General features: G+C 40.1%; 5 protein-coding genes and 3 long non-coding RNA genes across 11 annotated transcripts; 4 read left to right on the top strand and 4 right to left on the bottom strand.

Annotated features, from left to right (window-relative positions):
- Window positions 1-4864: 4864 nt before the first annotated feature.
- LOC120733325 (serine protease FAM111A-like) lies at window positions 4865-11911 on the bottom strand. The gene is made up of 5 exons (XM_040031423.1): window positions 11845-11911; window positions 11258-11315; window positions 9507-9555; window positions 8654-8710; window positions 4865-7725 (listed from the first exon to the last, which is right to left on the bottom strand). The coding sequence occupies exon 5, from the start codon at window positions 7383-7385 to the stop codon at window positions 5940-5942; it is 1446 nt and encodes a 481-aa protein (XP_039887357.1). The 5' UTR covers window positions 7386-7725; window positions 8654-8710; window positions 9507-9555; window positions 11258-11315; window positions 11845-11911; the 3' UTR covers window positions 4865-5939.
- A 4120-nt stretch (window positions 11912-16031) lies between these two features.
- On the bottom strand, window positions 16032-17565 carry LOC120733338. The gene is made up of 2 exons (XR_005695791.1): window positions 17467-17565; window positions 16032-16139 (listed from the first exon to the last, which is right to left on the bottom strand). It is a non-coding gene; the product is annotated as an uncharacterized LOC120733338 (long non-coding RNA).
- A 7363-nt stretch (window positions 17566-24928) lies between these two features.
- Window positions 24929-60712, top strand: lratb.1 (lecithin retinol acyltransferase b, tandem duplicate 1). Its single transcript, XM_040031415.1, has 20 exons — window positions 24929-25289; window positions 25892-25992; window positions 27432-27501; window positions 27583-27713; window positions 27799-27887; window positions 27971-28070; window positions 28371-28414; window positions 29341-29418; window positions 31905-32101; window positions 36064-36128; window positions 36277-36383; window positions 36463-36565; window positions 37732-37831; window positions 41523-41562; window positions 41715-41766; window positions 42930-43041; window positions 47444-47527; window positions 48085-48202; window positions 54573-54663; window positions 56961-60712. Exons 1-20 carry the CDS (start codon window positions 25037-25039, stop codon window positions 57033-57035), a joined length of 2010 nt encoding a protein of 669 aa, XP_039887349.1. The 5' UTR covers window positions 24929-25036; the 3' UTR covers window positions 57036-60712.
- An 8441-nt stretch (window positions 60713-69153) lies between these two features.
- On the top strand, window positions 69154-75670 carry LOC120733330 (lecithin retinol acyltransferase-like). Its single transcript, XM_040031433.1, has 2 exons — window positions 69154-70741; window positions 74479-75670. The coding sequence occupies exons 1-2, from the start codon at window positions 70166-70168 to the stop codon at window positions 74629-74631; spliced, it is 729 nt and encodes a 242-aa protein (XP_039887367.1). The 5' UTR covers window positions 69154-70165; the 3' UTR covers window positions 74632-75670.
- A 600-nt stretch (window positions 75671-76270) lies between these two features.
- lratb.2 (lecithin retinol acyltransferase b, tandem duplicate 2) lies at window positions 76271-80894 on the top strand. The gene is made up of 5 exons (XM_040031434.1): window positions 76271-76537; window positions 76684-76789; window positions 76915-76989; window positions 77733-77885; window positions 80466-80894. The coding sequence occupies exons 1-5, from the start codon at window positions 76320-76322 to the stop codon at window positions 80619-80621; spliced, it is 708 nt and encodes a 235-aa protein (XP_039887368.1). The 5' UTR covers window positions 76271-76319; the 3' UTR covers window positions 80622-80894.
- On the bottom strand, window positions 76412-83741 carry LOC120733342. The gene is made up of 4 exons (XR_005695795.1): window positions 83630-83741; window positions 80550-80659; window positions 76633-76978; window positions 76412-76523 (listed from the first exon to the last, which is right to left on the bottom strand). It is a non-coding gene; the product is annotated as an uncharacterized LOC120733342 (long non-coding RNA).
- rbm46 (RNA binding motif protein 46) lies at window positions 81335-117214 on the top strand. 4 transcript variants are annotated; one of them, XM_040031421.1, is made up of 11 exons: window positions 81335-81456; window positions 83666-83845; window positions 84753-84933; window positions 85131-85287; window positions 86067-86196; window positions 87866-87963; window positions 91154-91547; window positions 103051-103250; window positions 105111-105213; window positions 114140-114404; window positions 114680-117213. In XM_040031421.1, exons 1-10 carry the CDS (start codon window positions 81438-81440, stop codon window positions 114400-114402), a joined length of 1725 nt encoding a protein of 574 aa, XP_039887355.1. In that variant the 5' UTR covers window positions 81335-81437; the 3' UTR covers window positions 114403-114404; window positions 114680-117213. The 4 variants fall into 4 exon arrangements, with proteins under 4 accessions (XP_039887355.1, XP_039887351.1, XP_039887353.1 ...); XM_040031417.1 differs by having other exon boundaries at window positions 81351-81456; window positions 83624-83845; window positions 114680-117214; XM_040031418.1 differs by having other exon boundaries at window positions 81367-81456; window positions 83642-83845; window positions 114680-117214.
- Window positions 111727-125104, bottom strand: LOC120733343. Its single transcript, XR_005695796.1, has 3 exons — window positions 124525-125104; window positions 114488-114490; window positions 111727-111737 (listed from the first exon to the last, which is right to left on the bottom strand). It is a non-coding gene; the product is annotated as an uncharacterized LOC120733343 (long non-coding RNA).
- Window positions 125105-144179: the final 19075 nt, after the last annotated feature.

The following is a 144179-nucleotide window of genomic DNA, read 5'->3' as shown; positions in this document are numbered from 1 at the left end:
TTTTATTTTTCTCCGATATCCGATCCAGTAATTTAGGTCAGTATCGGACCGATACCGATACGTAATATCGGATCGGTCCATCTCTAGTATGTACAGGCTGTAGTGAGTACAAGCTATGTACAGGCTATGAACAGGATATAAATATGAAAAACTATACAGAATATGAAATAAATAACTTTACAGAATCTGAGATATACAGCTATACAGAAATGGGAACTATGCAAGTTGTAAACAGTTGTAGGATTAAAAATTATCGAATGTACAGAATGATTATTTACACAGAGCTATACAGTAGTGCAGTTAAGATAAGTGAGGGTGTAGATAGTTTCTACAGAGGCTATATAAAGTGCTAGTGGTTGTGAATGGTGGTTCAGTCCATGTTATTATTGTGTGTTTGAGGGTACAGTTGTCCATTGTGGGTGTGTGTATGTTCAATCCATGTGTTAACGTGGGTCAGATGTCAGGAGGCAGAGTTCAGGAGTCTGACAGCTGTGGGGAAGAAGCTGTTCCGGTACCTGTGGACTCCCAGGAACTTGAAGCTGCTCACACGCTCCACAGCCGTCCCCTTAATGTGGATGGGTGGATGTGGGTCAGCATTCCTCCTGTAGTCCACGATGAGCTCCTTGGTCTTCTCGGTGTTAAGCAGCAGGTTGTTTCTGTCGCACCACTCAGCCAGACGATCCACCTCCTCCCTGTAGGCGGCCTCATCATTGTCACTGATGAGGCCAATCACCGTGGTGTCATCTGCAAACTTAATGATGGTGTTGGAACCATCAGCAGGTCTGCAGTCGTGGGTGAAGAGGGAGTAGAGGAAAGGGCTCATCACACAGCCTTGTGGTACACCGGTGTTCATTGTGATGGTAGATGAGCAGTGGTTATCCAGCCGGACATGTTGGGGGCGGTTGGTCAGGAAGTCCAGTAACCATTTGCAGATGAGGGAACTGATGCCCAGGTCTGTCAGTTTCCTGATGAGTTGTGAGGGGTGGACTGTATTGAATGCTGAACTGAAGTCTATAAACAGCATTCTGGCGTAGGTGTTGTTGTTGTCCAGGTGTGAGAGGACAGAGTGCAGTGCGATGGAGACTGCATCCTCTGTGCTCCTGTTCTGGCGGTATGCGAATTGGTGGGGGTCCAGGGTGGGGGGGAGACAGGATTTGAAGTGTGCTAGGACCAGTCGCTCTAAGCACTTAGTGATGATGGGGGTGAGTGCTACTGGGCGGTAATCATTGAGGCAAGATGGGTTGGAGTTTTTGGGTATCGGGACGATGGAGGTGGATTTGAAGCAGGCCGGTACCACAGCGTGGGCCAAGGACAGATTGAATATGTCTGTGAGCACTCCTGCAAGCTCCCCAGAACACGCTCTGAGAACACGCCCGGGGATGCCATCAGGACCTGCAGCCTTGTGGACATTGATCCTGCTCAGCACCGCTCCTACATCGGTGGGGGAGAGAGTCAGAGGTTGGTGGTCTGGCGTCATGTCTGCTTTGGTTGTGGTTGTGGGGTTCCCTCGCTCAAAACGAGCATAAAAGTTGTTGAGCTCGTTGAGGAAGGAGACATCAGAGGATGCGGGGTTGTTTATGGCATCATAAACAACAAAGCTAGTAAATGCAGAGTTTTTTTCTCTACAAGAATCAGTGACACAGAAAGTGACAATTAAAGGGTTAAGTCTGCAGGGCGAACAAGCTCATGTGGACCTAGAAAGTCTTCTCTGGTTTCTTTACATGGTAAATGGCCTGCATTTGTATAGTGCTTTACTTAGTCCCTAAGGACCCCAAAGCGCTTTACACTACACTCAGTCATCCACACATTCACACACTGGTGATGGCAAGCTACGTTGTAGCCACAGCCGCCCTGGGGCGCACTGACAGTGGCGAGGCTGCCGGACACTGGCGCCACCGGACCCTTTGACCACCACCAGTAGGCAACAGGTGAAGTGTCTTGCCCACAACGACCGAGACAGTCCGAGCCAGGGCTCGAACCCGCAACCTTCCGATTACAAGATGAACTGCCAACTCTTGAGCTTGATCACATGTCCCAGATAAGTGAATTTCTCCAAAGCCCATTGTAATCTGGAGAATCACACATTGCGATTGTTTCCAGTAAGAATATTTCATAGCGCTTTAGTATCAGTCTTGCAGACCTGCTAAAAAGAGAGCTCATTATGAAATCACAAAATATCATCCCCTTGAGGGGTGACACCTGACAGGTTTTATTTAAGTGCATGATATGAAAAAAAAAAACATTAGGCCTAGGTTAGAACATGTCCAAGCATAAGGATGGCATTCTCTTAGAAAGAGAAATCAAATCCAAACTAACTGAGTGGATCAGCCTAGCACTTCAAAAAAAAAAATCATCAGCCAGATAAATCACAGGAAAATTTTTCTGGTGGAACAATATGGTGTGAGGATTAGAACTTCAGGTGCCATGAGATGCAGTGTTGCAACATAAAAAAAAAAAGATGAATACCAGAGCGTTAGTGAGAAGAGTTTTTTTCTTAAAATGGAATACCAAGTTGGCTAAAATGGCTAGTGCCATCAAGGCAAAGACAAGTGCGCTCCCTGGGAAGCTTGCCTCAGGTATGCTTTTATCCACACCTGACTAGGTGTGGCCAATTAGCACCAGCTGAACACATTGAGATGATTAGGGGCTGCAGAGGGATGTAACAACTGTCAGATGCTTACTAAACACTTCATTGCAAATTTTCATCCCTGGAATGTGAGTTTCTTCCCCAGGTCTGTACTGGTGCACTAATCATAGACACAATCGTTTTATTTAGCATTCAAAATAAAACTGTGTGATATGCTGTCATGTATTTCACTTGACAAAGCAGAGTTTGTTCCCATATAATCAGGTGTGTGTGCATGTCTAGGTGCAAGCTTCATCCATACATCAGAAACAGGAAACTCAGTCTGTTAGTCTCCACTCATTTGCAACATTGTGCTTACTTGTGTTATAATCAAATGATCTTTCCCTGATCTAATAACAATCAACTAATTTACATATCAATTCTTAACCCACTAAGTTGACAGGACAAGATGATAACAGCTGGTTTGCAGTCTTTAATCAGTCCCACATCATATCCAGATGAGGCCCACAGGCCATCAACATAATGATCAACAGTGGGACCCACCAGTTCAACTGAGCAAGCACAGTAGACAGTATAACCATAAACAGCATAACTGTTTTATAAACATTCAATTTTTAGGGAGAACAACACTTTTGGGTCCTTCCTGACTTGTCAATCGCAAGCTCTGTTACAACTGTGTACAAATCTGCCCAGGTCTTCCCACCTGCAGTCAGCGGACCTAGCAAGGGAAATGTGTGGGGTGGATGCATCCAGTATAAATAACTTTTGTTCTTTAGTGAGTGAAATTGCAAGCACAGCTAATGTAAAGCTCCCAAATAAGCATATCACAGTTAGTTTATCATTTTCAACTCTGCACCACTCCTCATGTCTCTCATCAGGGCCCTGTGAAGCACAGTGAGAAGTGCAGTGCAGGCCCTGCCTCCAGCCAAAGCAGGCATCTGGAGCCGTGCAGTCACGTGCTGTTTGTAAAAAAAGAAAAAAAACTTTCAGTGAACGGCTCTGCCCCCAGCCACCATTCATACACAAAGGCAGGGGTCACAGGGCTGTATTTCACCATTGCATAATCACATTCTGACTATGTGATTGTAATGCCATCATGGCAGGAGATCAAATTTATGTTTAATTCACACATTAAGTAAATTTACCGGACATGAGTCTAACAATAGAAAACTATGTTTTAACTTTTGGCCCTGACCGTATATACAGGACAGGGGAACGGCGAAATTCTCCCTTTGAACATGTCCTGCTGCAGAGACAGAGTGGGTGTACCTTCTAATGTTGGCTGGAATTTCAGGGAGGGTGAGAGCGTAACACAGAGTGGCTCCGGAGTCTACAAGAAATTCCACATTCTCACCGCACACAGACATTGCATACATAGGCAGAGATTTAAATGTACATATTTTTGATGTGTTTAAAAAAAATGATGTGTTGCTTGCTGTGTTCTACGGAGAGGGGAGCCGACACGGGTCCTGTGTCAGCTTTCTCCCTCTCGACTCCTTTCTCACTTTTTTTTTCACTTTTTTTCCTTTCAAAGCTGCTTTCTCTTCTCTCCACCCACACTTTCAAACACCTTTCTTTTATCATTCATCCAATGCTCATCAACCGACTTAACCCCTTTCTTTGTCAACATTTCTTTTTCTTTCTCACAACTTCATGCCTTCTTTCCACATTTTTTAATCATTGAGTCAAAGATTGGGTTCTCTCCTTGGCCACCCGGTGGAGCGTGCGCCACAGTCCACACCCCAGCCCTTAACTCCGCCGTGCTGACTGTCTTGGGATCCCATGTTATTCGCCAAGCATCCTTAGCGAAGCCTTCCACGGACCAAAAGTGCTAAAACACCTCCACCCACCGCCTTCAGCGGCACTTAGGTGTCCTTCTGCACTTTAAGCAACTCAGCTGATGTCCCGTGAGCCACTGCACCAGGGGCCATTAAATCCTTTGTCTAGTTAAGACGTCAGGAAATTGCTGCGCTCTTTAAGCCCAGCCCTTCTCACAACTCACCTACCCCTTGGCCTAACAAAGAAATCTAGTGACCTATAGACATACACAAATACACACATAGGTTGGACACAGCTCACCGGTGCAGATCTCCCCTAGTTCTATAGGATGATCTTGGTGTGTCACTGCAGGACTTGCCCCACAACTCCCCCTTTTTGAAGTTTTGGTGAGACTGAGCATTGACTTTTTTCCTCTGGGTGATCAGCCGTCTTTGGGGTCGTTCCTCAGTGCCCACACTCGTGGAATTTTGTAAATGAAGTCTGCAACACGGAAAGAGCTGTGATCAAGCCATTTATTACTGCGCAGGAGAGCCTGCACACACATCAAACATCACAGTTCAAATTCATGCCAGCTCTGCCCTTGGGATGTCTCAGCTCCTATTTTATACCTCCTCCCCACACACAACTCTCTGTATCTTTTAGTTACAACAGGTTTCTTTCCCACAGGCTGTGGCAGAGAGCAACTCCCACTATCGTTTCCCAGGAAGCTCCTGGCACCGGTCATCTTAGGAATTTTGTCCTTCCACGCCCTAACAGTTAGCAGATAACATAGCAAAACATCATTAGGCCTATCTAAGCAGTTCTTTACGAAGTCATACTGACACAAACACTCCTAAACATCTCATTTAAGCAAACAAAGGTTATACCAAATCCTACAGTGAGATTCTAAATGCATAAATCTAAATTTAAGGATAATCTAGAATTTTCCCAACAATTGAAAACTTCAAATGTTTAAAAGGTAAAAATTAACTGACAAAATTATTGACAGGAAACATTTTAAGATAGAGAGTGGAACCGTTTTACACCCTGTGTTGCTTCACTTCTCATTTATTAACAACCAAAATCTTTACAAAAACATTCAATTTCAATTCAATTTCCAAATTAAAGCAAACGTAACAAATAATGAATATTGTCCAACATCAAAACAGAATATTAAAGTCTAACTTCACTTGAATACATACCAGTCAGGTTACAAGCATTAAGGATTACAGCATCTTAAACATCTACAGTAAGGCCAAAAAAGCAGAAAAACCGTTTTTCATTACAGTAGCTGAGCAATAAAAAAAATATATAAAAAAAACCAACATGCTCACAGCCACTCAAATAATCTTAAAGGGTCATAAAAGCAAAAAGTTTACCATTTAAATTTGTTATGATGACAAAGGTACATTTATTGATTCTGTCTTAAGATTATTATAAGAAAGTAAAATTAATTTAAAAAAAATAAAAATAGGCATGAAAACAAAAGGTTATCAAGACTTTAGATGTCTAACAGAGTACTCACCACCTATGTAATGGTAATAATAATAATAATAACTGATGCTAAAAGCTAAACAGAATTAAAAACAAGAGTTCAAATCAACTCCATTCCCTCCTCAGAATCTGCTGTTTTACCCTGAACACCCTGCAACAGCTCCTCAGGTTTGTCTTGCTTTGACCCCACAACAGACGCAATAATGTTTTCTAGGTGTGGATTTCCCTTTGCCTCCTCCTCAACTCTTTCCAACAGATTCTCATTCCCCTCTTTCTTCACATTATCCACAAAGTTTTCAAATATAGTGAGCAGAGGAAAGGAATACTCAATCACACTCTGTTCAGTCTTTGGAAATCCATAGAAAAATCCACCACTGTGCAAACCAAACACTTGTCCATATGCATCAAATACTGGGGAGCCAGAAGAGCCGTGATACATGAAAGAGTTGTAGGTCACATAGATATTTTCACAAGGGTGATTTTTGATCGCCTGATTGATCTCATAAAGAAGGATTAAATTGTCCTTGTAGTCCTCTAAAGTTTTGTTAACAGCCTCCTCTCGTCCCTCTTTCACAATGATACACGTAGGATCCATTTTTTTCACTCCTTCTCCTGGGTGTCCAACAACACAGGCTGCACCATCTAAAGGTACAGGTCCAAATCTCTTGAGGAGCCCTGGTGGAACCTCAAGTTTGTTTGGTTTGAGCTCAAGTATGGCATAATCTAACTTATCGTTGCCAACAAACACCTTGGCATTAATCTTGTTCTTGTCAGAGTCTTGTTTTTCAAAGTTAAAGACAGCAGTAATGTTTACATGTTTATGCCAATTAGGTAATTTTGAATCAACCCAGTATTTGAATAAGTGGGCATTTGTCAAGACAAAGTTGTCAAATAGCACAAAGCCTGTGCCCTGCTTTATGGAGGAATCATTTATGGGTACCTCTAAGAGACAAACTGACTCGCTCAGTTCAAGCAGCAACCTGACTTGGTGAATTTCACTAAAAGACTGTTGGATCTTTCCAAAGTTTTCCTTCCTCAGTTTCAGTGTTTTCTGGAAAGAATTTTCAGGGAATCTACTTTCCATCCATTGTTTCAGATGTGGAAACTGCTTACACAGTAGCTTATAAACCTCCTTAGAGTCAATGCTGCAGCCTGTTTCTTTCGCTGCTGTTGTTATACTGATTTCCTTCTGCTGTGCAAGAGTTAAGACTGATCTTGTTTGTCTTGTGCGCTCTGCATTATTTGATGCATGTGGAGGTTTCTGTTGGCCAGGGATGGCCACTTGTTTTACATCCTTTGTTTCCATATTTGCTCCTCGTGGAAGACATATCTTAAACTTCATTTTATCCAGATTATCAATTTCGTCTGTGCACTCAGTCTTACATTTGTCATTGATGTTGACCAGCTCAAAGTAGCCCAGGTCATCAGTGAAGCGGCCATCTCTTTTTAGAGCCTCCGCCACAGTTATCCCCTTCTCTCCGTAAACACAGAGATACTTGAAATGTTTTAAAGTGCCACTTTTAAAAAGTTTTTTTTTTTTTGGCATTTAGTCCTCCCTTTGTATCAATGTAAAAGACAGAATAGGCATCTCTTGGATATACTACGTTGGAATCCTGGACCTGAGCCACTTCCACCTTTTCTGATTTACATGAAATGGTCAGAACCTCATGATTCCCAACACAAGAACACGGGAAATGTGTTGGAACAATTGATTCGTCGTCTCCTGTACCCATCTGGATGATAACATTTACATCTGCACCCTTAACCATCTTCTTATACTTATTTGAAGATTTTATGGCCTCCAGCACTGTGCGGGGTACAACACAGCCAATGGTGTATGTGTCATTCGGACTGAATTTCACTCTGAACTGATGTTTATGTGGTTCCTGCAGGAAATCAGAGTGGAGAAATGGACGTTAGAGGCTGCTAATGTACCAAAAACAAAATGTAATGCATTTTGTTCATAAACAACATTTTAAAAGCCATTATTCTTCTTGTTTTTTTGTTTTGTTTTTTAACTGGACTGGATATAGGAGTCTATGAACAACAGAAAAACAGATGGAAAAAAATTATGCTTATTCAAAAAAATTTGAATATTAATGAAACTCAATTCACTGTTTATGGCATAATGTCATGTCTGTTGACAGAAGACATCAACAGATCCCATTTCTACACATTTAAGATAACAGGGAAGGTACCGTGTCTTCATACGCTGACTCGGCATTTGACCCATCCTAAATATTTATCAGTCACCTTAAAGAGTGACCTTAAAGGTGAGTGAATGCTGACCCCAGGCCAACTAGGCAGTCAGGCTGCAGTCTCCGTTTCTACCTGTTCATGTTTCCAAAGTACAATAATTATGGTGATCACTTTAAAGTCTCTGTGCTGTTGGCTTTGTGTTCAACCCTAGAGACTAAGAGAAAGATCATGTGATCCTCATTAGGATAGGGATTGTGTTCTTGTGTGGGTTGGTTAAATGGTAATTATGTGACAATGCATTTCTGGACATCTTACAGAGTAATGCAAACATTTGTAAAATGAATTAATTTTAATTTTGTTCTTATCCATTCTCATCCCGAGATATAACTGTGTTGGTGTTGGTATTATAATCAGTATTGCTCCAAGACCATCACTGCGGCTACGGTCCATCAAGTGTTTCATAGTATGAAAATAAAATTTTGCATGACTTCATTAAAGAAACTAAAAAACAAACAAACCAAGATGTAAAAAAAAAATAGTTCTGCACGTGGGCTCAGGCAGGAACCTTTGTGTCAGATGTGGTTGTTCTTCACATGAAACGGTCCAGAAGCTCACCTGACAGGCTGTAGCTTCCTCTGGCTCTGTTTTCACGCTTCTGCTCGCAGGGCTGGCCTGATGAAGAAAGATGCACAAAAAAATGAACTGGGTCAATGCAAATGACAAATATCAAGGTAATGAATGACAAAGCATTACAGGACTATTAGCCAGAGTATGTAATGTGTTTTCTCTTACAGAAGAGCGTAAGGTGTTTAAAGTTTTTCATTTGATAGAGAAACGTAATGGCTTCCAATATAGACTTAGTGTAGACTCTTTAATATTACTGGGTGGAGGGACACATTTTGTTCACCAGACATAAAAACAACTGTCTGTTTTAAAAACAGGAACATGTAAAAGGGACAAATTGAAGCAAGAAATGATGGATAAATCCCAGATTTTGTGTGTGAAACATTTTAATGCACAATTTAGGTACATTCACTCCTGTTCACTCTGCATGACCTGCATAATTAGATGCTCCGATACAAGTACTAACCAGGCTTGACCCTGCTTGGCGTCCGAGATCAAACATGATTGTGTGTGCTCAGGGTGATATGGCCATAAGCTGCATTATGACATGCTAAAAAACCCAGCTAGCTATGTAAATCCTTTTATTTTACATTGCTACATCATGAAGAGAGGGCACATAAGTGAGTTGCTGGCCTCACTGTTTGGAATCTTTGCCATCATTACTGCAATTTCTAATTTCACTTTTTCATTTTAGTATTTGCACTGGATTTTCAGAAAGTAAAGAGCTTAAGTGACTACAACTTGTCCCACTGGAAAATGTAACAAAAACAATTAGAAACTACTCTCAGATCAAAAAATTGTGATGCAATTTAGCCGCTGACAACAGAATACATAGGCTACTTACTTCATCTTTGATGTTTTTCTGAGCCATGTTCACAGATTTCAGATTTATTCTGAAAAGAAATCGTTGTGTTACAAGGATAGATATGGATAGCTTCAATATGATGCACAATGCAGAATACATGAATGAGAAGTTATGAGTCATGGTAGGAATTCCTCCTCTCTATACTCACACTCAATAAGCCCCTTCCTAACAAACCCTTTACCCCTTCTGGGAACGTATATGGATTTTGTTTTATAGATTGATGCCAAGTTATCATCTCCATGCTGTTTATAAGAGTGTGGCTTTATCCCACTTTTGTTGTTTGTAATCTCATCACTAAATCCAGCATCAGTGCATTTATATGCATAAGATGGAAAACAGTTCATTCTTATAAATGCAGGCCAAGAGTCATCTGCTGATAGTATAGGTAGTTTTATTAACTTCTTACTACCCACTGGGTCCCTGGTGACGTATCTAGCCAACTCAGGTGCCAGTCATTTTAAAAATCAAGGATGTAAATTCTGCTAGCTCATTTTGCCTTCCAGACACTATTTTTTAAAGACATGTGAATTCTTCAACTTTCTATTAATCATTAACAAAAAGAAAAAGAAAAAAAAATTACTGAAGTAACTTTTCTTTAAGTTTTCTTAAAGTAAAAAACATAACTTTAAGTTATTGTGGTGAATGGTTTTAACAGAGTTGTTACTCTCACATTTCCAAATCTCACTTCCCCAGCAGTGTAACAATGAGGGACATTTTGATATTAGAACCAACTTGTTATGCCGAATATTGTAGCGATCTGTAATGCTCAGCATGTTCAGCAAGTCATAACATACACTGAATAAATGCTAAAACTTGAATAATAAATGTGCATTAGTCACTCAAAGGAAGAACTGCGTATTCTGGCAATAAAGACAATAATAAAAACAATAATTATGGTGGGGGGTTTTTGGTCTCTGTGTGTGTATGTGTGTGATTTCTGGCTTTAATATTAGGTTGGTTTTTTTGTCTTTTCTCCTTTTTTTTTTAATATGCAGACTTTGTTTAACATATTTTCTAGAATAGGATCCCGTTTACTTGTGAAGTGTCAAAAAAACTACAGCAAAAACATAATAAATGAGATGAATATCAAACAAAACGGAAAAAAATCACACATATCCAAATATGCTTTAAGAAATTATAAAACTTTCAGTTTTTATGAGAGCAAGGAAAAAATCCCATTGTCTTTCCACTACAGTATGTATTAAAACATTGTTTAAGACACTGAGGCAGTGTGTATGAAAATCTGATCATTTTAAACTCAAAACTGCCAGAAGATTAAAATTCTACAAGCACCAGTAAAATTGTTATTTGTAAACAATTCTAAATAAAATTTAATTTTCAAACCCAAAGACAAGTTCAAAATTCATGTACGATCTTTCTCCCATATGTTGCTTGTTGTGTGATGAAATGGACACTCGGGGGAGCTGGTGGTGTATAATTTACTCAAACAGCCTGTGGAGGCGTTCCTTTCAGCAACAACTTGTGAAGAAAAGAACCAACTTCTCAAAGTATTTTTTATTTCATCTGCTTAATTGGAAAGCGGCTCCCTCAGTGTCGACTATATACATTTAATTTTTGTATGTGCTTATAATGACAAAACTAGAATAGATATTTGCTTAAAAGAGATTTGCTAAGCGCTAAGGTATTACTGAGGTCATAGTAGGTGGTGTTGTTATACCAGACCTCAGATATCAGAAACATTAAAAACCTAAAGATTCATAAGGGTTCACCTGAGAGTTAGTTATCTCCTCGTGGCTGCGTGCACACTCTGCTGCTTCCAGGAATGTACTATAAAAAGATACACATAAAAATGAACTCAACCAGAATGTTAAGATCATAAAATAAGAAGTATAAACCAGCAGAATTATTAACCAAAATGTTACATTTTTCTTTATGTATGTAATGCATGTGTTAAGTTGGAGTTTCATTTCACAGACATTTTATTGACTTCCTGGTTGACACTCCAAAGGCACACAGTGAGCAAACAGACTGCTATAGTCCCTCCTCTCAGACCTAAAGGACTGTTTGAAGAGCTCAGGTGTGTCTTACACATAAAAGCAACTCAGATCCAAGTTCACTTGGACTTCATCTGAAACTTGTAAACTTGACAGTTTTTTCTTAAAGGTAACAATTCTTAAAAAACAACAACACCAACAAAAAACTATAATAACTGGTTATATCAGATGTAGTTTTTCTGACTTCATAAGAGAGCAAATTAGATGACCAACATAGTAACACTAACTCTCTGAGTGAGTTTGTGTCTGGTAGAAAGGCACAACAGCAGCTACACATCTACAGACGATTGTTTTTTACTCACCAAACTACTGCTGCGCTGGAGAGATCCGCTGACTTCTGGAAGGAAGCGGAAAGCAACTGAATGATACTGAGCGGGAGGAACCTGTGACCAAGAGAGACTTGATCTCATGGTAACCTATTAACCAATCACCTGTGTAGAGGTCTTTTGGGGGCGTTTTTACTTTGTGTGTTAAAAGCTGGATGGGTGTGGGAATAAACCCACAGTTGAGTTAAATGAATCACAAAATTAATTTATACTTCTTACTATTGGCACATGTCTGTGGCTCTTACAACGACTGGTCTGTAGCTCTGTGTGCAGACAGGGGTGAAGAAAGAGAGGGAGATATTACATGATTTTATAATGTATAACCCTCTGTAAGAGGAATAAAGGAATCAGTATGGTGTTTTCCTTCATTTACATGCTGTTTGATTGTTTGATTGTGTTTGATTGTTTGATTGATTTATATACATTTGTGCTGAATAAAAGCAGAATCTGTGTCTTTATGCAAATATAAACCAATGGTAATATCTTTGTTTCTACGTTGTGATTACATGTGGAATCGACTGGTTATTCTTAAATAACTCAAATTTGTAACTGTGTTCCTGTTCAGTAAGCATTAATGTTCTGAATTAACCTCCAAACGAATGGAGTGACTGCAGTTATGTGTCAGACTGGAACTGGGCATTTAAATGACCCTGTTCTGCTCGTCCATGGAGGTTTTGCTTCATAAGTCCATTCATTCATAAACACACACGTGACACGTTGACACCTACTGCTACATTAAATTAACCATTTACCAACTTCAGCTTCATATAAATTACAACAACAGACACTCAAATTATTTTCAAAAACAAAAGAGTACATTAAATGTAAACAGTGTAATGTGTACACAACAACAATTTAGACTGGACTGGGTAACACTTTACAGTAAATAGTAGGGAAATTTACTTTAATGTTTATGATAATGTTTACTTATTAAAAACTGATTTGAAACCCAATCTGTGAACATTATCCAACTGAGGGCTGTCGAGGTGCCATGTGCTGAATCTAGTAATAGTTTTTATTCACATGTACTCCTAAACTCAGTTTACAGGCCAAACCAAAGACTATTAAATGCAAGTGAAACACTCAAACCTCCAAGCCCTACCACCAGCATTTACTTACTCCTTTCCATGACAACAGAAAAAAAAAAAAAAGGTTTTCTTTCAGTAACCACAATCTTTCTTTAATATGAAAATCCTGAATCCAAGAAAACAACTTTTAAGTTGGTTTTACAGGTGATTGATGGAAACAGTATCACCGCTCCAAGTAAACAAATATATAATATAAAGTAGTTTGTGTGTGGCAAAGTTTAACTAGAAAAAAAAAATTAGGATATTTTGAATGTGCCAGTGCAATGTGTGTTATATAGCTGGACCACATACTAATTTTTCATGATCCTGGAGATATTTATATGGACATGGCTGCAGGAAAGGGATCCTATTCTTCAGATTTTCAGCGGAAATTTGGAAACCGTTTATAATGGGCCTCACTAGAAGAGAACCTGGAGGACACAATAAGCTCTGAGGTGATTTTTATCACAACCTCTCACAACAAGAGTAACATTAGGTGAAAGCATGATAGAAATCCCAACATTTAAGTGTGCACTTTGTGACTATAGAGGCATGAAACAACCAGAAGACCATGTCATAAATCCAAGCTGAGAATTCAGAGTGATCCGACTGTGGCTGCACAGTCAAGGGAAAACTAGTTTTCATCAAACCTGAACTGTGACTTTGATAAACATGATTCACTTATTACAAGTCTAACACCTGATGAGACCTGTTTAAACTTGGAATGGCATTCACATGATCAAATATGCCAGAGAGCTAGTGCATAAGACCAAATTTATTCTCACTTTCATTAACATGGCAGGATAAATTACAACACCTTATGAATTCTATGAAAACTGTGCAACAAATTGCTGCCGAGAGTCACACCGGACCTTTGCGTTTTATCAATGCTGTAGGAGACGTATTCTTTCATTTCTACCACAGTTCAGCATAACAAACAGAATCAACATTGCACATAGTACACAGCGTACTTCAGTAATTTGCATTGGCACAGTCAAATACTGTCATGTTACAATTAATCAATGTGTCCAAATGTTACCCAGAGCTGTCCTTATTATAAGCAATGTGCAAAGAGCTGCAACAATCCAATACAGATAAAGTCTAATGAGAAAGAGAAATGTTTTATTAAAAAAAGAAGAAACAAAAAAAAGGGGAGTGTGCAAATTAAACACGAAAATCTGTAAGACAGAACAAAGTAAAGCATCTTTCAGGTAAACAGAAATGGCATGAATGACAGCAACACTTCCAGACCAAACTAGATTGATCTGTCAAAATACTGGCTCTGTGCTCCAATCACTCTGTTTGGGTTGGCAGCAGTTTTGGGGTCGTGTTGAGACTCTGACGCTTTCCGTTTACTCTGCAGTAAACCATGTGAGAGTTTAGTCCGAGAACACGAAGTGAAAAACTTTGAAAGCAGCTGCATTCGGTTCCTTGTAGCGCCTACTGTGACAGTTTGCTATCACACGTGTCCTGAGTGTAACTCGACTCCAGCCGTACTTACGGCGGTGTTCCTCTGGGCTTTACTCCAGGCCCAGGGAGAAATTAATGCCGTGAACGATACCAATGATGATGGGTTGCCAAGCAACCAAGTATCTGAGCCAGTCGAGAAGCTGCCCGTAAAGGACATGCGTCTTCTCCCAGCTGGAAATTGAGGAATTATGGACAAAAATCATGTTTTCTAGACAAATTTCAGGGGTGCACTGTACTGATAAAGAACAGTGAAATCAAATAAGTAAAAGCACATTATGTTGAATGTTACAAGGGCAATGTTAATACTTTATGCTTTTTCAGTTATTTGGAGATGACTTAGAAATCACTTATACTGCTGAATGTCACAGTTGCTCCAAAAAAGCCGTCAAAGGCAGATTCCAGTGTAAACGCTGTTCCCACATGGAAAACTGGACTGATGCACCTCCTGCTGTCAGACCTGCAGGGTTTAGGCCTGTGCTGTTCTCCTCTGTCTTATACTGAACACAAACTATTTTTTTGGACTGGCACAAATAATTTGCGTGCCTTCTTATTTGATGCAGAACACCTGATTGTTCTGTAAATAGATTTAAATGGTTATATAAAAAACGCCTGAGGCCTTGGCTGCTTTTTTAGGTAAATAGTACCATATAACTTTGTTGTTTGCAAAACTTGTGCATAATTTTTAGAAATGTACAATTTCTATTTGCATTTCAAGTTATGAAAATGATGTTTGTGGGTTTTACAGAAAAAAATAGAACTTTTTTCTACTCGGATTTTGAATTTTTTGTCTGAATTTAGATCAATTGTGCTAATACAGTATGTCAAAATGAAAAAATAATTCAAATTTCAGATATTTGAGGTTGTGCTGAAAATAATGATACCAAACAAGGCAAGATTAACAGTTTTTAAAGGTGAAATATAGAAGTAAAATCAAAAGTAGTCAAAAACGGCCAATTATACCCTGGACCCCAGAGGGTTAAACTCTTCCAGGCAGTTGAAATCTCAAATAAAACAGAACTCAGGGAAACTCAACCAGAAGTCAGCGCTTTAGCACCCTCTACAGTTCACTGCTACAGTTGAGTGGCACTGGGAGCTTTCTGCATGTTTAGTCCGTTCTGGAAATGAAACTTAATGAAGTGAAACTCAGTGGGAAACAGAAAGCTCAAAAATAAAATTTCATTACAAAGTACACAACTCCAATAACTTGGGTTTCTTTTTGTTTGAATACTTTCAGTGTTTAACAGCCACTATTGTATGAACAGTGGCTCCATTGTGTAACATGGTTTTGTCAGGAAAGGCTCTCAATTCTATTTTATTTATATAGCCCCAAATTACACACAACAGTTGCCTCAAGGCACTTAATATAGTAAAGTAAAGATCCTACAAGAATACAAAAACCGAGAAAGAAAGCACTGCAATTATATGGCCCCCTATTGGCAAGCGTTGGCGACAGTCGGAAGGAAAAACTCCCTCTGTATCTGGTGAAAAAAATCTGCCAATAGAAATATGCAGATCTACTTACTGTGGTAACTGCTTGTGAATAAGAGAACAGCCCAAATTAGCTTTGAATGAACTCTGTGTGATTAAACAAGCTCATTAAGAGCTGAGCTGTCAGCACTGACTCACCTGAAGAAGACGTTGAAGCCGAACATGGTGAACATGATGGCCATGTAGCCCAGAACCCCGACTGCATAACTCAGCTTGTAGATGAGCAGAAACCACTTGTAGACCATCCTGGAAATTCAAAGAGACAAAGACCACATCACTCCCATCCCTGCCCTGGAGTCCTGCTGAATATAAACGCAATCAGATTTTGTTAATTATTAATTACTTTTTAAGCTTTACATCGATCTCTTTGCTCCTACTTACATTTTGAAACTGCCTCCAACTGTTCATACATTGCGATTAGCTGTAAATGATCTTCTTTTCTTACTTTGTACACATTTAAAAGTTTAGTTAAATACATGTATAATGAAAAATTATTCAGGTAATTACACACTTATTTAAGTACCTTTTGTTTACTTCACACATAATTTTTTTACCTAATTTTAAGAGCTTCTTTATTTATTAATGTGCTCATTTAAATTAATAAATATTGACATACTTATTTAAGGCCCTGTGTGTTTATCAATGTTCAACTGTTTGGGAAGTTGTTTAAGCACTTATTTATTCACTTACCTGCTTTTTCCTCACTTTTTTTTTTCCATACCTATTTAATTACATACACACTTACTAGTACTGCTTTATTTGCTTCCTTATTTAAAGGCTCATTTATTAATTATTTATTTAAAGTGTTCATTTTTCCCTTCACTCATGTACTCATTTAATTACCAGTTTGCTTGTTATCACTATTTTATTGGGATATTTATTTCCATTAGATTGAATTGGTTGTCTCCATTAGCTGAATAACTGACTGTGGGTGTACTTATCTTGAGTGTACAGCATCAAAACACTTGCATGTCTTGCTCATCTTGGTGTTAGGAAAACCTCCCATATTAGTCCTGTCAGTTATCACTCAACATGATACAATGTCACTGGACACATCTGCTTTGAATGAAAGGGGTTTTGAAATTAGGAGCTAAAGTTCAGAAATAAATTGTATCTTGTGCACAAATCATTGAATATCATAAAAAATTGATTTAAAAGTATTTTGTGGGATTTGGTTTTGCTTTTTTTTTTATTCTCTTTTGTAGTTTTCTGTTGGTTTTATCACTTTCATCTCATTATAAACATACTAACAAGGCCAAAAAAGGCTCACAAGTATATCAACATACAGAAAATCCTTAATCCTAAAGCTTGATTTATACTATTTTTATGCCTGATCAATAAAGCATAATGACACAGATGTCAACAACTGTGATGGGTCGCTCTTTGTAAACTGTATAATGACTATCAAAAGGATAAAACAGGGTGTAATTGTATGTAGGTTGCCATAACTCAGATAATCTATTCTGAAATCTTCAGTCTTTTTATTATTTCAGTAAAAGAAAGTCAGTCTTTAGTTTGCCTTCATCTCCATCAACACAGTGGTTTTAAGAGCCAGCAGGATCGTTCCCCTTACCTCGGCGTCCTGCAGGACAGCGGCTTGCGGGTGGCTGTGAAGATGACGTAGCTAGTGATGACGGAGAACATCCCCCACATGGACAGAAACTGCCACCAGTACAGTGGCGGTTTATGTCCGATACCGATATCAGAAATTTGGATATCTGCCGATACTGATATGAACCCGATATAGTGTATTTTTTAATCAATAAAACTGTTTATTTAATATCTGTGATGTAAGGTGGCGCTGGAGTGACGGCAGCCTTTCCAAGTAGCTCTTCAACACCGCACCTTTTCTTAACTTTTAATTTTTTTTTAGACTAGGCTTTCAAACTTTATTTCACCTTCCACTAGTTACTCTACTTCTACCTCTTAGATATAGCGATACGAGATGGATAATGCACTTCTGGCATGCAACACAACATCCTGGCTGAGATAAAGAGGAGCTACAGAGTAGTGATGTGCGATACCACTGATTTCCTTTCCGATCCGATTCCAAGTAATATTCAGGGTGGTATCGACGATACTGATCCGATACTTTGTACAAAAACGTATTTTATTTATTGTATCTCAAATTATAGCATCATAATGATTACAGGACATCAGATTACTTGTTCTTATCACTTAATAATGCAGAGTTCATCACATAGAAATAAAAAAACTGAAGTTGTGTCCTATTTGAACACCTTGCCTGCCTGCAGCACTAAAGGACTCTGTGAGAGATGTCTGTCTCGCCCTAGCAGCACCTGTCCCTGTCCACTCCTCCTCTTCAGTTCACCTCAACATACGCTCGTCATGTTCTGTGATATGATTTACTCTGAGGTGTTTGACAAAGTTAGTGATGTTGCCACAACCATACATGCCAACCCTCCCGATTTTTCCAGGAGAATACCGAATTTCAGTGCCCCTCCCGAAAATCTCCCGGAGCCACGATTCTCCCGAATTTCTCCCGATTTTCCAGCCGGACAACAAAATTGACACATGACTCCAATTACGCTCAGCCATTGTTGTGAGTGCGCACGCCAAGGGGCTGCGAGACAGACAGCCGTATTTCGCACATGACTATGAAAGGCGGAAGAGGAAGTCGTTCCTTTGAATGTAGACAATCCGAATGTTACAGTTTCTTTCCACTGTGTTCCTGTTAATGATAAACTACAAATTTACCCTAAATTACTAAAATATCGATATTTTAATGTGAGAATCGATTCTAGAACATAAATGACTGGTATCGGAGGAATCGAAATTTCAGGATTGATCCGCACATCACTACATATCACTACAGCACCAAGGTCTCTACATGGACTGGGTAATTAGCTTTAGTTGCTGATAATTAGCACCATGTGTAATCTACACAGAGCCAATAAATACACCGAAAACATACAATATGGGGGAATACCTGCCAACTTTCCATAAGAGACTTCAGAGGAGTAAAACACTGATTCTGATCCTAATACTTCAGAGATGTTAAAGGAAACTATAAAATTCTGTTCTGAACTTTAATGGGTGTTGTGTGTTTGTGTGAATGCTGAATTTAAATACACACATTCCAGGAAAACTAACTATTTGCACTATGTGTACTGGAATTACACTGCCAACTTGCTGTACATAAAAATAACAAATCTGCAACCCAGTAGCACTTCAATAAATCAATCAGTATTGTAATGATATGATGTTGCATCGTGTGTGTGTGTGTGTGTGTGTGTGTGTGTGTGTGTGTGTGTGTGTGTGTGTGTGTGTGTGTATTAAACAGTAGTTAAACATGACCTTTGGCCAGTTTTGACAACTCTGTATGCTGTGATAAATGCAGGATTGAATTTGAATACTCGGCTCTTTACCTACTGGTCATATGAATGTTTGAGTAATGATTGAATAAATGAGCCATATCGTTGCACTGGTTACGACTTAATGATTTATTCAGTCAGTAAAAATTCAATGTATTTAATTATTTTACGATGTGTGTACTAATTAATGTATTTGTGACAATATATATTATCTGACACTATACTGTAATCCAGTAAAATAAGATTATTGTAATCCTCTTTTAATGAAGAGAAAAAACTTTGTGTTTATTTTTCCTTGTAAACTCTCAGCAGCGGAGTTTATTCTTTTATTCAAATAATCATGCTACTCACCCTGCAACCAGATCTATGTGTGACAGAATAATTTGAAATTTGCAAAAAAAAAAAGTCAGTTCGTACCTGTCCTTTATATTCAAGCATCTTAAGCAACATACGGACTCTAAAGTTAAGATGTCAGACGTTTCGGAGGCGCTAGAGAAGAACAATCAGGAACACTGTGTTGAGGTATTTAAAGATTTGCTGTTACTTATTAATGTGTTTTCTCTGTTGAACAAATTGTAGATACTTTGTAAATTCTCAAGTGTTTATGTAGGATTTTTTGAAAGGTAAGTAAGATTTTTTTTAATTGAATCATCAACACAAGACGACCGTCTCCGATTGGCATAAACATTTAATGGTTCAAACTTTGGACAAATATGTGAAATTTTAGCCTGATAAATAAAACTTTTCAAGATATATTTTTTGGATGAATGGTTGGTCTACTCACTTTACAGATCTTTTATTTATCGTTGCACAGCGAAATCAGTGCAGCCAGAGTTTGAACACTGACTCAAAACACATTAAAGATAAAAGTCTGAAATATTTCCTGACCTTTCTTACCATGTAAATGAATCAGGATCTATAATGAAAAAACCTTGAGTGATACATACAAGCTGTCCTGTAAAGTCCCATATTTGTGCACAAATACTGATAAAAGCTTCACAGTCCAAAAAGGCAACTAGTGACAATTTCTGAATGATATCCAAAAGAAAAGAAAAGTCAAACATGTAGAAAGGTTCCTAACATAAAATCCTTTGTCACAAAACTGTGAAAGAAGCCTTTTTTTTATTCCACTTTCATGCTGTATTATGCAAATAAAACAAGTTGTACCACAAAAACAAAAATATCAGTAGATTTTCTTATCAGAATAGAACAAAAATCTGAAATTTTCCAAATTGCACTTTCATAATAACTGAAGTATGTCTGTGAAGGTTCTCAGAGCTTCTTTGCAAGCTCCTTTGACAATAATAACTGAAGAAATATTTTGTTAAATATGTGCAATTTTTTTCACTTTGCAGACCTCTATTTACTGTTTCAAGAACTACATTGGAAGAGTCTGGTAATTTAGATTAAGGACATCATCCTGATACCTAATGGTAGTCTGAGTACTGTTTCCTAGCCTGTAGAGGTTCGTGCATCCCACCATGGTTATCCTAGACCATCATGACCCACCTACAAACCAGTCATGTTGAATTTGTCTACTTTCAAGTGTACTAAGAGGCATTAAAAAAGTACCAATGTACCAATTGCATGCATAAAAATGAATACAGTAAAAGAGTAAAGAAGAAGGGATCATTTCATGTGACTAGTCTTGCTAGTCCAAGCTGCTGTGTACACATGGCACAATTGGAAGCCTGACACAATATGCTTACTCTAAACCCCTAACCCATCAAATAATTACTTAATGCATCAAATGCAGGAAACAAGGCAGGGATCAGGCAATAACTATGCTGACTGTCGTAATAAATGCTGCAAGTAAAACTCTAAAAAAGATAGATAGGTTGAGAAGATTTTGTAAATGCAAAATATGCACATATTTAACAAAATTATTTTCTGAGTTTTAATTAGAGTACCATGTGGAAAATCTAGTATTTTGTTCTACTTGGATGAGACAATCTTCTGATTTGTTTTTGTGATACAACTTGACATATTTGCTCAATCCAGCATGGAAGTTCAATGAAAATACTATTTTCTTCATTTGTGGATGTAAAGTTAAAAATTATTTTATGTGCTTTATTTTGCAGTTTTGTGAAATTCAGATCTATACCATTCATTCCATTTGACAAACACCAGCTTCTGTGAACAGGAGACACTCACAGGAAAGGCAAACGGCAGGCTTACTATTAATCAAGTCTAAACACTTTTCATTCAGAGTCAAAACATGGCAGAGAATTATAAGACACTATAGCATCATATTCTTTATTTACAAAAATGCTTTCATTGAAATGTATAGAGAGACGGGACCTCTCCTTAACTTTGCTGTTGCTTGCTTTGCTTGTTCTGTCCACACCCCTACGCTGCCGTGTCATAACATCGCTTTAGAAGTTGAACAAATTACACTGCTGAAACAAATTAATAGAATACTGTGAAAACACATGAAGTCCCAATGGGGGGGGGGGACAAGCTGGATATCTGTACTGATAGGACTCAGTAATGTGTTAAGTAAGGGGATAAATTACCCTGAAACATTGAATTTATTTTTTTGTCAACAGGTTCCACAAAATTGTATTATACGAGATAAAAGTGAAGATTTAAAGGTAATCAAAATCAATGAAATTGCATTACAATAACAAAATTATGGTGAACTGAGCCAGTAAAAAAAATACTGATGATCAACAAGAGATACTCTAGTCTACTAAAATTGTTTATGTTATATGAACTATATTTACAGGTTACATTTCTAATCATTGGGTTTTTTTGAACACATTTCTTAGTGGTAGTCAAATGTTAAAATTAAGTTTGATTAATTAAAACATTGCATTTTCACCAAACTTATGTTTAACTAATTAGTTTTACAAAGTTCTCCTTTGTCAACAGGTTCCACATAATTGATTTAGTACACCTCACTTATTTTTCTTATTTCTTTTATTGCCAGCACGTTTAGTGTAACGTTTTTGTAAACTAGGTCCAACAGAATAAAGCTGTGCCATAAATGAAACACACAATATTGGTTCATTATGATGTGTTTGAAGTTCATATAGTTATTTACAATATCCAGGGAGTAGAGGGCCCATTAGAGGATGTCAGGCTCTCAGGCAACACTCATGAAATCTTTTTCTGAATGTTCGGTCAGATTCACACCAGAGGCCTGCTGGAGGTTATTTAGTAGCTCTGACAGTGCTCGTCCTGTTCTTGCTTGCACAAAGGAGCAAATACCCGTCCTGCTGTTGGGTTAAGCTCTCTTAGAGTAACTGTTCATCTCCTGGAATGTGATCTTTAGGATGTTTGCTGTACCAAATTACATACAATTAATCCATATTTTACTCTTATTTTTCTTCTTCTGTCTTCTATAGGTCAAATCCATCGACTCCTCGTCCTCCCTCAGTTTTACTCCACCTCTTTTTTCCTACAACTCCATCAACACCTCCATTTCTTCTGACTTAGCATGCCAACACTCAGCATCCAGCATAGTAATGCATACGATTTACACCATCGGCAGCATCCTCCTCCTCTTACCGCTTTACATCCTCATCCTCTACATGGGTTTCCAGCATTGGCGCCGTCAGCGCTCTACACCTGCAGGGATGACAATGAGCCCCTCTGACTTCTTCACCTACAACTTGATGATTTTAGAGATTTTTAGAGTCTCTGTTAGTTCAATAATGTGTACAAATATAATGGTAATAACACACTGCTTGTGTTAGGGCAGTATTTCTCCAGCATTACATTACCTGTACAGGTTATGTTTCATCTCCTGACCTGTTTGAAGTGCTATCTGGCTGTTCACCCCATCACCTACAGGCATCTGCGAGAATCTCATGGGATCAAGATTAGAAACATCATCACTGTGTGTGTTTGGGTGGTGGGCTTGGGTGGATGGGGGTAGAACACTTGTACTGGCCAAATTTTCCTGCAATACCATTTTTCTCCAACATGGGCATCTGCATATTACTTATTTCTTTCTGCTGCCTGTCTGTACTTCACGCTCTGATTCGTCCGGGGCCAGAGGAGGTGGGCGGGAACAAGGGGCGGGTTGACCAATCAAGGCAAAGAGCTTTCCACATGATTGTGGCCATAACAGGAGTGCTGGTGTTGAGATTTGCTGGGATCCTGATTTTTTTTCTGATACAAAATGCACTACCGGTTGATACTAAAGAGCACTGTGTGGCAGTGGAGTCAGCAGTTTGGCTGAGTGTACCCAGCTGTCTGGTTCTTCTTCTGCTGTTTCTGTACAGAGCAGGAAAACTGTCATGCTGTAGGAAGAAAACTGAATTGCAGAAGTCATTAGGGGGATGAAGAGTTTTATGAATGTGGACGAGCCTGGGATACTGCGAATGGAATTAGTATGAACTAGCTACAATTTAACTTTGTGAAAAGTTGGCATTTGCAGTGATACAAAAGCTTTACTGGTCTGTTGTGGTAAAAAAAAAATGTTGCAAATGAAGCTGTAGATTTTTGGTTTCGTTCTTACCCTCACCTTTGACTGACAAAATAAGATCAAATAGGAAAAATGAGCTTTCTCTAAATGGTGTCTGGGCTCAGCCTAAGAGATAGTGATGAGCTCAGGGTAGAGTTACTAATCCTCCACTGGTTCCGTGGTTGAGGTTGTTGCTTCACAGCAAGAATTTCTCTGCCCCATCTTTCTGTCTGGGGTTTGCATGTTCTCCACATGTTTGTGTGGGTTCTCTCTGGGTACTCCGGTTTCCTCCAATAGTCCAAAGACATGCTGTTAGTGGGGATATGTTAATTGGAAACTTTAAATTGCCCAAATTGTCTGTGTCTATGTGTTAGCCCTGTAACATACTGGCGAACTTTCCAGGGTGTACCCTGCCTCACACCCTAAGACAGCTGGAATAGGCTCCAGAACCCCAAAAGGATAAGTGAAAGAGTAAGAAAATAAGTGAAAAGAGAATGGATGGATGGAGAACAGGAAGGACACCTGCTGGGCAGACTCATTATGTATCTCTGTTTGCTCGGGAATCCCAGAAGGGCTGAGTTTTTAAAAGCTAAAATGAGGTTAGAATTTCCAATTTAGACTGATGTTACATGACATGTTCTCTAAACAACGTTGCATCAGGTGTCAAAGTCACATCACCCTGAGGAATATTAACAGAAGGGCAGATGCTGCTATAGAAACCTAAATAAAACTTTTATTTCTTATTTGAGTGAAATGTACTCAAATTGCATCAAGCATTGCTAAATAACGTTTTTTTTTCACTTGAGTTGGATTTACTTGGCATAAACATACACTACCCAAATTTATTAAATAATAATAAAAAGATTGTGTGTCATAGAATATTTCATTAATGACACTTGCACGTATCACGTGATATTAGTTGAAATATTGGACATTTTGTAATAGATTCAAAATATTATTTTATATTGACACAGTTTCAAAGTTTACATATTTTCCGTCATTTTCTGTGTATCTAAATAAAAAATACTGCTGTAGATATATATATACATACATGTCTGTGTGTGTGTATTATATTGTCTTTCACAGAGGTTCGTTATTGTGTACTATTGTAAATTTAAGTTTTCTTGTATTTACTTACTTGTTACATTTGTTTAATTAATTAAATATAATAAAAATTACAAATTCAAAAGAGTTGTGTTTTCCTTTCCGAACCACAGTAAAGCTGTTTCTTTTCTTGCATCCAAAATAAACAGGAAATCATCCGGAATGAGCGGAAAAACTGTGACGCGTTTCCCGTCGGACTGTTTTCATAGTTGTACCGGTGCACCTTGAACTTGTCTGAGTGGATTTCTCAGTTTTCTCGCACTTTAGCTCCATAAATAATTTTTTTCACGATGTCCAACTTTCCGCAGTTACTCCGAGCCGCGCCTGCGCCCTTCAGGCGGCTCTCTTGTGGCAGAGGCGCAAAAGGGAGCCTCAGTTTCAGTGTTAGTGGAAACTTTTTGCGCCTGCGCTCCTCAGCTGCGCTGTCATCCAGCCCGGAGCACCGAAACAGACCCAGAACCCGGGGATACGCGAGCTACAGCCGCAGGGAGCTGGTCCGGATCGGCTGTGCCTCCGGGTTCTGGGGGGACACGGCCACCTCAGGTAGGCCATCACGTCACCATCCATCACGATAACGCCGTGTAGATGTAGCTAAAAAAAAAGGGTAAAACGTTATTATTATTATTGTTGCAGTTTTTGGTTTTACGTAGATGGTGATGGATGCCTTTATTTGGCTTTCGTTTGTTGTCAGGTAAGTAAGTAAAATGTAATAATTAAGCACATTTAACATTTTCCCTCACCAAATTGCTGCACAGAGTATGCACGTTTATACTAAACCTTTATACTAAACCTTTATACTTTTTATTACCCCTCAGTCGTAAAAGGCTGATGGGGTATTGTTGGCATCCTTCCCAGTGCTGTTTTAAATCGTTACTTGAGCAGCACAGGTGCATATTAAGGGGCAGGGAGATGATTTGGGGGGTTTCTTTTACCTAAATAAAGACATTCCTACCTTAAACTGCTGTGTATTAAAAAAAAAATCCCCACTGCAGGAAATTGAATCTGTGACGTTTGTATTAAAAAACAGAAACGTCAGCTGGTTTCGGAGGGTTTAAGAGGAGCCTCAGAGTGAGCTGTTTCAGTCGGTGCAGCTGTCATCGAAGTATTCATGCTTTGCTGCTGAGCCTCTTCTCCTGTGCTTTCAGTGCCTCAGCTGATCTACAGCGGGAAGCTGGACTTTCTGGTGTTTGACTACCTCAGTGAGATCACCATGTCTCTGCTCACTGCCGCCAAAACCAAAATGCCAGTGAGTTCCTGCATTTCCATAACCAAGTTTTTACCACCTGCAGAGATACAGAAATATAAAAACAAATAACAGAAGAATTTAAATGAACATCTTTACAAACATATACACACAGTGCTAAAATATATCAAAATATTCATGCAGCTGCTTGTGTTAAAAACTTCAGGGAAGATTTTTTATTTAGTTTTTTGTAGCTTAAAAATTGTACATTTAATTTTTGTAAAAGTTCACATTGAAAATAGCCACTGACGCACAATCGGTAAGTTATCTATGGAGTCCAAACAAAACGTGTGTGGTTTTATAGATTTATTGTAAAATGATCAACTTACCGTATTTTTTGGACCATAAGGCGCACTGGATTATAAGATGCACTGTCGATGAGCGGGTCTGTTTTCATATATAAGGCACATTAAGGGAAACAAAACAGTCAGAAAAGTCAAACTTTACTCAACTCATTCTTCTTGCTTCCTCCACTTCTGTACCATTGATTCATTAATGTTGAATTCTGTGGCAGCTGCTCTATTCTCATGTTGTTGCAGTATATTAATGACTTTCCGTCATTTTCTGTGTATCTAAATAAAGATACTGCTGTATTGTTGATGGATTATCTCAGTTGTTCTCTGGACTGAAGTTTGGTCTGTTTACAGCATCCTGCCATGCGATTGCATTTCTCACTAACCATCGGGAACCCTCACGTTGGCTTTTATTGAGTGGAAAAAAGTTAGCATTCATCCTCCAGCCTCACTGTTTATATTATGCTAACATAGCTGTGTCGCTAGCGATCACGTAGGACATCATTATTTACCGGCTAGTCCAACTTCAGTAACCCTACAAACGTCACTGCTGTTTAGTTTTCTGTCTTATTTAATGTTGGAAGTGATAGCAGAGCTGTAAGTTTTTCAGAAATCTCAAGGTCAGAACATGGTTTATCATGCTTAGGTGGAAACTAGCGAGCTAATTTCCTGCTAACTTCTAACTCCCTTAAGTTTAATACATTCTGTTTTCATTGATGCCTGGATGTTAAACTTGATTGTTACACCTGGTAGAGCAGCAACACTGATCATTTTATTAAAGATGAAAGAATTTAGACAGTTTTTAACTCTCAGTTAAAAAGTCAAACAGTGTTTGTTTGACTTTGGGATGTGAAGCGGAGTTTATTCTGCAAGGCTTCTGACTACAGTAGCTGTAATCCATCAAGTGGTCTCCAGAGGCCTGGTAATGAACCAGTCAATTGATTCAGGTGTGTTGACCCAGGGTGATATCTAAAACCTGCAGGACACCGGCCCTTGAAGCCTGGAGTCGCACACCCCCAGCTCTAAGAGGAGAAATGGGGTTTGTAGGAGGGTTTTCTGCCTGCTGTTGCAGCTCCGTGCCTGCAGGGAGCAGCACTGCTTCACCTCTCTCCCCACCTCTGCATTAACATCTGACTCTTGCTCTTGCAGAACCTCGGTTACGCTCCAGACTTTGTCCAGGTTGCTCTGGCTCCCTTCATCAATGACATCCACAGGAAAGGTGAGTAAACAGCACAGCGGGAAGTGTGTTTCCATAGCAACAGGTGATCTCGTGATCAACGACAACCTCCTCTCTCATCAGGTATCCGCGTGGTCAGTAATGCGGGTGGCGTGAACCCTCTGGCCTGCGCTGAAGCCATACAGGAAGTAACCAAGAAGGCCGGCCTTGAACTCAAGGTCGCCGTGGTAACCGGTGATGACCTCATGCCTCATGTAATGCGCCTCTGACATCATCACTCCCTATTTAGTGTGATTGATTAGACGTTTAATCCTCTCCTTTCTTCTTCTCTTCTCTCAGAGGAGCAGCCTGTCTGACGTAAAGATGCCGGACGGCAGTGGCAGACAGCAGCTGCCTAAAACCCTGCACAGCATGAACGCCTACCTCGGGTACGGACGCCCTGCTTCGTGTTACAGATTTCAGCTGCAGCCCAAACAGCTGCTGAAAACCTCTGCCATGTCTCCGTTTCCAGGGCCGTCCCTATCCGCCGCTGCCTTGACCTCGGAGCGGACATCGTGGTGACGGGACGCTGTGTGGACAGCGCCGTGGCCCTGGGGCCGCTCATGCACGCTGTAGGTTTTTAATTTCTAACATTTATTGGAATTCTTCCAGCATTTCTCCAAGAAGGGATCACACTTTGTCATCCTGCTGCACATTTTTGTTTTTTCTTTCCCTTTTGGACATCATGAGAGCCACAGCGAGGGTCAGGAACGAGCAGGTGTGCAAACAGCTGCAGTTCCGTTAGTGGCCACTTGAGGCAGACTTGATTCAAACACACTTATTTATTTACCTTCTACCAACAATCTGTTTGTGTGTTTGCTTGAGTCGCCGCCAGAGACGTGATGTCTGTGTGTGTTTCTTATCTGCTGCAGTTTGGATGGGAGAGAAACGACTACGACCTGCTGGCAGCCGGAAGGTACACGCACGCACACACACGCACAGACACGCACAGACACCCACACACACGCACAGACACGCACACACACAGACATGCATGGACACACACGCACAGACACGCACAGACACGCACACACACAGACATGCATGGACACACACGCACAGACAGCGGTATTTGTGACACTATGTTAGGTGTGGGTCAAAAACTGTAGTTAAAACCTTGAATTAAGATTAAAGTTAACAAATAAAATACCAAAAAGTTGCATTAAAACAAAAATTTTAATTAAGATTCCAAACTGTTAAAAGCCACAAACAGTGAAGCTGAATAAATTACAATTAAGCTTTTGCAATTAAATACAATTTAAATAATGTTATAATTTTTTTATAATGCAGTTAATACGATTATATTTTATTATTATTAATTAATATAAAATATAACAATAACATTTGAGGAAGTCCAAACTGTATTTTTAAAAAATGAAAATCAAATAATTTTTTAAAAAGTGAGAAAGATAAATGATGTTTTAAAAGGCCGTAAAATATTTAAATATTTAAAAGCAAGAAGAAAGTTACACTTGTTCCAAAAAATACTGAAAAAACTACAAAAATGTAAAATAATGTTTCAAAAACCTATAAATAAATTCAATTACAATTTAATGCATTAAAACAAAAATAACTCTGAAATATTTGTATATTTAATAATATAGGTTACAAACACAACACAAATTAGAACAAAGCTAAATAAGGTTGACAACAAAAACAATCACAATTTAATTGAATAAAATTTAAATTTGGTGATTAAAGTTTCTATTCTGAACAAACGTTCGAAGATAAAGAAATTATTCTTGAAATTGTTTTTTATGATATTTGCTTGCGATGAAAATACTGTTTAAACCAGATCATACAGATCATTTTGGTTTATAGTCGTTGTTTTCTGTGTTCCAGTCTCGCAGGTCACCTGATCGAGTGCGGCGCTCAGAGCACAGGAGGCATCTTCACAGACTGGCATAAAGTTCCCGATTGGTAAGAATTTTATGGTTTTCAACACACTTCTCAAACCAGATCTGTGAATACAGCTCACGGGGTCAGAGAGTCAATGTTTGAATTATTTTCTTCACTTTAAAAGGTTTAAATGAGTAAACGGTAAGTTTTTACTTTTCAGACTGAGTACAAACTGTGAATGAAAGTTTTGAGAACAGTTTCAGAATAGATCCAGTTTCAGTCGTAGACTCCAACAAAGTTTTTTGCTGGCTTGACTTTGACAACTCTTTGATAACTTTCAGCATGATATTACCTAAACAGCTTGGAAGTAGAGATACACATATACAGCCCACTTTGATCTTAAGTGATCTTAGGTCGTGTGAAACTCTGTCAGAGACATTTAACTACACATTTAATATGTTAATATGAATTTCAGCAGTTTTTCTACATTATAAATTACACCAAATTACACCAATTACAATTTTGGTGTAAAATTACACCAAAAATTCTGGTAGCTCACTGCTCACATGGTCTGCAGTTATAAAAAATAAAGGTTTTGTTGATTCATGGGCTTCTATTGTAGACAGTGAAAAGCAGGAATATTTCTTTTGTTTATCCACTGCACTGATGTAGTATGATCAGCAGAATACCCTGTGAAACCTTTAACCCTTTAAGACCTACCATAGAACCAAGTCTGCCAGAGCTTATCTTCATATTTTTACATGCTGTACTGACATTTTTGGCAGCATTTCAAGTTGCTATACATCAATACAACCATTATAGCCCAAATTTTAATAATATGTCTGCATTAAGTCCATAATAACTACATAAATTGCAAAAAAGTGCAATAAACCACAATAAAATTGAAATTTTTTTTTTTTTTTTTTACATATATTGCTAGTTAGAGAAATTTAAGAGGTTTATCCCTCAAAAGTGTAAATACAAAAAAGTTGCACAAAAAAGTTTCCAACAACAGAAAATTTATTTTGAGTGTCTTTATAGTTTTATTTTTGAGATTCACCAATTTTATATGCTGCAGAAAAAACAAAAAGAAATATTATAATGCAAATTTGCAACAAAAAAAGCCAGGGTTAAAAAATACAGTTAAAACCCCCAAAAAGTATGCCCTCCTTCATATATTTTATAGTCGTGTGGTGGACCAGATCTGAGTCTTTGCGGGGCCGATTCTGGTCCCGGGGCCCTATGTTTGACACCCCTGAGTTAGGCCTTTCTGCTTCTCAGTTTGTAATGAACCTTATTCACTGGTCACTGGTCCACTCTCTCACTTAATGTGAACAATTGGAAATGGGTAGATATTCAAAAGCTATGAAGTTAAAGATCAAATATTTTTCTGACATTTAAATTAAGTTTAGTTTGTTGTTTTCAGCTTACAGTTATAAAAAATTAAGCTGCTTTTTTTTTAGCTTGTCAGGGCTGCAGGTTGTTAATCTTAACAGTTAGTAGCCTTGAGCTCCTTTTAGACTCCAACATTGATCACAGACTAAATTTGTGCAATGTCAGCGGAAGAGCTTAAGGGGAAAATGACTCTTAACTGTTCTGTCTGTATAAATCATTAAAGTCAAATTATCCTCACTATGGAAGGGAGTTTTTCCTTCCTGCTGTCTCCAAGTGTTTGCTCGTAGGGGGTCATTGGATTGTTGGGTTTTTCTCTGCATTATTGTGGGGTCTTTACCCTAACATATAAAGCTCCTGTGGGAACTGTTGTTCTATATAAATAGAATTAAACTGATTGAAGGTAAAACAGAACTTTTAAGCCACAATTAGCAGTGATGTGCACATAGTTTCATGAAGAGAAAATCCTCTTCAACCGTTTAAACCCATCATGCTTTGGGCTTGTGTCGCAGCCAGCGGCAAAAGAAATATTTCACCATTAGAGGCAAGAATGCATTGAATTAAAGGTCAGCAGATCCTTGAAGCAGACATCGGTGTGTCATAAATCAGAAGCTGGAAAACCCTCCAAATCCACAGCGGACTACCTCAGGAGGTTTTTCCATGGTTTATTTCCATGGTTGCTAATGTTCAAGGACACGGAAATCAGATCTCTCAAATAAGCACAGTGAGATAGACCCCAAAAATCTCAAGGAGGTAGGAACATACTGGATGAATACCACATGAAAATTCAACAACATTAAGGCCGTGATGTCTGCCAAAGAGGCTGTTAGTAAGTACTAAAGCAGGTTGCCAAACCTTCTTTCAACCTTTGCCTTAGGAATTTAAGTTATTGTTGTTTAGAAACTGTAAAGAATCTAAACTTTAAAAAAAAACAGTTGCTTTATAGTATTAAACAAATGTGTTGTCTTTAAAGTTCTTCCAGGCTTATGGACTATAAATGCTTAAAAACCTTCACATCAAGACGAGGCGTGAAACCTTAAGGAGTTCCTAAAATGTCTTTTCTACACTGAAGACCTTCCATACTGTTGTCATTCAGAGCAACAACAAAGTGAAAATCTAAAAACGGAAACAATTTCAGTAGAAAGTCAAAGCCTGGCCTTTGATTTGGGTCTCAGGGACAACATGGGTTTCCCGGTGGTCGAATGTTCCAGCGACGGCTCCTTCGTTCTCTCCAAACCGCCCAAAACCGGCGGCCTCGTTTCCTTCGGCACTGTCGCCGAGCAACTGGTATACGAGATCGGAGACCCACGGCGATACCTGCTGCCAGACGTCATCTGCGACTTCAGCCAGGTGGTGATCCAGGAGGTACCAGGTACTGCACACAAACACAACCTCACACATACTGTTGAGGACATGACCGGCAGCTGAACTTTTGACTGTTTTCATAACCCTCAAGAACTCCTCAAACAAACCCATCTGGAGCTTTGACTCGACCCTTGATTGAACCCAACACCCTCCGCTGAACCTCCAATAAACTGTTCGTCAGCTCATCATTAGCAAATTATTCTCCTTAATATCAATCAACCCAGAGTGAACCCATCTCGAGCTGTGCTACAGTGTCTACCCTTCGGGTGAACTCCAGAACCATTGCCTGAACTCCCACTGAACTCTGCTTCTCTGATAAAAACCTCCGCTTTGCCCGATTTGAGTAATTACATTTTTTCCATTTTGATTTTATTTGAGAGAAAACACTGATGTGCCCAAATTTGGGGGATTTCTTTTACACTCCTACTCCTCTGCTTGAAAAACTAACTAGAATCATGTACACTGCATACGTGTGAAGAAAATCTTGAATATTTCAAAAACATAACTCAACATAACTCAGTTTTGGGATGTAGGAGACAGGGAAAGTTTAGTTGTGAACAAATAACTTATATTTTTATTGTTTTTATGCATAAAAACACCCAAAACATGGACTGTTTGACATACTACTTTTTTCTCCTAGTCATAACTGATCTCATAGACACATTCTGTGGATACCAGCACAGATAAACATCCATAAATCCAACTGAGATTAAGGGAAAAAAATACAGTTCAGAATTTGCCTGGAAATTTCCATGTTTTTACATCTTCTTCAGTATTAAAGCAATTCAGTGAGAGTTTTCTTTCCTTGTATGCTTTTATGTCAGTGTTTGTGAGCAGTAGTTCTCCATCCAACTTGCTGAGACTGAACCTGGTCCTTATAGATGTGGTTATATAAAGAAAAAGAAAAACTGATTTTTCAATCTTTTTTATTTTTTTTACCTAGTCTAATCTTGGCACATCTCAGCTTGGTGTGTATTTTGTCCTTAAACACTGAGGAAGCTGGAGAAGTGGAAGACAAAACAGATAAACAGTATCTAAAAATAATGAGTTTAAAAAAAGACAGGCCTGAGAGATGGGTCTGGCCCTTTAGTATCTTAAGTTTCCCATATTAGAGCACTATCAGTCATAGGTTGGCCTCCAGAGAGCCCGGACATCACCATTATTAAAGTGGTGTGGGATCATCTTGACAGAGAACTGAAGAAAAGGCAGCCAACAAAGAAGAAGAGCTCTGAATGGTCTTCAACAAGCCTGGAGACTATTCCAATCTTATAATTAAGGAATTTACAAGAAAGCTTGTCTAAGACATTTCAGGTTGTGCTGACGAATCAAGTCATTCTAAATATTGACTTTCAAGTTTGTTATAATTGTGCACATATTCCAGGTGTATTTGCACGTCGTGATAAATTGCTGCATCTTTTTCCCATTTCCCTAGCAAAATACAAAAAGTGAGGGATGTTATTTGAAAAAATATTGACCTATCACCAACAAACTGCTTGTTTCCCCATTTCTTCAATATCTGAGGCTTTAACGTGACTAGAAAAATGTAGGTGCTCACAGCCAAGCTGGAGACCATAGTTGATGAGAGGTGTATAACATTTTGACCATGATTAAGAAACTTAATTAAGAAACTTTTTTTGCTTTTAAACGAATTAACAAGGAGAGCTTGAGCTGAGGTTGTGAGTACTCCATCTGGTTACTCTGGTTGTAGTTTTCCGTGTCAGTGCACATTTCGCTAAAAGTAAAGTTTAAGTACAGAAAACCTGTTGTTGTCTATGTTTTTTGTTTTTCTGTTTTATCACTTGGAGGAAGTGGTGACATGCCAAGTGTCAGATGAGGTCAGTAAGGTTAACTAGCTGGATGCAATGTTGTGCTTACTTTTTGCATCATGGAAACTTTATTTACAGTCGCTGGAACAAATAAACGGTAAAGGGAGCACTAAAATCTATAAATATGAACTCATTCAATATTTTTTTCTTCATTTATTGGAAATCAAATTTATAGTTTCCAATTTTATCAAACTGCTTTCTTTTTCCCTGTAATTATTCTATATATGTCTGTAAAATCCAATGAATGGGATTCCTGAACTGAGAGAAAAGTCTGCTGTAATGCATACTTGGTTCAGATGTGTGGTAGCAGTAAGTGGATCGGCTCCTGTACAAAGTGTCCCACTTCAGAGGGGGAAATGAACTTTTGGCTCTCACTGTTGCTAAAAATGTAAATATTTCAGTCTAATTGAGCTCCGGCTGAACTCCCGAGAGCCGTTTGACCACTCGAAGACCCGCTGCCCTCATCGGCTGTTTATTTTCTAACATGAAGGAGTCAGGAGAGTGGACCGGTGGTAAGTCTGCAGTCCGGTTCAAACAGGGGTGAACAAAGTGCTGCGTGATGTTTTCAGTGTACAGAGGGAGATATGAGGAGGTGAAAGATGGCGTTGAAAGATGGGGGATGAGCGTCTCCCTCCTGTCTGTATATTTAAGTTCAGCGAGGTCAGTGAACTATTTATTAAAACACAAAGCAGCTTAAAGGTCAAGCATGAAAAAACTACGAAGTAACTGGAAAACATTAAAGGAAACCCTTGAAAACACATCAACTCTCACCGAGAGTCTATACAACATCTATACTGGGAAATGTGTCAGGAAAGAAGAGATGCCACATCAACAATTTGATGAAAACGATCAAACTACAGGGGGCTGAATTTAAGGGCACCTTGGAAATCAAAGTAAGATAATGTGGCAGCTTAGCCCATTTTGCCAGAGTTGTTTTTCATTGCAACAACTCAAAATGGTATTCAGTAGTTTGATGGCCCCCCTGTGCAGGCAGTTCCTTCGTCCTTCAGGAACTGCGTGCACACCCTCGCCACATGAGACTGGGCATTGTCATGCACCAGGAGGAACCCAAGACTCAGTGCACCAGTGTGCCAGTGTAGGGTCTGACAGTGGGTCCGGGGATTTAAGCCTGATAGCTAATGGCACTCAGGGTGCCGTTGCCTAGCCTGTAGGTGTCTATGTGTCTCCATGCAGGCCATCAATGACCCACCACCAAACCTGTCACCCTGAATGATGTTACAGGCAGCATAGCGGCCTCCATGATTTCTCCAGAGCCTCTCCCTTCTGTCACATGTGCTCAGGGTGAACCTGCTCTCTGTGGAAAGCACAGGAGGCCATTGATGGACCTGACAATTCTGGTATTCTATGGCAAATGCCAACCTTGCTCCACAATGTTGGACACTGAGTATCAGGCAAACTAAAGGATGTCAGGTTCTCAGGCAACACTCATGAAGTTTGTTTCTGGTTGTTTGGTCAGAGACATTCACACCAGTGTCCTTCTGGAAGTCCTTTTGTTGCTCTGTTCCTCAAAGCAGAAAGCAGCAGATACCAGTTCTCTGAATGGTTAAGGGCCTTCTATGGCACTCTCCAGCTCTCCTAGAGTAAATGCTTTTCTCCTGAATTCTCCTCCGTGATCTTAAGACTATGCTGAGAGAAATTCTAAAATGTTTTTTAAAAATATGGGAAATAATAGTAAGCAACTAGAATAGAAAGAATGTACAAATTTAAAATTAAACTACATTTAATTTAATAATCTACAAAGTCTTTTATAAGCAATTATAGATTTTTAAATGAGATTAATAAAAAATAAATAAAAATTAAACAAACTAAAATTAAATGACATGAAATTAAAAGATTGATAAAATTTTAATATAATGCAATAAAAATATGCAATAAATATTTTAAACAAAAATACAATAAATTAAAATGATAAAAGCAAGAACAATCTGAAACAAAAATAATTTTTAATTAAGAAATGTTTGTAAATGTATGTTTTTCTTAGATATGTAAAAATTAAATAATTAATTTCTTCAATTTTTCCAATTTTCCAATCAACTTTAATACCATTAAAGTAATTACATTACATTGTTTTATTAACACATGACATTTTGATGTTGTGAAGTTGATTTGTTTGTGTTTTCAGGTGATGAGGGGGGAGCTGTCAGAGTAACTGGGGCGCAGGGCTTCGCCCCGTCACATGACTACAAGGTAAAAAAAACAAACTGTATTTGATTCTTATTTTGATATAATATGTCGATAATGTGGAATATCGAGTGCCACACAGGTCAACTTTTTAAATAATATTTTACTGTAATTTAGAGTTTGTGTCCTGTCACCTTCACCATCCTCCTTACAGGTTTGTGCGACTTACATGGACGGGTTCAGGGCGACCGCCGTGTGTCCGGTCACCGGGCCGAGAGCAGCGAAGAAGGCCAGAAGAACGGCAGAGAGCATCATCAAACGGTGGGAACAAGAATCACAGCTCAGTGTACTCTGAACTGTGTGGATTTAAACATTAACTGCTGTGTGTGTGTGTGGTTAGGACAAAGAAGATGTTTAAACAGTTGGGACTGGAAGATTTCAGCTCAGTTAACATCCAGGTCCTTGGAGCTGAAGACACATACGGTGCCAATGCTCGCTATAAGGTAACAGACTAAAAAAGCTGCAGTTCCTCTAATGTCCACTTGAGGCTCCAACAGCCGGTCAGTCTCCATCACTCTCATGTTAACTTGACACATTTTTTAAAAAATATTTAAAAAATGAAATGATAATATCTTAGATCAGCGGTCCCAAACCTTTTTTGCGCCCCGGACCAGTTTACCTTCTACAATATTTTCACGGCCCAGCCTTTAAGACGTCGCCAATAAATACAACAAAATAAAACCAGTACTGGTACCAAAAAAAGAAGATTAATTCATAAAATACAGGAAAAGACTCAGGGAAACTGAGTTAACGATAGAAACGATAAAAAATAACAATAAAAACTGATAAAAACCCGGAAAACCATAAATTTCACACCCGAGCCTGAACTCTCGCGGCCTGGTACCAAACGACTCACAGACCGGGCGCGGGCGTTGGGGACCACTGTTTTAGATAAATAAAACATAGACTTAATAAGACATAACAGGAAAAAAATTACATAGAATATAAAAACACTTAGTGTGGCTGTGTCCTTGCTTTATATTCAAAGCTCTGCCCTGTCAGCTGACTTTTATGTTTTCATAAAATTGAATAATAAGATGAAGATTCTCTGCAGGAAACAGGAACCTTGTATTTTATACAAAGCAGTAGAAACTGGAGTTGCTGGAGGAAAAAACGTCATGGCAGACATGAGAACAGAAACCCCTCAGAGTTGTAGTGTACATAGCTCAGAGTGGGCTCAGATCCAGGAGCCTCGGCAGACCTGCGTGCCTCCGTTAAGATCTCACATAAGAACAGAAGCTGGACAAGCTGCTGGACGTCTTCTCTGTTTCTTTTGGTACAACCCCCCTCATTTTTTTTTTTTTTTTAGTGTTTACTGATCAATGGATTTACTTCATCTTAGTTTTCCTTCTTTTGTTTCTCTGCATCCTTTCCCTTCCTAAGGGTTAAGGGTTGCAGTTAAGCTTGTTTCAAGTCTCTAAATGCCCCTTCTATCACCCGCTTCATCTTGACACAAACCCGCTGTTCTACATCCAACCTTCACATCTCCTTTACCACAAGTAGGTGAAGGGTCGCAGTAAAGCCTGTTTCATGCCTCTTATTTTGACTCCTTTCACCTCTTAGACTATCTCCATTGACCATTAAATTTACGTTTCTTGTCTTTTTCCAGGACTCCCGGGAGGCTGTGATCTGGTTGGCCGTCCACCACAAACAGAAGAAAGCTCTGGAGCTTTTCTCCAGAGAAGTGGCTCCTGCGGGGACCGGCATGGGTACGACTAACCCCGTTATCTCCTCTTTAAACTCTCTAAACTTGTTCATAGTACGCAAAGACCTTTACGATGAGATCTGAGGACATCTGGATGTGGTAGCAGCTGCTTATATAAGTGTCTTTTCATGGTTATTAGAAGGAGAACAGAGTTGTCTATACAGTAGTGAATAATGCATCCACACTGGAGGCTTGTTTAATGGATAAGATTACCACTGTTAGTAAAATATTTAATTACAAATTCAAACACAGTCCGTATTCTTTCTCGCTGTTAGTGCGGCCTGAGAAAACTGGGATACACTTCCTTGCTTGTCTTACTGACCTTATTACGTCTTACCATAGAAAATATAGAGATCGTATCGTTAGAAACTTATGTTAATTGTTCTGAGCATGTAGCAGCAGCTGCTTACATAAGGACAACATGATTATCTTTCATCAAAGTTCTCCCATATGCATCCTACCCCTCAGCTGTAAAGGCCTGATGCGATAACTCGAGAACCATGTGATTTAGGAGCTTAAAATTGATGCCACTGGTGCAGCTATTGAAAATCTCAGAAGTGTTTTCAATATAACATTTTTAAATATGCTGTTTTTCTTTAGAAAGCATAAACAGTTTCTATGTTTTAAGGCTCTGAAAAAACAAACTTTTTGTTGCCACTGCTGTGCAAAGGCTTTGCTTTAACTTTGTAATTCTCCGAGCTTTTTAAATAAAGTTAAAACTAGAGATGGACCGATCCGATATTACGTATCGGTATCGGTCCGATACTGAACTAAATTACTGGATCGGATATCGGAGAGAAATAAAAATTTTAATCCGATCCATTAAGTATCACAAAAGCATCTCACAAAACTTGCGCCATGGCATAACTCAACTCATAACCGTAGCACGTCGGAGCAGTGTGCATCACGTGATAGAGCGGCTGTGTGTATTTGTAGCCTCGCTTTGCACCATAAAGAGGAAACCAGCAGCTGAACAACAGCAGCACGTTAAGCTTGATAAGCTGCTGTTAGAATTTATTTAATATTACTTTCTACACCAGGATCCTTTTCTACATAGCTGATGGCTGTAACTGTGCATGGGCGGATCTAGCAAAGTTTAGCCAGGGGGGCCGATAGGGCATGAACAGGGAAAAGGGGGCACAAAGACATACTTTTCTTTCTTATTCTCATTTAAAATGTCTAGCTTTTAATAAATAATTATCTGAATCTTACACCCAAAGTTTTTATCTGATGTAAAATGTATAGAAGTCCATTACTGTATATAGTAACTGTTAAGTTTAATATACCCTAGTAAGCTATACTGCTTTTCCCTTTGGGAAGGTACCATTTGTGCAGTCTGCAATTCTGTTGAAGAAAGATGTTGAAACTATTTAATTATTCTTGAAAACTAATTGATTTCTGTGCTTTTTTTTTTTTACACTGCATTAAATTAAAGTTGATTACATCGATTAAGCATCATGAGGTGGGGGGTGGTTCCCTATTATTTTTGCTGGAGTTGGGAACCTGTTAGTTAGGTTGTTTAATATTTCCACTAAGTACTCTTTAAAATACCAGAATAGGGAGGATGGTGTAGGTTTAGGTTTATTACATAGATCAGTTTTGCTGAACTATGAAATATTTTGGGTGCAGTGTATTTTTTGCATACAGGTATAACAAAATAGCTTTAGTGTTTTGTTTTGTTTTTTAAACTTGAGTATGAACTTATACAAAATGCAGAAAGATATAAAAGAAAACAGTTTTATTGATTACAAGATGAACTATCGGATTCATATCGGTATCAGCAGATATCCAAATTTATGATATCGGTATCGGACATAAAAAAGTGGTATCGTGCCATCTCTAGTTAAAACTGAGGGTTGAAAACATTAGTAAAACCTAAAATAAAAGAAATGAATCCAGACTTGACAAAAAGAATTGTTGATGCTCATAAAGCAGGAGATGGATGTACAACGTGTTCAAGAACTAGCGTGAGAGCTACACCGCTCATAACAAGCTTACAGAGGTTGGAAGCAAAAGATTTGAAAGACTCTGAAAAGAAAACTGTCTAAAGACCCCAGAACACAGAACCACGTCTGGAACTGTAGCACAGATGACAGTCACTTGAACTCAGCACAGGAATGGCCAGTGAGGTTAAGACCAAGAAAAAAAAGACAACCTGGAGAAACATTAGGCTTGCTGGAAGAGCATAAACTGGTCATATGAGACTAACCTGGTGCTCCTTATGTTTTGAGAAAGAAGGAAGAGGCGTGCAACCCAAAGTACAGTGAAGCGCAGTGACACAAGTATTATGTCGTGAGGATGCTTCATTGTGTCAAGCTGGAAGGAACCACGAAGATAAAAGTCTATGTGAAGATTTTGAAAGTGTGGGTTGTTGATCTGTCTTCTAACACGCCAGTGACCCAAAACATTTGCTTCTCCTGGTAAATGGCTTAACTCCAGAAGACCAAACTGGACGTTTCTGACTGACCTCCACAGAGCCCTGCCTTCAATCTCACTGAAAATCTGTCGGTCAGAAGGCCATCATCAAGCTTGAGAGGTTTGCCGAAGAATAGTGGAGCGGGATCGCTCATGAGACGTGTATGTGTGTGAGACTTGTTGAAAACTATGACAACCAACAGACTGTTGTCCAGTAAAACTGATACACAGACCAGTTGGTTAATGGAGTTTGCTGGCAGGTGCAAAGAAGGTGCTTCACTTGTGATTGCTTTGCTCTGCAGGAAATTGCTGCGGTTGTTCATATTTTCACATGAGCAAACACTCACCACCTACTCGCTAAGCAGGAACAGTACTTGGGAAGGTGTGACATAAACTGGAAATGGTAACTATGGAGCTTTGAAATAAAACCTTTTAAATAATGTTGGTTACTTCAGCAAAGCGCTTTATTTTGAAGGCGAGGGTTCATATGACATTACATATGACAAATTAGTCACAATGAGTAGGAAATACACCAGGTATTGAATTCTCATTTTATGAAAAGAAAGTTAAAAACAGTCCAAAACTGAGTTAAAGAAAAGCATAAATCCACCCATAAATCAGAGGAAAGTCCAGGATTTCACGTTGGCACGGTCAGAAGGGTTTATCTGAAAAATATTTGAAATGATAAATGATCCTAAGAGAACACATGGAGCAAAAACCTGAGGTGAGAAACAGGCTGTTAAACAGAAGGAAATTGAACAAATGAATTATGTAGGTATGTCAGAGTATATCCACTTATCAATAATAACAACCAACCACTGAACAGCAGTCTCAGCACAGTTTTCAGCTTTCAGGGAAAATTATGTAAGTGTGCTGAATCTGAATCATTAATATTCTGAGCATATGAACCACATTCCCTTAAACCGTCATGCTTCATGTGCTTGTTTAATGTTGTAATGCGTGTGTTATTACATTAGCTGGACTCACACAGCTGAGCTCTGTGCTGTGAGTGGTCCATGGATGTGCCTTCCACTGTGAAGCGGGAGTCTCCCGCCTGCAGATAAGGAGGGTCGTGACCTCATGAAGCAGAAGATGTTTTTGTTTATGGTGGCAGGTCCAGTTCAGTGTGAACTCTGTGTGACTCCCGGGAGGCTGATGATTCACACTGTCAGTGTTGCTGAACTCGAATTAGGACAGGAAGGAGGCGCTGCACCTGCTACAACTTTCTCTAAAACTGTCAGCTTTTCATTTCTTTTTCTCTCATTTTTTCACATTCATAGCTCCCGGACTCACCAGCATCGTGGGCGGACGACCCAGAGTGTGAGTTTAAAAAATGTTTTTCCAATTTCTGCTTTTTATTTTCTTTTTTCTTTTTTTTTTTTACCTACATGTGGAGAAAATACACCGTCCCCATACACCATCTCTTGTCACGTGAGGTTTCCTGTTGTTTATTTCATTTTTGTGGCTTCCAGGTCTCCTGTCCTGAAGCCATTTTTCTTCTTGCATCCCAAATCTCAGCTGAAGGTGAGTGTGATCATAAAAATAAAAGGATGATGTTATTTTAAGGAGTAACTTGATGACTTAAAGCTAAAAGAGAAGCCTCATTATCTGGAAATAATGTTCAGGTTTAGTCTGTCGAATATAAAAAATGAAGAATGTAAAGACTTTATATAAAAGATACATACATAGATATAAAAGATCCTAGGGCTGTTCGATATAACGATATATATCGGATGACGATATAAAAACGTCTATGTTTCATTTTACGCCATCGTTTGTTTCGTGGTGTCGCAAAATAAACTGTTTACGGCAATATTTTTTCATTATTTTGATGGTCACTGTAGTGGCTATATTACTTTCTTAAAGTTCTCTCTTTCTCTTATATTTAATATAACCACACTACAGACAGACAAGCGCCTGTTTTTATGCGTTGTCGTTAGCAACAACGATGGTAAAACCACCGCTTGTTCCACATAAACCTTTCACAATAAAGCTCAAGATCCTGTTGAGACTTTTCAAAATAAACTGAATCACGTGAAAGATGCAGAGTGTTTACGGATGAGAATTAAAAAAGAGCCGCCAGGTGCTAAAACATAAACCTTAGACTCAAACGTTAGAACAGGCTTTTCCCCGCAGCACGCCGTGTAATAAATACTCACAAAGAAAACGGCGACCGTTACAACTTATGTCTAAAAATGTATCGTTTCATGCATCGGTTAAAACACTCGACTCCAGCTACACGACGCGCAGCTGGAAACACTTAACGCAGGTCGAGCTGCCCGAGATTCACAGAATTTACAGAAAGTGTTACATTTTTGTGATTTCTATCATTATCGGACGATAGATATCTTATATCGGGGATATGAGATATTGGTCCTATCGCACAGCCCTAACACATACTAAAGTTAATGTATATGAAGCTGTTTCACAAAAGCTGTAAACTGGATGTGTTATAAAGCTTTAACATTACAAAACCTTTATATAAAGTGACTATAAAGATAAATACCTTTAAAACTGTATATATTGATATTATGTCAAGTACAGTTATATAAAGATAAAAGGTAATACTGTAACTGGTTTTACTAATATTTAAATACATAATAAATGTTTTTTAATAAAGTCACAGTATATTAAAAAAGATTGGGTCTATAGAGTCGTTACATCTGTAAGTTTTGATGTCCTGGTAGGTGGACATTCACATCGGTGGAGAGCTGGTGGAGTCTCTGTCAGAGGAGGAACCAGACACACCTGTGCAGGATGAAGCCCCTCCTACTTCAGTAGAGGATGTACCTGATGCAGGTAAACAAACATGCACTTTAATTACAGCACCAGAGCGATTAATACCAGTTTTTGGTTACTTATACCGGTTACTGAAGCAGTATTTGTTATAATTACCTGATAACCACACGCTGTGATCACACATTGTGAGCTCTGGTGTACACAAACAAGTGAATCAGGTATTGTAAAAACTACAACATCTGATTCACTTGTTAGCCAATCAGAGAGCAGGCTTTCCTGTTGTTTTTAGTGGTTAATTTACTTTATTATTAAAATATATTTGAATGTTTAGAGTTCTTGGTTATCATTAAGAGGTTGTAGTGATAGTTTGAGAACTTTTACATGTAAAAGTTCAAGAAGAAAGAACTTAGAGGTCCTTCAGGGTACTTTTTGAGGTCATCTTATGTCGAATTTGAGTGAGATTTTTACTGCCTTGACCGGCCAGTTTACCAGTGAGTGTGTTTAGACTTTTTCCACATTTGTTTCTGTTTCTGAGAAATTTCAGCCTTAAGACTCCCAAGGCTCATTTATGCTCACCTTTCTCACCCTCACGAACGGTTTCCAACCTGGCATGTTTGCCACCTTCATCACAGCTTTTTCAAAATAGACCAGCCTGAAGCCAGACTATGTGAGCAAGTCCACCTGTACAGGCGTTCTCAGTTAGCACAAAACTCACAGAGGGAGATTTCCACATAAGTTCTGCAAAAGATTACAAATGGACAAAAGAAAGTGGCTGTGTGATGCTGTCACACTGACGCATGAAGCAACCAATGCGGCGAGGATGAATGGGCTATTGAGGTTAGTGGGATCCTTGAGGGCTCAACCAGTCCTTGAGGAGGATCCATGGTTTGTTTAGAAGTGTAACTCCAAGCTTCATGACTAGAATATTCTGGACCTTGAAAGAGTCCAAACAACTTCCAGATGTTTATATGCCAATCACCAAGTTAGAATTGGCATATATCTCTGTTAACAACACCCTGCATTATATTTTCTGTATATGTAAATAATGGCTAAGGTTTTTTTGGGGGGGGGAGGGGGCATCCAAATAACAGCAAAATAGCAACAAAACATAACAGATCTTTTGAAAAAGTATTATTTTGGTACGAAATTAGCCAGGTGAGCCACTTGGTTGTCCAAACCACAACTTCTATTTAGTCAATATTTCAAGATACAGTTCAAACTAAATCATCAGCCTAACCTGCCATCAGCAATGAATGGCTACCACTGAAATGCCACCTTGATTAATCAGAGCTTCATAATGTTTTGTCTCCATATGCACACCATTCTAGTGATGAGGACTTAGAAGATTGATCTTCTTTGTTATTCACTTAACCAGACTTAAATAATGAGATCCGGATCTGCCAAAGGAAGTGCTGAGTTGCTCAGGTCTCCTAACACTTCCTACGTTGGAATAGACGTCAGCGCGAACAGTCGCATGTCCGCCATTACCTGCCTGAAACTGGAAGTGACGTCATTTCATGGAAATGCAGGGGTTTTTTTTGTGCCACGGACCGGTTTGTGCCCGACAATATTTTCACGGACCGGCCTTTAAGGTGTCGCGGATAAATACAACAAAATCAAACTAGTACCGGTACCGAAAAAAAAGAAGATTTATTCATAACACACGTGAAAAGAGCCAGGAAAACCGAGTTAACGATAAAAACGATAACAAAATAACGCTGAAAACCGATAAAAACCCTGAAAACTATACATTTCACACCTGAGCCTCAACTCTCACGGCCCGGTACCAAACGACTCACGGACCGGTACCGGTCCAAGGCCCGGAGGTTGGGGACCACTGCCTTAAAGTCATTAGGTGCTCACCGAGGTCACAGATCAGGTGAGTACAGTATTTCCCTCATAGATTTCTGTACCATTGCACTTCTGTTTGGAACCAGAGGAGTCACCCTGTGTTGGCCAAAACAATGAACATTCAAAATGCTTTAACATTGGATTCACAAACCACTCCACACCAACAAACCAAAGCCCACTTAACACAATCAAGATTTAAGTATTTAAAAAAATCTCGTTAAAAAACCTCAACAAACTGCAAAAGTTAATAGACTTTCAGATCAGTCATGAGGTTGTGAGAAACAGTTCAGCTATGCAGGATTGCTGCTCTGTGTTTGTGAGGCTGTCTGAATCTGAGATTCCTAAGAAGTACAAGCTGTGCCACTTTTTATCCTTTCACCCTTTCAACCAGAGCTTCCGTCACATGGCCCTGGACAGCAATCACAGCAGAATTTAGGACACTCGTGCGAAGCTGTGACAAGATGCAAACTGAAGCCGAGAAACGTTATTTACAAAAACACACTCTTATAAATTCCTGACTGAGAAGAGGAATGCCTCTCCAGTTACAAAGACCAAAACAAGTGAAGAGCCAGAAGACAGTTTCTGGTTTTAATATTTATTCATATGGTTCCATTTAGAAATCAGTCACTGACTGAGTTTAGTTGCAATTTATCTGCCTATTATTAATTACTGATTAGAACATGTGGGCAGAAAGAAATACTTTCACTTTAGCAAGTCACTTTAGCAAACACAAATTAAAGATTGGACAAAATCATATTTCATGGGTTTAACGTGATTTTAGGTACGTGGTCATAATTAACAGAGTGAGTGTTTTGAGTGTTACAGGTACAGTTTGTCTGGCTGAACATCAGATCTTTAAAACAGCAGACATAATTCTTTCCAGTGTCCTGCAGACTATCCACAAGTTCCCGACACTCAGCTTTGAGAGTCCTTTTTTTTAAATCATTGGTGGCAACATGGACAGCTAAAGCAGAGTCAGAGTTGTTGGTTTCTGTCAGTTACAGAGTGGTTGTAGTAATATTGTACATGTAGGCACTAGGATGATTAATGAGAGTTTAGAGGTTTAAAGCTGTCCTTAAGACGGACTTACAAGTTCTTCAGTAGTGTGGGAGCTGTTCATAGCAAGGTTCAAGAACTGAGTTTGTACAATTCTAATGAGCTTGAAAAGTCAATATTTGGTATGACCAAATTTATTCTTCAACACAGCCTGAGCTCTCTTAGCCAAGCTTTCTTGTCATTTCTTTAAGTTGTCTTCAGGAATAATCCTCCAGCCTTGTTGAAGAAGGTTCAAAACTCTTGGATGTTGGCCACCTTTCATTCTGTCCTCTGTCACACTGTTTCAATAATGTTGTGGTCTTGACAATCTATGACTGATTATGTTTTACTGTGTGTTTTTCTATCCAGGGTGTGCTTTTACTCCATTGACAGTGTGTTTGGGATCATTGTTACACTGAAAAATGAAGTTGTAACCAATTAGACGCTTTCCAGCTAGTACTGCACGGTGAATCAGAATCTGGTGGCACATTTCTGCGTTCATAGTTCCATCAATTTTAACAAGATCTCCAACTGAACTGCAGCCCTAAACCATTACAATCTGTTACCTGCACAGTGTTTTCCACTTTTACAAAGGTACAACAGACTGTTGAACCTCTCTCTTGATCTCATCTGTACATACTGACAGTGATTTGAATCAAACATTTCAAATTTGGATTCATCACGTCATAGGACCTGTTGCAACTGATTTTCAGTCCAGTTCTAGCGTAATCTAGCACACCTCAGACTTTTTTCCTTAAAAATGGCTGCCACACTTCCACTGAGACCATTTCTGATGGGCCTTCAGTTAACAGTAGATTGATCAACTGATGGTCCAGATGACTGTCAGGTCCTGTGTCAGATCTTTAATGGACTGTTTTTAAAGGATATGACTCTCTGATACTGTTTATCTGCGGTATTTAGTTTTTTAGGTCTGTCACTTCTTCTTTTGTCCATACTGGACAATTTTCTTTGTCCAGCTTCATTGACTTTTTTTTACAAATGCAAAGCAAAAGCAAGAAATGCTAGGTTTTCAGTGAATAGCACTTGGAAGTCACCTTGCTGGTGCAAGAATACTATTTCATGTCTATAACCCGTGTTATTGTTGGTGTTTTTCATAGAATCAATGAAATAAACTGGAACGAATTAGGTTTGTTTTGTTTTTTGCAACAGGCTGATAAACATACAAAGACCGTACTGAAAATGAATAAAAAAGCAGCCAAAGCAAACCAAAGTCCAAAACTTTGAAAAACCTTGAGAAAACCTGGAGAACTGCTGTTCAAGTTTAAACAATTACAAAAACTACATATAACAATACCATTCAATATAAATATATGCAACAATGGATTTAAGGTCATTAAAACGTATCAAAGGTCTTTGCAGGTATTTGAAAGGTCCATGAAAAGGTTAGCTCTTTTAACAGGTCCAAGGGTTTGTCGAGGAGCCCTTGAGGCTCTTTAATTGTCACTTGAAGGCTTAGTCCTCAGTTGAAATGCTGACGTTGACCTGGTTTCTGTGTTTTATCAGAAGCCAAGGAAAGAAATTTGAAGGCATTTTTGTTTTTTTGTTCTTTGCCCAGACCTGCCCAGTGGACCACACAGCTACAGACTGGAGGAGCTGGCGTACGCGAGGAGCGGCGACAAAGGAGACTCTGCTAACATTGGTGAGAACAAATAAACCTCAGGAATGATATTCAGAAATATACAACGCTGATTCAAACTAAATTAAATCCTGTCTAACCTCCAGTTCACCACACAAATCTGACTGTCTCAAAATTACAGCCAATGAGAGGCCAGGAATCTCTGTGTGTGTGGTCAGTTTGGAGTCTGATTGAGAAGTCCTTGAAGGTTCAGCAGGTTATTGTTGGAGATGTTATTCGTGCTTCATTAAAATCTTCCAAGTGAGCCCTTGAGGAAATACCATTTGTTGTTTAGAGAGTTCTTTAGAAAATCCTTAACAAGACTCAAATGGTCTTCAAAGGGTCAGTGACGTCGTTCAGTGTTCAAAGGAAAGACGAAAAGCAGGCCAATTATAAAGACGAAGGTTTACAGTAACTGTTTACAGTTTACTGCTCTAAGCACTCTTTGTTTGGAAAAATGTTCAGGCATAGTATAGTAAAGCCCTGTTTTTGATTTTGTATTTTAATGAGCAAAACACGAGTGATTGTTTTAATCCCAGAGAAATGAAAATCGCCACATCTGTGCATCTCTGTCTCTGTAGGAGTCGTAGCTCGCCATCCGCTCTACTTCCCCTATCTGAAGAAACACCTGACTTCTTCTGTGGTGGAGGAATACTTCTCCCACCTCATCAAGCCAGGAGTGAAGAATGCCGTCACACGGTGAGCAGGAGGGGAAAAGGCTGTTTGTTGTGAGAGTCACAGAGGAATAAAGATACACTCAGGTCCTTCTTTTACTTTTGCCTCTGTGCACCACTATTTTAAATCAGTCAGTAGACTAGAATACAGTTTCCAACATGTAAATATAACTAAAATATCAAGATGCAGATGTTCAGCTTTTGTTCAAGAGGTAATAATGATAAAATATACATCATAATATATGGTCTACAGTTAATTCAATTTACAGTGGGGCAAAAAAGTATTTAGTCAGCCACCGATTGTGCAAGTTCCCCAACTTAAAATGATGACAGAGGTCAGTAATTTGCACCAGAGGTACACTTCAACTGTGAGAGACAGAATGTGAAAAAAAAATCCATGAATCCACATGGTAGGATTTGTAAAGAATTTATTCGTAAATCAGGGTGGAAAATAAGTATTTGGTCACCTCAAACAAGGAAAATCTCTGGCTCTCACAGACCTGTAACGTCTTCTGTAAGAAGCTTTTCTGTCCCCCACTCGTTACCTGTATGAATGGCACCTGTTTGAACTCATCATCTGTATAAAAGACACCTGTCCACAGCCGCAAACAGTCAGACTCCAAACTCCGCCATGGCCAAGACCAAAGAGCTTTCGAAGGACACCAGGAAAAGTATTGTAGACCTGCACCAGACTGGGAAGAGTGAATCTACAATAGGCAAGCAGCTTGGTGTGAAAAAATCAACTGTGGGAGCAATCATCAGAAAATGGAAGACATACAAGACCACTGATAATCTCCCTCGATCTGGGGCTCCACGCAAGATCTCATCCCGTGGGGTCAAAATGATCATGAGAACGGTGAGCAAAGATCCCAGAACCACACGGGGGGACCTGGTGAATGACCTGCAGAGAGCTGGGACCAAAGTAACAAAGGTCACCATCAGTAACACACTACAACGGCAGGGAATCAAATCCCGCAGTGCCAGACGTGTTCCGCTGCTGAAGCCAGTGCATGTCCAGGCCCGTCTGAAGTTTGCCAGAGAGCACATGGATGATACAGCAGAGGACTGGGAGAATGTCATGTGGTCAGATGAAACCAAAGTAGAACTTTTTGGTATAAACTCAACTCGTTGTGTTTGGAGGAAGAAGAATACTGAGTTGCATTCCAAGAACACCATACCTACTGTGAAGCATGGGGGTGGAAACATCATGCTATGGGGCTGTTTTTCTGCCAAGGGGACAGGACGACTGATCCGTGTTAAGGACAGAATGAATGGGGCCATGTATCGTGAGATTTTGAGCCAAAACCTCCTTCCATCAGTGAGAACTTTGAAGATGAAACGAGGCTGGGTCTTCCAACATGACAATGATCCAAAACACACCGCCCGGGCAACAAAGGAGTGGCTCCGTAAGAAGCATTTGAAAGTCCTGGAGTGGCCTAGCCAGTCTCCAGACCTCAACCCCATAGAAAATCTGTGGCGGGAGTTGAAAGTCCGTGTTGCTCAGCGACAGCCCCAAAACATCACTGCTCTCGAGAAGATCTGCATGGAGGAATGGGCCAAAATACCAGCTACTGTGTGTGCAAACCTGGTAAAGACCTATAGTACACGTTTGACCTCTGTTATTGCCAACAAAGGTTATGTTACAAAGTATTGAGTTGTATTTTTGTTATTGACCAAATACTTATTTTCCACCCTGATTTATGAATAAATTCTTTACAAATCCTACCATGTGGATTCATGGATTTTTTTTTCACATTCTGTCTCTCACAGTTGAAGTGTACCTCTGGTGCAAATTACTGACCTCTGTCATCATTTTAGGTGGGGGAACTTGCACAATCGGTGGCTGACTAAATACTTTTTTGCCCCACTGTATATTTGGATACTGACACAAGTTTTGTGGGTTTTTTACCTGTTTACTGAAACATATTCCAATTCATTTGAGGGTGTCCACATTTACAGATGATGAAGAGTTTAGAAGTTTCAGCTCCTTAAGCCACCCTCTTTTTAAAGGGATCAAAAGTCAGTGGACAGTTGGCTCGAAGGCTATTTCATGGGTAGCTGTGGGTAATTCCTTCGTTATGTCATTATCCATTAAGAAGATTAAAGGCCTGGAGTTGATTTGAGGTGTGATGCTTGCATTTGGAAGATTTTGCTGTGAACAGACAACAAATGTTTAAAGGAGCTGCCTAAGCAGGTGAAACAAGTCATAATTAATTTGCAAAAACAGGAAAAAAAACATCAGAGAAGTTGCTACAATATTAGGAGTGGCAAATCTACAGTTTGGTCAATCCTGAGAAAGAAAGAAAGCACCGGTGAACTCAGCAACGCAAAAAGACCTGGACGTCAGTAAAAGACTACAGTGGTGGATGATCTCTTGAATGATCAGGTCCCATCTTATCTTAATGACCTTGTAGTACCATATCACCCTATTAGAGCACTTCGCTCTCGCTCTGCAGGCCTACTTGTTGTTCCTAGAGTATTTAAAAGTAGAATGGGAGGGAGAGCCTTCAGTTTTCAGGCCCCTCTTCTGTGGAACCAGCTTCCAGTTTGGATTCGGGAGACAGACACTATCTCTACTTTTAAGATTAGGCTTAAAACTTTCCTTTTTGCTAAAGCATATAGTTAGGGCTGGACCAGGTGACCCTGAATCCTCCCTTAGTTATGCTGCAATAGACGTAGGCTGCCGGGGGATTCCCATGATGCATTGAGTTTTTCCTTTCCAGTCACCTTTCTCACTCACTATGTGTATATACACTTCTCTGCTTTTAATTATTAGTTATTATTAATCTCTGACTCTCTTCCACAATATTTTGCGACAGATGGCCCTGAGCCTGATTCATCCTGTTAGAAGGGAGTTTTTCCCTTTCCATTTTAAGGGAAGTCAGTCTTTTAAATGTGTAGGATTTAAAATAACAAAACAAAAGGAGATTTAACAATGTACTGATTTGTTGAAAATGAAAACAGTTGCTAGGTAAATGAGCTAAAGGGCTTTGTGCCTTTCCGATCAGTTGCTTTTTGATTTGGTAATGCTCCACAGCTGTTCATTGTGTTGTGTCTGCCGGGATAACAAGAGGAAACCTAAAATCCTACTTAAAACATCATCACCAGGCCTTCGGCTCCGTTTTCAAACCCCACAAATACCACACTGACAAAGATTTAACAGAGTGCTGAAGACACTGAAGGATGGCTGTGGCCGAAACCCTCATGCTGTAGTCATGAAAAAAAGCCCACAACATACTGATGGAAACCAGGAGCATGACTTCCACTAAAACTGAGATACAACACCATGAACACAGCTCACTGTCAGAGCCCTCCTTCTCGAGGTAATCACCCTGTAATGACACAGCAGAGGAGACGTAATAGAAACCAGGGCTTTGGTGTTTGATAGCCGGAGGCGGTGGATGACCAGGTTGTCTCCAAACAGAAGAATCTCAAGGTTCAGTGTTTTTATTTACTCCTCACAAAGAGACGAGTTTTCTGCAAGATTATAAACAGTTTATCTGCTGCCTGTTAGATTAGTAGCAGACACAATTTGTGTAAGATAAGATACACTTTGTTTACCCCAAAGCTGAGAAATTCCTTTGTTAAAGCAGATAAAAGTCAAGTTAAACGCAAGCAGCTCAAATAAGCAGGAAGACATGTATCTATTTACCAGGGTAAAAACCTGAAATCATGAATTCAAATATAGATTTTATAGATTTTGTAGTATATCTATATACGTTGTATATATTCAACGTTCTAAACAGTAGGTAATGAATGACAGCTGTTTTTGGGGTCAACTTGAAAAAAAGGCAGATGTGAAATGTAAAAATGAGGTCAGAGGTCAAATGTGATGTCATATTTGGATGCAAACTGTGATGTGAAATTTACAATGCCCAATACCAGCATCATTTCCTAAAGGTTGTCAATTTTGGAAAAAAAACAACGTAGATATTTAGCATAGTTTTAAAGATAAAAGATGTAAAAGTTTGAACTTATTTGACCTTGAAAAAGAGGTCAGAGGTCAAAAGTGACATGATATTTAGAATCCACATGTTTATTCATTATTACACATTCTATATATGCCTACAATGACAGTAAGGAACATAGATCTAAATAGCTTTATATAACATTATTATCACTCTAACCTTCAGATCAACCTATTGACCTTCAAAGAGAGGTTAGAGGTCAAATGTGATGAGATATAGACAATCTTTTTTTTGTCACTTTTCCTCCAATAAATCATGAAGGTGACCTTGAAGACCTTGGAGGAAAAGCTCTGTACAGTAGTTTAGTGTTAAAGGTGCCGTATGGCTGAAAAAAAGAGCTGTTATATTAATAAAGTTTATGCAATTTGAAGGCAAGAAAAGCAGGGAAAAGAACCAGTCGTATGAGTTAACGGAGTTCATCAATATAACAACTGTATTATTAAGACACGGGAGAATCTGATGGATCATTATTTAACTAAAATTCAGATTTACATAAGATGATTTTAGTTTTGTCTTTCAGCTGCAGCCTCGATCATGTTTAATGGAATGCAAATAAAGAGTAAATACAGAACAGAATTCTAACTAGGGCTGTTCGATATAACGATATATATCGGATGACGATATAAAAACGTCTATCGTTTCATTTTACGCTATCGTTTGTTTCGTGGTGTCGCAAAATAAACTGTTTACAGCAATATTTTTTCATCATTTTGATGGTCACTGTAGTGGCTATATTAATTAGTTAAAGTTCTCTCTTTCTCTTATATTTTATATAACCACACTACTGACGGACAAGCGCCTGTTTTTATGCGTTGTCGTTAGCAACAACGACGGTAAAACCACCGCGTGTCCGCTTGTTCCACATAAACCTTTCACAATAAAGCTCAAGATCCTGTTGAGACTTTTCAAAATAAACTGAATCATGTGAAAGATGCGGAGTGTTTACGGAAGAGAAGCAAAAAAGAGCCGCCAGGTGCTAAAAAATAAACCTTAGACTCAAACGTTAGAACAGGCTTTTCCCCGCAGCACGCCGTGTAATAAATACTTACAATGAAAACGGCGGCCGTTACAACTTATGTCTAAAAATGTATCGTTTCATGCATCAGTTAAAACACTCGACTCCAGGTACACGACGCCCAGCTGGAAACACTTCACGCAGGTTGAGCTGCCCGAGATTCACAGAATTTTCAGAAAATGTAAAATTGTTGTGATTTATATCGTTATCGGGACGATAGATGTCTTATATGAGATTTTGGTCATATCGGACAGCCCTAATTCTAATGTATGCTCAGTCTACCTGCAACCTCCACAAGCACAAATAGGTGTCCCAATTTATATAATAATACTTACAGAACAGCAAAGTTATTGTAAAATTGTTTGTTAGCCCATTCAATTAGCAGCATAAGTTGCCATGGTGATGTAATCCAGTAAGAAGCAACACCACCTTTGTAGAAAAAAAAACCTGGGGTTAACCTCAAACCTCAAATAAAACAAAATCCTGCCTCAAATAAACATCTGCCAGCTCAAACATGTGGATACGCCTGCTCTGGCTCTTCTATTAAGTCGTAAGGAGCAGCTGAAAGTAGCTATTCTGATCTACTGTCGTTACCACTTGTGGCCAGAGAGGGTGCTATTTACCAGAAGTTAAACTAAGAGGTATCAAGCTAACGCTGCGGTTGCCACCATTTGACCTCTGATGTTATGAAGATGATTCACTACTCCCGTGTTAAAATCTGGACATTTTTAATATGGCTCTATGGATTGACTCAATATAGGAGCGAGCCCCAAGTGACAGTTAGAGGAACTGCAGGTTTTTGGTATCTATTATATTTATTGTATATTTTGTAATTATTATCATTGGATTGGCTGGAGGTTGTTGAATTTCCTTGACGAGACGAGCAGCACTAGCTTAGTGCGCGTGGCTGTACCTGAGCATATATAGGGCCACGACGGACATGTTTGAGCGGTGACTCAGCGCGCGGTGTGTTAGCGATTAGCGTAATGAAGAGATGGAGGCCATAAAGCTTGCTGACCTGCGTCTCCTCTCGCACCCTGAAACGCCTCCCTGCCGCCACAGACGCTTCATTAGTGCACCTCCGGCACTCGTCAATCCAGCGGGAGGCCACGCACACACACACACTCACACACACATGCACACACACAGTTAACTGCTTACAGACAGAGGCACGCACACACACACACTTTACTAGTAAACCACACGTTTAACTGCTCACACATCAAAAGCCCGCTTGGTACATTAACGTGTGCAATAAACTGCCAAACCAGCACATGGTGCCAGTGTGTGTGTGTGTGTGTGTGTGTGTGTGTGTGTTTCACACATATGGTTGACCGTGTGTGGTTTTAAAGTGTTGGTTACCATGGTTATGAGTGTGGTTTTTTTAGTTTTTTCTTCCTTGTCATTCACAGATACACTCTGCCAGGAATCCACGGCCTTAACTTTGTCCTGCAGAGCTCACTGGGAGGTGGAGGAGTGGCCTCTCTGCGCAGTGACCCCCAGGTATCACATGGCCACACACACACACACACACATCTATACATACAGACCCTTCCTGGATCTGTGAGGGCACTTAATGACATTAAACCTTCTACTTTAACCTGAATCAGATCCTCGGCCGAACCCCTGAAGCAGTTGGTTTAAAGAAAGAAATATCCCCACCTTCCACCACCTCTCCTCTCCCTCTTCAGCCATTCGCTGCCTGTAAAAGTTTAATGAGAAAGTTCAGTCTCTCCAGATCTCATGTAATGGGCGAGGAAGGGGGCAGCTGGTTCAAAGTGGGTCTACAGCTTAATTTCAGTCTGTATGCACCTGAAAACCATCGCGGTTCTCACGTTTCTTCACCAGAACAACATGAAATCTCTTTTCTTCTGCATCGTCATTCAGTTGGCTGTGAAGGAACCTGTATTGTTTTTTTATTACTAACAAAATAAAAATAAAAACACTCATGAGATTTACACCAATTATTAAAAAGCTCAATCTCAGGGTATGTTTGTATGACTCACATGTCCAGGGTGAGAGACAAGGATTGTTTTGAACCCTTCAGTTCATCCTCTGTCTGAATCCATTTTATGCTCCTCCCTCTTTAGGCCAACTCAGTTTGGATTGGCTGCCCCTCATTCATATAAGAACATCTCCAAACTATGGTGTAATGTAAATATACAAGAGCAAATCCATGGCCTGAGGTGTTCCTTTAGTCTGCTGTTTGTGTTTCAACTGCAGTATCAAACTTTAAAAACAAATGCTTTTCCTTCTTCATCCTGCTTCAGCTCTCTCTTTCTCTCTGCACTTCATCAGAGATGTAATATTCCCCTCAAAATATCCGCACCACCCCACTGATCCATTTCTAGCTCCTATTTTTGATCCAGTATTTTAAATATCATTTATATTATATCGATTCGCAGCAGCAGTCCACAAGATTCATTGATTAGAGAGAACCTCGTCAATCAGGAGATCCTCTTTGAGCAACACTTGATAGCAGTGGGGAGAAGGAACCCCCTTTTAAAAGGAAATGACCACCATCAGAACCAAGCTCAGGGAAGGGTAGCCTCCTCTGAATTTAACCAATCAGCACCCAGAGGATTTTAGGGCCGATCAGGCGCACATATCCCGAGTCAGTACAGGGACGTTCTCATGGTGGGTACATGAAATTGTGGTCAAAAACCAATATTTAAGTTCCTGCAACATCCTCCCCTCTGCCCTTCAATTCTCTCTGGTCACTATGGCAACGCATAAATATTTCTTTCAAAATAAGACACACAACTACAACACGGGAAAAGACCCAGGGAAACCGAGTTAATGATTAAAAACCTCGAAAACCATACATTTCAGCCCGAGCTTCACCTCTCACGACCTGGCACCAAACGACTCATGGACCAGTACCAGTTCGTGGCCCGGGGGTTGGGGACCGCTGATTTATATCATTTGCAAGTATATAATATGAGCATTCACTATTATAAGAGCATGTCTATGGCAAAAGAGAAGGTTGAGTCTGTGTAAAATGTAAATTCAAAACAGAATGCAATGATTTACTAATGTCATAAACTCGTGTTTATTCAGAATAGAAGATGGAAAACAGATCCAGTGTTTGAAATGACTGTGTATGACAACATATTTCTGCTGCTATCATGACACAGACCCAGTAAATTTACTGCAATATCTTCTGATTTTATATCAAATTAACAACAACACTCTGCGTGACTTCGTGTCTCCACCAAGCTCTGATCACTGTGTTCAAAGACCTCTGTCGCCCACTGATGTAAACCCAATCAATTTAAAACCAAACCTTGCACTTTTAACACTTTTAATGTCTTCTAGAACACAGATTTCTTTTCTACAGCAGTGTTTCTTCATCATATAGAAAAACCGATGCATGCGGTTGAAATTCCGGCTGTTTTTTAATATTGGGATATCTCAGGGATTAAATATGCAGTTATGACAGAAAGCGTATTTTCACTGGTCCGGCTCACTTAAAATCAAAATGTACGTGTAAACGATGGCTTAAGATGAGTCTGACAACCCTGGTGTAAGGTAAAGAGACAGCAGAGCAGCTCCAGGCCCTCTAAAAGGTGGGAAAACCTCTCGTCATACTTAAGGTCGTGTCCTTTATCATCAAAGCTTTTCTCCTCCCTTGTTTCTGCTTTTTCTTTCCCCCTCATTGTTTATCAGAGGCATTGGTAAAGTTTCTTTTTCTCTCTGCTGCACATCAAAGAAACTCTTTTAACACCTCGCACAGCTGTAAAGCTCAACGACTCCAAGGTGGAAGCATGCACACTTTCACATTTCCTGTCTCTCCTCAGGGCAAAGCCTACGGTCAGATGCTGCTGGACTTGAAGCTGAGAGGACTGCCTGACCTCAAGTCTCTGGTGGACTGAGAGTCGAACAGAGGGAGAGAAAAAGAGCTGGAGGCAAACGGAGATGTAAAAGAGAGTTCACGAAAAGTGAGACTTTTTACCTCAAGAGAAACACAAAGGGAGCATTTATAGATCCAGATCACGTCCACATCTGAAACCTGAAGAGCACAAGATCATTTTATATATAAATTAGATTAGAGCTTCACGATGTTTACAACATGTGGGTCACCACAACTCAAATCATCATGGGCCGTCTGCTCAGCCGTCTCCAATTGGCCTAAAAATGTTACAGTTCCAAGTCTGGGGATATAAAATGATTGCTGTGAGAGTTGTAGTTTCATATACCAAGTACTCTTCAAGACCTCTATATTTTTTTTAAATAGTCCACTGATCAACTTCCAGCATGTTTTTCTCACACTTTGAAATCTAAGGCAATGTGTGAATGTGAATGACTCAAAAACCATGAAATGTAAAAGCCTTTCTTACCATAAAAAACAATCAGGATCTGTATTTTATATACATGCGCAAACTTTAAACCACAAAATATTCAGGTACCTCCGATATGGCTGAGCGGGGCATGTAGACTAAGACTCTAAGACTCGGCAACCCAAGATCTGCCACAGATTTAGATCATCTAAAGGAGCATCCACATAAAAACAGCTGGACTCAGCTGGATACACGTCCATAAAATTTAAGACAAACAAGTTTACACGGGGGCCTTAATCCTCTGAAATCCAAGTTATCATTGCTGATGAGTGTAACCCTTTGCAGTCAGAATGAATAATGCTGAAATTCAAATAGGACATGGACATTTTTCCCTCATGTCTTGAAAAAGTGTTTACGCCTCACGCAGATTAACTGGTAGCTAACAGTTACTAAATGCTAACATTTAAAGACTGCCATGTTGTTTTTTTGGTGTTCCATATTTGTAGTGAAGTGTTATCACAAGCAAGTTTACCGAGCACTCTTCATCCGTAGGCTGTACAGAGAACACAACCTGCTAATTAATGCTAAACGGCTAATGAAATATTCAAATTTTATTCACCACAACTAGGCCACAGACTTGTTAGCCGATATGGACATTTAACTGCACAGCAGCCATATACAGTCAACACAGTCCGGAGTCAACACAGCTCATTTAAATATTTATTTAATTTAATAAAAAAAGTCACCCCTGCTCAGTTGCTATTAACTAAACCGGGGTTTCAGTTACTGACTTATTTTTGGAGCCAGCCTCTAGTGGACATTAGAGGAACTACATTTTTGAGTCGTAATGACTGATAATACTGACCTGTTAAATTGAGAGCATTAGATCTACAATTTGCTAACGCGTTAATGAGCTAACCGCGCTAACGCGTTGACGCTGTGCAGCCCCATGCACGGGGCGATCCGCACTAACTCGCTAACGGAGATTTGCTGCGTTAAAGTAGTTATAGCGTTAACGTCATTTTAATGAGATTAACGCTGACAGCACTAATTTTGAATCTCAAGTTCAAAGAGGAAACCTAACAAAACAGAGTGGAATCACCTGAAAGGCAGCCAAACTGCCAACAACTCTCCAAACTACTTTTTTTTCTTGCATTTTACTTTCATGCAAGTGGGTCAAAAGTTGTGAAAGCGTCATCACGCTGTATTGGACTTGATTTGAACTCAGCGACTGATTGAGTGAATCAATAGAGTTTCCTCACCCCAGAGCCACAGATGTTGGCAATACAGGAAAATGTTTGGAGGCCGATTGTTCGCATCAGCCTCATAATCTTGACTTGCCCTGACCTCTGACCTCCCAGGGAACAAGGAGAGCTGGTTTGGGTTTCCCTCACGGGGTAAACAAAGTGTTTTCTGTGAGCTATCAGAGGAGACACTCGACGGGCACGACGCCTGGTTCTCCCCGTCTCGTTCACCTTGGCGTGACCCGGCTCCTCCGATGTTCGCCGCCCCGCAGGAATGCACGTCTCCTTCAACCAAACTGACTCTCTGCCTTCCAGCCAGTTTAGTCATAATTGCAAACAGACTGAATTTGGAGTCTGAGTCACTCAGCAGCTTCCGTCAAGGCTCGAATCTCATAAAATCCTCCACCTCTGAATCATATCCCCCTTTCCACAAAATCTTCATACTCAAATTTCTTTGTTAAGTGACTTCTGTTTTTTCCCTAAACTTTGACTTTTTTTTAGAGAGTTTGAGTTTACAGTCAGAAATGTAAAACAGAACAAAGTATTTTCATGACCGAATGATCGCAAACACAGAGAAGGAGCCACATTAGAGAGCCTGCCTAAAACAATAAATAAACAGTTGTCCTGTAAACGGGCATTCAAAGAGCTTGGTGCACAATAAAACCATAAGAAATGACAGCAAGACAAATCCTTCCAGACATGAATTGAGAGCAGAGCAGCACGAGGATAAATTGTGCCAAAGTCACACGGGAAAAGTTCAAATCAATCGGCTGTTCTTTCGAATTTAAGGGACGACTGAGCATCGTGTCAAAGTCAGAGCTTGAAATGGCGCTTCCCATAAAACCCCCAAACCAAAAGAAGTTACAAGCCGCAAGTGTCGCCACTTTGCATGTAAATCTGAAAATGTGCTCACATCTCAATGATGAAGGGAGCAAAACTCTAGATTCACATCTGCCCTCCACATTGCTTCCCATGAAACATTTGTCGTAATCGTGTGGAGAAACCCTTCATCATTGTAGAACAACACCACCTCCCCAAAACACATGGACTCTAAGATTTATGAGCGTGTACAGAAAAGATTTCCAAACAATCCATGCTCATTTTCTGGCATGTTTACTCAATTTGCACGCTTTTATGTCAATATAGACTTCCTCAGCTAGTTTTGAGTCATACCTGGAGCGACGGATGCAAAGCCTGTTCAACCTCCTGACTTCACCTGGTCGTTTTCAGTAGTGGTACGTGCCATCCTAACCAACTCAGATAGCCTGACAGTAAGAGTGTTTTGAGTCGAGATTATTTTAATAATTTAACTATATCACTGCTTGTTCATTTATCAAAAATGAAGGTTCTGTGATGGTGTCCTGTAAAATAAGTGCTACATTTTTGCTTCAAGGTTTAATTTGGGCATCTACAGAAACATCTTGAAGTTTAATTATGAAGTCTTTTCCCCCACATATTTGACATTTCTTTGCAAATCAAGGGATTGTAGCATGACTTAAGAAAACCAAAATGTAATAAATAACAATATTAAATAACAACGGTCTCTGGACAGAAAAGCTCCCTGCTGTTATCTGTGCCATATTTCATATTTAGCTATCCAGTCGTTTTAGAGTGCCAGTCCAAACACATACATCCAATAATTGAGCCTTGTGGAACACCAGAGGCCTTTTTTTATTTCAGCAGGTTTACATCAACCAAAAGAAACAGAAGCAGCCGCCGACTTTTTAAAGTCTGGAAAAAAATCAGTTTGAAGTTAGTGGGTGATCTTTGTGATTTGATGTTTTTGTTTAATGCATTAGCTTTTTAACATAAACTCTGATGGTAGCTTTTTTCTTATTAACAGCTTTTCTCTGTGTTATTATATTTGAACCACTGCCTCTCACCACTGATTTTTTTTCTTGCTTTCTCTCTTACTGGTACGAATTACCAGCATTGCCTTATTCGTAATCAATGCACTTTAGTCAAACTGGTATCATGAAGCCTTACTGAGGAACCATGTGTGCTGTTGTACAACTACATAGATTTTATCAAAATCACGTAACTTTTTCATTAAATATCCAACTTAAAGGGCACATTGTTGTTTTTTGTCCATTTTAGAAAGATTTACTTGAAACTTACCAGTACTTTGAAATGACAAAACTCTTGTAATTAAAGATCTGAAATAGGCTGAAAATTAAGATTATAAGCAATATGTTAAGACTTATTTACTATTTTTTGATGAAGACGTTTAACTCTTTGGCTTTCTGCGTTCTATTTAAAATATTCTGTATAGAAAGTGATTTTTGTAGATACTAAAGAGATTAAAGATATTTTTATTATCAAACCTTCTGCTTACAGTTTGCGCTGTTTGTGTGTGTGCCCTTTTTGTTAACAAGCTTGTCTTTGTGACAGGAAGCTGAGCAGCAAAAGGTGTCGACAGCAACAAGACAGAAATCTCAAACATGTGTTTCTTTGTTCCTAAAAGCAGCCGTTTGTTTTAAAAGCATGTTCTAGGACTCCAGAGCAGATTCCAGTCATTTTGCATGTAGAGTATATTATGCATATGTCATACAGTTTAAGATGCAGACAAAAAACGAACAACCCCCAAATTTGGTTTAATTTAAGCTATTGGGTATGTTTCTGAGACTTTACTGTTCTGCTGTGGCAATGAATGAAAATAAAACCAGACCAGCAGGGAGTGAAACCGCCAAAGAACGTGTGCCGATAAAGTAGCAGCACAATAACAACAGAATAGTTTACCACACTATAAAAGAGAGCACAATAAAAATGCAATTAAATGCTCCAAGTAAATAGCAAATTAAATTTTTCAGCCTCAGATAGTTTAACAAAGCATTTTTTTTAAAGTGACAAAAGATTATAAGCAAATAAACATGTTTCAGTAAAAGTGGATAGGATTATAAGAATTTATATGAAAGCTACATTAACTGTTCCCTTCATTTATACTCAGTTACTAATAAAAGTTAAAAAAAAATAGCTTTTTTAAGTTAATTTTACTTAATTTTTCTGTTTTGCTGTTTATTTTTCCTGTAATTTGAGTTTTACGTTTTGTTAAAGAACAGCAGATTTCTTCTCTACAATTAAAGTGTGCCCCAGGGTGGCTGTGGCTACAATGTAGCTTGCCATCACCAGTGTGTGAATGTGTGCGTGAATGGGTGGATGACTGGATATGTAAAGCGCTTTGGGGTCCTTAGGGACTAGTAAAGCGCTATATAAATACAGGCCATTTACCATTTAAAGAACACACACATACATATATGCATGTATGTATGTATATAAACATACATATGTGTAATAATAACAGTTAGCATAACAAAGAGAATAGACCATAAGTAAAGACTTGCAATCAAAAATAAACATTAAAATTTTAATGATAAGCAAGGGAACATTGGTAAATAGTTTTTGATAAATACAATTCATATTTGGTGATATGTACCCATACAGTGCCTAACTACTTCAGTCTAGAAAAAAATACTTGTATTCCTTTGAAAGAAAAAGCAGAGGTCCAGAAATGGAGCCTTGTGGAACATCAGAGAACAATTTTGTTGGATTTTGGAAGTCTTTTAAATTCCTTTCCAGTTCTACAGAGTACGGTGAACATCAGACTGACAAACAGAGGATGAAGGATGGTGATTAACATTCAGAACATGCAGACAGCATGGGAACAAGTGTGTGTGTGCATTAATCAATGTGAAAGCAGCAGGTCACCAGTTTGTTGAATCGTTTGTCACGGCGCCAATGCTTTTGTCCTGCTCGGACTGATGCACAGCGAGGTATAGCAACACATTGAGGGCCTCCAACTCTGTCTGGGAGGATGGGAGATGTTTCTCACAAACAAGTTCTTGTTGAAATCTGCTCACCAGACCACCAGGTAGCTACTGGAGCATAAAAGAAGTTTGGTGGTGCTGCAAAAACTACGTGTGGTTATCCCAATGCGTTTTATAATGCAGCTTCATCAAATTTCTCCTGTGTCTCCCAGTTATGTGTACGATGTCCTTTAGCATCATGCTCTGACACGCTAGCTTGGGACTGTGGTGGCTGGTGAGAACCGGGAGAAAAAGAAATGCATTATGAGACCTTTGTGTTTTCAAGTTAGTTCATTTCCACCTCACTTTTACTTTCATTTCAGTCTGTGGTTATGTGAGCATAAACTGAGGTCCTAGTATGGTAACATAAAAACACTAATGTTATTAGTGTTTTTATTTTTATTTTTTAAAAACCTGTTTAAGCCTTGATTATACTTTGAATCTACAAGTCCACTAGTGTCTGCTTGGGCCCAAGAAGGACACAAGCAGGACTGCCAATTTTCTGTGACCATGCAGACTTCAGATTACAATGTGTCAGCTGCCCATCTGCCCCAGGAGGCATACTTGAGGCAAACCTGCCCTTAAGTCAAGTCAAGTTGGCTTTATTGTCACTTCAACTATATACAGTTAGTACACAGTGAAGCGAAACAACGTTCCTCCAGGACCAAGGTGCTACGTGCAACATAAATTTACAACATAAATTGACAAGAAGGGCTACTGCGTCTCTAACTGTCCATGTCCTGTACAGTATAATCAAGGCCTCATGTTTATATTATAAAAACTACTTGGTTAGGTTAAGGCACTTCAAAAAAACGTAGTAAATTTGTGAATTATTTTAGCTAAAAAGATTCTGAGCCACCTGAATATACTATAACAGTTAAATAAGCTACATAAACATTTAAAGTAATCAAAATGTAGCTAACTGGTAAACATCATAATGCTACATAACAGTGAAGATAGTTCCTAACTTTAGTTGGTGAATCTGCTCGATTTCTATCTGTATGTGGTGAATATGTATAAAATATGTCTGTTATTATACGTGATACTTAATTTATGTGGGATAAAGAAGGAGAAATAAAGACAAATTTTTATTAAAGTTGGAAGCTAGGTTAGCAAGTCTTTTTTTCTGAGACCAATATTTGTGTGATACTCTAAGCACAGCTCAAGCTTTTTATTCTGCTTATACTCTTTAAATATGAACTTAAACTTTATTCATGATACATATCCTATTTGGTTATCACTGGCTTTGAGGCTTGATTATTTTATAGTTGTATAAGTTTTAGCTTAGCTTTAGTTTTTAAGCTAACACTAAAAAGGTACTAGACTACACTGTCATTTTTTTGATGGTTTTTATATCGCAAGGCTTCTCACATACGAATGCTAATAATACTTTGCCTCCACAATTTCTTAATTTATCAATTCTGAGCTAGTCTAAAACTCAAACTAGATGAATAACCTTTCATTTATAAAGCGTACTGACGTTATAGTTGGATAGCTTTCTCTTCTTTTAATTAATGGCATGTCCTGCAGTGCTCTAACTAGTGGTATTGTTTCAGTAGGGTAAAAGTCGCTCTGTTGTGCTGTCAAGATTGATAAAAGGAGATGAATTACTCCCCATCGGTCATTTTTCTTCCCTCTTTGTGTCTATTGGGCTTTTCTCACTTTGCTTTCCCACTTTTCTCACGTCTTATTTTGGAGCTGTGACCTCCCAGAGTACGACTCCACAAAAGGATTGCCCCATAATTAGATTAGTATGCAAAAATCTAGTCCATCCCTACAGACACATTAAATTACATTCAAATTAGCCTCAAAAAACAGTTTTCTTCAAAAACATTTGACGTTGGGTCCATATTTGACGTTAACCCACTTTTTCAAGAACCAATTCTTCCTTTGGTCTTTGTCAGTGGTCTCTATTGGTGCACTGGGTATATAATAACCTAGATACTTGTAGCCTATTTTTATAGTTTCCCCTGAAATAATTGACATTGTTTTGAGGATGTCAGAAGTACCTTGATCTGAGTCGTTAATGACAAAATAATAATAGCTAAAATAAAATGGCTATTACTCCTTATAAGGACTCATTCAATGTCCGTTGACTTAATAGGACTCACTCTGGTTCAGAAAAGGTATGTTTCTTGTGTTTAAAATTATAAATATTGGATTTCATAAAAAAGTATGATTTGTTTTCACACACATGGGGGAGGCTGTAAAAGTTCTGGTGCCATTTCTGATTGTGTTTTTAGGATCTCCGCCCAGTGTGAGTACTTTCACCTGTAATAAGATGCTAATGTAGGTTTTGTTTGACATGAGCTGCTGTGTTTATCCCATATCTCCTCCTCAAAGCAGCTGGAGAGCATTAACACATGTGTGTATGTGTGCATGTTGTTGTGGTAAGAATCCTTTTTGACAGAGAGGTTTGAATTTATAACTGGGGACCAGATTTTGATCTATATTTCTACGAGTTACCGTCTTTCATATTTGAATTTATTTCTTATTTATCCGTATCACTGTCACCTACTCCATAGGCCTGTTGTTAGGTGGTGGAAGTAACAAAAAGGGCACTGGATTGGGGGGAAAAAGGGACAAATATATCAAAATATCAAACTTTTATTATCCCTTCTTCTCCATGAAGCAAGAGTCAAAACGCATAGCTCACAAGCTACAAAGTAAAGGGTTTCTGATACTGGAGCTCTCCTGTACCTGGCCTCCAAAATGTTCAAAGTAGCAGCTAAGAAGACAAAAGAGCAGCCAGGACACATCCAGACAGGCCAATTCACAGCAGGCCCTGCGCTGGCTGTAACACTATCAGGCAATAAAGGATCAATGCACTCCAACAGACTGCTTCAAAGTAACACAGAATGCTCTGGAAAAACAACAAATATAAAGAAAATGACCCAGAACTACTCGTGCTGACAGAAACAGGAAGATGCATGCAACTGCAGAAACAATAAAAGGACTGAAAACAAAATAATCAACCACAAACAGACGAAAACTAACTTCACAGAAAACAGACACGCAACAAATGCAAACTGATGTAAACCAAGGCCTTACTTCAAAATGAGACAAAAACACTCACAAAAGATGAAAGCAACAAAGAAGAGACACAAAACATAATTAGCTAAATGAATTAAATAAAACATAAGTAGACACAGAAACACTTATGTAACTTTTTCATGTATTAAAATCATTTTCTTTTTCTTTTTTTAACTGTGAAGGGCTTAGCATGAAGTTTTCCATGAAAATCCAAACAATGTGATGTTCATCGCACACTATCACAGATTCTTCATCCTGACAGCAGACTAGACTGTACTGTACACAAATGCAAACACAAAGGACTACATATTGCCACCCCAATGCACTTTATGTACATACAAAGATGTTTCTATTTGTGTATTTACTCTATATAGCAATCATTCGTAAATAGTAAGAGTTACTTGTAGAATTGTTATAGCTTCTAGTTGACTTTTTCTTACTAACCCTTGTGCTGTCATAATGTGTAAATTTGTCTAGTATAAGATTAACAAAGTCTATGACAGTCGACAGTTAGCAACACTAACTAACGCTAGCTTAGAAATTTAGTCCACTAACGTTACCAAACAACTAGCTTCAAGCACAATACAGACTTAAACTTCTAAGGCCTGTTTTAGACTTCTGCTGAGAATCCTTGTGGAGCTTGAGGGGTAATTTAGGTAAGCTACATAAGTTAGAGATGGGGATTGTTCCTCTTCTGGGTCCCGGTCTTTGTTGTGGTCAGTTTTCTTTGGGGATAAACACATTTGTCTCTCAAGTTTTTCCACTTCTTTTTATATCCTCTCACATCCATAGTTTCGTCAATTGCTGAATTTGCTGACTTTTCTGAGTCCTTTTAGTGCTGTTATGGTTTTTACTTTAAAATTACACTGTAGGGAAAAAGTAACGATCAATGCACATTAGGAATACTGAACAATCACAGTAGTTGCAGGCTGCGTAGACCTGATGTGAAGTTATATTTCTAGGGAGGTACGCTGCAGGTTATAGCACAGCTTTAACCTACATAAGTTTCAGAGGGGTTTGCGGTTATGATATAGCTTCAGATTTGTCGCTGAAGCGTAAATCCCCAGTAAGCTGTGTTTCTTCTGCTAAGGTTAGCTAACACTACTGACCCTGCTAACACAAAAAAGCTATTTACCAGAGCCTGTACAAATGTTATTACTGACACAATCAGGTCTGATTAGAAATGCTAGCTTAGCCTGTCAAATCACTTCTGCAGCTAACCCGTGTACAGTGATAATATCATGTTCAACACGTGATTCATTGATTTCATGTAATTGCACAAATTAATAATGTTACCGCTAACATGTGCAGTTAGCTATCATGTATCTGACATTGGCAACTTAATAACAGTTAACTTTTTATTCCAATATTCAGTACACATGCTAGTCTCTGATGTGTTGTACAACATATGTTGTACAGCATATATGTCATCACTGTTTAGCTCATCTTCACTGTCATGGCTGAGGACGTCGTTAATAACAATGGTTTGGAAAGGTCACGTAGAGTTTTCTGAAAGAGAGAAAAAGATGCAAATATTTACAAAGAAGTGCTAAACAACTATCACACTCACAACGACCAAAAAGAGGCGGGGACAATGACCAGTATCAGAGATGCAAACTAACTCGTAACAACCACAAACAGACACAAAATAACCACAGAAAGAAGAAGATCAAAGTGAAACTAAAGATTAAAAAAATCCATCGAGTTAAAAAAATGAGAACAAAATAACAACTTAACCCAGACAAAATGCCTTCATGCACAAAGTCCTCACAAGGTCTGAAATAGTTCCTGGTCCCCACGTGAACAGATTCATAGGTACACCCACACACCCGCTGAGCAGCCTGTCACTCAACTCCATTCACCTTTTAGCAGCGTCTCAGCAGGGATCACATCAACACTCATTCAGCAGGCAAATCTCATCCCTCCTCAATCTTTCAGCACCAGTTAGGCTGTCTCAGCAGGGGGATGGCGGCTCAGTGTGTCCGTGTGTGTGTGTTTCTATAATCTACCCTTAATCCCCTCACAATCCCCTTCTTCTTTGAAGGAAGAAAGGCAGGAGAAGAATGAATAACAGAAATGAGAGGTGGATGAAAAACAGCTTCTGTCCTCCTGACTACAACTGCTGCTCTCAGCATTGGTAATTAAATCTGTTTTCACACATGCAAAGCAGCCACAGTGTTCGATTCAGTTACATCGGACATGGAGTAGACTTTAACCTTAAACTCGTGTGAGGACAGTGCAGGTGAAACAGCTTTTGTCAGACACTTTTTAGGGAATGGTTCTGCACTTTTAACAGGCAGATCTACAGTGTTGTGCAGGGCGTCGCCAAATTAAAGCCATTGTTATCTCTTAGAAACAGTTATTAATGCTTTTGTCACATCTTTATGAGTTGGACAAATTCCTCCTCGATTGTAAATGCTTTAAAAACCTCAGCTGCTAGAGAAAAGCTAATTTTATCAACTGTGAAATGCAAACCTCATTTGATTTGAAGCCATTCATGGATCAGTGACACAAAATGAACTCCATAGTTTGACTCACTGAGGTCCTTTCGTCTAATAACCAAAGGTGACCCAGCTTTAAAGGCTGCTGCTCTGGAGCGCCATGTAACTATTTTTTTTCCCTCCAGTGACTTCCTGTGGCTGTGAGCAAAAACAAAAGTTAGTATATGACTCTGCCTGAACTATATAGAGACTAATCAGGCTTAGGTGTGTAATCACTCCCAGAAAATCTACGTTGAGCCAAAAGAAAGTCCTGAAATTGTTCCAGAACTTTTATACAGTGTGTTGAGTACACCGGCATTGTTTCCTCACTGCTCATCTAATGAATCCTCTATTTTAATTATGTTTCTGTTTGCAGACGTTTATATTTATTGGTTGTATTTTTTTATATTTTATATTTTCTTTGCACCAATTAGAAATCTGGCACCTATCTATACAGCATGTTAGCTTAATGCAGCTGGGGGTGATAACTTTTACGATGCCTCTCAGCAAGTTTAATTGGTGTAGGTGTCCAGAGTTGTAGCTGTATGGCCATGCAAAGAGTGGGGGGATTGTGGGAATTCAACTCATGCCAAGTCTTTTTTGTTTTGTTTTGTTTTGTTTTTTTGTTTTTTTGTTTTTTTGTTTTGGGGGGGGGGGGGTTGCCAGTGTCTCACAGGAGGATTTTTTAAAGTATAATGAATTTGGGTCATAATTAGTTATTTTAAAAATGCTAAATATGTCAGTTATGGCTCAAAATATATTAGCAAGATATGCTAATATATGGATGCATCTAAGCGGAAACCCCAAATCTGTTACCAGGCAGAAGAACAGCTGAAATATCAGCAGGGGAAAAAGGGAAGAATAGAATAGAATAGAATAGAATAGAATAGAATAGAATCATCCATCCATAGAATAGAATAATAGAAATAAAAAGAAGAACAGAGAAAGGAGTACCTGGTACCAGGCTACGGTAAATGCCTACAAAAACAATGCCCTGGACCATCAAGTCTGATGAAAAGCCACAGCAGGTATAAATGACGTCACAGGACTATTGGCTGTGATGCTATAATGACACACGCACATTAGGTGGTCCTCAATTGTTATGGAAAATGACTAAAACCGAGTTAAGCTAAATTACCAGTTCAGCTGGTAAAGGGCTTGTCCACAGGTCCAGTTCAGTGAGTCCAATTAGTGAAGTTGAACTAGCTGCTACAACCACCTAGTCGCCATTCACCTGTCAGTCAATCAAAAGGCCACACCCCTAACAGTTGTTATGATGGGTTAAGTTAGCAACAGAGATCAAAACTGTTTCTGCAGGAGTCTGTCAACATGTTCATTTAAAGTTCAACACTTTAACGCAGGAGTCTGTGGGAGTCCCAGCCTCCAGTGGTCGTTAGAGGAACTGCAGTTTATGTCCTTGTTTTGGCATTTCCAGCTCCAGAGGTGATGATATGTTTAAAGGCCCCACAGGGATTTTTGGTGGAAGCTCGGAAGTAAACAAGGAGTTTAAAGTGATACCAAGAATAATGACTTTATTTACTAATCAGTTTTCTGAGTTTAACAAACAGGAGCTGAGCCTGCAGCTCTCTCTCACACACACACACACACACACACACACAGCTCTGCAGACACACTGCCAGCTCACTCTGCCTCCCTGTGTGTGTGTGTGTGTGTGTGTGTGTGTGTGTGTGTGTGTGTGTGTGTGTGTGTGTGTGTGTGTGTGTGTGTTAGGCCATTTGGTGACTTTGGAAAAGCTGCGACCTCAGCACAGTTCCCAGGAAGGTGGTTGTGATGAATGTGTGAGAGCCACATTTTGCTGTGCTAGGAAGTTGTGAACTCTCTGCATTTTGGCTGGTGTGGAGGTGGTGAACGCGGTGGAGGACGACGCTCTGCGGTTTGAGCTCTGTTCTGTTTTTGTTTTTCTGCCGTGGCCTCATACCTGACTCACAAACCTATTCCAGCCGCTCTGCAGATCCCTGAGAGCTCCCCCCCTCTCTGCCCCCCTCTCCCAGTCCCACACCCGCTTTTCTCTTGCAGCCTCTCTTTGCGGTCATGACGTCACGCCCCCTCCCATCCACAGTGAGGAGGAAAACTCGTGGCTGTGCGCAGAGGAGGCCACAGAGAAGCAGATCAGTGATCACAGACCGGTTTACTGCAGCTTCACCATGCTGGACACGCTCACCTTCCTCCTGGAGAAGCTCTTCCTCCTCGCGCACATCAAGCTCTCCAGCCTGCTGCCTCCTCTGGGCGTAGAGTGCGCAGAACCGCCGCCCACCAGCAAGCGCTGTGACTGGGAAGACTCACCGCCGCAGCCCGCCTCAGCCTCTCACCGGTTCCAGCGGGGAGACCTGCTGGAGGTTCCCCGGACTCTCTTCACTCACTTTGGCATCTACCTGGGCGACGACCGGGTGGCGCATCTCATCCCGGACATCCTCCCGGCGCTGACCGCCGACAGCCGCCAGATCGAGGAGATGGTGACCAACACACGGCTGCTGGTAGGGGTCATCGCGAAGCGCGCCAGCGTGCGCGTGGACTCTGTGGAAGACTTCGCGTACGGCGCCGGGATCCTGCTGAACGCCATGGACCGCTCGGTGCGCAAGAGCCCTCTGGCCGGGGAGGAGGTGGCGCTGCGGGCGGAGTGGCTGGTGGGCACCGTCGCCTACAGCCTGCTATGGAACAACTGCGAGCACTTCGTCACCTACTGCCGCTACGGCACCGCGCAGAGCCTGCAGACCGACAAGGTGAGCCCGAGCCCAAGACCGACCCGGCGTGTTTGCTGGGTGTTTTATGTCTAATATCTCTCCTTCTGATGGTAAACACATCGCAGTGAACAGGATCGATGAAGGAGAACCTGCTCTGTTTATGTGTCGTTGTATTTCCATTATAAAAAAAACTGGCCTCTTTGGCACTTTAAAGTTCTGTAAACAAACTTTAAGTTATATTTGCCACAAGGTTTGTTGCCCTCTTTGCCAGATCGATCTTGAAAAACACATTTTTGGTGTCACTGACACTCAGAGTGACTCCGTATCATTTATGACAGATGTGTGACACATTTTAACAGATTATAGGCCAACAAGTCATTTATGACAGTTTAAGTGTAATTTTTGGCGCAACATCAGAGCGACAGTGACAGGGCTGCACTGATGCTTCAGTGATACACTTTATTCACGGCAAGCAGAAACAGTTTGTTCTGCTGTAAATCTTAATTTCTTCTCAACGTTTTGAATGTGGAGTTGAGGTGCATCCAAGCTTGTTTAAAAGGCTGTAAACAAAGCCCTGTTTTCCTTTTCTTTTACAGCAGTCATTCGATTTTGAATGTGTAGATGGTTTGTGAACTTGAGGCTGGATTTTTAAATGTGGGGCCACAAAAAATCTGAATATGAACTCTTTATCTGTTACCTAGTTTGGTGCAGATGGCCGTGGGTGCTGGCAGAAAACGTGACACTGACTCAGACCTCAGGTGACATTCACAGCTCAAACTCTGGTGTCATTACACATTTTTAACGAGGAAATAGAACAAGATTCATGCCCTCATCCTTTTCGGTTTTTACATCTTTTCAAAGCCATCCACTTTGCCCGATCGGACCCTTTGCCGGGCTGATTCTAGACCACGAACCGCATGTTTGACATCTGTTTAGACTGATGAAGTAATATTACAACAGTTTTCACAGTGAAACACACTAAAAGTAAATAGTCACCTACGTGACATTATTATTATTGATTGAATGCAATGACGTTACTTTAACATAGTAGCTTTTATCACTTAAGTGGCCTAAAAATAAAAAGAATCACAGCAAACAGGATCACAGCATCGTTTGCAGCTTAGGTTCACAAACACAGTCAGTAGTTAGTTATTATTATTGCTGTAGAACCAGCTCACTGTGTTCTGCCATGCTCTAGTCTGGCTGCAACTTATTTCCTGTCCACAGATCTTTAAAAGTCCTACAGAGAGTAGAAGAGAGGAGTGGAAAGAAGCCATAATAGCAATAATCACGGCTAAAAACACATCCAAAATGAATGTGTGTGTGTGTGGGGGGGGGGGGGGGGGTCTCTTTGTACAGCTAACTCTGTTCACCGCAGTGATTTATTTAGAGCTTTAAGTCTTCATTTTCAGACATTAAAAACAACATTTACAGCTCTCTGCCTTTGTTTCCAAGTGAATGTGAAGCTGCTTCTGAGCAGAAAAGGAAAATCTGGGTCACTCCTTGGAAAAGTCCTGAGAACAAGAGCTGCATTCAGACCAGAGTCGCCTGCCAGAAACCAAAAGGCAGCAGCAGAATCTGGGCTGGTACGCTCTGATGATGATAATGATGATGATGCAGCATAGGCTCCTGCACATCAGAAAGCTGACCTCTCTGTGGTTAATTCAGATTGTGGTTAGGCATCACAGAAGCAACTCTGTTTGAGGCTGTTTGAGTTCAGATTGGTGCAGTCCTTTTGGGTTTGTCCAAATATCTGAAAAACTAGAGACACTCCAGTCAGCCTCAGCTTTACTTTATGCCCCGTGCTAATACAAAATGCTAATGAGAAAACAGATTATTAGCATGTTACACCATTTTCACCAGTTCCTCTGAACATCTAAGTTCAAAGTAAAAAGTTCGAAGTGAAATGTTCATTACATTTGACATAAAAGCACCAAAAAGTAAAAACAAACAAAAAAACTGACAGGTTTTATATTTATATATATTTATATATTGAGTATTTAACACTCAGGAATATCATTTATTATTATTTGAGCACCAAAGCTATTTTTAGCTAACAGTTTACTTGCTAGCTAGGATAACTCAGCAAACATTGTATTTTTCTGTTGTTTTTCTTTGTTCGTGTTTAAGCAGTGCCTCAGTCACACATAGAGACCGGTCAGCGACCGCCTGGGAACCTCCAGTCTATTCAGTTTGATTCATTTTATTCATTTCATTTTATTTTATTTTCATTTATTCATTTTATCTATATAGTCTCCTAAAGGGGCTTTATATTCTAAGGTAAAGACCCCACAATGAAACGGTCCCTAGGTTGCTGAAGGGCGCTGCACCAACAACTTCCTTGTGATTGCATTGGTCATTAGAGGAAGGTTGCCATGGTTGCCAATAGTTTGCGTTAAATACAGATTTTACACTCTAAGCTTTTGTGAATCTTTAAAAAAGTGTGACTCAAAAAACTGAACATTCGCCCTCACAGTAAAAGTTGTGGCTTACTGCAAAAACCCACACACATGTAAAAAAAAAAAAAAAGGCAGCTCTTACTTTGAAGGTCAATGATTCCTGATTTACAGTTTGCGTTATCAGTGTCACTACTGCTTGGTGAGTCATAACAACTCGGCATCTTTCACACAAACTGCAGGTGACCGCAGCTATCAGTTAGCGAGCAAGTCAATCGCGAGGATGTTTTTAGTGCACCACCAAATACATCTTTACGACCACTTTCACGCCACCAACCCCGTTAAAGTATATACACAGTTTTGGGACACAGCTACAGTTTCCCTAGCGACCAGTGGTTGGCAAGCAGTCTGTAGGCCTGTGGAACTGGGGCTTAATGCACTTGACCTACACGTAAAAAAAAACCAAAAGGCAAACCAGTTAACGTCACAGGGGGCGCTGTCTTGCACAATGTGCAGAAGAGAGACCTCTAGTGGTAGAAAGCTGTACATGCTCCTCAGCTAAACAAAAACAAAGGAAAAATACATTTAAAAGTTTATTTTCTTGTACATTAAAAATATATATGTATATATCCATTTCTGAACACACATACAAAATGAAAATTCTTGCTGTACATAAAATATTATCCTATCTTATAATGAAACTGAAGCTAAACGCAGCAGGAATAAAGAACAGACTGTGGTTTCTCTCTTGCAGCAGAGAAACTTTCCCCTGATCAAGTTTCACTTCCTGCAATCTCTAACCTAAACATCAGACCTGTCTGCAGCCTCAGAGTCTGCCTCTGCAGGTTCATTTCAAGGGGGGCTAGGGGCCAACAGAAGCTCTTAAAAGGACCTCTGAGGGCCCCTCACAAAAATAAACATCAGGTCAATTATGGTCGTTATTCTGCTACAAGAGGTCGGCTTAGAGAAAGTCTTAAGACTGGTGCTTTGCTTCATTTGTATCAACCACAAAAAGCTCTTTGATTTGAGCTTTTTGGGTAGTCTTTGGGGGAGGGAATAGAGTGAACTTATCCTGTGTCTAATAGTTTTATCTGTGTATTGAGCGAATCACTGGGTGTAAATTGAAAAAAAAAAAAAAAGGCCTATAGACCAACCAACCTACCTGCTTTACACCTTGGAAAACTGCTGAGTGTTTTGGGGAGTTGCCCTGGTTTTAAAAACTGTGTCTCGTTGATTTGATTAGGGTTTTTTCCTCTCTGTTCAATGAGAAATAAAATTAATCCTGAGTTTATATTTGTCTTGTCACATTTAAAGCTCTTCAGCTGCTCTATTAATATGATCATAATTAATTTTGTGCCCGTTTTCGTCCTCTCTCTCCAGTTTTGCGAGTGGCTGAAGTTGCTGATCCGGGACCAGCGAAACGCCATGCTGACAGCACTGCTAGGGCTCCTTTCCATGGCTTATATGGGAATATCCGTCAGCACCGCCCTGCCAGCCTTCCTCATCCCCTTCACCCTGTGGATGGCGAGCTAAGAGCCGCCTGGAGCTGCACTTACTGTCAGCGTTCAAGCCTTACCGCTGGTTCAGAGCTCACTGAGCCGCCATATTGGAAGACCAACAGTGTGAACGCAGTCTTCTGCAAACATTTTAACTTTTCAAAAAACTTTTTAAAATTGTACTTCACCATCTGGTAGCTTTTTTCTGCTGCACAGAAAGTGATTTGCTTTTTATTTTTTCAGTTTTTTGTTTGTTTGTTTTTAAAAAGAGGAAAAACTGGAGATGGGTAGTTAACAGAATTAGCAACAGGCTCAAAATTCACCAAAACTCAAAAATGTTGTGTCTCCAACGCAATTTGGTTGACTAATGATGTCTCAAGGTGAAAGGTTGTGCTGGTAAAGGAACCAAAGATGACTTATTTATTTTTCTATTGAGACCATACATACGGTTCTGAAGGGTTTATTGACTTGAAAAAAAAATTAACTCTTTCCATCTTGACCGTCTTAAAAGTCAGTCGTTTAATTTCCCTCCGTTTGAATGTTCCTTTTAGTACTGTAACCAGGTGAAGCTCGTGTGTAAATGTCTGTAGATACTCTACATGACCTGATTGTTTCCTAACAGTCACAAGCTTTTGTACAGAATTATTTTTTACCTTTGTAACAATGTGCTGTGTTTTATATGTAAATAAAGGAAATGGAAGCAAACATATCTTGTATTCCTTATCAGCCACATAACCACATCGTCAATTCCACCCTTGTTGGAGTCTCCGAGGTTCTTCTGTCAGTCAAGGATGTGAAAGTTAGAAAAACTACTTTCCTTTTGTTAGAATTTTTAAGTCTTGTAAATGATTTTTACCAATGAAATTCAAAGACCTGACAAAGTGAAGAGATTCAACACTGAAACATTTGGGGCTGCATTTCAGTGCCGTTGGAGATTTTGATGAAATGATGAAAAGTAGCGTCCAACATAAAAATGTATGATCCACCGTGCAATACCATCTGGAAAGCATCTGATTGGCAGCAGCTTCATTTTTCAGCAGAGCAATGATCCCAAACACACACACTGCCGGTGCAGTAAAAGCATACCTGGATACAAAAACACACAATGAAACGCTATCAGTCATGGATCGGCCTCCCCAGAGTCCAGACTTCAACATTACTGAAGCAGTGTGGGATCATTTTGACAACAGAACGAAAGGCAGGCAGCATCCAAAGAAGAGCTTTGAATGTCCTTCAGGAAGTCTGGAGAACTATTCCTCAAGACTACTTATAAAAATTACAATCGAACATTCAGGCTGTTTGAAGAATAAAGGTGGTCACACCAAATATCCACTTTCAAGCTTCGTCCCAAGTGTTTTGCTTCATACAACGCTTCTCATGTTTCTCATTATAAACGTAGTCTTCTGTGGATTGGTACACTGTTACCTCCATCTGTTGGTGACATGTGGGAACTACAACTACATGGAAACAATGGCTGCAGCTTATATTATCTGACAGATGGTAAGATTATGTTTGAAATCAAGTTTGAGATTCTGCATCAAGTTTTTAAAGTTTAAAATGTTGTTAGAGATCAACGTCAACAATGTAAAATTTGACTGTAGAGTGTGCTGCTCAAAAAAGCTCTTAAAGGTTCCCAGCAGTTTCTAATCCCCTCTCTGCCCCACCCACCAGCAGAACAAAACCACACCGCAGACAGCTCCACTTTCCCCTTGGTCTCCTCTCGACATGTTTCCCCTGCCGCTCCTCGGTCTACTTTTTATCTCAGCCTCGGGATTCGAGCCACCGGCGGAGAAGAAGAAAGAGAAGGAGAGTGAAGAGGAGCCGGAGTGTCATGGAGGGGAGAAGAGGAAGAGTAAATATGATACAATATTCACCAGAGGAGACCTGCTGGAGGTTCCCAGGACTCTCTTCATACACTTTGGGATTTACCTGGGAGGAGACAGGTAAGGGTGACAGACAGCTAGAATATCAGTGAAACAGTTCAAAGGTTTAAATTCTGTTTCAAAAAAAGTGAAAATGTTTTTCCTTCCTTTCTCACCAATGACTCACACTTTCCATTTATTTTTCATGACTCCTTTCCTTTCCACAGAGTAGCTCATTTCATCCCAGACATCATGCCCGTCATCTCCAGTGACCAGTATCGGATCAGTCAGATGGTCTCCAACACCAGACTCCTACTTGGAGTACTGGCTAAGGTACACCAAGCGGTGCAGCAGCTGAGCATCCGGTTTAATGTGCAACAGCTTATTCTCTCATATCAAATGACAGCAGGTAAAGAATCAGTCGTAAATGAGATCTAACCCGTGTCTTGTGTCTTCAGTGTGGCAGTGTGAGGGTGGACTCAGTAGAGGACTTTGCCTATGGAGCAGACATACGGGTCAACCCTATGGATAAGGTGACATCAGGACAAAACAAACATTTTAACTTCTTTAACATCTTATAATTAAAGTACTTAACACATTATTCTATTATTGATAAATCCTTAGTCTAAATAGTAATACACCCAAAGGCACTTTATTGGTATGAGATGTCATAAAGTTACATTTAAGGATTCTTTATACTATTTCTATGCTAGACTGTGGGCTTAATATACATGAACCCACTGTTGGGTTAATCCAAATTAGTGAGTAAAAAGAGAAACACTTGCCTGTGAAGCAACACCTTTTATAGCTTTAAACTGAGAAAAAGAGAGAACACGATGTTGTTTTTCAAATGTTTCTGGCCAACAAACTGGGAATTAACCTTCTAATAAATGTTAATCTGAAGGGATTATAGATGTGGCAACAGCTGCAGGCAACGTAGGGTTATGGTAAATACTCTTGTATTTATATAGCGCTTTTCACCAATATTAAGTGCCTTTTTACAACAATTTAGTGCTCTTTTTTTTTTTTTTACTACAATTGTGAATATAAAGCACTTTCCTACTATAATCGGGCACTTAATCACTGTTCTGCTACTACTGAGACCTCAAAGTGCTTTTCTACTACAAGTCCTATTCACACAGTCATACAAACACTTTTTTCCTGTGCTTGAGCATTTTATCAAACATTCAAACACACACCCACACAGAGGAATCCTGGGGTTTGGGGACTTGCCCAAACATACTTCAACATGCGGGCTGCTCTCTACTGTGTGCAGGTATTAAGCCACGCAGTGCTGAAAGGGGAGGATGTGGCCAGAAGGGCAGAGAAGCTACAGGGAGAAGTGCCCTACAGCCTGCTGTGGTACAACTGTGAACACTTTGTCATGTACTGCAGATACGGCACTGTCATGAGCTTCCAGACATTTCAGGTGATCTTAGAGATGATAATGTGTTTTTTTCTTATTAATAGATGCATCTTAAAGTCACGTTTTGAAAATCAATCACACAACTGCACGACGGTTGTCAGTTTGTCTTTTATAGCTGATAGAAAGCTCAACTTATGTGGAAGCACTGAAAGCAGCTGTAATGGCACCACTTGTTCGTCTCTGGGTGGGTAAATGCCACAAAATTCAACATTCAAGGTCCAACTCCTCAGTGGGCGGCATGGATTCAAATCCTGCTCCTGACTTTGGAAATGAAAAATGGAATTAAGAAGTTAAGCTGCTGAAATAGCAGTTGAAGCGCTTGTGATGTTTAAACTATGAAGGTAACTGACTGTCACAGTAAAGCAAGAACAGGACAGGAACCTCCTTGCGATCAGGGGAAATTAGCAATTTCATTGAATTTCTTCATATTTAGCAACCAATCTGGTCAACCAGCTGTTCACCAACATCTTTAATCTCATGGGGGTATTTTTTTAATGGCAAGGCAATTGCACAGGAGACCTGTAATCCACAATTTGGATTACCTGCTTCCTCCTGGTTGGCAAATAATTGCACTTTATAAAAGCAGACAGATTGCTAACCTGCTGCTTTCAATTGGTTTCAGTCTGCAATACCAGTGTGTGACATTCTTCACTAGGGGGCGCCACTCGACAGCATATCAGTGAATGCATTTAAACAACCATCGGACAATCTATCCTCATGTAAAAACTTCTCACCCAAACTTTGACCTTAAGGCTCAGAATCTCTGAAAGAACAGCAAACAGCTCCTCCAACAGTGAACACACATCAGATCATGCTTCTTTCCTACACTTCAGCTGCGAAGCAGTTGTTTCCTGCTGCAGATTAACACTGACCACAGATCAGACCAGCCTGCCTCTTTAATAGGGTTAAGCCTCCCTGTTGCAGCAACAGGCCCTGAATGAAAGCTCTTTTGTTGTTGCTGCATTGTTCCGAGGCCGTCTGATTGCAGCATGCGATTAAAAGCATGTACCATAATCGTGAAAGAAGGCAGTGCATGAACTGGAGGAAGACGAGTGTGGCAATTAAAGTGAAATTTAAAAAGAGCAAAGCGGCTTAAAGAGCGTCATTTGGATAGAAGACTTGTAAAAAAGCGAAAGTTGTCATTAAAGACAGCTGCGTGGTAGCATGGCAGTACCTTTAAGATTAGACAATTTATCGGTCAGCTGATAAACAAGCACAAAAGCATGTGTTGTGGATGGTTTTCACTTGTTTCAGAAGTGACTGTCTACAAATGTAAAGCCATGAAAACCAGATTACTGTGCAACTACTCCATCTAGTGGAAACACGGTGCTGTTTTAAACTCTGCACTGCAGTCCAAAAGAACACACACTCACTGGCCAATTTATTAGGTATACCTTGCTAGTACTGGGTTGGGCCTCGTTTTTGCCTTCTGAGCCATCTTAATTCTTAGTGGTCCAGATTAAATAAGGTGCTGGAAACATTCCTCTGAGGTTCGGGTCCATATTGACATGATGTCGTCACACAGTTGCTGCACATTTGTCAGCTGAGCATCCATGATGAGCAGTTCTACTACTTCCCAAAGATCCCAAATAGATCCGGTGACTTTTGATGCCATTTCAACTCAGCGAACTCATCGTCATGTTTGAGAAACCAGTTTGAGATGATTTGAGCTTTGTGGCATGTTAGGGGCAACTATTCATCAGGAAGACGGGTACAAGAAGCGATGGACATGGTCAGCAGCAATACTCAGATGGGCTGTAGGTTTAAAAAAATCCTCAGCACCATTACACCACCGGCAGCAGCCTGAACTGTTGTTACAAGACAGGATGGATTCATGCTGTTTACAGCAAATTCTGACTCTACTATCTGAATGCTGCAGCAGAAATGGAGACTCATCAGACCAAGAAGCATTTTTCAAATCTTCTGTTGTCCAATGTTCTGTTTTTGGTGATCCGGTGCAAACTGTATGTTTAGTTTTCTGTTCTTAGCTGACAGGAGTGACACCCCTGGTGCAGTTATCTGCTGCTGTTGGTCTTCTACATATCTTGGTTGCATCGAGTGGTTATTTGAGTTACTGTTGCTTTGCTATCAGTCAAACCAGACACTCTCTGACATCTGACATCAACCAGGCATTTTCACACAGAGTGAAAAAAAAGTCTCTGCAAACCTCAGAAATGGTTGTGTGAGAAAATCCCAGCAGATCACCCGTTTCTGAAACACCCAACAAATCATCTTAAATCATCTTTCTTCCCCATTCGGATGCTCAGCAGATTGATCATGGCCCTAAATGCACTCAACTGCTGCCATGTGATTGGCCGATTAGATATTTTTGTCAAAGTGCAGTTAAACAGGTGTGTCTAAAGTTAGGCTTGTGACTGTGACATTGGGAAAATGTCAGGTACCACTTTAATAAAATAAAAACTTTTCCTTTCATTTTCAACACAAAACTGAATATTTGCCCCCTATACACGTCAGTGTATTTCTTTCCTCACACTATAAGACGAGCTTATTAAGGGTTTAAAATTACCATCACTATAATAGATGGTTTTACATTATTGCCTTTCTTCTTCTTCTCCTCATCAGTTCTGTAAGACGATGAGGAAGCTGCTACTGAGTCAGCGTGTTGCCAAGTCAGCGGCAGTGCTGGCGCTGTGTTTGGTGCTTTACCTGCAGGCTGTGAGTCTGTGCTCTGTGCTACTGGCTGTTATACTGCCTTTCCTCATCTGGATGGCCTCATGAAGAAAAACCAGCCATTCAAACTCGCAGAAATTTGCCCCCTGAACAACAAAACATTCAAAAAGGAAAATTAAATAAAATATTTAAAGTTCAATAAGTGTTGAGTCCTGGCATTTTACAGACTTTTAGTCTGAGTCATCACCAAGAGAAAAAAATGTTTGGAGTCGAGGAGAACAAGAAAAATAAGTTTGCCTTATTTCTTGTATGTTCAAGTCATATATTAAATAAATTTTTATTTTAATTCAGCAGACTTGAGTCTCTGTCTTTTCCAGGTTACTTCAAGTGTAGATCTGCTTTAATCACAATTTTAGTTCAAAAAGCAAATTTATTAACATAACATGATTAGTATATGGTTTTGTGTCATTTTATTATTTTTTGTTTTTATTAGATAATTATTCCAAAATTATTTTACACATGCTTCGTTTACATTTTGTAATTTTGTTATTTTTTATTGCTCCTATTTCGTTTCATTGGTGTTATAGTTTATTTGTTTTTTTAATGTAAATAAAATCACATTTAGATTTTTGGAGGGGTATATTAATTAATTTATTATTATTATTATTATTATTATTATTATAAAACAATTTCCAAAGTTCAGGGTCATACTTTAAGATTTTATTTTGTTTTATTAGATTTTTTTTTTTAATCTTTTTTCTGTTGCCCCGCCTATACGGAGGAACGTTGTGATTGGCTGACGGGAGGCCAGCTTCCTGTCACTCACAGGTGTCAGGTTGGCCCGGCCGCTTTTCTCGGTGAGTCGTTGATGAAGAGCGCAGCATCGTCCGGCAACGGGAGGGTTTTATTTCATTGTGACAGGAAATGGCGCTGGAAAGAAGCGGTAAGATTTTATCCGACCCAAAATAAAGTTTCATTATCATGGTTTAATGGTTTACAAACGGTCGGACGAAGAGAAAGTTTAAGCTATATTACGGAACTGCTAGCATGCTGAGTTAGCAGCGGATCGTTGGCTGCTTTTAAGCTTTAACCCTAGAACACTATCGCTAAAAATAGTAACACCATCACTAACGCCGGGTGATTTTTACCCAATATAATATACCCAACAAAAAGTACTTGTCATCAAAATATATAAAATATATGACAACACATGACAAATTAGAGGGGTTTTCTTTTATTTTCAGCTGTGCCATATCTAACAAAATGGAAAAAAAGTTTCATGGGGGGACCCTAAAAAATGCTCCAAAATTTCTGGAAAATTAGCAGTTGGAGAACAAAACAAATCCTAAACAAAAATATAATGATGCTGGAAACTTGGTCTTTGGTCCACCCATTCCTGGGATATTTGAGTCTTCCCTGGTGAAGGCACAGTCTCCTTGACAGCGAACAGCTGCAGGAGAGAGAAACAAAAAATGGCATTTTTTGAGTGGGTAAAAATGACCAGTTGACTAAAATATTTGTTTTTACCATATGAATTCCCTTGGAAATCACCACTTGTTCATATTTATTCATAACCACTGCACTAAATAAGGATAACATGCAAATTCCAGGACCACTCTTACTTACCTATTCCTTACATGCAGTCAGTACACACAGGGTAGTAATGGCGTGGACACACCGGTCGACGGCAGACATGGCACCTGTATCGCGTCTTCCTGTCCAAGCCTGTGGGGCACACCTCACTAAGGGACCACTGCTCTCTGCTGCCACTGGTCGTGCCTCACCTTCAAGAGTGCCAGGGGTAGGGATGTCGAGCACGCTACAGATCAGGACTCTGAGTTGACGTGACAGATTTGAAGAGGGGAGCCTCTGCTCTGCCCATGGTTTGATGAGTGCCAATGCCAGAGCCTGCATATAAGGCCTCCTCTGCATTTGGTTTTCACCTCTCTTCATTGCATTCTCATTGTGAATGATCCATGAGTTTATCACATCAGCATTGATCATGCCATAGAACACGCAAAGGGGCCATCTCTTGGTTTTTCTTCCACAACCATAGTGAGCGCACATCTGGTCAAAAGTATCGACACCTCCCTTTGTTTTGTTGTAAAATTCAATCACTTCGGGCCTACGAGTGGGTCCTATGCTTGGTTGTGTATGCATGGATGACAGGAGCAGTACAACCTTCTTTTTTGAAGCTTTGTCAGGGAGGAAGGACATCAAGGTTAGTTCTTTGGTAAAGAGAAATGCACTGGAGCCTGGCGCGTGATTTTCTTTAACTTTCATCACTTGTGGGATCTCCCTTTTGTTTGCTTTTATTGTTCCCACTAAGGTCATGCCACAGCTAGCTACATAACATAGCTTTTAGATTAAAAAAAAGAAAAGAAAAAGAAATCTAATCAGCTAACAATTGCCAAGTTAAACAAACCTTACCTATGTGTTACTCACTAGCTGAGATGCCAAAGACACTAAACCTGCAACAGGGTGACAGCTGTAGTTGAAGAGGGACAGTAAATATGGTGAGCCTGAATGTTGTCACCCTTGAAATGCGGCAAGATCACCTGATTTTATACACTAACGCTATCACCGGGTGAAATCCACCCAAAACCTACTTTACCCTCTATCACTATTGCCGGGTGAAATTCACCCGAACACATGCCTGTAGGAAAAAGCGGGATTTGGGGTAGGGAAACACCCACGCCTTCAAAGACGTCAAAGACAATGCTGAAGCTACCCAGGGACCCACCACACTCAGACAAACGCAACATATTGAAAATTATGTAAATACATTTGCTCGGGTGAAAATCACCCGGCAATAGTGTTCTAGGGTTAAACGAATAAAGTTAGCTACACACGAGCAGTTTAGAAAGAAAATATTAGTGTTAAATGTTGCTGTTTGGCGTTAAGATGTGAAGTGAACGCTTGAAAGTGTGAAAAATAAACTACAAAAGCAAATGAAAGCTAGTTTAGCTTTTATAGCGGCTTTAGTATATACGAAAACGGTGACTTAGAAAACAGGCAAAAAGCAAATATAATATTTTCAAGAGAGTAAAATCAATTATAAGACACTAAAAGTTCACATCACCCTCGAGTTCAATTTATGAGTGTTGCAGTCTCACCTGAGCTGGCAGGTAACCCAGCTGTTTGTCGGACAGAGGATCCCAGGGAGGGAGACGTGGACACGGACTCGGGTGAAGAGGCAAGGCCGCTGGTGATGGAGGAGGACTTAAAGGTGATCTGTGCTAAAGAGATGGCTCTGCTGTCCCTGATCGATAAGACGGGCTACAACATGGTGCAGGAGAACGGGCAGAGGAAGTACGGAGGTCCACCTCCAGGTATGTCAACCTGCGACACAAGTAAAAGAAACAAACAGCCCGGGGTAGCTGTGGAGTCCCGTTTGTGTCAAAACAGATGTGTATGAGAGAGGCAGGTACCAAGGTGGCTCCCTGGTTAGATGTGCAGCAGAGATCAGAGGGAAACTGTGGGCTTTGTTTTCATTAAAACCATTTTATTTTTATTAAGGCATACATTTGAATTCACTAATTTTAATTATTTGCACTTTTTAAAATAACCGATGATATTCTTCTTTATTGCAGTTCATTGTATTTGTGTAAAACTGAAATATTTTGCATCCTGTTCTTTTGATTTGGTGATTTTATTTTTAGTATACAGTACTCGTTTAACTAACAGATAAATACGTCTTTTATATATTCATTTTGTTTTAATGAGTTTCAAATAATTTATTTTTGCACATTTAATTTTCTTTACTTTTACAAATGTGAATTATTGTTTTAATTAAAAAGTCAATTCAATAATAAATTATTATTTATAATTCTAAATTTTATTTTGACACTTTAGTTTACTGATTTGAATATAAATTAAGTTTTAATTTTAGTATTTAAATTTATTTCAATTATTAAATTAAAAAAAATTATATGATTTTGTTACATAAACTTTTTTTTTTTGTAAGTCATGCATTCATTTTTTAAATTTATGCTGCTTTCAGTTTATCAGATTTGCTGTAATCTGCACAGCTGTCGAAAATACCTGCAGCAGCATCTGCTCCACTCCACATATTTTAATAATAATAATAATAATAATTTTTTTTACTTAAGCTCCTAATTAAAAAGTCAAAAATCCCAGTAGAAATCCCAGAAATACCTTCTAATCTGATCAAATAAGTGATAGAAGTGTTTATGAATATGAAGGCTTTGATCAGCTGACTCTGTGTCTGTGGTACAGGCTGGGAGGGTCCCGCCCCCCCGCGGGGTTGTGAGGTGTTCGTTGGAAAGATTCCCAGAGACATGTACGAGGATGACCTGGTGCCGCTGTTCGAGAAAGCCGGGAGGATCTACGAGTTCAGACTGATGATGGAGTTCAGCGGAGAGAACCGCGGCTACGCCTTCGTCATGTACACCGACAGGTCGCTCGTCTTCCTCAGTTTTCTTTGACTCTTGTGTTTGTTTTTCAGGTGTTTATATGTGTAGGACACAGGCATTTTGAGTCACGTCACACTGAGTATATGTTCATTTATTTTTTCTTATTGGTAAAAGTAGTTAAGCAGTCCAGTGAAGTGAAACCTGTGCAAAGAGCTTAAAAACGAGTGTTTCTGTGCTCCAGAGAAGCAGCGCAGAGAGCCATCCAGATGCTGGACAACTACGAGGTGCGCCCTGGGAAGTTCATCGGCGTGTGCGTGAGTCTGGACAACTGCCGCCTCTTCATCGGCTCCATCCCCAAAGACAAGAGGAAGGACGAGATCATCGAGGAGATGAGGAAGGTAAAACAGACTCACTCACTGACCCACAGTTCCTGGTTTCCATATGTGAGACCAGCATCTTTGTGTCCAAGCTTATTCCTCATCACTGCTAATGGAAATGGAGGAGGGTCAGACCGCTGTAAGAGGAAGAAGACGGTCTAAGTTAAAGTCTTACAGGTAGCAGATGGATCATTTCAGATTCAGTCTGGCCTGCTCTGCAGCTTTAATGTGTCCTCACTGTGGAAGCTTCGCTTCTTTGCAGAGTTTCGCGGTCACCTCTCAGTTTGAGCCTCAGCTGTTCGCTCTCTGCACAGCTGCTGTTTAATTCAGCAGTGATTGATCTGGTGCTTGGCAGCTTCCTCCACCTGCTCCTCCTCTCCGTCTTTGATGAAAAACCTGAAAAAATAGCTGAAAATATTCAGTAAAAAGATGGGTCCCCTACAGATATTTGTTTATAAACGTCATGTTAAAGATGGTAAAAATGGCCTCAGCGGGAAAGAGAGCAGAGCAGCCCACTGGCCATCTGTTAGTTTGACACTGTGGGTTTTTGATGGGAGTCACATCTGTGCAGGACGCCTCCTGTCCTACTTTTATGGAGCTGGTTTGTGAATTTTATGATGATAAAACATAATATATATATTGTTATTTCAAAAGGCTTTCTAACAGGATAAGTTAAGGCACTTTAAAATCAGATGATTCCTTTCACTCTCCCTGTATTACTGTTTGCTCTCTTCTCTGAAACAGTGTGTGTCTCTCAGATCTCAGTTTCTGCTCCTCCCCCTCTGCGTCTATGTGTCCAGGTGACGGACGGCGTGGTGGATGCGATCGTGTACCCGAGCACCACAGACAAGAACAGAAATCGAGGTTTCGCCTTTGTGGAGTACGAGTCCCACAAAGCTGCAGCGATGGCTCGCAGGAAGCTCATTCCAGGTAGCCTTCCTCCTCGTCCTCGTCCTCCACGTGTTTCCTTCCTAACCTTTGAAGACATCTGTGTGTCCACTGTTTGTTTTCACTGTGCCGAGTCACACGTGTGCACCTGCAGCTGCAGCTGACTCAGTTCCTCTCAGCGTCCAGCAGAGGGCAGCACAGACTGACTTCTGGGTCCGAGGGTTTATAGAGGAAAGACAGCAGCTTCCAAAGCTCTGATCGTTTAAACAGCAGAAGATGAGTTCACTGATGTAGAATCCACAGGAGTGCTCGAGTCCTTTAAGCACCAAAGTCACAAAAACAGAGCAATGAAGGAAACTGGAGCTCCAGCTGCTCTGAGTGCTGCGATGATGTAAGAGAGAAAACAACCCAACCCGGCATGTTTGCTTTTTGTAACGGCAGAAGAAACATTCAGAACTCCACATGGGTTTGAACCCACAACCTTTTTGCTGTGATACAAGAGTACTGCAGAAACAAAGTGCTGTAATGAATCTGAAGCAGGACAGACCGTGTGTCTTGCATTGATGAGTTCGGTCTGCAAAGACAAGGAGTGACCAAGATTATTTATCTGTCACATGCATAGTTATACAAGTGCAACACGCAGTGGAATGTGTCCTGACACACGATACATTAAGTGGATATATACAGAAGGACACTATGTGCAGTAAGTAGCATTACATGCAGAAAGTAAGTGAATTATGTACGTTAAGTGGATTAAATAAGACAGTCTGGAAATTTGAAACTGAAAATCTGAGAAAATACACATTGTGCAGATAATAGCACGCGTGCAGTTTCTGCATCCCACTGACCATTGAAACAAACACTGTAGGTGCCCAGAGGTGTAACCCAGCTGTGTGCAGAGGGGATGAGGTGTTATTGAAGGCTCCATGTGGCTGCTTTGAGGCACTGTGTTCACCTCAGCCTCTTTTTTTTTTTTTTCTTTTGTCTTTATTTTTACTCATATTTAAAGCTCAAACTTTGGAAAAAATCACGTTCAGTGGCTCTAACAGTGCTAATCATGTTGGATAACTGAGCCGTGAGTATGAGAACACCCCTGCAGTGTCCCCCCTTTGCCTCCTTTCCCCTCCCGATGAGTTTGCGCTGCTGTCCGGAGGTTCAGCTAGCTGTTTCCATTAAGCTATCGGTTCCCTCCTGTCTCAGCCCCTGGGCTGCATTGGACATTGATCCTTCAGTCAATCGATTCACCGGATTAACCACAAACATGTTCCCCAGCTGCTTATTTTATCTTCAAACTGCTGCTCCTGCAGATTTCCTGCACGGTGGAGTCGGACACCTGTCAAGCAGGTGTTGATTCAGGGCAGCTACAGGAAACTGACGGTATAAAGCCGAGGTTATTACTCTAACCACCAGCAGCAACTTTAGAAGGGAAACAAAGATGAAAAGGTTTTTGTTCCCTTTAAAAAAATATTTTTAATGAAAGTGAGATTTAAAATGAGAATCACAATGGTGTGAAACAGGAAGTTTAATCAGGAGGAAGAGGAGCCTCACCCGCTGAGAGCAACGTGAAAACTTCCTCTTTTTAACAGCCACCCTTATTATGTGTGTGTCCTGCCAGCGGAGAGCCAGCTGTGTGCGTGTTGTTCATTCATTGACGGGTTTAAACCGTCAGCACCCTCACGTTACAGTCACGTGATGCTGCTGTGTCCCGCAGGAACTTTCCAGCTGTGGGGTCACTCCATCCAGGTCGACTGGGCGGAGCCTGAGAAAGATGTGGATGAGGAGGTCATGCAGCGTGTTAGGGTCCTTTATGTACGTACACACACACACACAAACACACACGTGTGTATATTTATAACTTTTTTGTTTAGTTTGTTTGTTAGCAGTGTAGTGTCCACAAGTTTAAAGGTTAAAGTTAACCTTGCAAAAACAGTTTCAAGGAACCATGTTGAGTAATATATCATATGAAAAGACAGAGCTGTCCAATGTACGCCCTACTACATCACAACGATGGCAACGTGTTATGATAAAAAACAAAGTGTTGCGCTCTGCAAGTGCTCTTGTTGTCATAGATTTAACACCGTCTGTGACGCTGGATGTAAGAAGTGTTTACATTTTCTAAAGCATGTTTAGCGCCATCTTTTTGCCGGTACAGAACGTGACACCACCTCGCTGGTTTGTTGGTTGCTACATTAGTTAATGTTAGCTAGCGACAGAACCAGTAATTGATTGGAAAACAAACTGAACTAATGTTTGTCACCGTAGATTTAATGTAGGGTGATAAGTAGCTGAACTCTGATTGGTGGAAACAGGCCTGGATCTGGCTGCATCGTTTGTGACAATCCATCCTTTCCTAAACCTGACTTCAACCCTCGGTTTAGCGAGTCGGGCCTCAGCAAGTGTAACGAAGGTTGCGCTGTGCAGCAGAGGTCGGCGTGTGTTCAGGCAGAAACCCATGAAACACTCATCTGCCTCACCCAGATCAAAGGTGAGCAGCAGCAGGAGCCGTTCACCCTCCAGGGGATCAATTACTGAGGAGGCTGAAACACTGAGGTGTGATCCGAGGCCAGCATGTACAGTGCGAGGGGTATTTTTAGCAAACCAAGCCCTCGACTCGAGAAAACCTGCTCGCAGCTGCTCCGTTCACTCGGCCTCTCATCAGCCACAGCGATGAAGTTTAGAGAGAAGTCGAGCAGAATCTGTTCGTCTGCACAAAATGTGACTGCTTGAGTTTGTTAAGACTTTTTCACTAACATTGGTGTTAGATGGAGTTTCAAAGACACTAATCAGGATGCTTTTTAATGTGCTCGGGTGGCTCTTGTTATACCTCTTCAGTCAGCAGCTCCACTGTCTTCTGCTTCAGTTTGGCTGTAACAAAGACAGTAAATCTTTAAAACTCTAAAGGTGTTTGTAAGGAGTTCAATGAAGCTCACATGTCCAAAACAGAAAGCTTGTTCCTGGATAAATCTGCAGCTCCACGGTAGTTGAGGCTTATCCTGCTGGTTTGCTGCATGCATCACGAATGAGCTGGTTTTCAGTTCAGGTCTTCCATCTAGGGAATCCCAACCAAAACGTTCCCGATCATTTTACCATTAACTTTAATGCACATCTCTGCATTAAACTGGGCTGAGTTTGCTGAGCATGTCATGGGAAAGTTGTGTGGCAGGACTTGGTAGATGGGCTTAACTAAATATACAAGTTTATCGCTGGCAAGAAGGCTAATTGAACAAAATAAAAAAGCAGAGCAAAGTAACTGAAACAGTCACTCTGACAGACAGACTTCAGGAAGATGGACCAGGAAACACAGGTGAGCTAAATCTGACTGACGAGACGGGGAAGCTGAACTGAGATGGGGACTATCGAAACAAGACAGGAAACATAAGAGAGACAAATATATAAAAACGCGGGACAGACAAAAAGGAAACAGACACAGAGACACGACTGACTGGCGAGGGCTGACTTAACAGAAGTAAAGTCACATAGTCGGAGACTGAGAGGGATCACAAAAAGGAACTAATTACAAACCTAATGAACAAAACTCAATATGAAAAATAAATACAATTGTTAGTTAGTAGGCCATGAACTCGCTTTTAATTGTATTTTGGGGTGTAATAGACCAGCACCTTTACCTCATTTCACAGTCTCGGCTTTGTTTATGGCCATAAGTTGTTTTAGGTCTTAACAGGGAGGGTGTGCGTGCCTGTTTCATGCTTGTGCAGTTGTCTGACAACAAAAACAGGGAACAGCTTTATTCTGAATTCAGCTGCTCTAAAACACCATCGAGCTGCTAGAAAATAGCAGAGCCACAAAAGCTGCTGACACTAAACATACAGGAGCCTTTCTCTGTAATATTGTTGGGTCCCTACCGTACAATATAAAGCACCTTGAGGCGACTGCGGTTGTGATTTGTTTGAATTGAATAGAAAAATGCACAAAATAAAACATTTAAATTCATCTGTACTCAACACACGAGACCAAAAGGAAGCAAACAGAAGCAACGCGGCGAGCAGAGATGATGGGAAATCAATTAAATGATTTCTCAGCTTCGAGGCAAGCAATTGGGTACCGCTGATTGGCAGGGCAATAAATACTTTACAGGGTTACCTAGGCAACCTAGTGTCCTGTATTGATAAACGGTTAGTGACAGAGCAAATCTACTTCCTGTCTGGCTCTTCACTTAAACGCCCAGCACTTTCTGCCTGTCTGGATTTATTTTGTTATTCTGGTGATTTAATTGACACCATTTCCATCCAGAGTTGAGTTCCTCCTGGAAGTTTCCGAGGAATTTCCAGGCCAGACGAGAGAAATAATCTTTCCAGCTAATTCTGGGTCTAAGCCCAGAATTAGCTTGGTCTGGTCACAGTTATTTTCCTGAAAAACCTGAAAAAACTAGGTGCATATCTCAGCCAGCTTCTCCTAACACTGCCCAACACTGGCTCCTTAAGAGCTTGTAAAAAATAATAGAAGGCAGCTGCACTTGTTTAAGTTCGTGAAGACATTTCTACTCCCACCCAAGAGGCGCTTTCAGTTCTGAAACCAAAAGATGGAGTTTAAACTGTAGTTGAGGTTCTCCTCTTAGGTGGCTGTTAACCCTCTATTGATCACATGACCCACAATGTGTGAAAAAAGGCTTTAGCCATTATCATCACCGGGGGTTGAGACCACACTGTCATGTGACCTTTTGAGGTCACCTGAGGTAAGGTGTGAGTGGGGAAGCCTGTTTTCACTTCATCACAAATAAAATGGTTCTGGGTCAAAACGTGGTGAGATCAACGAGGACATGTAATGCCACACGCCTTTTGTTTGATCATTTTTGAAAAGGTTTGACTAAAAATGTGAAATCAAACATTTTTTTGGTGCCAGAGGGTTGTTCCTGCTGCTGTTCGGACATGGTTACCAGGAATAAAAGTGATCTGTATCGTCTGTCTGCTGTGTGTTTTATTTCATTCTCTGCTTTCAAAGCCTGAGCAGCCACTTAAACTAACTCTCGTTTGTACTTCAGGTGCGAAACCTCATGCTGGAGACGTCGGAGGAAACTCTTCGTCAGGAGTTCTCCCGCTTCAAGCCAGGCTGCGTGGAGAGAGTCAAGAAGCTCACCGACTACGCCTTCGTCCACTACCGCTCTCGCAGCGACGCCCTCACCGCGCTCAGCCTCATGAACGGAGCCCAGATCGACGGAGCCGCTGTGGAGGTGACGCTGGCCAAACCAGCGGGTGTCAAAGACGGAGGTGCAGCTGGCCGGAAGTGCGGCACCAGAGGTAGTCAGGGAGGAGGAGGAGGGAACGGAGGAAACGGGACATTTGGGCTGCACAAGAATGATGGAGGGATGATGGGAAGAGACCCAATGAGACTGGTGTCCCTGCCACTGACAAACCCCTTCTACAGTGGGAGTCGAGGTAAGTGGGGGAAAAAATAGAAATCTTTTATATGTTTGGGGTTTTTTGCCTCTTATGTAGAAGTGAAAGGTCGCTGGTATGATTCCAACCAGAGGCACAAAGTCTCCGGCAGGAAAAATAAGAAAATAATATTTAATTTGTTAGTCTCAGGTTACCTTTTCTTTCAATTTCCAGCCTTTTTAATGAAGCCACTGGTGGGCTTTGCTTCTATAACCTGCATTTAATGTTGTAGTGACGTGAAAAAGACGGTCTTCTGCAGAGATCCACAGATTGGCATTATTAAAGGGTCTTGTGTCAATGACGTTTTCCCTCAAAGTGAAGTCCAAGGGTTAGGAGACAGAGGCAAGAGGCCAGGAGTTTTGAAATGCCCGGGGAAGATGAAGAAGCAGCTGTCAAAGTTTTGGCTCCCTTCAGTTATTTTTACTGAGTCGTCCAGTATTTGGAGCTGAGCCCCTCATGTACTCTTGTATTACTCGTGTGTAGGTCAAACACATGAGAGGCTAACTGAGCTAAAGTGAACATGGAGGGTGACTGCTGATTTCTTCTTTCCAATTTTTTCACCAGTCAGTGATAAATTTGAACTTTTTAAGGACTTTAAGTCCCAAATGAACACAGTGAAAACTCGACAGAAAGCTCTGCTTTAAACAAAATCAGATGTAAACTTTGGCAAATGGACTGTTTTTTAAAGAGTGTTTTTTTACTCTATGCAACATGCCTCATTCACACCAGCTTTCTATCTAGCACTGTGAAATGACCGGACCCACACAGTGTACAGTTGTCATGGTTTCGGCTTTATTTTTGACCACAAGCGTCTTTTTATGTTTGGCACTGTCTTGTAGCCCGGAGCCAGCTCTCTCTGTGGCTTCCTCCGCTACACACAGCGCTCCCACCAGCCTCTTTCATCACTTTAAAAGGGCAGCGAGTCATCAGTGCCATCATTATCACCTGTCCCCTCTGACATCCCGGCACCACCCCATGAGCTCACTGCACCACCTCTCCACTGCAGCAGGCCAGAGACCACATCCCTCCTACACACTCACATTCTTATAAACGCACCAGAGAGCAACTCGGGCTTCAGTTACTTTGGCATGCAGGCTGGATTAGTCTATGACCGGCTGTACCTCAACAGCCACTTTACCGTAGAAGTCTGTAGCATTATGCAGAAAATAGCAGATTTCACTGAAAAAAATATGAAGTAATGTAAGGGAGAAGATTCGGCACATCTAAAAATGACAGCTTTTTATTCAGGTCACAGTCTGCTTCTCCTTTCTTTCAACTGCTGCCTTTAGTGGTCACAGCAGCGGACCGTCTACCTCCACCTCACCCTGTCTCTGTGGCCTTCCTCTTTTCCTCTTGCCTGGCAGCTCTGTCTCCACTGTCTCCTCTTCACGTGTCCAAAACCATCTCAGCCTTGCCTTTTTAGCTTTTTAATTTCTTCAAACTGCTGCCCTGTCCCTCTGATGTACTCATTGATTATCTCGTCCATGTTGGACACGCCCTATGACAATCCACTGTCTTTTTGTCAGTGCTACCTTCTGCAAACCACACATCACAGCAGCTCTCTCTAATATCTTGTAAACCACCCCTGACTGCAGTCTCGTCTTCCCCTCTCCTTCTTTGGATGGTTGTCTCCGGGTATTTAAACTAGTCCACCTTCACGTTCTCTGCTCCTTGCAGCTTCACTATTACGTGTCTCTCCCTCACATTAACAAACACATATTGTATTTGGACTTGGTTTCAGGACTAACTGGACTATTTTAATTTTACTGGAAAACCAGTAGGTTTTCTCTAAAGTCAAAATAACATTTACCTAAAAGTATTTTCTTTATATTTTTATTTAGTTTTAATTCAATGAGTACATAGTGTTTTGTTTTCACTAAAATTTAGTTTTTATTGTTATTTAAGTGAATTCTAATGTTTTATCACAACAACTTGTAATTGTTAGTTTAGTTTTACTTGGTATACTGTCGACTGATGATGATAAACCTGGGCCAGACTTTGTGATAGGAGCAGCAGAGTGGAGGATGAAGGAGAGGTTGCAGGTGGGGTGGGAGTGGAGACCACAACTGCATAATGAATCCAAAACATGCTAGAAAGTTCAACTTTAATCGAAAGCATTCATTAGCTGCAGCAGTTGTAGGGAGGGGAAAAAAGCAAAATATTTGTTAAAACTTTTTAATGAGCACAAACTAAAAACATATAAAGTCATCAGTTTAATGTATAATGGATTTTTTTTTCCTCTGTGAGGAGTCAAATCAGTTCCCCGTTTTCAAAGTTTAACCGGCTGCATAAAACTGTGAAGCTGGTTGTCAGACAGTTTTAAACATTTTCTGTGAAACATTGAACAACGTGGATGAATTTTCTGTCATTCTCGGTTCAATTTTAGATGTGCAGCATAGATCTTCTCCTCATCTGTAGTTGATGTTTTATTTGTGAAATTGTTCATTTTCTGCATAATAACCACAACTCTCATCAGTTCTGATCTAATATCTCTCATAATAATCCAGCTGTAGATTAAAGTTCGGCTGAGTTTGTCACCAGTTTTAAATAGTTTTATGTTTCTCTTGTAGTCATTTGCTTCCTTGAGAATTAACCAAAGTACAGTGGAGCGAAAAAGTATTTATTCAGCCACCAACTTTGCAAGTTTTCCCACTTAAAAAGATGAGTGGCCTGTAATTTTCATCATAGGTATACCTCATCTATGAGAGACAAAATGAGGGGAAAAAAAGTCCAGAAAATCACATTTTCTGATTTTGAGTACCACAGAACTAAGGTGCCAGTGTCTATATTAGTGGGTCACTGCTTGCTACAAACATACAGAATCCAGTTTGGGGATGGCAGTAGAGTAGTTTTATAAAATAGGAGCTTGTGCTCCAACTACAGAGCCTCCTCAGGAAATTGGTGAGTCTTACCCTCAGATTTAGGGGGTAACATCAAATCTCTGCTGGCAGTGGAGGAGTGGACCTACTCTGAAGCTCGAGCATGTTTTCACTGCGTGTTGACTAGGGATGGGTATCGTTTAGGTTTTATCCGATACCGGTGCCAAACCGGTACTTTTGAAACGGTGCCGGTGCTCAAACGGTGCTCGAACCGGTGCTTAAAGAATGGAGAACACAAAATTGGTCCAAAAACCTCTCATGTTCAGCTGTTGTTGTTTTTTTTTTGTAAAAAGATAACAATGTTAGCCTTTTCTACAGCTATGGGGCATATATGGCATCACTCTTGGCTGGAAGCAGTGCTTAAACAATGGAAAAAACACAAACTTTGTCCAAAAACCTCTCATGTTTAGCTGCTTTCCACTTTTTCTTTGGTCATTTTAGCCTTTTTGGCCAGGGTGAAGGGAGTATCTGCCATCAAACAAGAAGACAGCCGCATGTAGCTACGACGGTGTTTGCTAGTTCACCTTACATGCATTAATGTAATAACGTGGTTAGCCTACTCAACGTAAATTACACACGAACAACATTAAGCTACTCACGCAGAGAAGAACGGCTGCTGCTGCTGCATCATCATCCGTCATCATTTCTGCTACACTGGCAGGGCTAGGGGCCAGGACTCTCCTCTTCGGGTTTTTGGGGGATGTTGCTAACTCCGGGTCCGATAACAGGCACCACACCCGCAGTAGATGTGCACGGAGTGAGGTCTCGCAGCAAGCTATCAAATACGGTGCATTTTTCGGCTTTTAAAAAAACCCGCTATGCGTCGCCAGGTGTTTCATCGGATTTGAGGTGTTACCTTCTTTGCACAGTATCACCTTAAAGCACTTGTTGCAGGCTGCTGAGTTTGCATCTTTTGCTGTGAAGTACAGCCAGACTTTTGACCACTTCGCCTTGGGCATTTTTAATCTGTAGCTCTGCTCTAAAAGAACGTACGTACCTGGACCCGCCTACTATCCTCGGAAACGTAAAGTGATTGGCTAGAATTCAAAGTGTATGACATCTCAGGGAAAAAAAGCACCGAAATGTGCGCTGCTTTTCGGTCTGGTTACTACCGTTTATGTCAGATACCGGTACCCATCCCTAGTGTTGACTCCACCAGAGTTGGCCCAACCTCAGTAGTACACCACAAAACCTTTAATTAATGGGTTGTCCAGCCACCACCTGTTCACATGAGATCATCATGGTAATGACCAAAACAATAACATCGCAGATACAAGCATCCTCCACACTGTCTGGTCCCAGCCTCAGGGTGAGAAGCTGGAGTTCCAGGTGAGGTGGGGAAGGCCTCTGGTCAGAATCCTTCAGGAGGTATTACCACAACTGAGAGTAAAACCTGGATTAGACCCAGAACTCTGTGTCTCACCTGACCAGGATCTCCCAGGATGAACTGGGAGTGGTGGTGGGGAAAGGGGTCTAAAATGGTCAGTTTATCCTCTTGTCAATGCGACCTCACTTCAGATAAGGAGAAGGAAATGGATGGATGTCCAGGTCTGCTTGTTCATACACAGCATGTGTTTTGACTTGCAGATAAATTCTCAAAATATGGCATTAACTATTTATTTCTAAAATAATTCCCATTTCTAACAGGAAATCATGTGTAGTGCCAAACAATCAATATCCCCTCCCCGGGAGAGTAGAAAGTGCTTTCTGCTGTCAGAATCAACTCTTCTGGACCGCTTGCGGCTTTCTAATGAGCTGCACTTTGTTTTTATTTTTCCCTATTTTGTAACACAGGGTCATTCTGTTTCTTCACTCTGCCAGGAAAATAAGCCTAGATTGTTCTTCCTGTACATATGAGCAGGTTTCGCCTTTGTCTCATCCATTACAAACCACATTCATCAAGCCTCTCACATATATTGAGAAAGCCGCAATAATAATCTGGTGTCAGAGTACGAGCTGATGTTCCCTCATGCTCGTGGCGATTTTCTGAAAATGAGAAAAGTTTGTGAGTTAACTCTGCTATAAATGGGCAGTGAAATATTTATGATGGGAAGATGTCAGAAAGAGACGAGGATATGGAGAGATGAAGTGGTTCTGAGAGCGAGAGAGAGAGAGGTTTCATTTGGGGAGGGTTCAGATCTTGTTCACTGTCCACATTCAGTCACACACAGTCTTTTCTCTCCATTTCAGGAAGGCGTCAAGTTGGTTTATTTCTGTAGAAGATTCAGATCAGATGAAGGCTCTAGATTAGACAAAAATAAAAATCTCCATCCTGTTATTGGGAAAATGGCAAAATGGTAGCTGTAGAGTGCATTAAGTCTGATGTAGAAGAAGAAGAAACACAACATCTACAGCGCTTTGCTGACTCAGAAGACTCGATGACATCATCATGTTAACTCATCGTCCAACCCAGCAGGAAGATGCTGCTGAAAAGGATTCAGAGTGATATAGAATGGGTGTATGCTTGCTGTCCCTCACAGCAACCTTCATGTTTCTGTAAAAGTAAAGGGGAGGTTGTCATATGTCCTCTTTATTGGGGAAAGAGTCGAAACTCCTCCGAACTCATCTCTCCAACAAAGCCTTCAACCTTTAGGGTTTGTTCATTTTTTTATTTTCCATAAAGGGTCCTTATGCATATTTGACTTTGTGTCACTTAGAGCTTAGAGCCATGGGTTTTGATTCAGGTATTTGGATAGATGTAGCCATCATGACTGGTTTCTTAATGTTTCCAGGCCTCAACTGAAGTGTTTTGGCCATTTTGGAACAGGATTCTTACTTGGCACACAGATATCTGAAGCACTGACTTACTGGGCTGTTAGTGCAATTGACTTCACAGCTAATCATATTGTTTGTCAGATAGTTGCTTTAAAGTGGTCCAGAAGGCACAAACACCGTCTACTGTTCGGGCACTTCATTTAGCTGAAGAACTCTGTTTTTGATATTTCTGAAGTCTATTACGTTCACCACCTCAGCACTGACAAAGCTCACACTCTTAACTCATCTTTGTGTCAGATATAAATTGTCCATTCTCTACTTCAGAGATGTCAGCCTGGCCTCTTCAGTTTCTTTTCTTTGTTTTCCTCTTCTTTAAGATGGAAAAGAAGAAATAAAAAAGGAAGTTTTTTTAGAAATCACCGTCCTCAGATTCCGATGGTCTGACAGAGAAGAAAAACAGCTGCCACCGTAAAAAAGAGCGACACGACCGCAGATACAGACATTATCACCGCGGACAGTGTCCTGCATTAGTGACCGGTGTCTGGAGGTCTGCTGTGGCAGAAACTATGCTGTTTAATTTCCATTAATCGCAGCGCCTCGCTTCAGTTTCATTCAGATAATGATCCAAACGAGCTTCTCTTAAATCTGTCTCACCGCTTACCCCCATCCATCATTTTCTCCACTCGGCCTCCGGCTCACAATAAAATCTGCCATCTCTCTGTACAGCCGTCCTCAATTTTACACCATCAGCCATCAAAGAGACATCTGAAATGTAACTATAACTTCTGCCATCACGACCCCCCCCCATCATCGCTGGGATTGATTTGCCCGAGGAGACATGTCTCACAGAATTCCCTCACATCGCCTCTAAAAAAAAAAAAAAAAAAAAAAAAATCACATAGAAAAACACTATAAAAACACCAATGTGATTTTTTTTTTTTTTAAGCATCCTTTTTATTGTCCTCAGCCTTTATTATTGTTTGTGATCATTCATGCATCATTTATCTTCTGCTTTTTTTAATTAACTTGTTTTTAATTTTATCATTTTATGTTTTCTTGTTACTCCTCAGCCTTTCTAAGGCAACAATTAAGTGCTGAAAGTGCCACAATATAGTGACTCTCGCCGTTTGTTGTGTCGAGTAGAGAGTTGTAAACATGTATGAGTGTCCGGTGTCATGGAGACCTGGCATTGTATGGTTCATTAAGAGGCTGCACAATGATCCTCATCTGATTGCTTCTGCTAGGCCATTCTGTCTGGCTTCAAACTGGTGATTTTTGCATAAAGCAGGTGTGCTGAATAAATCTGAATGAATAAAACTCCATGACTCATGACAGCTGGTAAATTTAGAAATGTCTTAGTGTTATCCACTTAAGCCATCTTTTATTTCAAGGCTAAATGCCCCTTAAATTGCCTAAAACAAATGCTGAGGCGCTGCTAAGAGTTAAAAACAATCCAAATTCTGTTAGCGCCATGAAACGGGCACTAACAGATATCTATGAAATGTAAGTCAGCTAGTTAGTTTCCATCTAACGATAATATAATATATTATGATTGAAGGATTTCTATTAAAAAACAGCCAAGTACACAGTAGAGCGCTACTACAACTTTTATCAGTTGGGCTAGTTAACATGCAGTATAATGAAGTGCTACTAGGTGGCTAGCTACAGAGCTATGGTCAATGTTGGGGAGTAACAGAATACATGTACGGGCATTATGTATTTAAAAGACAAAATATGAGTAACTGTATTCCGTTACAGTTTAAAAGGGTGATACTCAGAATACAGTGACTTTGTTGAAATAAATGGATTACACGGTGGTATTTTCCTGTTTTATATGTTCGGCTGTCCCCTCTCTATTTTTGGTAATTCCACGCTGGTGGAAACGCAAACAAAACACACATTAAGGGGCTCTAATGTCTGTGTCTCAATCTCGCGGCCAATGTCACCTCTACTTGCAGCCCGCATAATGACGTGAAGTAATATTTTTTTTAAAATGATTATTTAAATAATAATTTAATATGAAGGCAATAGCAGAGTGTTACAGACATCGCCCTAAAGAATGTAGCCTCATGGGCAGTGTAGTCCGTGCTGCAGGGAGAATGGACTGCCATACCCGTTATGTGTCTGTGAGCGAGGAGGGAGAAAAAGGAGAGTTGAAAAGTACGAGCTGTCACCGAGCAGAAACGGGAGCTGGAAGCATGTAAATATAATAATAACCACTGCAGCCTTACCTAATGTCAACCTACTGTTACTCATTTATAATAAGATTTAAAAATCTAGTTGGTATTGGTATGGAGAGTAACCTTCAGTAATAGTAATAAATCACACAGCAATAGTACATTCACGTAGTTGTAAAAAGCATGATAATATATTAAGTAATCCAAAGTATTCACAATGCATTACTCTCATTGAGTCAACCAAGAGAACGTCCACAACACGAGGTTGATCATGAATATGTTGCTGCTGGGCGATATGACCCAAAACTCATATCTCGATATTCTTCAGCTGGATGGCGATATACGATATATATATCTCGATATTTTTGTTAAAGCCATAAGGTAAGAACAAAAAGAGTTCTTAGTCAAAGCTGTGTCCCAGATGTCACACAGGCACTTTTATTAACATACAGCGTAGATGTAGATGAAAAAATTACTCAGAAATAAATTATCAGCATTTATTAAAATAATGCTCCATAAATAAAAGAAAACAATGTTGTTTTTGTGCATAACAAAAAGCTCACAATTGTGCAGTTAAAATGTAAACTAACAGACGCTGAGCATAATAACAAACAGATTTCACAGCTGCTGTGTTCCCAAGTCCTACTGTGTGACTGACAGCCTGGAGTTTGAAATCCTCTTTGTAACCACGCCTCTGAACAGGTGCCATTCGTGGTCCTTAAACACACAGTACGGTAATATTACGTTGAAGCACAGTTCGAATCACTCCGCGAGGCTCCAGACTACGGTAGCAGCAATGCTTCCACAATCCATCAAGTAGTGCGGCTTCGTAGCTTACCAAAGTCGTACTAAAGCATTTTTTGACAGACTGCTGAGTCTGCTGCTTTATACCACATAAAATCGGTTCGCCGTCATTAAGCACAACCAGAATTCATACATGAGGCGCACTGTCGATTTTTGAGAAAATTAAAGGACTTTAGGCGGCGTCAATGCGTTAGCGCGGTTAGCTTGTTATCGCATTGACGCCACGCATGGAGTGATGCGCAGTAACTCGTTAACGGAGATTTGCCGCGTTAATGCAGTTATAGCGTTAACGTCATTTTAACGAGATTAACGCTGACAGCACTAAAATAGTCATCTCCAAATGTTTTCAGCTCCTCTTTGATAGCTCCATGTCCATCTTCTCGTTACCTGCAGGTGAAGCGATGGGGGAGGGGGAGTTGTTCAGTGAAGGTGCGAGGCGAGGCAGAGTAACGCAGCGTAGAGTCAAAAGTGGACAAAAGAGAGATGCTATATCGATATAAACGATATTGTCACATCTTATATAAAAATATATTGATATGTTTAAAAACTCCATATATCGCCCAGTCCTAGCTGCGTAGTTTGGATTACTCGCTATGGAAAAGTCCCGATAGAAGTTTAATGTTCACACTCAAACCTGAGTGTGACCCGAGAGTGATTCTTTTCTGAAATGCTAACTGTGTTCAGTGTTTTTAAAACCTTAAAGACGTGCTGCACACAAACAGAGGTAATGAAAAACTTCAGAGGGCGAGAAGGATGGTCAGATGATTTCTGGGGACTCATCAAAGCGCTGCTGCACATTAAAAAGACTAAAGCCTTGGCACTTAACAGGGGGATTACGCAACAACTTGAAAATAATTAGTTCCATAAATTAAACCAAAACAATACGATGTACATGAGCTCAGTTTGTTGGAGCCTCTTTAAGTGAGGCTGCAAGATGAGGTGCACCGACACAGACGTGCAGATGAAAACCCAAAGGACTGCTGAGCAACCTCTTTTCATTTATTGCCACATTTCCCTCTCAGACCAGTTTCAAACTGTTGCATAATTGAAAAAAACCTGCTGATAGAAACCAATTAAAGTTATTTCTGGGTTTTGATTTGTCGCCCGATAAACTGAGAGTCAGTGAGGGAGTAATTGAGTGAAAAGTTGGGGAAGATGGATCAGAGCTGAGTCAGTCACACTTTATGATCGCTGCTTTAGTGATGAGATGAGCCTGGCTGTTACTGTGCTGCAGTCAAAAGTATTAAACTCAGTGAACCGCGAGAAGAACTGGGGGGCAGGAATGATGTTCATCCAGCGCCATCACACCACCCTTTATTCACCAAGAATGCTCTCCAGTGGTGACTCCTACCTAAAATAGGCTTTTTCTGATGGTTGCCATGGGTTCCCAACTATTCTATATCCCAGTGAGTAAATCCTAAACAAAGAAGAAATTCACCATAAGTACGTTTCCTCGCTTGACCTCACTGCCAGTGGTTCAGAGTTGACCCGCCCATAACAAACACTTTGTCGTGTATATATAGAAGTAACAAATGTTACGCACGAAAAACAAACCAGTAAACATTAAGTTTATGAAATTCATCTTATTCACATTCACAAAAATATTTCCTGCTCAAAAACCGGTTGGAAGAAGCAAAGGTTTTTTTTTTATTCCACCCCTATTTAACTCATCAAATATATCTGTTTTGGTTATACACTATAAATAAATAATAATAATTATACACATTCCCTTGTTATTTTAGTCTATACATCTTTTTGTTTACGTCCATAATTATTAATTATCCATAATTATTAACTCAGAAACTATTGCAACAATACTCCCCCTGCCAGGAGGGGAAGTGAACACCATAACTTGAGAATAAGTGACGCAGGATTCTGAAAATCACAGACAAGTTCAAGTCTCAATGACCTTGACTTTGAGTTCAAGCTCACTGAGACTGGAAATCTACTAGGATTTTCAAATTCATGCCATAAGTGCACGGGCTGCCTCCAGTATTTTAAATGTCATCATATCGAGTTATCCATATTTAATGTGCAGTACAACCATTGTATCCCCTATGGTTTTGATATATGGACGAGACAGGGTATTAAATATTTAAAGTAAATTTTGACAATCAGAACCTGAAGTGGATAAGGGGAGGAGAAGAGACGGCTCGATGTATTACCCCGTTTCATTCATGTGGTGCTTTATAAACTAAAGGTTTTTTAATCTAATTTTTAAAACTGATATATATTTGTAAATCTTTTCAAATTCTCCTCGTGACTATTCCACAAAGAAATTACTATAGTACACCTATGCCCACCTTTAGACACACCCCTGCATGTCGGTATCACTCGTCTTTTTAGCACTAAAGGGTACACAGGGCTGCCGTTGTGGAGACTTCAGAGACATTTTATTTGTCTCCACCTGACTTCACTGCCTCTTTGAGAGGCTTTTGAGAGGCTGTGAAATCAGCAGGATCATCTTTTCTGCTGTGGTGTTTTCAGTGGGCTTTTTGAGAAAAGTAGGATCCATTTAAGCTGAATCTTTTAAGGCCTTTTATTCACACATGCTCCTACATGGGTTTATACTCCGTTAAATTGATTTTCAAGTCACAAATGTGAGTGAAACACTTACGCTGTCCAGCATAAACGGCACAATTTTTCCGCTGTGTTGTCCGCTCCACAAGAGTGTTTGTATAACATAAAACTACTAGCGGCAGGAAAAAGTTTCATGTAAAGGTCAATGTAGTATTTTGGGTTCACAGGTTAAGTTACAACTGGGTTTACTGGTGTATATAAATTAAAGAGACGAATTGCAAATTCTTATTCATTGTGATGTTGTTCTTATACTCTGTGAGGTCTTAAAGAAGTCGTATGTACCTTGAGCTGAAGGAAGCACCCGTCTAACTTAATGCTGCTCCCCTGTATATGTGTTTGTACCGTCAGATGACCTGGAGCGCTGCATGTACCCCCTGCTGCCCGGCACCCCCCTCACTGGCACCAGCCTGCTATCGCTCAAGCAGAGTCAGATCACCTCGGCCGTCAGCCTGCTCGACTTTTACTGCTGCAAAAACTGCTGGTTGCCCCCAGAATACTACCTGTACTCCACACCAGGGCAGGATGGAAAGCTTCTGTTACTGTACAAGGTTTCAGACTGACTAGATGTTAACACATAAACATGCATGCAGTTAAACATATCTGAGAGGTGTCTGAATTTATGCACATCCATTGTCCTTATATATGTGCAGGATCCAGTTAATGACATTTAGAGTTGCTGCACTGACATTTTTACAGTGTATTGGATCATTAGCACCTCTTCATGTGCTGTGTAGCTAAGTGTTAGCTAGCTCTCTATCCACGCTAATTGTAGCTGTCTTTAAAAAAAGTAGTGTTAGTCATACATCTTAACTTGTGCGATTACACAATAGACTTATGGCTAAAATCAATACTGTTTGCTATTATCTATGAAATATTGTTGTGGCTCATGCTATCCAACTAGCATTTTCATTTGGATGCCATTTTGCTAGGTTAGGAAGCTAACTCCTAGCTGTAACTTGACTATGCTCAATGAATCAAGTGACTCCTGATTTGTGACATTATCTGAAAAAGGTCAGCTAAATTACGAGATCAGCCTTGGAAGTTTGGAGGAAATGGCAAATCACAGACTAGATTTTTGAATAATGTTAGCTTGCTTAAGGTTAGCTCAGGATTGACCCTAAAAGCTAAACGTTTCACTCCATAAATCAGTTTTCCTGTTGTTGTTGACACTAGTTTTCCGTCATAGCTCAAATGGGCTTGATTACATAGGTGACTGATTTTTTTCTGGCTAATATTAGCTAACGTTAACATACCTGTTAACATGAACAAAATGCCACCTGTACCACATGTAGCACCTAGGGGGCTAAGCTTGTGGATTGGGTGGAGATGAGTGTGAGGGTTGATTTGTGGCAGAAGGACAACAGCAAGAGTAAAAGGAAAGGTTTGAGGATGTCAGCTCGGACAAAAAGACAGGAAGTCGAGCTGAAGATACTAAGGACACGATGAAAAGATTACAAAATGAGGACATCAGAGGAACAGCTCATGCTGAGTGGTTTGGAGGCAAAGTTAGAGAGGCAAGGCTGAGATGGGTTTTAAATTAAAGTGCAAAATTTTTATATACAACAGTAATAAAAATAAAAAGGAGATTGTGCACGAGAGCACTGCAGACTGCATTAATGCATAAACATGTACTCCATAAATCTCCATAAACAGCTGCGAGAAGGTGTAATACAGAAATATGTGTGTGTCTGTAACCATGCATAACATTAATGACGCAACCACAAATATAAACACAGCTTGACCGTACTGAATTATTTATAGCTTCTATATATTCCATGCATATGATTCTGCTGCAGGCACAAGGACAGATTATTTTACAGCCTGGTGGGACAGGGTTGTGCTGCGGGCTGCAAAGTCCACAGCAGTAAATTATGTACGTCACAAAGCTGAAATGCAACACAATTATGTACATAGATGAGAAATATTTCTATGTTTCTCAGTTTAAACATTTAAAAACATGACTTTAAAAGTACAAATAAATTGATATTCAGTGAATTTTTGCTTATTATGTGTTCTTGTTTCAGTGAAGTCTTACATATCATGACCATCTCTAACATTGTCCTGTTATAACATCCAGATTCTTCCTGTGTTATCAGCATATGAACATAAAAAAATAACGTTTATATTCTGTAGTGTGTGTAAAATTCAGCAGTTCCATTTAAAGCTGTTTTTTTTAAATTTTTTTTTATTTAAACTGTTTCACAAGATGTTAAAGTTACAGAAACAGTCACAAAACCAGCCAGCAGCTCGCCTGTTTTTCTTTTGTTTCCCAGCAATGCAGTTTTGACTGTGGCTTACCCCATTAATTACCTCCCCGGTCTTTGTGTGTCTTCATTTCAGTGAAACGATTGTTTGTTTCTACATTAACCAAACACTATGCGTGTGTGCGTGTGTGTACGTACATGTAGGTGGTGATACAATCCACACGAAGGACGTACATCCCTGACAAGCTGTGTGCTCTGCTGGATGATGCCAAGGAGCTTGCTGCTCAGACCACCCTGTGGAACCTGGGTACTCCTCAGCACACACACACACACACACACACACACACACACACTCTGTAAACAGTTTTCATGTGAATAAATGAGTAGCTTGTGCCACACCCAAACACTGCCCAGCCTCCCTGGTGTATGCCAGGGTGCTGGAGAGCAGAGTGTGTTGAGTTGAACCTCAGACCAGGACTTGGACACGGATTAGGACCGTGTCGTACCTGAGGGATGTTCTGAGAGTATTGGGTCTGTTATTTAATAATAATAATAATAATAATAATGGATTGGATTTATATAGCGCTTTTCAAGGCACCCAAAGCGCTTTACAATACCACTATTCATTCACTCTCACATTCATACACTGGTGGAGGCAAGCTACAGTTGTAGCCACAGCTTCCCCGGGGCAGACTGACAGAAGCGAGGCTGCCATATCGCGCCATCGGCCCCTCTGGGCAACACCAGTAGGCAAGTAGGGTAAAGTGTCTTGCCCAGGGACACAACGACCAGGACAGAGAGCCCAGGGATCGAACCGGCGACCTTCCGGTTACAGATGCGATTCCCAAACCCCTGAGCCACGGTCGCCCCGTTGAGATCTGCAAGCGAGGCTCTTCAGCCCCACTCTTGGTTTGCATTTCTTCCAGTAAGTCAGACTCATTTGGAGAGTGCGGTGGACGTCACCAGGGTTCGTCTTTGGTAACAGTTCACAACTTTAATTGGACAGTAACAAGTTGTAGGAGAATATTTCAAAGAAATTGTTAATAACGATGTTTCTGATGATATAGATAAAAGTACTGAACGGTGTTTTAATCGATGCTTGCAGCTTGGCAGGCAGCAAATAGAAGTTAAGAAGTATCGTAGGTAGTGTTTTCTCTGGAAACTAAATAAAAGTGTAAAAAAACCTGTTAGCTAGGATGAAGTTAGGTCAATCTTTTTAACCAGCTGCTGAAAGTCCCACCATGTAACAACATCAGTGGTTTCCGTCCCTACTCTTCTTATTATGTGGAGCGCAGTTAGCCAGTCGTTTGTTTACATTTAGGTCGCACATGACCAGCTGCTAGCATCTTCTCCTTCGTAGCCTGGATGTACTCAACAGTGAAACTGCTTGTTTTCTTGCATAATTTGGAAACTGTTCTTTGTTGGAAGTAACTCGCCTTTTAGCTACAAAATCGACATCAGCTGACGTGCATCGCTTGCAGATCTCTGACATGATATCATCTCGATATTATCTCGTTTAGAATGTAACTGCATAGCAGACGATATAACACAGCCCTAATGTAGAGATTTTCTAGGTGCAGCCAAACAAGCAGACACTCTGCTTTGGTTTTATCGGGGTTACATCTCCTCTTGGTCTTCAACGACCTCCAGCATTGGCGCGGCGTGTAAATGACAGAAAATAAGGAAAGAAAGTTGAGGTTTCCGGTAAAACTTTCCAAGGTCCACACACAGGAGGACACCGTCACGCCTTTCTGTGATGAGTTTGGATCTGTGTGGGTTTTGTCCAGGTACTTTGGCTTCCTCCCACATGGCTTCCACCGGAGACATGTAGTTAGTGGGGTTAAGTTAACTTGTGATCAACTTAAGTGGTAGCTGGGATAGACTTCAGCCACCCCCCTGCCAACTTCCTCTAACCTCTTTAGAAAATAAGAAAAGTAAAGACAGGAAAGGTCTAAAATACTTAGCCTGGGTCAGTGGACAGGCTGCTGTAAAGTCAAAACATGTGTAGTTTAAAAAAAGAGCAACAGTTTCAGATTTGCACTTCTGTCTTTAAAAAGAAAACAAAGTCTTCGCTCGAGCAGACAAGTCACCAACTATCAAATTAAAGGCAGATTGTGTGTCTTCCAACAGCATCTCAGACGGGAGGATTCATGAGTCACACTGATGTAAAGGATCTCAAAAGGAGGCTCTCTCACTTTCATGGCTGTTTTAATGAGGTTATAATAATAAGAGTACTCTCCATCATCAGTATTCATACAGCAGGACTCCTTTCAGCAGCAGTCTGCTTTTTGCAGTCTCTCATTTGTTTCCATTCATGTTGTTGTCCAGGGTTCCTGCAGGGAATTAAAGTCTGACATTAAAATAAAGGAAAACACATTTCCTGTAAATGTGCTTTAGGAAAACGCATTTGAAGATGGAGTGTTTAAAAATAAAAAAAGATGCTTCATTGTTGTCGCCTTTTTCATCCTGCACCCTTCATTTTAGGGTGTAGTAATGTGGATCAGCACAGCAGGGGGTGTAACACTCACACTGAGCAAAAAGAGAAAGTCAAGTGTGCTCCAACCTTTTTAGCTTACAACAATAATGGATGTAGTCTTTATTGATAAATAAATATTAAATTGATGAGAAATTCCACCATTGTTCCTGCACTGTTTAAACAACTCTCAGTCACTTTAAGGCTTTTCTAACATGTTAAATAAAAAAGAAAACCCCAAAATGCATTCTAGCATCTCGATCCATATTTCACTGCGTATGTTCTGTAATTATGCTTATTAAAAACAAGTCCTTAAAGATTTCATTGTCTTTATCAAAGTGGAAGCTAACAAATCGCACCATTAAAACATTAAAAATGAAAAACGGACATGGGCCTAAATAACAAAGACAAAACAAAAACCACCAAATTCAGCTTTTAAAATGAAGTAATAGCAGTTTTTTAAAGAAATAACTTTAAATGAAATAGAATATAATTTGATGAAACTTACTTGATTGTAATGTCAGTGAAATGAGTCATGTTGTTATTTAATTGGTGTTTTTTCAGTTGTGTTTATATCCAGAGTATTTAAACTGTTAGTACTAATGTACCTACAGTGAAACAAGCATTTTGAGCGTAGCCACTGATTGGCTCACGGTTCAGGACCCTGCAGGGGCCACTCTGGCGGGCAGTGATTTTGGGTCACCTAAAAGCTGAAGGAAGGCAAGAAGAAACGTGGTTGTTTCCCCTGAGAGGAAAAAGCTGCTTGGCAGTCGTGCTGTGTCGCTGCAGCTGTCGGAGGCTGAACTCTCTCCACCTGCATCTCCCTGGGAGCCAATCGCAGCACTGCCTGTCTGAGCCAGCGTCTCCTGAACCCTGAACACTGCAGCTTTGAGAGGATCTGTTCAAAGTGAGATATTTCAAATCAACACCACCTGCAGGCTGCGGGGAATAAAACTTATCAGCTCTGTTAGTGAAGAACTTTTTCTAGGTGTTTTTAACAGCTAAAAAAACAAGTCTACAAGTATTTTATAGATATATTTGAACACAAGTGAAGAAAAATCATGTGAATGGCGAAACTTGAAGGGTCTGTGAAAACAGTTTGTAGCTTTGCATGATTTTCAGTTCAAAATACGCCTTCTTTGTGTAATACTGGGCCTCTTCTCACTTTTATGCCACCTTGGTTGACATTAAACCTGGAAACCTGTTAGGGGGACATCACCCCTCTGTATTTTATTCAGCCAGAGGCACCCATCCATCCTTGGTGATTAGCTGGATAACAGAAGCAGTGGTCTAAGCAAGTTAAACCCAGACCTCTCTCTCACTAGCTACCTTTTCCTCAGCAACTGACTTGGGAACCTGATGCGTTCTTAAGCCAGCTGAGAGACATGATTCCTTTGTCTTGGGTCTCCTCCTGGGAGGACGTGCCTGGAACATCTCATCAAATGCCCGAACCAACCTCAGCTGGCTCCTTTTTGTAAGCTAAAGAGTAGCAGCTCTACTCTGAGCTCGAACCTGCCTCAAAGTCTGAGCCTTGCCACCCTTTGAATGAAGCTCGTGTCTGCTGCTTGTCTCTACCTTCACGTTGTTTTTAGTCTCCACCAGAGCTCGTGGGCTTAGGTGAGGGTAGGAATGTGGATCGACCGGTAAATCGACACCTTTCCCTTCATACTCAGCTCAGGCACAGACTAGATACCTCAAACTCCTGAGGCACCACAGGACATCCAGAGGAACGCAGCCTACTCCCATGGCCAAGCTCCCACACACCCTGAAATACCTTTGAGAGGACAAGGAGCGCACCTGATGACCACGAACAGGACAAAAACCACAGTCTTCCTCCTGAATTCAAGGCCGGAAACACCCATGACCTCATTTTCTTTTCATACCGCTGCTCTCAGGTGAAGTGATTACTAGTTGAGGATAGTACGAAAATATAATAGAGCTCGAGTTTCTCTCTGAATGTGTCTCTTGTGGTTGGAGCTTAAAAGCAGCTTTAACTCGAAGACGTCTGGACATGAGTGTGAGGATGAGGAGAAGAAGAAGAGGTGATTAAAGCACCAAGAGGCTGAAATACGATTCAGGTGTTTTTCTTAATTGACTTCAGGAAGCAGGTTTGTGTCCCGGTGGTTTGACTCTCGGACCAGCACAGAACCCTGACACAATTAAGTGTTTTCTTTTTGCCTTTTGAAAACAAGATGTTGTTTTTAAAAAGCGTAGAGCAAAGCTGGGAGCGCCCCGGCGACTGGACGCTTTTAATCAGCCTTATTTGCACCGAATCCATTTTTTAACAGTCTCGCTGCTCCACGGGGAGCCTGAGATCTCTGCACATCCTCAGTCTCTTCCCCTTTCTCTCTGGCTTCCTTCATCTCTCTTCAGGCACTCCAGGTCACAGTATATAAATATATACACTGCTTAGACGCTTAAATCTTGCATACATTGGTGCTACTTGAAGATGAGAAGAAAAACCAAAGTCAGACCATTACTGACTCACTGCTAAACTGGTCGTGCTGCATGATGTTGGAGGCAGGATGCCATGGCTCACATCTGTCACATGCGCCCAGTATAAACCTGCTCTCCTCTGTGAAGATAACAGGGCACCAATAGTCCTGGTGATCTCTGGGTAGAGTCAGATAAACAGTGAGGTCCCACTAAGAGCAGGAGTGGCAGACATCAGGCTGAAAGAAAAGGGAATTTCACTGATCTGGTCCATCTTAGGTCAACGTGGGCTGGATGTGGCACATGATGTTTAAATGAGGATATTGGACCCTCATGGAGCCAGATTAAATCGGAGACATGCGTGAGTAGCCCACTGTTGTAGAGTTCTGGCCCTGTTCCATCCAGCTCCAGTAACAGACACAGTAACACAAAGTAATGAAAAATCAGTCAAGAGGGATAAAGACAGAGCAGTGATCTGTGGCCATCACATCCTAAACCATTCTCTCGTTTGCAGTGCGTTCTTACTTTTATTTACACCAAAGCAGGTGGAATATTCATTCACAAAAGTGTCTGCTTCCTGACTGAACAGACTGAAGTTTAACTGCTTGTGTTTTTCTGTTTGTCTTATTATTATATATAATAATGGATGCAGCAATAAAAACACAACTATCCATGTTACGTAGATATCTCAAAGTCTCAGTATGTACACACAAAATGTAGTTTAATTTCATTGTAATAACCTTTCTTTTGTTATGTGTGACAAGGTAAAAAAAAAAAAAAAAAAAAACTGCTGCTGTAACATTCATTGACTCTGTGTGCTATGCATGTGAGACCAAACTAAACTCCCCAACATCAACAAATACAACTGACTATTCTAAAACACCATAAAGCAGCGAGAATATGAAAGTTCGTTGTGTAAAAAAGAGTGGTTTTCAAACTTTTTCTGCCCTAAGCCTGTCTGTATTCATATCTGAAGAAAATAGCAGTTCTTTGTCTGGGCTCTAAAGTTAATTTGAATTCCTTTTTTCCCTGCCAACAATTATTAAAACAAGATAATTGAGAAAAAATAATATTCTGCTTTTGCCTTTCAGCACATACCATACCTTTTCTTTACCTTTGCCCCTTCATAAAAGTCCACATTGATTCCCCTCTGGGCTTCGGTGTGTTTAATTCATTTCTCTTTCATTTACTTCTGCAGTTAAAATAACATTGAAGTTCAAAAATATCAACTTAATTGAAAAAAAGTTTTTTTTCCTTTTCCTGTTCTTTTTTAAAGTTTGAACAAACAGTGTATTTATTATCTCTCTGCTCTTGCTCTTGACGAAAGCGGTCACACTTTTCTCCTCCTCCTCTCCCTTAGCTTCCCTGCTTAGCCTCTTTTGTCCTTGTCTAGTCTTGTGTTTTTTGTATTACTTTTCCCTGGAACACTCTCTCACAGTCTGTTCTCTAAAACCTAAAAGAGGAATTATGGATTGGATCAACTGGTCCCTAAATGCAATTGACACCCCTTTCTCAACGAGAAGTCTGGGCTCGGGTGAGCCTGACTGCTGAAGATATCTACCTATTCGGAACCATGGTAACAGGGTTCTGGCTGATCGGAGCTGGCTTGGCCCTGACTTATCGAAGAATTAAGAAAGCGGAACCGGCTGTTCAAACCCCCACAAGGCTGCCCGCTGGGATTGGAATGATGGGACGAGGTGTGAGTTTCTCAAAATGGGCTCATTGAGTGCAGCACGAATAAGATCTTGGAGAGGCTACGGCTGCTGTGAATAAATGGATTGGATTTATATAGCGCTTTTCAAGGCACCCAAAGCGCTTTACAATACCACTATTCATTCACTCTCACATTCATACTCAGAATACTCAGAATAAGATCTCTGACTGCAGACTGGATACATCTCGGAAGGGCTAGCCCAGAATAACATCTCTGTGCGCAAATTGGATGACACCTCGGGGAGGCACACTGCTGTGAGTTCTCAGAATCGGCTCCTTGAGCACAAGGAATGACAACATCACAGAACGCAAGTATGGCGAAGCTCGCGGCTCTCCAACGGGAGATTGAGAGACCAGTGTTGGACTGTAGAACTGCTTTGAAATTCATATGAGCTGTTCGCACTAAAGTAAAAACCACCATCACTTCATGCGGATACCCCCTTTGCCGCCAGCTGCGGTGTCAAGGCTGGAGCTGAACAACAACACCCTGATAACGACTGTGTTTAGTCTGTCCCCCCATTCCATGCAAGGCCACCTGGGTTGGCTGGAAGACTGTTTACTTAGCCTGGCAGGGCGAAAGACACTGTCTCAGCTGAACTCTGGACACGCACACACATACATATACACTGATATGCACACACTCATCCCCCCTCCCTTTCCAAACGCCTTCGACGCGTATTCCCTTCCGATGCTGACGGCGGATCAAGGAGACCAGCGCACAGACTGCAGGCCCGGATGTACTGTCTACACTGGCTGTCTCTCACCCTTTACCCACCCCTGTTGCTTGTCATGTGTTTCTTTGGTGTATTAAGAGTTTTTTCATGTGGTATGTGCAGAGGTGTTTTTTTTTGTTCTCAAACTGATCTCCCTGTTGGAGCTCAGTCTGGGGGGAGTTATTTTTTTCTCCTTATCTTTCCTCATGTGGTGCATTTTCCATTGTTATACCTCTCTGACCTGTCTTCCCCATGTGATGTTTTGTGTAATGTATGTATGGTCGGAGGGTAAGATGGCGCCGCCATTGCATGCAATAGGTCGGCAACCTTATGAAATTTCCCTTGTGGGACTAATAAAGGTATATCAAATCAAAATCAAATCAAACTATGATGAGTCACGTCAAATATTTGTAATCTCACTGTTGGCCAAAATAATGCCGACTATCATTCATACCAGACTTGAGCAGCAGGTGGAGGCACTCCTGAGCATCACACCTACAATTCTCTTGCTTTGCAATGAACACTACCGGCATGCAACTTTCTTCCATTGTATGACGCTGTCTCACACTAAACTGTTCAGTTCAGTTCAATTTTATACAGTAAGACAAAGAAAATGGAGAAAAACCCAACAATCATATAACCCCCTATGAGCAAGCATCATGGCGACAGTGGGAAGGAAAAACTCCATCGAGAGACAGATTTTAATAACAGATATGATTCAGTGCAGAGAGGTCTATTAACACATAGTGAGTGAGAAAGGTGACTGGAAAGGAAAAACTCAATGCATCATGGGAATCCCCCGGCAGCCTACGTCTATTGCAGCATAACTAAGGGAGGATTCAGGGTCACCTGGTCCAGCCCTAACTATATGCTTTAGCAAAAAGGAAAGTTTTAAGCCTAATCTTAAAAGTAGAGATAGTGTCTGTCTCCTGAATCCAAACTGGAAGCTGGTTCCACAGAAGAGGGGCCTGAAAACTGAAGGCTCTGCCTCCCATTCTACTTTTAAATACTCTAGGAACAACAAGTAGGCCTGCAGAGCGAGAGTGAAGTGCTCTAATAGGGTGATATGGTACTACAAGGTCATTAAGATAAGATGGGGCCTGATTATTTAAGACCTTGTATGTAAGGAGCAGGATTTTGAATTCAATTCTGGATTTAACAGGAAGCCAATGAAGGGAAGCCAAAACAGGAGAAATCTGCTCTCTCTTTCTAGTCCCTGTCAGGACTCTTGCTGCAGCATTTTGGATCAGCTGAAGGCTCTACAGGGAGTTTTTGGGAGGACTTACCTGTCACCAGCTGCCAGTGCTTAACTAACCTTAATTGATTGTGTAATGTGATCTCAGTGTTTCCTGCCGGCCTGTGATTATGTGCTGGCTTCAGACTGGAAATGGTTCAGCTCATACCCTTTAATGACAGCTAATCATTTGATCAGAGTGGGCGAGGAGAGCAAATAATCTCCTTGCATTGCTTTCAATGCACTCACTTAGAACAAGACTAGAGTGCATGAAGGCCTGCAACAGGTAGGATGGGCTTCAAACCCACCCACCCTCCTGTGGGGCTACACGGAAGGACCTAATAACCATAGGTTATAAGATGCACGTAGATGCATCTTTGCACCTTTCACTTTTTTATCTTTTTGCCTCATTGGGTGCAAAGCAGGTACCAGGCAAATGCAGTGACCAACCTTTGAGAACTACAGATACAGTAATAAAAACTAGAGTGAAACAATATACAAGTATGGAAGTGTGTATCTTGTGATGACTTTAAGACCTTTATCGTTAATTATGTGTCTTATTGCTGGAGCATATATATCTTCAATTGGTGGCTTTTATTCAACCTGAGTGTTTTGAGAAGTGCTTTACAAATAATGTTTTCCCCCCGTCTTGTCTTTGCTCCTCCAGACTTGTCTTTTCTGAGCGGAGCATCCTGCGACTCTCCCAGCAGCAACTCTCCTCCTCTCGCCATTTCCCCACCTGCTGCCACTGTCACCACTCCAGGTGTCCTGACCTGCGCCAGCCGGGCCTTCGCCTCCTGCCTCCCTCCACCTCCTCCACCACCTCAGTCCCCATACCCCCTCTCCACCTTGTCTTCTCTCTCATCGCTCAGCCCTGCTGCCTCTCACACTCAGAGACTCTACATCAGCTCGCAGTCGCCGTTCTACTGATGGTGAGACTCACTGCTGCAGTGAGGAGGGATTTAAACTGTGCTTAATCAAACGTTTTTCAAAGTCTGCCTCGTCGAGGAGATACATACTGTCTCTGAAGACTTTTTGTGTCCTACTAATATAAGAAAGGTTTCCAAGGAGACAGAGTTGATTTGATTTTATGCCCTAATTCAGTATAACTAGTTTTATGTGACATTATTTGGGGTTTATTTATTTATTTTTGCGCTTCAGAGCATGTTATCTTATGTTTTTTGTCTTTTTTCTTTATGCCCTCCAGTCATTTTCTGCCAGAGGCGCTGCCTCGCCTGAAGGTCAGAAGTTAGAGGAAGCTCTACTGAAGGAAAAGTGCGAGGAAGAAAAGGCAGGCTGTGTTTCTTACAATTACGCTGCACACGGTGTAATTGCATTGTTAATGTGCGTTTTTAAATTAGAGCCTCTGTTATGTTAACTTTTGTCCTCCTGTTATGTGGCGAAGGAGGGGGCAGGGTCACTGTTTTATCATCCTCTTCTTCTAGAGGAATTTTTGTAGCTGCTGACTTCCTTCACAATCCGACTCTAAATATGAAGCTCCAAAACAAAAGACCATTTTTGTCTTTTCTTATTTTGTGTGAGCTGCTTTGCATCCAGGCTGATTTTAAGCACGAGGAAGAAGGAGGCTCTGCAGCAACTTTTGTTGTTGGGCTTTTAGTCTCATTTAAACTGCATTCAGCACAAACAGAGGCACAGTTAGTTTCTCATGGTTTTGTTTCACATTCTAGTTGTTTAGTGTTCATAAAGAAAAGTTCATTTATCAGTAATTTCAAAAAAACAACAATGGGGCGGGGGGGTCCTTTTAAAGCGTTGATCTATCCAAAAGCAGCCGCCTGAGTAAATATCCCATAATATTTATTATATTGGCTTTACAATTGGAGCTTGCATTTAATTTTTTTTTTTTAATTTACAACTAAAAAAGCAGAAGAAATCATAAAATCAGCATTTTTATTTATATTCACAAAATAATTAGTAGTTGCATGCCTTAGTGATAATATTGATGGTACTTCTTTATTTTTTGGAGACTTTCATTGTCATAACATTTTAGACCTTTAATTAATGGGGGTCCTTAGTTAATGGCGAAAAAGTAGAATGTTTAATAAAAATCAATAACTCAGTATTTCTTTTTTAGTATTTTATGTTTTAGAGTTTCTCTTTATGGGACCCAAAATTCACTTGTTATTGGTAATTACTTCATTTTTAGGCAAGTTTTCAATTAAAACTAGTAGTAGTAGTTACTGCCAAAATAATCAGCAGATTGATCAGTTTAAAAGTACAATTATTAATGGTAGGACTACAGATAAATGCTGTTTATTTTGTTTTGTTCTTTCTTTTGGAGACACTTTGAAATTCCAAATAAAAATTTCTAGAAATTTTATAAATGTTTAAAGATGATCCGTTTTACAGAAAGTTGTTACAAAATTACAGATTTTGCATAAATATTTGGGAGATGAGGGCGTGCTGTATGTTTTTTCTTCTTGCAGTTTTACACTTTTAAAGCAAGCAGAATTTATAAATACTTTTCTGCTGTGCAATGGGGGAGTTTGAAGTTGAGAGGAGAGAGTTGTACACGGTTCCTTAATAAATGAATTCAAACGCACTGAAAGTTGTGCTTGAAGGTTTGAAATCGATCGTTTTTAAGATCAAAGTAACAGCGGAGTGTCTTTAAGTTCACGTTTTTTTTCTCTTTCTTGATTAGTTTGACTGATGCCTGTTGCTTGGACTTTAAATGTTTTATATGTATTTACAGGGACTGTGTTTGCATAGTTTTACTTCATGTTCATTCCCTTGTTTCATACAAAGTTCCTGCAACATATTGCTCTGCTCGACTTTGTTGATTTTTAGGAGAAAAGGTTTAATTTGTGTTTAAAACCAGACAGAAGATTTTGTTTGTGACAGAGAATCTGAATATTTTTAATGCACGTCAGAATATTCGTCCCAGTTTTTGTTTTAGTGAAATCCAAACCAGACAGCAGACTGAAATCTCTTCAGTCGTGAATAAGAAAAGCAGAAACAGTAGTGATAGTAAGTCCAATCAAAAATCACGATAGTGTGTAAAAGAATAAATCTTAGTTGCTCCCAATGTGACCGTATTTATTAAAAACAGATATGAAGTATTTCACAGCACTCAAAAACAAAAAGTAATGAAGGGTTTGCTTATAAACTTGCCACACAGTTAAATTTCAAGCACATGAAGATAAAGAGTTTTGTGTATTCATGTGAATCTCTGTGTTGTAGTTTAGTCTCAGGAATCTTGTTTCCAAAAATTAAACAGTGGGAGTATTTTGGAATAAAACCCTGCCACAGTTGATTCACGTACACCTCTACTGTTTTTTGTCCCAAGAAATGGTTGAATAGTATAAAATACAGTACTATACAAAAGTCTCGAGTCCCCATTCATTTCTTTTCATTTTGATCCCAAGAAGCCAGACTTTCTTGAATTTGAAAGTGGTTTTGAGCAGTGGTTTGGGTTTTGTAGGACTTTCTGTAGGCTTGACTCATTTCAGTCCAGTCTGTGTACCTGAATTGTTTTGTCTGCTTGGCCACTTAACACTGATCTATGTGTCATTCAAACATTAAAAGCCGCACCTAACTCGAGGGATTACCCAGTGTTGTGTCTACACATAACAGAAAGCTAAATCAAAAAACTAATTTTAAATTACACACATCTTCTACTAGCAGCTTGTCACAAAAACACATCGTTTGTTCCCATTTCTGTAGTTGAATCTTGAGAAATTCCAAAGATAACCCAGTTTGGCAGACATAAAATTGAATTTTTGCACCAACAAGGCGATTCCCAAAGAGCTATTAGCCAAAAACCTGGCATATCTCAGCATGATGTGCAGTGTATCCTTAAAAAAATGTGGAAAGGACAAAAAAAGTGTGAGGCTTAAAAATGATCTACAGCAGATGAACAGGAAGTCATGTCCTTAAGGAAATGGTCTCGATGGAAGGGTGGCAGTAAGGCTTTAATCAAGGGAAACAGAAAAAAGACTGAGGTGTACTGAAATGAACAAGAACTGGACTGAAAAATCAGCAGCAAGCGGTCTCTTGGAGTGAAGACTACATATTTGACATTTCTGGTTTAAAGAATGGTTAGGTTGTATGGAGGTGGTCAGCAGAGAGGTACAACGTGAGTGTCTGCAGCCATCAGTAAAACACGTTGGAGGCCTGAGGTAGATGGAATTATGAACAGAGAAAAGTACTGTTAGATTGTAATCCACCATGTAATAACATCTGGAAAACATCTGATTGGCAGTAGCTTTATTCATTTATCAGCATGACAATGATCCCAAACTCACTCCAGTGCAGTAAAAGCATACCTAGATAGATAAATACACAGTGGAACACTATCAGTCATGGATCGGCCTCCGCAGAACCCGGACCTAAACGTTGTTGACGCACTCTGGGATCATCTCGACAGAGAACAGAAGAAAAGGCAGCCAACGTCTAAAAAGAGCTTTGAATGTCCTTCAAGGAGGTAGCGATTCCTGAAGACTATTTAAAGATATTACAAAGATCACTTGCATTGTGTTCATGTGTCAAATTTGCACTGACATCAATCATCAACTTCAGTCAAAGTGGCTTACTTTAAGTTGGAGATCATCATTGGTGATGGAAGAATGGAGTCTACTACACCGCAAGCCCAGTGTGTCCAAGCTGGAAGCCAGTACATCTGATAGGGGGGGTTCAATCCATTAATGTTTTTTGAAACAAGGTTAAAAAGTATTCAGTTTAAATTTGTGAAGACTCTAGAAGAATATCATGGCTTCTGATTTGATCCCTCAGTGGAAAATATAACACTGTTGTTTTATAGAGAGCTGACGTTCTTGAAGATGGTTGTTTTCATTCCACTTCCAGTACAGAGCTCTATCTTGGGTAAGAGTTTAGTGTGCTAGTTGTGATTTAATGCAATCCCTTTTGAGCTCTCCACATGGAGTCGGATCTAAAGGCGGTTTTTGAACACGCCAATATAGTCTAACATGAACACTCGTCTTATGCACCAGGTTTGGCTCACTGCCTCTTAAACACAATGAATTTCATGCTGAAGGGGAAACATTTTGACCCTTCAGCATTAAATGGGAAGGCATCCAGGTGATTACCTTTAAACGGAGATTTAGTTTAAGACTTCAAATTTTGGTTCACTGAACTATAGAAGTTTTACAACACACCTCATATTTGGCACCCTGAGGCTTAAAAGGATGTAAAAGATCTTTGCTGAGCTGGTATGACTCAGCATCTGAGTGTTCTGTGTTTTTTCAAGGAATAGTCGCACTAGTCTGACAAACTAATGTATACCGACTTCCATCAAGATTGTTGTTTTTACCCCTTGAAAGCCCACGAGGAGTAACCCACGAACCTCTTTTTCTGAAGTGAGCGGTTTCTGTCATATTTTGAGCTTCTTATAGAACAAAATGACTGAGTTTGCGTCAGACGTTAGTGACGCTGGTCTGACCGTGCTGTTCAAACCTCCTTTTCTGTCTGGTAGCCATTGCCTGAGCTGTTAACTAAAACATCAGCAGACCACAGGAAAAAGTTTTGAAATTGGATTTTGGCAAATCCCACACATCTTTTGCTTCCTGAAAGGGATATTTACCTGCATATTCATGGTACTGGTCAATGATATCTGAAGCACAAATGTCAGAAATAAAAGTCTTACAGATGTTTTTTTATGTTTTTGGCATGCCTACTTGGTTTTAGATCATGTAGAAGAAATGCCAGTGCTGCTTGAACCGTGGCAAAAAACAGATGAACAGTAGTTTCTGTCTTTTCAGTTTCACTGCCTTTGGATCCTTGTTTTCCTCTAAAGGCTTGCTGATTTGCTCTTCTGCAGCTCCTATTTCTCTTCAGCACTTTTCTGAACCCTGAACCTTCATCGCTCGAGAAACTTTGTACTTGATTCAGTCTTTGTAGCATGGAAACTTAAAAGGGGAACCCATTAAAAGCACTATATTTCCTTTTTTTCACTTATGTGAAAGGTTTTTATTTCCAATTCAGTATTGATTCTCACCAGTAATCCAGCCATATGGTTGATTTAGTAGTTGTGTTGGAGCTTTCCGAGTTCTCAGGTCCCCCTATGCAATGTCAGAACTTCAACTTTTTAGGAAATGAGGACAAAAGGTCATAGAAATGCTTAAAGAAACAGGAAGAATACGATTCTATAATCAGCTGTTCAGTGCAACCTGTATTGAAATCTTTTTTCTTTGTTACCTTATTTGAATGGTTTTCCTGTTCAAAATGTTCCTTCGTTGTTGTTTTTAGTGATATAGGGTCACAGTGTATTCAGTGAGTTTGTACGTTGCCAGGTACATCTATCATGAGATTACATCCAGAGCTGCTGCTTTGATGCAGCAGTGTGCTGGTATGTGTGCTTGGAGATATAGAGCACGAGTAATTGACTGTGTGATTCTGAGTAGAGATGTGTGTTTGTAGTTACTCTGCTATGTAGCAAACGTATCTCTTCCACTGAAAGGTTTAAGAAGCCGCTCAATCGTTTTAACTTTATAAAGGAAAAAGACACATTAACTGAAGTGTGCAATGGCTAATCGGTACACCCTTGAGTAACTGTGGACAAAACTAACAGCATCCACTCTTTTGGTTTAAGCAGCGCTGATGATGTTGATAAGCTCGGTGCTGTAGTTCAACCCAAAACTTCCTTTATAATGAAATTCTCACCTACTCTTCTTACAGGTTCGTTTTTAAGACTAACCTGTAATTTTTCATTTTGACAAAGTGGAATGATGGCAGCAAAGGTCAGGTTCCTAATGATTTATTTACACAAATCTCTGAAAAGAGATCCATGAAAGAGGTGGGAGTTGTACAAATCTTTTTTTTGTTGCATGATTACTATGTTGTAATAACGCTCGCAACTTTGGTGGAATATGTGAAAAACTACCAGAAAGAACTTAAATGCGTCAGTGTACTTAGATATCTCCTAGTTATGTACCAATATATCTATGAAAAGTCACAATCCCAGGTTGTTACTCAGCATCATCAAGTACACTGTCAATGGTCCTTGACAATTGACTGGCCTAAAGCTTAAAGCTGCTGATATTGGGACTGCGGAGAGTTACAAGTATTTAGGGGTTGTTCTTGACCACAAACTGTTTTGAGCCTCATGCTGATGCCACTACCAAAAAGGTTAATGTCTCATCTAAAATGTTGTTCTTGTTTTACAGAAGTTTTATTTGGTAACATGACTCTGAAGAACAAGAATCGGTTGGGACTTTTGGCAAAAACTTCCAGCAAAATCTCAGGTTGTTGGCAAAATGAGCTTTTGGCGATTTATAACAAACGTGCTGAGGAAGGCTCATTTTATTGTGAATTGTTTTAACCATCCACTTCACAATGAGTTTGACTTGTTGCCCTCTGCCCGTCGTTTTAGAGTACCTGTGAGGTAGACCAAAAGATTCCAGGTTTCTTTTATCCCTACTGCAATCCGTCTCCTTCATGGCAAATAACTGTCTTGTGGCTTTTTATGATTCTTTTGTTTATTCTTATTGTTGCCCTCGCTGCTAAACCAATTTCCTCTTGTTGGACAATAAAGTAAGCAAGTAAATAAAGTTTATTTATATAGCACCTTTCACAGACATGTGTAACAAGTGCTTTACAGGGTAAAAACACAATACAGTCATAAATACATCCCAAAAACCCTTGTCTAATGAAAAGCTTTTTGAAATAAAACTGTCTTTAGCTGCTTTTTGAAGGTCTCCACCGAGTCCAGACACCGTAGAAAGAGAAGAAGAGCATTTCACAGTCTGGGTGCAACAGCTTGGAAAGATCGGCCCCCTCAAGTTCTGAAACGAGTGTGGGGGACCGCTAAAAGGTTTTGGTTTGATGACCTCAGGATACGAGAAGAGGTATGTGTACGAATCAAATCGGCAATATAGGGGGGGCCTGTCCCTGTAATGTAATGTAAATCTGATTGGTAGCCAGTGCAGCGACTTTAAAACAGGGGTCATGTGAGCTCCCTTGTTCAAGCGGGTCAGTAGCCTCGCTGCAGAGTTTTGAACAACCTGCAGACGAGCTAGCCCTTTCTTGTTTAGACAAGTAAACAGGCTGTTACAGTAGTTGAGTCTTGTAGAGACAAAACCATGTATTATCATCTGGAGTTCCTTTGTTGACACGATGGATTTAAGTTTTTCTTACTATCTGATTTAAATGTCCCTCCAAAGAAAAAGCTTCATCAAAAATAAAACCCAGGTTTCTAAGGTTATGTTTTTGTGAGGAACCTAAATCGCCCAGTCGCCGTTTAATATCGGGTATTGCACTGCCTGGTGCAATAATCAAAGTTTCTGTTTTGGCCGGGTTTAGCTGTAAGCAATTATTGTTCAACCATTATTTAATATAGCTGAATATCGTCAGCAAAAAGATGATAAGATACTTCAGGTAACTGCTGTATTAGCTGGCTTAAAGGAAGAATGTATATTAAAAACAGAATAGGTCCCAGCACTGAGCCCTGAGGAACTCCACACAGCAACTCTGTAAATTCTGACATGATCTGGTTTGCAGACACACTAAAACTCCTTTCAGATATATAAGATGAAAACCATTCTAGAACAGAGCCAGACATCCCAACCAGGTCTCTCAGTCTGTTTATCAGGATGGTATGATTGACTGTATCAAAGGCTGAGGTAAGGTCTAACAAGACTATGACTGTGTATTCTCTGGAGTCTGCTGACATCATAATATCATTAGTGACTTTCAGTAGTGCTGTCTCAGTGGAATGCAGTGGAATTTACGGAACCCAGATTAAAAATGGTCATAGATGTTGTGTTTCTCCAAGTATGCCGTAAGGTGGACAGCAACTGCCTTCTCAAATAGTTTTGACATAAATGGGAGTTTGGAGATCTAAAGGTCTAAAATGTTCAAGTAGTGTTGGATCCAGGTTGGGTTTTCTGAGCCTTGGTTCCACAATGGCATGTTTAAAAAAAGCTGGGGAACACCCCAGTCTGAAGAGAAACATTAAAAAGGTTCACAACCCAAGGACCAATGGCATCAAAAGCATTGATGAAAAGTTTAGTGGGGATGATATCTTTTAGCATTGATTTCTTTGATCTTATTAACAAAAAATCGGAGGAGTTTATTACTATCTGCTTTAGAGTGTACATCTAAAGGTACCACATCTGGGGATACAATAGCACTTATTTTGTCAAAAAGAAACTTGAGATTTCTCTTGTTTTTTGATATGAGTCTAATATTCTGATCTAACAGTTTTCACCGTATCATTTAAGGAGAGCATGAGATCTCGAAGATGGAGCCTGTGTACTTCAAGTTTGGTTTTCTTCCATAGTTGTCCAGTTTTGCAGCACATTCTCCTTAGGTTTCATTTATCCATTTATCTTCTCTTGTATGGCAGAGCTTGTTTTAATAGGTGCCACTTGATCCAAAATGGATGTGCATTCCCTATTAAATGACTGAAGAGTATTTAAATCATTTCCAGTAAAAAGTAGAGAACTGTCAAACATAATGGAGAATCTCTCAGCATTAGTCTCAGTTATTATGCGTCTATGACTTTAACTTCACAGGTGTTTGTTTAGAGCTAAAATTGAGTTCAAAAAAGACACAATTATGATCACTCAAATGTACATCCTCAACAAACACATTGCCAATGTTGAGGCCCAAGGAAAAGACAAGGTCCAAGGTATGGCCTTTTAAATGGGTTGGACCAGAGACGTGTTGGACAAAGTTAAAAGAATCAGATATAGATAAAAGTTCAGCTGCAGAGTTAGATGAGGTATCATCAATATGAATGTTAAAAAAACTTTCTCCAGCTTGATAATAGAAGATAAGAAGTCCATAAAATCCTTTAAGAACTCAGTAGCAGGGCCAGGAGGGCGATAGACTAAAACACAATAAAAGATGTTTGTAGAGCCCACCTTAATTGTTTGCGACTCAAAAAACGAATAGTTTTCAGTTTGCATACCTCTGCATGTGTAGCTGTCCTTAAAGACGACAGCAAGTACTCACCACGGTGACCTAAACGGGGGGGGCGCAGAAGTAGGAGCAGCCTGCAGGACGCAGTTTGTTTAGGTTAATGAACTCGCCATCCCTCTGCCATGTTTCAGTGAAAAACAGAAAATCCAGGTTTTTTTCCTGTGAAGAGCTCATTCAGAGAGAAGGATTTGTTTGCGCTGGAGCCGGTGTTCAAGAGTGCAATCTGACTAAAAGCTGGCAGCACAGGTTTCACACCAGCTTGTCGGAGTGGAACTGAGAGCAAACACCGTGTCCGAACGCGTGGTCTCCAGCAGCGCCATGGAACCGGTGGGACCAATCACCGGTTGTGCGATGCAAGCTGCGAGGACACAGCGGTAGAGAGGTAATCAACAAAATCCAGAGCATCAGACGAGCAGGATCCAGGCTGTAGTGGCTGTGAGTACGCGTTTCCAACCAAATCTGGAAGCGTAACTGGCAGCAGAAATCGAGGACGCCTCCAGACGAGTCAGGAAATCTCCGATCTGTAGGCTCGTCTAATATGTACCTGGATGCCGGCTCTACAGCCTCTTTTCCTTGATTTCTTCTTGGAATTGCCAAGGGCACGTTTCGTAGGTAGCAAGAAGTAATCCAGTGAGGTGGAAGAGCACACAAATGGTGGGGGGAAAGTTTTCCTATAACTGTCCCAATCATCATAAAGACGTTCCATAGATTCTTCGATGTGGAGCAAGGAAGAATGGTCATAAATCACAGCAGCATAGCTCCATATATTAAACGTCAGGACTGATATAATAGCATAAAATACAATACAACGCAGGCAGGTGGAAGTCAAGCCGAGCAAAGGCGCCATCTTTCTGTCACAGTCAGCTGTTTTCCCACACTAACAATTTTCTGTATTGTATTGAACTGAATTGAAACAAAGCTACTTCAAATTGTCCACGTGTACAGATATTATCCCAACCTAGTTTTTAAAGGATTTTTTGTTGAACATATTGTTTCAGTTATTTCTTTGCTTTCAGCATGCTATCATTTAATTCAAACTTAAAAAGTCTAATCTGAATTTCTGAGGTTCTGAACAAAATTATTTCAACTAATTTGTGAACAGTAATGCTATTTTTATACTTTTCAGTATTAAAAATACCAAAAAGGTATAATTACTGAACTGGACATGTGTGTGCTTAATAAACTGGCAAATTACAGCAGGATTTTCCTATCCTCGGTCAGAAGGCACAGGTGACTTATATGACGAAAGAGAGGGTCCACAGCAATGAGAATTAGGGTTCCTTTAATCCAAACATCTCCAGAAGTGAATTCGTGTGAGTATATGTATATGTGTGTGGTTCTGTAAAATAACAGAAATTACAATTAGCAAACAATTAAAGTCAACCAAGCTGGTCTAAATAATACAGAAAGGGTTGAACAGAAAGTCTAATTCGAAAATGACTAAACACCACCCCCTGGTGGACACAAATGGGCTGCTGCACAGGGGTAGACTCCATCTTTACTTTGGGCAGCTCAGTTCACAAGGGTAGCGCCATTTTGGTCAAATCAGCGTGAATATACAATGTCTCATGGCTACACAAACCGCTGGAAAACTCTATAAAGGCATCACACAATGTACATAGGCAAGTGTATGATAAGTTACAACCATAGAACAAACAAATACAAGGCACTTACTTATCATTCACGCACACGCACGACACATGTTCAGTACAACAGCCCAGCTCCACCAGCGCTATCACAGTGAACCAGCGCAAACACAAACAAAGGATGGGAGGAATGTACCATCTTAGCAGTGGTTAGAGGGGGTCCGTGGAACAGTCTATATACACAAATCACAGGGGTTTTCTACAATTACCTATATAGATATGTGTGTGTATATATATATGGGTTAAGGATGCCACAAGCTCTACCTTTTGGTGAACAGTTGGTTGCTGCAATTTGCAAACAATCCCAGGTAGCAAATACAGTGGGGCAAAAAAGTATTTAGTCAGCCACCGATTGTGCAAGTTCCCCCACTTAAAATGATGACAGAGGTCAGTAATTTGCACCAGAGGTACACTTCAACTGTGAGAGACAGAATGTGAAAAAAAAATCCATGAATTCACATGGTAGGATTTGTAAAGAATTTATTCGTAAATCAGGGTGGAAAATAAGTATTTGGTCACCTCAAACAAGGAAAATCTCTGGCTCCCACAGACCTGTAACGTCTTCTGTAAGAAGCTTTTCTGTCCCCCACTCGTTACCTGTATGAATGGCACCTGTTTGAACTCATCATCTGTATAAAAGACACCTGTCCACAGCCTCAAACAGTCAGACTCCAAACTCCGCCATGGCCAAGACCAAAGAGCTTTCGAAGGACACCAGGAAAAGTATTGTAGACCTGCACCAGACTGGGAAGAGTGAATCTACAATAGGCAAGCAGCTTGGTGTGAAAAAATCAACTGTGGGAGCAATCATCAGAAAATGGAAGACATACAAGACCACTGATAATCTCCCTCGATCTGGGGCTCCATGCAAGATCTCATCCCGTGGGGTCAAAATGATCATGAGAACGGTGAGCAAAGATCCCAGAACCACACGGGGGGACCTGGTGAATGACCTGCAGAGAGCTGGGACCAAAGTAACAAAGGTCACCATCAGTAACACACTACAACGGCAGCGAATCAAATCCCGCAGTGCCAGACGTGTTCCGCTGCTGAAGCCAGTGCATGTCCAGGCCCGTCTGAAGTTTGCCAGAGAGCACATGGATGATACAGCAGAGGATTGGGAGAATGTCATGTGGTCAGATGAAACCAAAGTAGAACTTTTTGGTATAAACTCAACTCGTCGTGTTTGGAGGAAGACGAATACTGAGTTGCATCCCAAGAACACCATACCTACTGTGAAGCATGGGGGTGGAAACATCATGCTATGGGGCTGTTTTTCTGCCAAGGGGACAGGACGACTGATCCGTGTTAAGGACAGAATGAATGGGGCCATGTATCGTGAGATTTTGAGCCAAAACCTCCTTCCATCAGTGAGAACTTTGAAGATGAAACGAGGCTGGGTCTTCCAACATGACAATGATCCAAAACACACCGCCCGGGCAACAAAGGAGTGGCTCCGTAAGAAGCATTTGAAAGTCCTGGAGTGGCCTAGCCAGTCTCCAGACCTCAACCCCATAGAAAATCTGTGGCGGGAGTTGAAAGTCCGTGTTGCTCGGCGACAGCCCCAAAACATCACTGCTCTCGAGAAGATCTGCATGGAGGAATGGGCCAAAATACCAGCTACTGTGTGTGCAAACCTGGTAAAGACCTATAGTAAACGTTTGACCTCTGTTATTGCCAACAAAGGTTATGTTACAAAGTATTGAGTTGTATTTTTGTTATTTTCCACCCTAATTTACGAATAAATTCTTTACAAATCCTACCATGTGGATTCATGGATTTTTTTTTTTCACATTCTGTCTCTGACAGTTGAAGTGTACCTCTGGTGCAAATTACTGACCTCTGTCATCATTTTAGGTGGGGGAACTTGCACAATCGGTGGCTGACTAAATACTTTTTTGCCCCACTGTAATTTCAGCACAGTCACTTTTCTACCACCAGTTTTTCCTGGTTGCACCATCCTATTTCTGCTCTATTGTGACCTGTCTCTGCACTCTGGAGGCTTTCATATGTAGTTGTCTCTGTTTGCCCTTCACTCACTTCTGTCTATATAACAAAAGCAACCAAAAGCACGATGCTGCCTTCACCATGCTTCACTGTATTTAACACAATTTAAAGCCCATAGATCAGTTTTTCCTCAACGCATCAAAGGTTCTTTTTCTTTCTTGCACAGTCAGAACGAGTCCATATAAAACCAGCCAAATCGGAAATAAATTCCATGGCACTCCCTCATGGAGGCTGGCAGTGACAGACTGGTCAGAAACATGCACATGAGTAGCTTTGGCTGTGCTCCTCTGGTTCCTCCTCACAAAAAGGAGCAGATTCTGGCCCAACTGCTGGGTTGATGCCCTTTTAGGGCTCTGCCCACCCTGTCTCCTGGTACAGCAAACGCTGCAACAGCAGGTATAGTTGGACCACCCTACCTGTGCATAGGCTGCATGCACTGTCATGTTACCAGGACACTGAGAAAAAGGACCTACGCCTGTTGCTCTTTTTTAAAAAGAAAAAAAAAGGGACAAAAGAACAACAGTGCACCTGTTGTTGCTTTCATTTGAAATAAGTTCACAAGAGTTTATGCTTCCTATGTGTATAGACCACTATCCCTGAATTTTAGCTGGCTTTATGTATCGTCTTCACCTGCTGATGTGTAAGGTGGACTTTTTTGTTAAAAAACATCTGTAGATAATCATGCATGGCAGCCTTATGTACAAACCTTGTAGGTGTTAGGAGTACTAACACAAAATATGTCCAAGAAAACTGCTGTACGTGATGAACAGGATAACTAAATGTTTTGGTGTCTCTCAGGAGATTTGTCTCAGAGCATGAAGCAGCAGTTTTTGACTCTGCTTCACTCAGGCGGCTCCTCTCTCCCTGTTGTTATTCATTCAACCTGCCCGAGTTTCATTAAGCAAACCTGCTGATTCAGGTGTCTTTGTGTTTGTTTCACGTCCTCAGGTAGAAACTTTTATTGTGACTGGGTCAGAATATTTCTGTCTTTTTCCTTCAGTTTCTCCTCTTGTATTCTTTGTGCATCAGAAGTTAAACAAAGGGGATTATGAAGGCAGAGAGTGGAAGGGGAAAAAAGAGGAGGGGGAAGGAAAGTGTAATTTGTATCTGTCTACAGTGAGTGAGTAAGGAAGAAATTAATCAGTTAATGTTTAATGAAGCAAAACTGCACACTCCTCCTCCTCCTCCTATAGTCTTTATTGTTGACACTCTTTGTTGCTCAATCAGCACAGAAACAATCCTCCCCAAGTCTGAACTTCATCTTCACTTTTTCACCCGTATTCTCCGTCTCAGCCTTCCACAGCCCTGGGAGTTCATTTTTCAGTCAGGCGTCTCCCCGAGCACCTCGCTCCAAATGTCTGCTTTACAATTAGCAGGCAGAATCAAAGATAGGGTCTCAGGAGGGTCTCGTCTAAGTACTCCAATCACAGATTATTAACAGCAAATGGAATTTAGAGCTACTTTTGGCTGCTCCCTTGTTGCAAGGGGTCACCACAGACAGAGAAGCAGAAGAATTTGAGCTTTAGGATGGAAAAAAATTCTGCTAATAAGGAAATAATATTCTTGTCCCCCTCAGTGACTCAACTCAGTTTGTGAGATCACTGCTTCTGTGGCTCATCTAACTCGACCTCTAAGGACACGCAAAACTGCTCACAAATGGACTCTTCTTTATTAAGCAAATGCATTTGCATAACATGAGCTCCAGACTCTTGAAGCATGTCACAACCACATGTTAAATTCATGACGTGCTATCTTGTTAGAGTCAGAGGGGCTGCTGTGTTTAATTTAATTGCTGCGAGTTCTGCAGCCACTGATAACTGTGAAGCTTTACCTGGATAGTCGCCAACATAGTGTGCTTCACGCCATCCGTCCGATTGTGACGAAGCACTTCTCCACAGACTGCCGGAATACAAGACATTCCGGCAGTCTGTGTTTTCATGATTATGTAACAGGGGGGTGCTGTTACACATCAGGTGACAAATTGCTGGTTTAGATTTGTGCAGTGAATCCTGGCTGCTCATCTGTTTGTTGCCTGTTGAAGTTCAGAACTCTGGGTTCTCGGCTAGCTTAGCATTAGCTTCCTGTCTGTGCAGGTGTGCTAGCAGCATAATGCTGTTGTTTCTTTCCTCGATGGAGTTTCCACTTTACCATCGAGCTCTCATTCTTTTGTGCAATACAAATAAAAATAATGTCACGTAATGTAACTGAATATTTCTAATACGTTACACCCAACACTGGACATAACCTGTGTAAACGGCCGACGTCATGTCCATGCTGCGGCGTCACCCTCAGGTCCCCTCAAGTTCACTCTGAGTCCTTATATGTATGCTATGATTTTGCATCCTCGTGCTGAGACAATGATTGTTATTCCCAAAATAGGCAAAAGAAAGTAGCCGGAAAAGCACAAGAATACACTTTTAAACTGGAAAACGAGCGCAGAAAAAGGTGCGGTGTGAGCTCAAAGCGCTTTATTACGTATACCAGAGCTAATGAAGCTATGAATTATACAAAGAAGAAAAAGGCAAGAGATGGGGCGAAGGTCCAGCTTTCTCCCACAGTCCAATGCGCTAAACCGATTGTGGGTAAAAGAAGATCTGTGAATGACGGTGAACTTTCACAATGAGGATCTAAGATTCAGGTCTGTCTTTCATTCAGCTAAGACACCATGTTTGTTTTACTTTAAGATCATTTTAGAATGCTCACAATTATGAGCAAGGGTAAAAAAGAAAAAAATATCTTATTTTGCATATATAACAGATTTTTATGATATTTCACTGTAACATTATTTGAAACAATGAGCTGAAGGTTTTAAGCCACAGGTTTCGTTCCATTCTTGCAGCAGCGAATCCTCTGACATGTGAGCACGAACGTCATGTCAGCGCTATCCTCAGTCACTTGTCTCCGATTTAGCCCAGATGATTTCGTGTGAATCGATCCTCGGTAATACTACTTGGCCAGTAACCTAAAAATTACCCGGTTCTCATTTTTAAATTTTTAAGTTACATTACAAACTGTTCACACATGGGCAGTGAAAAGCATTTAATATGACAAAACTGCATAAAATACGTTCAATGTTAATTTTTAAAACTTTTTATAAACGTATATCTGACATAACTGTACAGATTAAGTATTTATGATACAGAGAAAATCAGTTTGTGCTTTATTATAACAAAAATGTTGAAATTATTCTTTACTTCTGGATTCATTAAACAGTTATTAGAAAGATAAACAAATGAATGTGACCAAGTTGTAAATGAAAATGGAAAGTTTTAAACCCTGTATCTTGCAGAGTGCACACTCCCATAGGAGATTTAATGAGGCACACTGGCACACTGGTCCAATTTTATGTTTCTTGTTTCTAATTTCTAGTTTTTGCCCCTGGAAAAAGAAAACTAAATCTTCCTAAACAACCCTCTGTAGACTCCAGCTTACTCCAAAGAATATGTAATAGAAGGAGAAATGGGCATTATGTCACATGGGACGAGTTGGCACTGTGAGAATTAGATGTGGCTGATTTACACGGGATTAAATTCCTTCATTTATTCCAAAACCCGGGACGTCCTCATGAGAGGTAAGTCTTGAGGGAGACACCCTGGTGTTCTGACAAATATGAACTGAAATGGAGGCTTTGAAGTGGAGCCCTGCAGGCCTCATTTACTACTGACTGTGCATTTCCAGAAACAGAAAAGTGAGCTTGAAGACTGCCAGAAAGTCCTCCGAGACTTAAAGATGGACACGTGTCTTCTTGTGTTTGAAGTGTACCTCCTGCTTGCCCCGAGGACAGCTTCCTCTGCCTCATGTAAGTGTGCAGAAAATATTTCTACTCCACTCCTCTCCAGTGTGGGGCTATTATTAGCATTTTGAAATGAAAGAAATTAATTTTTGTCTTTGTTGCAGTTCAAGAAATAAATGTGGTCATTAAAAGATCCTTTTCCATTTCACAGTTTCGATTAGGTTGCCTGCCGAGGAAAACACAAGGTAATGTGCCCCCAATGTTTCTGCTCATACATCTAAGGGAAGGTTGGAGTTTTAAAAACAAACCTGGAGGCAAAACTTAATGGTGAAACTTCAGTGACCTCATTCCTGCCCCTTGTCCTTGAAGACAAACTGTTGTAATTTTTTGCCTCGATTTTTGTCTTCGGCCAGCAGCAGGTCAACTCCCCCCCCCCAACTTCATGGCAGATTGCCTCTAAAATTAATAACTTGGCCTTGGCTGTAGCACGTTTACAAGGTGCAACTGAAGAGTTAAGAGGATACAACATATCTGATTCCACTGGCCATTAGATAGTATTTGAACACACTTAAGCATTAACCTTGTATTTGTTTCTAAGACAGTTCAGGCTGTGTTGAAGACACAAGTCAGTCCAGAACTTAACTTTGTGTTCTCAACCTTGCCTTTAGAAATGTGTCTACAGGAGGGATGGTTGTTAAGGCAGGAAGACTAAACCAAAGTCTTCAATTTCTGAAATGAGATTTTTTTCAGATCAGTTTGATGTGCAATGATTAAAATGTGCTTTTCCTCCATCTTGTTGTTATGTGGTTTGGCTGGTTGTGGACGCTTTTGGAGATAAACTTGTTCTGACTTGGTAAATAACATTTAGAGTCTGAGTCGGGATATTTTGGAAACTCTTTTGTGCTCTGAAATACGACACGTTTGAAGTGACCTAATCCGAAGTCCAAGTCTGCTTTTGTTGACTTCAGATGTCTGGAACCTGGGAATCAGGTTATGCACAGTGTGTTTGTAAATTTCTAGTCGTGGTGGTAATGTGCAGTCTGTGACTGTTGGAAACTTGACTTCAGGGTATTTGCAGCTCATAGTTCTTGCTGTGGCAGCTCTGGAACATTTCTGTGTGTATAAATAAGTTTAAAAATACAACTGTCTCCACAGGCAAACACACAGTGGAGCAATATTTCATGTTTTGGAGGCAGATTGTTCAGGCAGATCGAAGAGAGGAGTGTGACCTCAGCTGGGATAAATGGAGGTTGACCGAAACCTTCTGTCTGCGTTGCCGATGCTTATCGGTGTGTGCAAGAAACAATTTATAATAACAAAATAGACCTGATTGTTTCCTGCCCTTGTTCGGAAAGTAAGAGGATTTTCCAAATTTAAAGGAGCAGCGTGAGTCAGAAGGTGAAGAGTGGAGGCGAGAGGAAGAAGGAAATGAAAGGACTCTAACATGAGATAACAATCATAATGAGCTGTGAGACTTTTGGGAGAAAGATAAAGACATGGTCTAACTATTACAAACCAGGATAATGCGATGCTCCGCTCTGTACGGATGGAAGAAAACGGATGTCAGGAAAGATGACATTATTTGCTGGATTGAAGCGATGCCTCTTTAATGATGAGTTCAGATTAGATTAAACTGACTGGCAGCTGGTATTATTGTCCTTTTATTAAAACTCATTCATCAGCTGATGGTGTCACTGAACTGATACCACACCATAGAATGTGTACAGCGGGGAAATAATTATTTGTCAGTTTGCTCACTTAGAAAGAAAGAACGGTCTGTAATTTGTTTTTACTTTAGGTTCATGTCAATGTAGAGAAACAGAATATAAACAAAAAATACAGAAGAAATCGATATAATTGCAACTAGAAAGTGACCATCAATTGCCCTCTGTCTTGGAACTCTGCCTCATGAGGTGAGCACGATGATGAGAAAATCCCAAACTAGAACACAGGAGAAGCTTATTAATGATGTGAAGGCCGACTACAGTCACCAAGAACACTTGGTAACAAATTACGCAGAAATTGGTTGAAATCTTGGACGCCTACATGGACAGGCCTGTCTTATGTTTGCCAATGAACATGGTTAAGAGAAGGCTTGAGAAAAAGTGCTTTGGTCAGAGACCAAAATCAAACTGCTTGACATCCGCTCGATCCATCATGTTTGGAGGAAGACAAACGCTGAATATGACCCAAAGTCAAGACCCATAAGTCATCACAGAGGTGGGTAAAGGATGACTTGATTCAGGGGCCAATGGACAAAAGTCATGTACCATTTAAAATCTTAGACTACAACCTATTTCCCTCAGCCACAACACTGAAGATGGGTTGTGGATGAACCCTCCAGCATGACAGAGACCCAAAACATACAAATAAGCCAACAAAGGAGTAACTAAAGTAGAACCAACTACAAGAAATGTTTTACTGCTGTGTTTGCCAGCAAGGGTTTCTCAAAGTACTAAGTCATGTTTTGCTTGGAGATCAAGTACTTATTTTACTCAGTGACATTATATATCAACAACAATATATTAATAACTAATGTGATTTTTATCATATTTTGGTTAATATTCTGTCTCCTTTAAAACGCATCTACCATAAAAATTAAAGATGGTTCTTTTGTTTGTAAGTTAAATAAGATTTCATTTCCTGTAACACCTTTCAAGATGAACATCACAAAATCCTTCACAACAAAGTTTTTTATATATATCATAAGTCCTGTGAGAGTGGTAGTTGAAGCTGGGGAAGGTCTTTGATTAAAGAGACTCAGAGCATTGAGTGCCACATTTTTAATGGTCTTTAGCAGCTTTTAAAATGAATTATAGAAGATTTAATGAGTAGAGTTCAGGGTAGCTAAAGCCACAAATCAAAAGGGATGAGATCAAAAGAAACTTCAACTTCGAGCTTTTCTCTGAACTGATCGTCAGAGCTCAAGTTTTAACTGGAATCTAGTGTGAATTTAACCAATCGTTGGAAAATCGAAAAAAGCAATAGTGTTTCCTGCAATGTTGACGTAATCAGTCACATTAATGGTGGTAAACAGTTCGTGCAAACAAGTCAAAGTCAAAGTCAAAGCACTTATGAATTCGGCCACTGTACAGGAAATACAGAGAATAGAAACTTCGTTACCTCTCACCTAGATAAAATGATGAACATTTAAATAAGTTAAAATGCAAGTAAAAAAATAAATAATAAAACATTTACATTAACAGAAAGCATAACATTAAGGGTGACATGAGGTGAAACCAGCATTGTGCAATAGGCAAACAAAGAAGGTAAGCCTGCAGAGCAGTTTGTAAAAGAAAACGTCAATGAAAAATATTCCCTGATTATCTGTTCTTCATGAAATAGGTGAAAGAAAAGGATAATTTCAAAGCATGGACTGGAGTTTTTTTTTCATTGTATATACAAAAAATAGTTTTTTGACAATTTGTTGCCATTTTTAAGCCTTTAGTGAGTAGACAGTTTAGACAGAAAAGGAAAATGTGGGAGGAGTAATTGTCTTTTTGTTCATTTATATATTTTTTGCCATTTTTAATTGCCTAAATTGAGAATATCCTCTTTCCTCCTTAGTGCCCTAAATGACTGAGAATATGTTTAACAGAACTCAATAGCGATGTTACAGTTTTTTTCAAAGTTCTTTGCCACACCGGTACTTTGAAACAGCCGGTACCTGTAAAAAGTGCTCTGTCTCTATGAAACTCAGTTTAACTCAACAAAAAACTTTCAACTTTTTTAGTCCCAAGATATTTCATGTTCACATTATTAGTCAGTGGGCTAGAGGCATGATTGTCCTTGTGCGGGGTAAAAGTCAGTTATTACAATTTATCTTTAAGGATGCCATAAACATCTGACCCTTGTTTTATGCACCTGTGAAAAGTGTTAGATGGATGGCCAGAACTCCATCCCTGTAAATAAAAACATTCTCAGAGCTACCTCATCCTTCTCTACCACTCAGCCGCCAGTTCATACTCTGACAGGCCGAGACCTGCTGAAGCTTTTTATTTGACAGCAATCATCAGCAGAACAGGGGCCCCTCAGCGGTTGGGGGCAGTTTGGAGGTCTGACAGTTATCTCCATCAAAATGAGACCCTTGGGCGAGTTGCTCTAGAAACGTGAAGCTGCTGTGCCATCCCGCCATGCTGCGGTGAGGCCATTATCTGCTGCTAAGGTGGACTCTGCAGACGGCGGGCAGATGCTCACAGGCAGTCTGTTTATTTCTGTTTCTCACTCTGTGCCAGTTTATCTCCTAAAGTTCACTTTATATTTTTCTCCTTCGAAACACTTTTTTAGGCTTCCTTAGGCTCTGTTTCTTATTTCAGAAGCTGACTGAACATCATCATAGCTCTGACCTCTTTCCGTCTTCGTACCCTTCTTTTGTTAATCACCACATTGATTCTGACTTTTAAAATCACTGACTGAACTTCTTAAACAAAACAGACAGATCCTTTATTTTCACAGTCGCTGACAGTTTAGGACCAATTCTTGCAATTTGTGCCTGTAATTGAGGAAAAAAACTCTCCTAAATATACCAACATGATGGCTATATTTTGAAATTCCTCTTGGTCTTCAGTTCTTAAAGGTATCATGTAACACGATTATGCTGGTTAAATCCCTTCTTTATAATTCAAATGTCCTTGAAAACAGACTGTAGAAAAGTTGGATGTACTTTATGGAGCAGAAAAGTGAAGTATACTTTAAAGTACCTACAGCTGTAGTATTTGCCACTTGAGTTTCTAAAGTTAGTCTGTCCTCATAGACTTCGATGTTAGCGTTCAAATTCACAGCAGAAGTAAACTTTTATAGGCTGCTACAAAAACTATTTTGGTCTAATTCCCCCCTTCATAACAAGCACTCAAGGGTTGGTTGTTTTATAGCAATTATATCAAGTAATATAAAATCTTGATTAGGATCATGGCCTCTTTGATTGACAGGTGGATGGGTCACACTGGTGGTTGTAGCTGTTAGCTGTAGCTGCTAGGCTTCACCTCAGCTAATTTGAGTCACTGAAATGGACTGTTGGTTTATTTTAGAGCAAATTTTAATGCGATATTCTGTCAGATAAAATGGCTTGCTGTACAGTATGAATGTTTTAAGATCGGTTGTAACGATCTAATTAAATATAAATTGTTTGCTCCCCTTGATATTAACCTAATATGAACACTACAGCCAGCTCTGTACCAGTATAGTTTTGAGACTTACTGTATACTGTATTGAGTTGTTCTTTTGCATAGGCTTTTTTCAGCTACTGCAACAACACCCCCCCCCCCCCAAAAAAAAAACCCCTCTTATTTGGGTCTCTGGTTACCTGGAAGATATATAATCAGACATTTTGAAAATGCATGTTAGCAATCAAGACTACACTAGGTGAATTTAGTGTTTTTAAAACTTAAAATACTTAATATCAGATCACCTAAGCTTAGATTTAACCTTCATTTCCCATTTTCTCCATGCACAAAAGAATTCAATCATATCTCTATTTTGTGTTCTGTCCTTAAAAGCGAACTGCACAATAAGTATTTAATCCAATAGATTAGTGGATATTTATTAGATCTATTTCACTGAGTGACCCTCCAAGATTTATCTTAAGCTTTGTTTAATCTTTATTTAATCAGGCTGTCTCATTGATGTGAAATGATGCAGAAATTAGGAGGCTCATCCAGTCAACAGTAATAAAAGCACATAGATGTTAAGCCATGCTGACAGTTCAGAGTATGTTACCCCTAAAACTCTCTCTCTCTCTCTATTTTGTACAAAGTTGGACATAATTAAACTGCGCAAGGACACACAAAGCTAAGCCTTTTACAATAATTGTGTGTCACTCAACACAAAGCTCCCAAAGTCAAGTTTTCAGGACATACTGTAGAGGAGACAAAGTCTATCAGATTGAAACTGACGCTATGTTGTTACATCCACAAAACAGGTTGTGTTAGAACCTTCTCGATGGGAACACAGGAAGTAAAAGGAAATCATCAAGCTCAGGCAAATCTAGGGCATCCCTGAGAGAAAACGATAAACAAATCAAGAAAACGTCTTTTTCAATGTGACAACAAAGGAGAAACTGCAGAAACACAAAGAAATCCAGATAAACTCCGGGGAGTAAAAAGAAACAGATGCTTGTTGTAGTGATAGTTTGTGACTCATGACGTAAACGTTAGAGCAGCACATTTTTAACACAGCTAATGGATAGTCCACCTCAAACTTCATGAGTCACACACTATTGTTTCCACTCATTGTTTTTCGTGCCCCCCAGAAAGCAGTTCTTCTGTACTAAACATGTAATACCTATGTTGGCTTACAAAACTTACATTTGTTTGGTTTTTTTGGTCTCTCTTAGTCTCAGCCTTGAAATGAGCAAAATAGTTCCATTTTAATGGTATGTTACAGAACTCCCCTTTTCAATTTATCAAAATATTTCAAGAGCACATCAACGACTCCAAAGGGGTCAAAGTTCATGGTTCGGACAAATCATTGCTGACCAAAAAGAGCAGGATCATGACTTGCAGTATTTGTAGGAACCACAAACTGCTCTCTATGAATGGCTCAAAAAACTAAATGAAGAGTGGTCTAGTCAAAGTCCAATCTTAAATTCATCACTGACCTTAATTATGCTTGAAAACCCTCCAATGTTTCTGAGTTAAAATAATTCTATATCCCCGGTGATGTCAAAGACTTATAGCCAGTTTTTACAAATGATTGCTTCTAAGGGTGACACCACTAGTTATTAGGTTTAGGTTTACTTTATCCAATAGGCCCAGGTATGTTTGGATAGTGTTTTTCCTTTGATAAACACACCAGAAGGGGACTTTCATGGCACTGTGCGTCAAGGAAAGAATTTCCTTATTGCTTACTTGATTTATGACTTGAGTAAACTGTTTCTCTAATGAGTCTGTGGTCTTTAACACAGGTCGAGTCTTGTGGAATATAACACACTAATTTCGCAAATTATGGTCCCAGTTGGCATCTGCAGTGGTGATAGTGCAGGGTATGCTTTTGAAGAGGTGTAACTTCTGATTGATAATCATACAAGTGGCAGTTCTGGATCACCACAACTGCCTTTTTAAGCTTTCTCAAGTGTCCATGTTTTTCCTCCAAATACATAGGTTTGGATGCAGGTTTTGTCCGCACATGTCAACATAAGAAGCACGGAAACAATGTATCACAGGCTTAAAAATAATTTAATATACCAGACACTTCCCCAGATAAACCTGTTGAAATATTATATTTCCAACATGGGAGCAGCCCTGATATTGTTGAGTTGAAGCACTGTCATTTCCTCTATGTGTCAATGCAGCAGTCCTCAGGCTGAGGAGCCATTTTACAAATACATTTATCATACACCACTCAGCACCGCCTGTTCTTTAGCACACAATTCTCCCTGACAGCAGCAAGAAGCAGTGACCACGCTGCATACCAACGTTTCATAAAAAAAATCCCCCATTGGAGGTTCAACAATTTGACATCATGGGATCAATTCTGCTGAGACCTGACCTCAAAACTCTCCGTCTCCTCTCCAAGCAGCGGCTCTATGAAATGAATCTTTGAGAAGGCGTTGGCCCTCCTGATAGCTCGACTAATGAAGTGAACTGACCCGTGCCTCCCTCTGCTCTGTGTCGCCTGTTTATTGCCTCGCTCCGCTCTGCTCCTGTGTGGCTGTTTATCATCGAGCGTGAAGTGTGGACTGTAGGGCATGAGGATGACTCACGGTACTCCTCAGCTTAAAGGAACCTTTCACAGATATTCACTGGAGGAGTGCAGCTTTTCAAGTTAGGCCAATAACTATTATTCATTTAACAAAATATTCACCTATACAAGAGACATGACTACCTGTGTATGTACCTTTATATGAACATAAATGTGCCTTTTAAAAGAGCCACATGATGGTGATCCATAAAAAAACACTTAGAATATAGGCTAAGTTATATAAATAGGTTAAAACATGAAATAGGGTTTAAGCTAACTCCTGATCAAAAACGTACTTCAAAATAGTATTCAAATCTCCCTCTTTGTAGCCAGTCTGGTTATCTTTGGTTGTTGCTGAATTATTCCGTGTAACAGCAGAATTACACCTCTGTAATCTGGCTTTGTAAAGTGTTTTTAGACACCAGCTGTAATTGTTAAGCCAGCTAATTAATGTAAAAAGCCTGAAAAGTAGATTTGATGCTGGGACTGTGTAATGTCCTGTTGCATGACCCAGTTTCAGCCAGGTTTTAGCTGTCACATCGACAGGCTTATTTGACTCTAGAATACTTTGATACACACTGGAGGTCATAGTTGACACAAAGGTCTTGTGGCTGCAAAACAAGCCTAAATCATCACCCCTCCAACTCTGTGCTTGACAATTGGTATGAGGTGTTTGTGCCTATGTGCTGTGTTTGGGTTTCAACAAACGTTGTACTGTGGCCTAACATTTCCACTGCGGTCTTGATGTAACTTTGCCTAAAGTACGCCATTCTGCCATATCCTTTTTTTTTTTTTTTTTCGAAAGAAAAGACTCCAGGCAATCCTTGAAAATGAAGTTTACTTGTACAGTCTTTTTCAAATTGTGGTTTCATGAACATTAACATTTAACATGCTAGTTGAGGCCCGGAGCTATTTTTTTCCTTTTTTTGCATTTTCTATGAGCATTGGATGGTCTGACATTGGGGTGAAGTTCATGTGAATGTTTCAGACAGTCAAATAGCCAAAACCTCAGCTTTTATAGAGGTTCTCATAGATATTGAGGATCTTTTTAATGACTTTTTAACATTTTCACAAATTGAAAAAATGTGCTAACATACTGAGGTGTTTGGTAGTACTTCTCTGGTAAAGAACAAACAAACAAACAAAATCCCTTCATATTCTCATAAAAAACAGATAGACTGCAGATAAACTTGAATCAATTCATAACTGTTTGGCCACAGATTGAAAATAAAGTGAAAACAGCAGAGAGCAGCTGGTAAACACAATGTTCTTCTGTTGTTTGGCTGTCATTCTCACTTTAACAATCAAATCCACAGCAACCCGAGAGAAAACTCACAGCACAAATACATCTGCAACAGAAGACAGTTTTCTTTCATTTCTACTTCTTTATGGGTTTTATTTTTTCAATACAGAAAACTGATCATTTCTTTTCAAAAGCACTGAAATGATGACATTTCACAGGATGATTCAAAATGAAACCTCTGCACATTTCTCACTTTGAGTTTATTTTTTAAAAACTTTGTGCATCTGATCTGAAACTCAAATCCAAGATAAAAAAAATTGTCAGGATGTAAATTCAGGATGTAATTGGGTGTGCAGGCAGCAAATCTACAGCAAATGTGTGATGTTACGTTTACTTTCTCCTGAAGGGCAGTAGCTGATGAATGTAAATTACAATGAGGAATTATAAGAGTAACCGGACAAATGGTTCATGGCATTTTATAAATAATATTGAATTGAATTGAATGTACCAGTTGCATCAATATAAAACATCTCCATGATGTAAAGCTATCATGGCAAAAACAGTAAGTAAATGAGAATATTGGGATAGAAACTGCATCAGATAATTATTTGTGTTGATTGGTTTCACAACTTATTTGAATTCGTAATATGATGAAGTAAAATCATCACCTGGATGTTTAATTAATGATGCTAAGCTGAAGGGTAAAACCAATTCTTTAACTAAAACAAAACCTAATAAAACAACTGCCAGTGTGACATTACAATTACATTAACTGCCGGCTGTAATCAGTGACTCATTTTAATTAAAGATGAAACAGCAGCCAACGGCAGGACACTCATGGCTGTGTTAGTTTCTGAGTGTTTGTGGTGCTAAAATGTGGAAATACAAAGAGACAAATAGGAAAATACCAAAGACAGAGCTGAGGGCAAGGTGACCGCTGACATGAAGGGAGTGTTGTGGTGATGTTACCTGAGGGGGAGCACGAGGAGACAGGAACACGGGTTAAAAATGAACAAATGGAAGTACAAAACACTGATTTTGGCCTTTAGAAGTGATGGATGTAAAGGGCAAGTACACCTTTAAACAGAGCAGGAAATGTCCTTCCCTTCATGTTACATTACAGATGCTACAGGACTACATTATATACATTATGAAAAGGCTTTTGGCTGCTTGATGGAGAACCGGAGGTTCGTGTTCTCGTCCACATGATCTGAAATGACTTTTCCTTTAGCATTTACTTGTCACCACCTCCTTTGTCTTCTTTGCTTTACCAACGGACAACGTAACTCAACCCTGCCTCTCAGGCCGCTAGTTACCCCACAACTCTTATGTCTAATAATGTTCACTCTTTCACCCTCTCCACCATCAGCTTTATTTGGCCACTTTGGGTTCTTTAGATCCTATAAAATATTCTCAGTAGTTTTGGCAATCAGTGGATAGATAAACCAAAGACCAACAATAAACCTTAAAACTGTTTACCCAAAAAACATTCTAGTTCAAGAGAAATCTGAACTGAGAAAATACAGATAATACAAACTAGCAAAAAACAAAAATGGAGTTTCTTAACGCCATTCAGACCAGACGTGTTGTATGAAAGACTCTGGCTTATCTCCAGTGACTCACAAACTATTTGCTGTGTGGTTGTGAAACTGCTGCTAGCCGTCAGAGAGATCACAAGGAGGAGTTTAGGCTCACCCTCTTCATGACTGATTTCATCCAGCAACTTCAAACCAGTACTTTTCTTGCTGTGACATTTACATTAGTTATTTTCAGGTTAGTTTTATTGCTATTACATTTCCAGTTATATTCCTGTTATTTTGGTGAGTCCTTATCGCTTGTGCATAGTTTCACATTGTTGTCTCATCACTTAGATTTAGTTCAGCTGTGCTTAGTTTCCCAGGTTTCTCCACTGACCTTGATTACCTTTCTACATATATATATATATATATATATATATATATATATATATATATATATATATATATATATATATATATATATATATGTTTGTGTGTGTGTGTGCATGCGTGTTGTCGTTTTTTCATTCAATAGTCAAGTTTTCAGCACAAGGCCAATTCAGTATGCCCTAATGATTCATTTTTTCATATCTATTTTTTTGCTAGTTTGTATTTCCTCTAAGGAGCTTGGAAAGAAAAGTATCTGGACTTCTTCAAGTTGCTTGAGGACATTTCATCTGAGAAACTTCTTCAGTTCTAAGAAAAAATGGTGGAGAGTCCCAGATTTTTAAGCTCTATGGGAGTGTCCCCCAAGGGGGCAATGGATCCCTTATTATTCGTCTACCTAATCACACGAGCCAAGGTGTGAAAAAGGGTGTGGGTCACAATCCGCCAAGGTTTCGAGTGAACCCACTGTGAAACCAACCCCACCCTATCATGTCATTTCCTTTGTATTACCTGTATTTTTTACTTGTTGTTTTTCTTTGCTTCTTTTCCCAGTATAGTTGTTGATGTTTACAGGTGTTTGCCCTTTTTTTTTTTTGGCTCATCCTCACTTGCCTAACTGCATTATGTCTAATGCCCAGCTGACCCTTGTGATAAAAAGCCCACTTCTCAACACATAAATGAACCCATACAAGATGCATTTACAGTCTTAGTTGCTCATTTCAGGTGCTATTTTTTATTGATAATGATAAAATTGTGGCTTAAGAATGAAAAGAAGAAAGGGGGGATGACTTATGGTGACTCGCTACCTTGTGACTATTTTAAAACACCTTATTTTAAAATATCTTAAATATTAGTACGCAACAGTGGAGGTTTTTTATGTATTACCTCATTTGTCAATATGGGAAAACATGCAAGTCTTTTTTATTATCTGAAATAAAAATGTATTTCAAACAATTTTTCCATACATTTCCAGACTGAATCGAATTATTTTATGATCTTGCCCTCATCCCTTTTATGTTTCTACTGTTTCTTTCTGTATTTCATTTTACCCAGCTCAGATATAGACACATACTATATTACTCTGGTGCATAGTATTATAAATCACCCACTGACACTTGGTCCATAAAACTCAATATGTTAACGTCTGCTACCATTGGTCAGAGCCAACATAAAACACTTTGAAGGATGTGCATGACACCTACACATGACTGCAGACGACATTATGTCCTGTTAGCGTGAGTGATGCTTATTCTTTGTCACTGACAGAACACCCTCTCATTTTGCCTGGGTTTCTAAAAAGTTTAAACACCAGCCAAACTGACCAAAACAATAGATAAAAACATTCCCTGTGTGTTGTCTTCAAGGAGTCACCTCACCGCTTGAGTGGATGGAATTTCCACTCCATTTGCCAGAAATCCCAAAATACACCTCTAGCTGTCCCTGAGAGTCAACTGAGCAGCCTCCAGATGTCCTGAATATCAGCCTGAGTGTCCTTGACTTACCTCATTGTTAAGACCCTGTGCTCTCTTGCAGATTACGGTTGAATGAGGGGATTTGAAGTGTTATTCTCTCTCGGTGCCGACAGCTTTTTGTACCTGACTCAGGACGGTCGGAGTGGCGTACACTGGCAGAGAGAGTAAAACAGGTAAAACTCCCTTTCTTCCAACCTGGGAAATTTCACTTCAGGTTCAATTCAGTTGGTTACTTAGATTAGAGACTTGTCAGACTTAACATTTATCACTATACTGGATATTATTTAGGTTTAAGTACCAATAGATTCTTTGACTGACTTTCTGATTGATAGCAAAACTTGAAACTGTATAGAAGCTGTATAAAAGCCTTTATAGAAAGTTGTGCCTTCCTGCTGAAAACAAACCCATTTCAAAGAGTTCATCATTTCCTTTTAAAGGGAAACACTCTCTGATTCCAGTTTGCATGTTGCACTTTTCATGTTTCATTACCACTTGGCATGTAGTTTCAGAGTGTTTGCAGACAATTTAGCTTATTCCATGCAAACTTATAGTAACCAACTTACTACACTATGTTGCCAAGCAGTAGTTATTTACCTATCCAATTAATTGAATTCAATCACTTTCATAAAACATGCATGAGCGAGTTTATTGTGGAAGAACTAGACAGGCCTGCACTGAAGATACCCTTTGGAGTGTCTGACCTCACAATTGCACTTCTGCTCAAAAATTCCCATAAAGATGCTCCTCAACCGTGTGGAAAGACTTCCAATCAGATGTAAATCAATTTAATTCAATTCAATTTTATTTATACAGCACCAAATCCCAACAACAGTTGTCTCAAGGCGCTTCATATTGTAAAGATCCTACAGTAATACAAGACAAACAAAAGCCCAGCAAATATATGACCTGCTGTGAGAAAGCGCTTTAGCGACAATTGGAAGGAAAAACACATTTTAACAGGGGTCCGTTCTTCGTACCTCGCTAAGTAAGTTAGCTGGATTAGATTGTTGACGATTTCGCGTGATCTTGGATCGTTCGGTTCCCCGAAGCTCATCCGGGACTTGCTGCCATAGCAACGGAGCCGTAAGCGTAAACCTGCTCGGGAGCAGGTTTACTTTATGTAAACAG

This window comes from Simochromis diagramma, unplaced genomic scaffold, assembly GCF_900408965.1.
Source record: "Simochromis diagramma unplaced genomic scaffold, fSimDia1.1 OVJJ01000229.1, whole genome shotgun sequence".
NCBI lineage: Eukaryota > Metazoa > Chordata > Actinopteri > Cichliformes > Cichlidae > Simochromis > Simochromis diagramma.
Note: the sequence above shows the minus strand (reverse complement) of the source record. Positions and strands in the feature narration are given on the sequence as shown.

Coding starts and splice junctions, on each gene's coding strand:
- LOC120733325 (XM_040031423.1), bottom strand. CDS start 7,385: ATGCCAAAAAAAAAAAAACTTTTTAAAAGTGGCACTTTAAAACATTTC.
- lratb.1 (XM_040031415.1), top strand. CDS start 25,037: ATGTCCAACTTTCCGCAGTTACTCCGAGCCGCGCCTGCGCCCTTCAGG. Junction 25,993..27,431: donor CCGCCAAAACCAAAATGCCA/GTGAGTTCCTGC, acceptor TTGCTCTTGCAG/AACCTCGGTTACGCTCCAGA. Junction 47,528..48,084: donor AGGAGACTCTGCTAACATTG/GTGAGAACAAAT, acceptor CTGTCTCTGTAG/GAGTCGTAGCTCGCCATCCG.
- LOC120733330 (XM_040031433.1), top strand. CDS start 70,166: ATGCTGGACACGCTCACCTTCCTCCTGGAGAAGCTCTTCCTCCTCGCG. Junction 70,742..74,478: donor AGAGCCTGCAGACCGACAAG/GTGAGCCCGAGC, acceptor CTCTCTCTCCAG/TTTTGCGAGTGGCTGAAGTT.
- lratb.2 (XM_040031434.1), top strand. CDS start 76,320: ATGTTTCCCCTGCCGCTCCTCGGTCTACTTTTTATCTCAGCCTCGGGA. Junction 76,538..76,683: donor ATTTACCTGGGAGGAGACAG/GTAAGGGTGACA, acceptor TCCTTTCCACAG/AGTAGCTCATTTCATCCCAG. Junction 77,886..80,465: donor TGAGCTTCCAGACATTTCAG/GTGATCTTAGAG, acceptor TCTCCTCATCAG/TTCTGTAAGACGATGAGGAA.
- rbm46 (XM_040031417.1), top strand. Junction 91,548..103,050: donor CTTCTACAGTGGGAGTCGAG/GTAAGTGGGGGA, acceptor TTGTACCGTCAG/ATGACCTGGAGCGCTGCATG. Junction 105,214..114,139: donor GACCACCCTGTGGAACCTGG/GTACTCCTCAGC, acceptor TTGCTCCTCCAG/ACTTGTCTTTTCTGAGCGGA.